The sequence below is a fragment of the Saccopteryx bilineata genome, chromosome 1, assembly GCF_036850765.1.
Source record: "Saccopteryx bilineata isolate mSacBil1 chromosome 1, mSacBil1_pri_phased_curated, whole genome shotgun sequence".
Lineage (NCBI taxonomy): Eukaryota > Metazoa > Chordata > Mammalia > Chiroptera > Emballonuridae > Saccopteryx > Saccopteryx bilineata.
In genome coordinates, this window is record NC_089490.1 from 179702545 (window position 1) to 179825414 (window position 122870).

At 40.4% G+C, this 122870-nt stretch overlaps 2 protein-coding genes across 5 annotated transcripts in view; both read right to left on the reverse strand.

Moving 5' to 3' along the window:
* LRAT (lecithin retinol acyltransferase) overlaps positions 1–3452 on the reverse strand; it is an 8788-nt gene extending 5336 nt beyond the window's left edge. Inside the window, exons 1-2 of the mRNA XM_066280295.1 lie at positions 3325–3452; positions 2471–3011 (exon numbers count right to left, since the gene is read on the reverse strand). Coding sequence (XP_066136392.1) covers positions 2471–3010 — 540 coding nt within the window. The 5' untranslated portion in view covers position 3011; positions 3325–3452. The remainder of the gene's footprint in view (positions 1–2470; positions 3012–3324) is intronic.
* A 15201-nt stretch (positions 3453–18653) lies between these two features.
* Positions 18654–111197, reverse strand: LOC136338186 (uncharacterized). 4 transcript variants are annotated; one of them, XM_066280322.1, is made up of 21 exons: positions 110924–111197; positions 103609–103709; positions 102358–102427; positions 99642–99772; positions 96449–96537; positions 93851–93950; positions 90500–90543; positions 89124–89201; positions 87013–87209; positions 82541–82605; positions 80940–81046; positions 78002–78113; positions 74048–74147; positions 54546–54585; positions 51998–52049; positions 42557–42671; positions 40254–40337; positions 37952–38075; positions 25815–25905; positions 24631–24696; positions 18654–21148 (listed from the first exon to the last, which is right to left on the reverse strand). In XM_066280322.1, exons 1-21 carry the CDS (start codon positions 111135–111137, stop codon positions 21143–21145), a joined length of 1986 nt encoding a protein of 661 aa, XP_066136419.1. In that variant the 5' UTR covers positions 111138–111197; the 3' UTR covers positions 18654–21142. The 4 variants fall into 4 exon arrangements, with proteins under 4 accessions (XP_066136419.1, XP_066136428.1, XP_066136403.1 ...); XM_066280306.1 differs by lacking the exon at positions 18654–21148 and adding an exon at positions 21428–21805; XM_066280313.1 differs by lacking the exon at positions 18654–21148 and having other exon boundaries at positions 23904–24696; positions 110924–111196.
* Between the last annotated feature and the right edge of the window lie 11673 nt (positions 111198–122870).

Sequence of the window (122870 nt, forward strand, 5' to 3'; positions counted from 1 at the left end):
GGCGATGCTCTGCCCATCCTGGGCGTCGCCATGTTGCGACCAGAGCCACTCTAGCGCCTGAGGCAGAGGCCACAGAGCCATCCCCAGCGCCCAGGCCATCTTTGCTCCAATGGAGCCTCGGCTGCCGGAGGGGAGGAGAGAGACAGAGAGGAAAGCGCGGCGGAGGGGTGGAGAAGCAAATGGGCGCTTCTCCTGTGTGCCCTGGCCGGAATCGAACCCGGGTCCTCCGCACGCCAGGCCGACGCTCTACCGCTGAGCCAACCGGCCAGGGCAGGAAGATATATATTTGTCTTGAAACAGTTATATTTCTTTTATCTTTTTCCCAATAATTTTTAATTAACGCAAACAATCATTGTGGACTCTTTCACCCAAAAGCAAATTTTGTCAAGGATCACCTCATTTCTAATGTCTCATTCTTGTTTACATGGCCTTCAGCTCGGGAGGCATCTTTAATGGTGCTCAACAGTAGGAAATGTCTTGCATTTCTAGAAGGTGTTAAGAAGCCAGTAGGGACACATTTTTGAGCACTGAATCAAAAAGGGGTATTTTGCAGATATTAAAAGGGGCATATTAAAAGAGGTATTTGCATTCATTTTTGGGAATGAAAACCATTAACATCAAAGTAAAACAAAAAACAGAAAAAAGCATAAAGAATAATAAGTTACTAATTAAATAGTTTTATATTTATGAAATTGTTAACAGCAATATATGCTGTAAAAATCCCTTAATTTTAGTTTTTCTAAATTTGTAAAAAACATCGTTATGAAGATTCTTTTCTAGTTAATTTTCAAATTAGTTGCAGCGTTTTCATGAGGGAAAGTGCTCTTGAAAGTTTTTATAAACTCAAATTTTAGAGACAACTTTGCAACTCCTGCATTAAGCTAGTAATAGCTGCACATATAGAGAATTCAAAAATCAGATCCAGAATCAAGTAATTCACTGTTTCTGAAAGGTAGAAACCAGTCCTCCTTCAGCATTAATGACCTACTTCTCACAGAGCATATTCAAAAAACAGTTCTGAGAATTGGAAAAATTGGGATGGGGATTGTTTTTCCCCCAGGAAATCCACTCTGTGGCCAAATTGTTTGTCAGGCCATTCAAAGTGAAGACAAAAACTCAAGTTCCACAAGAGGTGCTATGCAATAACAGCAATTAAAACCTCTACTTCTGTAAAACCCTATAGTGTCCAAAGATGAAAAACTACTCCCAACTAGTTATTTATGCAGATTAGATATTTTACTACCTTAAAAAAGCATTTGTACTGTTTTTCTGTAGAAACATATAAGACAGAGTTATATGTGTTCCATGAAAGGCTAACTCCTAATTACCAGATAGAAATACTGTTTTCTTAAGAAAAAAAAAAAAAAAGATTTGCTTGGTTCCTAAGTAAATCTGACGCATTTCCTTTTGTAAGCTTTTAGAGGTTGTGTTAGTAAATGTGGTCAAGTTCATTTCTAAACAGGCCTAGACTGGGGCTGTGATTCTTGAATCACTACACAGTGCTCAAACTGTATTTTTACTTTACTTACAAAAGTAAGTAAATTCCTAGGTTAACTTAATTCCTAGATTAAGTCTGTTGTGGTTCTATAAATAATCACAAGGAGGCTCATATACTGATGTATAAAAGCATAATACTTTCATGCTTTGCCACAGAGGACAGATTTTCCCACGTGGGTCAAAAAATTAAAATGTGGAGCATTAAAAAAAATGGTTACAGGGGCTCGGATTCTTTAGGTCCAAAAAATATCTAAACATGAAAAGTCAAACATAAAGGTCATTTTGTAATTGCCTAGGCTTCCACTGTTAAGAGTGAACATTAACAATAGCTCTAAGAACTACAGGAAATCCAGAAACAACCTAACCCACCTTTGGGGCTAATGGGTAAAAAAGGATGCTTAACAATGAGGGAGTCGAGATGAAAATTAGAGCCAACACAGAAAAAAAAAAATTTTTAATACTCAGGAAATGACCTGTCTGAAGCCCAGATACACGAATAAGATATCTACCAGGGAGGTCTTCTGAGAATATTGATAGTTTATATTAATCAAAGGGAATTCACTGCCTGCAGTTTACAGAGGGGGAACACTACAAGCTTTCTTATTTTCAATGCACTACGCTTTGTACACAGCGTTATGGATTAAATATAAACTCTGCACACCTTCATTTCAATTGCAGTTCTTGGGCAAAGTTGCAAGCACACGGAGGGTTTTGTCATTTCAACTACACTGCGTGGACACCCTGACCAAGCAGTAACTGGGAAGCTTTCTCGGAACAGCGGGCAGCGGTGCCCCACTGCCCCACTCTTTCACCGCGCCTTTTGAGAGATCCTGCAAGGCAGGCCATCGCCCCTGATCTGTCTCCCTTAGAAACACCAGAGCGTTCGTTAATCACTCTATAACTCCACGCGGGATTCCAGTGAGTGGTTAGGGATGGGAGGGGCGTCCCCGCCCGGCCCCCCGGCGAGTCGTACCTTATCCGCCTGGGGGCTGACCGCAGAGCCATATCTGCAGTAGGTTACGAAGTGTTCGCAGTTGTTCCACAGCAGGCTGTAGGTAGTGGTGCCCAGCAGCTTCTCCGCCCTCCGCGCCACCTCTTCGTTGAGCAGCGCCTTCATCTTGAGGGACTTGTCCAGGTGATTGACCAGGATTTCGGCTCCGTAAGCGAAGTCATCCACTGTGTCCACGCGGACGCTTGCCACCCTGCCAATAACGCCCAGGATGAGACGCTTGTTGGAGACCACCTTCTGCGTGAGCTCCTTGTAGTCCTTCAGAGTCAAAAGGATGTCCGGCATCATGTGGGCGACACGGTTGTCGCCCAGGTAGATGCCATAGTGGGTCAGGTGGGTCCGGGGCACCTCCAGGACATCGCCGCGGTGGAAGGAATTGATCTCATGGAAAATGCTCCTCGCCTTGTCTTCAGCCGGGGCGCCCGAACTGAAGAGCCTGAAGTTGGAGATGAGGAGCAACTTCTCCAGCAGTAGGGACAAAGCCTCCAGCATTGGGTTCTTCATCCTGCAGGGAAATGAGAGTGTGTGTGTGTGTGTGGGGGGGGGGGGGGGGTACGGTCCGCGGGGGACCTAGTCCGGCCAAGCAAGGCGAGGTCTCCGACAGGAACGCTGCGTTGCGGCTCACCCGCACGCCAGCGGCCCAACGCCGCGGGGGACGGCGGCTGCCCAGGAGGGGGGACAGGAAAAGAGGAAGGGGGAGAAGCCCCGAGATTGGGTTGGTCGCACCGGCCTGGTGACTGAGCAGGGGCAGGAACTGGCAGCGGCTGACCGCGGGGACAGTGAGACCAGCGCTGTGAGCAGCAAGTAGAGAAGCGCACCTGGACTACGTGGCGTGCCGGGCACAGGGCCGCGCGCGTAATTGCGGTGCAGGCTTCTCAGAGCTTTTATCGCCGGCCAGGGGGCGGGGCCGAACGCCGTCACAGACCCGGCAACGGCGCTGATTGGGCGCCGGTGGTCGGCGCTGCTCGGAGGGGACTAGGGGGACCTTAACTTCAAAAAGGGGCGGGCCGCCTGGAGGTTCCGGGGTTCTGCACTGTGACTCGTTTTAGACAGGCTCCCTCTTGCACTCAAGGCTTAAACACATAGGCTTTTAAGCGTCCACTTGCGGAGAATAGAGGCCGAGACGTGGCCTCGCGAAAGGTTCTCACCTGTCTGGAGCAGGACATGTTCTGGGTACTAAACGTTTTCTGAGAAAAGTCCCTTCGGATGAGACTGCTATCACTCTAAGGGGGAAAGGGGTTGGATGCCCGGAGACCTCGGCTAACTCAATTGTTTGCATTTACTTTGCGAAGTGTGAGCGCCTTGAGCGCTTGTGGGCTTCTTTCTAAACTCGGGAGAGCGGTCCTCGCACACGCCACGATTCTCCTCCTTGAACGCCGCGAACCCCCGGGTGCTCAGCTGGCGCGCGGGTTGGGTAGCGACCAGCGCGTCCGGGTTCCGCGCGCCCGCGATCAGAACCCCAGGAGCCCCCGCGCTCCGAGGCACAGTGACCGTTCAGCGCGCGGCTCCCAACCGTCAGTGTGAAAAACCGCGAAGCCGCTAACGTTTTCCTGGAAAGCCGTATTCATGTCAAGTTTATTTCTCCAGATGCAGGGTTACATAGATCTAGCTTCGGTCACCCACCCAATCTGTGCCGATTTCTTTTAAAACGCAGCGGTCCAGAGGTGGCCAAAGAAGGGTGAGGCGCTGAGTTCTTTGCCGAGTGCCTGCACCTTGACCCAGGTGCACTGGCGAGGGTGGTCCCAGGAGCAGCCCGGGGAGAGAGCTGCTGACGCGCCGCCGGGCCAGGCTCTGCACGCGGTGTCCCTACCCTGCGCAGAGTTCCGCGCTAATATATTATGCAAATATCTTAATTATGCGGACAAAGGCCACAGTGAAGAACTTAGCTGGGCTCCACAAAGCAGCGCAGTTCCAGGCTAATACGTTTCATCAGGGAGCAGCTCCTCCGCTCGCCTGGGGAGGAGGCTCACTGCGGGTGATGGGTGGAGGGCCATTCACCTTACCTGCAAGACGCAGGGGGAGCAAGGCGACCCTGCCGCGAGGAGGCCCGGCCTCTGCTCACACGCAGGTCTGCCCTAGCTCTCTGTCCCGGTCGTCCCGCTTGCCAGTGACTTTGTTCATTTCATAAACGATCCCGAATCTCATTACAGTCCCCAGCAAAGAGAAGAAAATTTCATTTCCCACAAACAAATAAGAAAAAAGGAGAGAGAGGCAGTGGACGTAGAAATTTAAAATCATCTCTTTCCCCAGTCTCCCCACTAAAAAATTTTAAAGCAAAGCGCCGAGCTATGGAGTTGCTGAATCTAACGAAAACCCTCTCTCTGCACAGGAGCGCTTGTTAGATTTTAAATCTGCGAAGGCCCCAGCCGGGGCGCCCAGTTGTTTGGGACGCCCTCCCCATACGCCAAGGTTGCGCATTCGGTCCCAGGTCAGAGCACATACAGGAATCGACTAATAAATGCATGAATAAGTGGAACAACAAATCCACAAATCTTTCTCTCCTTTCTTTCCTCTCTGCCTCTCTAAAATCAATTTTTAAAAATATTGCCAATACAGCTTATTAAAAAATAAAAATAAAATCTGGGGAAAATTTTAAATCTGATCAAGACCTCGGTGTACGGGGTACGGCAGGCACCAGGTTGGACTCCTGGGCTCTGGACTCCACAGTCCGCTACAACTCAGAGAAAGCGCGGAAACCTGGAGCCTCTAGTGTCGAACCAAAGGGCCCAGGAAGATCAAAGAGGATTTAGTAATTAGCGATTTCCGTCCCCCGTGGTCACTCACGCAGTTTGTAATGCCTCCAGTTGTCACCACCCCGGGAATTTGCCCTAGACTAAAGCTTGGAGAACTAACTGCCTTCCGGTTCCACAGAAGGCTCTTTTAGGGGGGGGGGGAAATTTTAAGGAGAAATCGCCTAAAACCCTCTGTAGCCGCATCCCCAGGGCGTTTTGTGAGGCAGGCAATGCCAAGGTGATTAGCCTTTGAGCATTCTTTCTTTCCCTGCGGGGTTAATGTTGTTGCCACCGCCTCCGGAAAGGAAGTCACTTGAAGAAAAAAGGTGAGATCAGTCTGAGGCATGAATCCGTGTAGGTTGCTTAAGATATAGGCATTATACTATCTTTAGAAATCAGTCTGGATGGGAAAAGTTCATAGTTTACTTAAAGTTACTTTTGTCTCTGATAACTACCGATTTTTTTTCTTTCTATTTTTTTTATTTTTCTGAAGTTGGAAATGGGGAGGCAGAGAGACAAACTCCTGCATGCACCAGACTGGGATCCATCTGGCATGCCCACCAGGGGGCGATGCTCTGCCCATCTGGGGCGTTGCTCCATTGCAACTGGGGCCATTCTAGTGCCTGAGGCAGAGGCCATGGACCAATCCTCAGCGCCCGGAGCCAACTTTGCTCCACTGGAGCCTTGGCTGCTTCCCTTGGGAGGGGAAGAGAGAGACAGAGAGAAAGGAGAGAGGGAAGGGTGGAGAAGCAGATGGGCGGTTCTCCTGTGTGCCTTGGCTGGAATTGAACCCTGGAACTTCAAAACGCCAGGCCAACACTCTACCACTGAGCCAGCTGGCCAGAGCTGATAACTACCGATTTTTAAGGCAGAATATTATGCCATTAATTTTTTTTTTTTTTTCCCAATGAAGCTGCCTGAAAGCAGCATTCTCCTGGTCGATGCCTGCTGGGAATTTGGCTTGGAGTAACCCGAAGGGAACAACAGAAGGTCATTTGTCTTCTTTCCAACCTCTTAAGCGGAGAGGGGTGAGAATGAGGATTAGGCTACTTGTCAATCAAAAATATCGCGCCGAGGGAGCGTGTGTGTGTGTGTGTGTGTGTGTGTGTGTGTGTGTGTGACAGAGACAGAGAGAGAGACAGAGTGAGGGATAGCTAGAGACAGACAGGAAGGGAGAGAGATGAGAGGCATCAATTCTTCATTATGGCACCTTAGTTGTTCATTGATTGCTTTCTCATATGTGCCTTGATGGGGGAGGGGGGAGGACTACAGCAGACCGATTGATCCCTTGCTCAAACCAGCGGCCTTGTGCTCAAGCTGGTAAGCCTTGCTCAAACCAGATGAGCCCAAGGTCAAGCTGGTGACCTTGGGATTTCAAACCTGGGCTCTCGGCGTCCAGTTCGATGCTCTATCCATTGAGCCACTGCCTGGTCAGGCAGAAGGGGCTCTTTATGGCTCAACTGATTGCAGTCCTCTTCCCTACTCTTCAACAATCATTGTACCTTGCAAAAGGCAAGTTCTCAACATTCTCAGAGTTGCATATATTTCTGTGGCTGAGAGTCAGTTTTTGATGGCTTCGTAGGGGGACTGTAAGGCCAGTGGCCATCACCATGGTCATGCAGGTTCTCATTGGATCAGGAAAAATGGTAAAAGAACTGTGGAACCAGAAAATGGTGGACCATTCCGTTTATTAGAGTCCCCTAACAGTGGAAGAGGAAACAGGCAGGGAAGACCGCTGCCCTTTATTTAAGGGCTCCCAAGCCCGGATCAGCTTCAGCACTCTCAAGCCATGACCAGCCCAAATCTCAGGGATCCTAAGCCCCTCAGCATTCCCTCTCTCTCTCTCTGAACTCTCCTGCAAAACCGGCTGGGGATAAAAACCTTCTCCAGCAAACAATAGCAAACAACCTCCCCTCCCCATGGCAGCAGGCAATCCGCCTTGAGGACAAGCACCAGCAGCCTCCCACAGACCATACACACATGGGCTGCCCCAACACAAGCAAGTGAACCTGCAAAACACTTGTTACCCAACAGCGACACTTATTAAAAATACTTTTACTGTATATACTAGAAGTCTCACACTCCCTCTAATACTTTCCTGCCTACACCAACTTTAGCTAAACTACGGGAAGAAAATTGCTGTTAGAAGCAGATGCCCAAGAAAAATCTAACATTAGAAAATTTTTCCTAAACCAGAACTGGTCATTTGGAAAGAGACCGATCCCCCGACCCTCCGTTGCTAAAAGACCTTGTTTCCCAGATTATGTGAAAAGCATGTTTTTTAACAAGTTTCAATGTGAAGATGCCTTAAATGCACAGGAATAGGTCGCCAGGTCTGGTGATTTTCTGGTCAACACATACCCGGCACTGAAAAGTCAACCCTCACCTCCACCGGCCACCACTTCCCAAGCCTCCTGTGAAAAGATAGCAACAGCAGCAGCATCTTGACCTGCGCTCCAGGGCATGGCCTTGGGCCCTCCCAGCTGTGGTTCTCAGGCCAGGGTTCATCTCTGCCAGCTGCTCAGGCCAAGACTCCACCAGGTCTCTGTGCAAAGGAAGCTGAAATTGGGGCTCACAGAGCCCACTTAACTTCCCGGCTTCACCATCACAGGGGTCCCAGGAGAAAGCAGTCCTGCTCTCAGGGACAAGATGCGGAGTCCAGCAGAAGCCTGGAAGGCTAACAAATTTCCTACTGACCACAGACTGTGTTTGTTTGTTTTAGTGAAAGGGAGGCAGACACAGACTCCCACATACGCCTGGACCGGGATCCACCTGGCAAGCCCACTAGGGGATGATGCTCTGCCTATAGCCACTTTTTATCACCTGGGGCAGAGGCCATGGAGCTATCCTCAGTCCTGAAGGCCAACTTGCTCGAGCCAATCAAGCCATGGCTGTGGGAGGGGAAGAGAGAGAAAGAGGGTGGGGGGAAGGGGTGGAGAAGCAGCTGGTGCCCTGACTGGGAATCAAATTCTGGACATTCACACGTTAGACTGATGCTCTACCACTGAGCTGGTTGCCCAGGGCCCCGACAGACCTTTAACTTCTGTAGTCTCCCTGTTCCTTGCAGAAGGCTTTGAAGTGGAGGATATGATGACTATTGTGTGCTTCCTGTGTGCTACGCACTGCACAAAATATTTTCTCTTAATCCTCATAACCCTGTTAAGTATCATCTCCATTTTACCCAGGGAGAAATTGAGGCTTATAACTTTGTTTCTATCATGATGTTAGTGTGGATTAGAACTCAGCCTAGTTTTTCTGTCCCCAAATCCACCACCACTGGGGAAGGGCTGACCTTCCATCAGTTCAGACACATCATCTGTTCATTTAATAGAGTACCTACTATATACCAAGTACTGTGCTCAACTCTGGAAGTTTAGTGAAATACCTAAGCTTAAACTTGGATCCCATACCTTTTGTGCTTGAGACTTGTTTGGAGGTTCTAGCAGGGGAGCGCAGCTACTCGTATACCCTTGACCGAAGAACGGTCCTCTCCTCTAGCGGGGAAGGTCGTCCTCTTCGACCGAGTGTGCAGCTTCGGGAGGGACACACATGGAGCAGTGAGGGAGGAAGGGGACACCGCCTAGCCAGCCAGATCAGCCAAATCAACCCTGGCGATCAATGGGGTGACAGATGTCGCAGCTAGATCGCCCTCACATCTGGATCCCATACCTTTTAATTTAGAATTTATTTTTCTGCTTTTCAAATACCAACTGTTTTAATTTTTTTTGAGAGAGAGAGGGACAGACAGACAGGCTCTAAGGCAGGGGTCCCCAAGCTTTTTACACAGGGGGCCAGTTCACTGTCCCTCAGACCGTTGGAGGGCCGGACTATAAAAAAAACTATGAACAAATCCCTATGCACACTGCACATATCTTATTTTAAAGTAAAAAAACAAAATGGGAACAAATACAATATTTAAAATAAAGAACAAGTAAATTTAAATCAAGAAACTGACCAGTATTTCAATGGGAACTATGGGCCTGCTTTTGTCTAATGAGATGGTCAATGTGCTCCTTTCATTGACCACCAATGAAAGAGGTGCCCCTTCTGGAAGTGCAGCGGGGGCCAGATAAATGGCCTCAGGGGGCTGCATGTGGTCCGCGGGCCATAGTTTGGGGACCCCTGCTCTAAGGGATAGATGAGAAGTATCAATTCTTCATTGTGGCATCTTAGTTGTTCAATGATTACTTTCTCATATGTGCCTTGACCAGGAAACTTAGCAGCTCAAGCCAGAAAAACTCATGCTCAAGCTGGCAACCTTGTGGTTTCAAACCTGGGTCCTCAGCCACCCAGGCCGATGTTCTATCCACTGAACCACTGCCTGGTCAGGCTTTCCTCTAGTAGTTTTGATGGCATTGCTTCCTGTCTCTTCTGGGACTGACTTCCATCACCTATGTTATATTTCTTTGCCATGTACTTTTCCTCTCTCCTGATTTCTCTCCCTTTATGTGCTCCCCATTTAAAACAAACAAAAACTAAATAAATTTTTAAAAAGTAAATAAACAAGACACATTTCATTTGATCCTCTCTCCTTGACTTTCCTGCATAACTTTGTAAAAGACTCTTCTGCATTTTGCCTAGCTCTTCCCTTTGCCTGATTCTTACTCTCAACCTCGGCAGTCTGGTTCAGGAGAAGTACTCCTTATTGCCTATTCCAATGACCCCTTGGCCCTCTTGCTAGCTCTCTGCACTGGCACTACTGAACGTGCCCTCTTAGTAAGACTTTCTTCAGCCTCTCCTTCCTTCTCAAGCATTTTGGCGACTCCTTAGTGCATAAAGCCTTCCTTTCTGCGGAGCTCTCTTCTGGCTGCCTTTTCATCTGTTGGTCAAATAGGTTTGTAAAATTTGTGTTATTTGATTTTGCTCACTTTTATTGTTAAAAATGGCCACTGCCAGGTGATATAGCTAATTATCTTCCTGCTTGGGAAGGGGCTTGTGTAAGGTATTTTTCCCCGCCGAGAAGGAAGGAAGGGGCGTAGCCACCAAGTGTGGAATAGTAAAGGCTTTATTCATTACAGAGCATTTCTCGGACGAGATTCACTGGCCTAGAAGATGGAGGTCAGAAAAATCGCACATGGAGAGACTGCGTGGGCAAATTTAAAGGGGTCCTCTAGGGAAGTTGGGCTAATATGACGTAGCGAAATCTCACTGGCTGACAGTCGTTTTTTTCCAAATGGTTCCTGTGAAGCCTCCTTTGGTGCGCTTGGCTGTGGGCAGTCCTAGCCAAAGTTCGCGGGCCTGGGTTCCCCATGTGACCATCCCCCATTATCTACCAACCTTACATTCCAATCTTTTTCTGTTAATAAGGGGCGCTGCTTATTTGTCTGGCTACTTCCTGCTGAATAGGGGCGTCGTGGGGAGGGGAAGATCGGAAGGTGATGGTTGTGAGGGGTGTCAGGAGGAACATCCATTTGGCCAAGAGTTGAGAAACTTCACTGGTGCAGTTCTGTTAAGAATTTTTTTAAAAAGAGAGGCAAATATGAGTTATATGCTGCTAATTAGAAGATTTAGGTAGGATAGGGGCAGCCCAGGTAAGAATAGGTGGCTGCTATTAGGAGTTAAGCAGGTTGTAAGAGGAAAGATTTTTGCTTAATTTTTCTTGCACACAGTTGAGATTGAAGCTTCTTTTATCAGGCCAGTCTTACTGAACAGCATTGCTCCCTGCTTTAGCTCACTCTGGTGGCAGGTTCCTGGTGAGGGACAGGAGCAACAGGAGGGTCTGCATGGCCCAATCTTTTGGTGAGCCACAGACGAGTAAGGCCCAGTGGTTCTGACTCCCAGCAATCCTGTATGGGAGCAAGTTTGAGGCGAGAGACATAATACCAAGGTGTTTTCCCTAGGAGCTTAGCTGCAGTAGGAGTAGTCAGTATTACCGTATGGAGTCCCGTCCATCTGGGCTGTAGGGAGCCAGGCTGGAGCTCCCTTAGAAGAACGCTGTCTCCTGGTTGGAGGGGGACCCTTGGCTGTGTTTCACCTGGACCCCCTATGGGAGGAAGGGTCCGGTCCGCATGTTCCCTGAGAAGATGGCGAAGAAAAGACAGAAAGGGGAGGTACGTGGCAGGAGGAGGGGGCTTGACAGGTAAGCTGTGATTGATTAGGAATGGTCTACCGTAAACCAGCTCAAAGGGGCTGAGTCCAGTGGGGTTTCGCAGGGTTGCCCTGGTTCTGGTGAGTGCCAGGGGAGGAGGTTTGGCCAGGAGAGCCTGGTCTCCATGGAAAGTTTAGTTAGCTGACCCTTCAGGATGCCATGGGCCCTCTCCACCTTACCCGATGATTGAGGGTGATAGGGTATGTGGAGCTTCCAGGTGATGTTGAGAGAGGTGGCGACCTGCTGGACTATTTGGGCAGTGAAGGCCGGGCCGTTGTCTGACTAGATGGTAGTAGGCAGTCCAAACCACGGGATGATGTTTTCGAGGCGAGATATGGAGGCGACGGTATCTGCCATCTCTCGTCTCTCGAGAGGTGGGAAAGGCTTCTATCCATCCTGAAAAGGTGTCAACAAAAGTTAAGAGATAACAGAGTTTTTTGTGAGTGGTCATATGAGTGAAGTCAATCTGCCAATCCTGGCCTGACACATGCCCCCTCAGCTGATGAGTAGGGAAGTGGGGGCGGAGTCCCCCTTGTGTAGAGGCTTTGAAACAGACAGCACATGCTGCGTGTACCTTTTCAATAGTCTGCTGGAGGCCTGGGAAGAAAAAGAGTGGTTGTAAGAACCGATAGAGAGCTTTTGGCCCTATGTAAGGAACAGTGGATATCAGAAAGGAGAGTTTCAGCCTGTCCTTTTGGTAAGGCAATTCTATCTCCGAGAAATATCCATCCCTGGTTGCACACGTCTCCACCCTTTCTGAGGAGGGTCTGTTCTTCCTCAGGAGTGTAGGAAGGTTTCAAGGAGGTGGAGAGAAACATGAGAGGAGAGGGGGAGGCTCCCAGAGTGAGGTTTCGATCCTTTGCGTTGGCCTGAGCATTTCCCAAGGCCACTGGGTCCTGAGAGGTTTGATGGCCCTTACAATGTATGTACCCCAGCCACCTCAGCGGGAAGCTGTAATGCCTGCAAAAGTTTAGAAATGAGGGTAGCATTGATTATGGGGGAGCCCCTGGTAGTGAGGAAGCCCCTTTCCTTCCAGAGGGCAGAGTGGCTGTGGGTGATAAGAAAAGCATATTTAGAGTCAGTATATATATAAATATAGTTACGCGTTTTCCCTGGGCCAGAGTGAGTGCCTACGTGAGGGCAATCAGCTCTGCTTTCTGGGAGGTGGTGCCCTCTGGCAGCTGTTGAGCTTCCAGGGTGGAGGAGGTGGTGACCACCGCGTAGGCTGCCCGTCGTCGTCCGTCGGGTCCCTGTACAGAGCTCCCATCTACAAAGAGTATTAGATCTGGATCTTTTAAAGGAGAATCTGATAATCCATCTCGAGGCCTGTTGAGGAAATCTATTAGTTCCGTACAGGGTGGGTTCCGGAAGTGTCGCTGGAGCTGGCAGTAGAGTGGCTGGGTTGAGTCTGGGAGAGGGTAAAAGAGTGACTGAAGGGTTTTCGATGAACAGGAGGTGAAATTCTTGTAGGCGGGAAGGACTTAACAGAGAAAGAGATTTGTGTGAAAGGAGGTCAGTGAGCCTGTTGGAGGAGAAGACAGTGATGGGTTAGGAAAGGGTGAGCTTAGTAGCCTCCTTGGTGAGTTCAGCTGCTGCGCCCAATGCCCGGAGGCAGGGCTGCCAGCCTTTGACGGTGGTGTCCAGTTGTTTAGAGAGGTATGCCACGGGGCGGTATGTAGGCCCCACAGGTTGAGTTAACACGCCAGCAGCATTACCATGCTTTTCATCAGTGAAAAGATGGAAGGGGCGTCTGGAGTCGGGTAAAGCGAGAGGGGGAGAGGAGATGAGGGCATCTCAAAGGGTGCAGAAAGCCCTTTTGACGGTGTTGGGGGATGTGAGAGGTCCCGTAGGAGTCTCTTTTGCAGCTTCGTAGAGGGGTTTGGCTAAGAGAGCAAAATTAGGAATCCAGTGTCTAAAGAAGTCTATTAGGCCAAGGAAAGAAAGAATCTGATCAGTGGTGGTAGGTGGTTGGAGACTGCGGATGGTCTGAGTTCGATCTAGAGTGAGACCTCAGGTGGTGGGAGTCAAGGTGATGCCCAGATAGACTACAGACTGAGAGTGAAGTTGAGCCTTAGTAGGGGAGACACAATATCCCTTCATGGCAAGAAAGTTAAGAAGGGTGGCTATGTGTCTTCTTGAGGCAGACAGGGAGGGACTGCAGAGAAGTAGGTCATCTACATATTGTAAGAGAGTACTAGTCTCGAGATCGCATGCAGCTAAATCCTGAGCCAGCACCTGTCCAAACAGGTGTGGGCTGTCTCTGAACCCCTGGGGCAGGACGGTCCATGTAAGCTGCTGGGCTGCATTAGTGTCCGGATCAGTCCAAGTAAAGGCAAACAGAAAGTAAGAGTCAGGGTGTAGAGGAATGGTAAAGAAGGCATCCTTGAGATCTAGGACCGTGAAGTGAGTGGTGTCTGAGGGAATATGTGACAGTAATGTGTAAGGATTAGGGACTACTGGATGGAGGGGAACTACTGCCTCGTTGATTAGGCGTAAGTCTTGTACGAGGCGATAGGCTCCTGAAGGTTTTCGAACAGGAAGGATGGGGTATTGCAGGAAGAGTCCATGGGGATGAGTAAGCCTTGGTTTAAGAGGCGGGTAATTATTGGTTTAAGGCCCTGGTGGTGACTTGCTGAAATAGAGAATTGGGGCCTAGATGGAAATTGGGAGGGATTCTTTAAGCAGATGTGTACAGGTGGGTGGTGGGACACTACCACAGGGGTAGAAGTGTCCCAGACCTGGGGGTTGACAACATCTGGTGGAATAGGAGGTGTGACCAGGTTAAGGGTGATCTGTGGTAGTGGGAGAGTCTTTAGTCAGGAGTGGTAGGAGTAGGTGGGGAGATGCTGTCAGCTGGATAGTGGCTCTGAGACTGTGTAGAATGTCTCGACCCAGAAGGGGTACAGGGCACGATGGCATGACTAAGAACGAGTGTGAAAAGGGGATTCTGTCCAAACTGCATGTCAGAGGTGGTGTGCGAAGAGGAGAAGTAGGGGTCCCATCCACTCCCATAACCGAGACCTATCAGGGAACTAGAAGTCCAGAGTGTGATGGCAAAACAGAGAAGGTAGCCCCCGCGTCCACAAGAAATGATATGGACTTACCCGCTACCTGTAGCATCACCCATGGCTCAGAGAGAGCAATGAGGGTCTCCGAGTCTGGGCCGCATCAGTCGTCTGCGAGGCCTAGGAGTTCAAATGATGGCCCTGCCTGGCTGGCTTGGTCTCCCATCTGAGCAGCCTGTCCTCCACATAGAGACGTCGAGGATGAGCCTGCTGCCAAAAGGGGACAATCGCTCCGCCAGTGACCGGGCTGCTTGCAGTTAGGGCAGGGCTTAGTGGGCGGCCTCGGGCAGGGGCACTGCCGGGACCAACGACCCTCCTTGCCACACTTACACTTAAAGCAAGCTCCTGGTGGGGATCCTCTTGGCGGCCTGGACCTAGGTCGAGCACCCTCCGTGCCTTGCCCTTGTTGCTCTGGCCTTAGGGCTGCCACGAGAGCCTGGGTTTACAGTGATACTTTCTGCTGCATGCAGGCCCAGCATTCAGCCTCAGCCTGTTCCTCTCGACTGTTAAAAACCTTAAATGCCATGTTCATCAGGTCTTGGATAGGGGTCTGGGGGCCCTCTTCTGCCTTTTTAAGTTTCCTCCGAATGTCCGAATGTCCGAGGCCGATTGGGAAATAAAGTGAGTAGCTAATACAGTGGCCCCAGCATTGGAAGTAGGGTCTAAACGAGTGTGGAGGACCATAGTGTCAGGGAGGCGATTTAAGAAGAGAGCTGGATTTTCCTCAGGTCCTTGAGTAATTTCCCTTAATTTGTCATAGTTAACTACCTTTTGTGCTGCATCCTGCATGCCAGCTATGAGGCATTCAATCATTTGGTCTCGTCGTCTCCTACCTGTTTGTTTCATTTGGTAATTCCAGTTGGGGTCCGTGTCAGGGACCGCCTCTGGGCCCACCGGCATTTGAGGGTTTGAGGCGTGGACCTTATCTGCATGAGCTTGCGCCGCCCTCCGGATTCAGTCCCGTTCATCGAGGGTAAGGGTAGAAGACATAATAACATAGAGATCATGCCAAGTGAGGCCATATGCCTGAGTGAGATATTGGAATTCCTTGGTACAGTTGGTAGGATTAGAAGAGTAAGAGCCCCAGCGCTTTTCAGTTGCAGACAGATCAGAGAGGGAGAAAGGCACATGAACCCGAACAACTCCTTCTGCTCCGGCCACCTCGCAGAGAGGGCATAGGAGGTTGGCTTCCTCTTGTGGCCTGGAGTGAGATCGGGTGTGAGCGCTGACTGGAGAGGAGAGAGAGAGCATCATTTGCAGATGGGGAAGCAGGATCTAGCGAAGAGGGGGGAGGAGTCCAATGGGACCGAGGGAGCTGAGGGAGTCTTGCAGGAGGGGAAGAGAGTTCCTCGGGGGAGTCGGAAAAGGAGGAGAGATCTGTAGCGAAGGGTTTAGCTGAGGTTTCTCTGGCCAAGAGGATGTGCGTTGTAGAGCAGCTGGCACAGAGTTTAGGATGAGAACGCAGATGCCAAAACCCCTGAATATAAGGGATCTCTGACCACTTTCCAGCCTCCTGGCAATAATTCCGTAAATCAGTAAGGATGTTAAAATCAAAAGTCCCTTCCTGAGGCCACCTGGTCTGGTTATCCAGTGGGAATTGTGTCCAGGCTACGCTGCAGAAGATTAGTTTCTTCTTTTTCAGGGAAGGATTAATGTTTGAGAGATTCCGGATATGGCACATCAGGGGTGTTTTAGAGTCAGGTTTGGATCCCTTTGCCCCCATGGTCACCCTCAGTTCTCGGAATGGTCAGAGATAAGTATCAGCGTCCTAAAACTCAAGCTCTAGCCATGGAAGGATAAGGTAAAGTGGGTGTGCTCTGGACGTCTCCACAGGCTCACACTCACTTAGAACAAAAAGAAGTCCCAGATGTAGCTGCGGTTTTGGACAGGGATTCTCGGAGGAAAGAACTGAGGCGGGGGGGAGGCTGGAGGTGGGGAACTTACTGCACCGTGAGCTGAAGTGGTGAAAGGTCGGAGATTCTGGTTCTTTCTCGGAGGGAAGGGGAGAGGAGCGGTCCTTGCAGACTTCTAACTCTCCCGGGTTTTTGGCACCAAAATGTAAGGTATTTTTCCCCACCAAGAAGGAAGGAAGGGGCGTAGCCACCAAGTGTGGAATAGTAAAGGCTTTAATCAGTACAGAGCGTTTCTCGGAGGAGATTCACTGGCCTGGGAGATGGAGGTCAGGAAAATCGCACGTGGAGAGGCCGCGTGGGCAAATTTAAAGGGTCCTCTAGGGAAGTCGGGCTAATATGACGTAGTGAAATCTCACTGGCTGACAGTCGCTTTTTTCCCAAGGACTCCTGGGAAGTTTCTTTTGGCGCGCTTGGTTGTGGGCGGTCCTAGCCAAAGTTCGCCGGCCTGGGTTCCCCATGTGACCATCCCCCATTATCCACCGACCTTACAGCTTGGTTATGCTAATGTTTGCTGGAGGAGGGGTTGTCCAGCCAAAAGTTTTAAGAAGAAGGAAGAAGGAGGAGCTAAGAAGGCCACGTTGTTGCAAAGGAGAGAAAGCAGCCAAGATGGTGGGTTACTGAAGGGGAAAAGAGGTGAGGGGCTTTGTGAGCTCCACTGAACTGGTAGGGGCCTTTGATTCTAGGAAAACCAGGAGAAAGTCAGTGGCTTTGGGAGCCCTGAATGGAAAGGGAAGTGTTTTCCTGCTGTGTGTATTTACTCACCAGCCGGTTGGGAGGCTAGAATGAGGGAATGGCCCACCATTTTTTTTGCTTCGTTGTTTCTCTACCATCTGTCTGAATTCAATAGAACCTGCATGTGCCTGGTAGCTGTGACAGCCATGACTACTGGCCGTACATCATCCCATTCTCTGTGCTGTTTCTATACAGTTTCATCCACTCCCAAGTTCTGAACTACCACTCAGACATTTCTGACTTTCAAGTCTCCATCTTTTAGCCAGACTGCACTCAGAATCCGAGATCTTGTTTCATCTATTTATCCACCTACTGAACATCCCCATTTTGAAAAGCCATTATCTAAATTCATTTTCTTCCTCTAATAAACCTATATTTAATTTATCTTATTTTGTTTATTCAATTTAGAGAGGGAGAAGAGAAAGAGAGAGAGAGTAGGAGCAGAAAGCATCAGCTCCCATAAGTGTCTTGACCAGGCAAGCCCAGGATTTTAAACCAGTGACCTCAGCATTCCAGGTCGACACTTTATCCACTGCGCCACCACAGGTCAGGCAATAAACCTATTCTTACTCCTACCTTCCTGCTCTCAGTGGAGGGTTTCACTGGTTGTCCAGTTGCTCCAGCAGGGAACTTCAGAGTCATTCCTGGCCCTACCTTGTTCCTCTTAACACTCCTACCAACACCATACATCCAGGTCACTAGATCTTGTCAGTTTTTTTCCAGAAATATCATTCAGCCTTTTCCCATGCCCCTCCATCTCCCCTTCCAGTGCTTTATCTCCTCTCCTCATCTCTTCCCAGGGCTTGATCTTTAATTGGTCTCCACTTCCAGTTTCTCTCCCTTCTCCCTCCAATCCCTTCCCCACCCTGCCCCCACAGCTACCTTGAGTCATCTCATTCCCCCTTTCTGGGGCTCTGCTGCCTACAGAATTTCTACAGAATTACTGCTGCATTAATAAATTAATCATTTATAGTAAGCTATATTCATTTGGTCAATATGTTTCATAGTAGTAAATGTAAATGCTTTGGTTTGCTCAGTGTTCTTATTTTACTGTTGAGAAAAAAAAATCCCCCAATTCCTGTCTGCCTGGAGCTGCATCCTTTAATCTTTCCAAAGACAATAGGTAGGATTTAGGCCCTCCTAATAAGGTGCCAGCCAACCAGAAAGCTGAAGAAATCTTCCTGGGGGGGAGGGGGGGTAATTGATTCCTGTTAGTCTAACACTCCAGGTAGCCCCGAGTTAGAAGGCTCCAGGAAAAGAAGTCTGCTCTAATTCCTCTGCTTCCAGAGGAACATTCACAAAAGCCTTTATTCCCCCTACCTCCTTAGAGTTAGCTAGTTTGGGCCTCTGTGCCCCTGGGGCCAGACCTGAGTACATGTAAACAAACTGAAGAAAACCAGTTAAGATTATCTTTACCTGCCCATCTGGATATTTCAGTTGGTTAGAATACAAGGAGACTTAACTTTTTTACAGTGAAAAGGAGGACAAAAATAAATGGAAGAAAACAGTATTGTAAATAAAAGAAACATTTTATTTATTGCAACAATACACTATAATATAAATGCATAATAAAAACATTTGTAATATTTTATATTGTAATTTTGCTTACATGCCTATTAATTTTTAATAATTGTAAGAAAAAAGTACTCATTTAGATAATATTATCTAAATGAGTACTTTTCCATTGAATGAATATTTTTTGTCAATGTATCTTCTTGTAACAATGTATTGAAAATATCTGAACAAGAAATATCCTTCATATAGAGTTTTACGTGAATTGTGTTTACCTATGATTGAATATTCACTGAGAAAGAAATAATCTATTGATCACTTTATTAGAATATCACCCCAATATACCAAAGTTGTGGGTTATTCCTATCAAGGTGCATACAGAATCAATCAATGGCCTGACCTATGGTGGTGCAGTGCATGAAGCATCAATCTGGAATACTGAGGTTACCGGTTGAAAATCCTCGGCTTGTGTGGTCAAGCAAGGCACATATGAAAAGCAACTACTATGAGTTGATACTTCCTGCTTCCCCCTCTATTTCTCTCTCCTGTCTCTAAAATCTATATAAATAAAAATGTAAATGTTCGTTTGTTCAAAATCTTAAATCTCTGAAAGTTCTTCACCGATTGCTTTGAAATGTTGACACAACATTGTATTAAAATATGTGCTCTTTTTTATATATGTACTATTATATAGATATAAGTGTCACATCTGTGACAGGTAAAAAACATGCTTTTTCTGAAAAATAGCGCCATCTGTTGGACGTAAAAGCAACATATGCTATACTAAATATTTTATGATTCCATTTCAATGTTTCTGCTTTATGATCCATTTACATGCAGCCAGACTTGATACATGGTTGCGAGCACAGCGATCACTTTTTGCAGCTTCAGATCTACTTTGTTCTCAACAGAATGAACTTGACAGGCTGAGAGTGGCTGAAAGATGTCAACAAGAAACAGCAGATCTGGGTCAAACATGACTCCGTGCTCAGCAATCACACGATTACAATCACCTTGCATTCCAGTACAACCCAACTGATGATTATAGTTTGAGCCGGCACTATGACTGAAGTGTGTCCTTATTGCAAGGCTCTGAAATTTAATAAAGAAACAAAAGGAATGTGTTGCACCGCCAGAAAAATTAAACTGCCTCAACTTGGAGAACCGTCAGAGCCATTAAAAACTTTGCTTGCTGGATATACCGCTGAATCAAAGCATTTCCTATCTAACACCAGGAATTAGAACTCATGCTTCCAAATGACGTCTTTCAGTGCAGAAATCATAACAGCTCAATTCATGCCAACTTTCAAAGTGAAAGGACAAATTTATCATAAAGCCAGCTCCCTGCTTCCGTTCCCAGATGGTCAACATAAATTCCTACAACTGTATTTCATCGGTGATGGCAATGATGAATTGAATGCATGCTGCGGAATTTCTATCAGCATAAAAAGGTCCATCGTTTCTCAACTGCAAGAGCTTCTTCACGAAAAAAAACAATTTAGTGCGTTTGTTCAAAACAGCAATTGACATGATGCCATTTGATACACACAGGATTGTTATTCATGCTGACAAAACAGCTGCTGGAGAACATGTGTGAAGATTCAATGCTCCAACTATAGACGAGTGGCAATTGTTATAGTCGGAGATCAATTCCAACCTAGAGATATTGTTCTTCATTGGAGAAATAATCAATTGACAAAAGTTGCAGAAACTCATCAATGCTACGATACCCTGCAATATCCAATCATTTTTGGGTGGTGCCGATGGATATCACTTTAACGTTAAGATGATAAATCCAGTGGTGAAGAAACAAATATGAAATGCAGCACAATGTACTATTAGTCATACTGATTAATGATTCGAGAGAATAAAGACAATCACATTTTGAAATGCCGTCAATTGTTTCACCAATACATCGTAGATATGTAGGCAAAAATCGAAATAGAACATTTGATATTCATCCATTTGAATCAGACCAGGCTTCACTCTGAAGAATATGTTCATTTGCAAGATGCAGTTGTAAATGACGGTAATATAACTAATGTTGGAAGACTAACAATTTTGCCATCTTCATATACAGGTGGTCCACGTCAGATGCATGAATATGCTCAAGATGCAATTGCGTATGTTCGTCACTACGGGTGTCCAGACCTATTCATTACATTCACTTGCAATCCAGCTTGGGACAATATACAACAGCTCTTAGTTTCTGGCCAATCACCGGTGGATAGGCATGACATCACAGCACGTGTTTTCAGACAGAAGCTGAAGTCGCTGATGGATTTCATGGTAAAACATGAAGTGTTTGGGTTTGTGCGCTGTAAAAAATTAATGAGCAACATCGTAGAAGCAACAATCTTGACAGGACCTTTCAAAGGTGAAGATGTCCTCATTCCTCGCATTCCCATGACTCCAACGAATATGCCATTTCCATTTAAGAGATTGCAGTTCCCAATTCGATTGGCGTTTGCAATCACCATCAACAAAGCCCAGGGCCAATCTTTAGAATTGTGCGCTTTAGATCTACACACGGATTGCTACTCACATGGATAATTATATGTTGCGTGTTCTAGACTCCGCAAACCAGACAATCTCTATATCTGCACAGACAATGGAACAACAAAAAATATTGTATACCCACAAGCATTGTGAAGTTAAACATATTAGAAATGTGCGCTTTCTCTTTTCTTTCTTTTCCATTTAACCAGACTGAGCCACAGCAACGTGTGGCCAGGTACAGCTAGCTAATAAATAAAATCCTTTTAAAAATCAACCAATGAATGCATAAATAAGTGGAACAACAAATTTCTCTCTCTCTGAAATCAAGAAACAAAAAATTTTTTAAAAGATTACTGTTATTTCTGTACTTGATATAATAATCTAAAAAAATTAAAGGACAACAAAATAATCTTAAAGGAGGACAATAATTTAGAAACATAAGTTTAGCCTGAGCAGGCGGTAGCACAGTGGACAGAGCGTCAAACTGGGATGTGGAGGACCCAGGTTTGAGACCTTGAGGTCGCCAGCTTGAGTGCAGGCTCATCTGGTTTGAGCAAAGCTCATCAGCTTGGACCCAAGGTCGCTGGCTCGAGCAAGGGCTTACTTGGTCTGCTGAAGGCCCACAGTCAAGGCACATATGAGAAAGCAATCAATGAACAACTAAGGTGTCACAACGAAAAACTGATGATTGATGCTTCTCATCTCTCTCCATTCCTGTCTGTCCCTTTTTATCCCTCTTTCTGACTCTCTCTCTGTCTCTGAAACAAACAAACAAACAAAAAAAAACAACCCATAAGTTTAGAAAACCAAATATATCAAGCTAGGACTCAGGGCAAAGAAGATCCAACAGGTAGGAGAAAGTCAGACACTATGGGCCAAACCAAAAACACTAGGCTAATGTGTTCCAAAAGGAAAGTTTACTTTAAAAATGCCTGGTGCAGGTGGGCTGAGACCAACAAAGGGTGTCAGCCCCAAGCTGCAGGAGTGAACAGTAGATATAGGGGCTGGGGTGGATTAGCATATCTTGGTTTATGGCCTTGGTCACTGACTTCACAAAGAGCAGGAAGAGGGAGATTCAGCTGCAGAAACACCTCCTTTGCTACTTCTTCTGATGTAGCACAGGCCTAATCAGCATGGTCCTATCTGGTGTCCTTGGTAAATTTTCAGGACAGCTGAGTCAGGTGTCTCCCAAGAAGAGCTGGGTCCTGGTGCCCCTGGGCCTGTGGCTAGGCTTTTACAAACAACCATTGTGATCTAAACTCCTCTAATTGTCAGGTCCCTCCCCAATGTAAGCTTTTACTGCTGGTCCTACAAAGGTAAGCTTTTTGCTACATTTCAAAGCAAAGGCCAGGAAGCCATTAAGAGAGACAATAGCTAGCAAATTATGAATAACCTTACAGTAGGGGATGAGAATGTTCTGTTTTGTGCCCTTCCACCTCCTTCAAGCCTGCACTGTTTTCAGCATGGCAGCTGAGTAATCATTTTATCTATCAGTAGGAAGTCTGGGACACAGCCCTGATTCTGCTTCTGGCTCTGTGTCCTTGGGCAGGACATTGAACTGCCCCAGATTCTTGTGTCTAACTAAGGACAGTGTAGGACTACTGGTGACTCAATTGGTGGGAACTTCCTGGTGAGGGTACCCTACTAACCAAAACAGCAGACCTCTCTGTTGTAGTAAAATAATTGATGTTAAAAATTGGAACAGGTGGTGGCACAGTGGATTGACCATCGGCCTGTGATGCTGAGGACCCAGGTTCGACCCCCTATGTCATCGGCTTCAGTGAGGGCTCACCAGCTTGAGCATGGGTTGCTGGCTTGAGCCCAAGGTCATTGGCTTGAAGCCCAAGGTCACTGGCTTGAGCAAGGGATCATTGGCTCAGCTGGAGCCCCCTCCCACCCCCCTCATCAAGACACATATGAGAAAGCAATCAGTGAACAACTAAGATGCCCCAATGAAGAGTTGATGCTTTTCCTTTCTCTTTCTTCTCTCTCTCTCTCATTTTAAAACAAAACAAAACAAAAAAAACTACGGGTAGAGAGTTAAATTTGGAATAAGTAAGGACTTTTGTTCCTCTGAGACAGGTAAAGAGAAAGCAGATACAAAGTGTAGCTCTAGAAACCTTTGGAAGTTAGGAGTCAAAAAGCCTGTACTGCTTTCCTTCAGTTTGTGCTGTAGATTCTAAGGGTGGACAAAGGTGCTCACTTCGGCAGCACATATACTAAAGGGTGGACAAAGTTCATACAGATGCCTCAAGAAGTTCATGCTTGTATTATATATTGATCACTTGCTTATGTAAAAATTGAAACAAAAGTGAGAGTTTTAATTTCATTACTATTCAGAGCATTTCTCTTTTTTTTTTTTTTTGTGGCAGAGACAGAGTCAAAGAGAGAGAGACAGATAGGGACAGACAAACAGGAAGGGAGAGAGATGAGAAACATCAATTCTTTGTTGCGGCTCCTTAGTTGTTCATCGATTGATTTCTCATATGTGCCTTGATGGGGGGGAGGGGGCTACAGCAGACCGAGTGACCCCTTGCTCAAGCCAGCAACCTTGGGCTCAAGCTGGTGAGCCCTGCTCAAACCAGATGAGCCCGTGCTCAAGCTGGAGACCTTGGGGTCTTGAACCCGGGTCCTCCACATCGCAGTTCGGTACTCTATCCACTGTGCCACCACCTGGTCAGGCCAGAGTATTTCTTTACATTTGATTTTATATGCATGTTCCTAGGAGCTAGATCTTCTTCTGGCCTCATTTGTTAAGTAACAATAGGCTCTCAGTGATGTCAATCTCTAGTATTAAATTTGGGTTGTGGTGGGGTGTTGATAAGGGAATCATATGAATAATAAACACTGGAAAACTAGCCTCATCAGAGTAATTTATTAACATTCTTAATCACATGTTTATTATATCATATCACTGCAAAATCATCACCATACTATTTATCATGGAACAGAAAATATTGATAGTTAATTAAAAGTGGTCAAATGGTGTCCCTGGACTAAAATGTAAAAATAGTCATATAGTAAAGCTTGAATTTAATAATATTATTCTAGCTTGGATTTGGAGATCAGAGAGAGATTCTCTAAAAGTGAGTATATTATTAAGCAAATCATGGTTTATCAAATTTTTAAGTATATGCTTGACAGAAAAAAAGAATATCAAAATGATAGGATCTACCTACCATTTCTCTTGTCTGCCTCATATACATCTTTGATATTTATAGTTTTATACTTGTTAAAAAATCATTGACTCTCTTCTACCTTTGAGTGACCACGTTGTTAATGCTGGTATTCAATCCACCAAGCTGGTGTTTACTTTAACGCACATTTTCTTTCCTTTTTTTATTTAGAAGTTAAATTTAATGGGGTGTTGGCCCATAAGAACACATAGGTTTTAGGTAAATATCTCTATAGCACTTGAACTGTTGATTGTATTGTATGCCCATCACCCCAAGTCAAATAATTTTCGTCACTGTATTTTTGTCTCTCTTTAATGCACATTTTCTATATTCTTTTATCTTCTATTCAATTTTGTATTTGTACCCAGAATAAGTTTCCCAAAGCCAAAGCTCTTTTAGCTACTCACAAACGACTTTAAATCAGGAACATCTTTTATCTGGAAATCTAGTACCATTTGTCCAAGTGCTTTGCCCTGTTGAACAAAACAAAAAAAATACTGAGTGAGAAAAAGAATTCTATTATAGTTACTAAAGTTCACATCATACATTTTAATAAAGTGATTTTTATATAAAATGGGTAAATAAGATTTTATAAGATTGATATAATGAAAATAAATTTCAAAAACATACTAAGGGAACACAGTTACAAGTAAAATATATTATTGGTAGATAAATTCTACATGAAGAACAAAACAAAAAAACAAGTTAATGTGTAAAAAACATATAGTGTTCTCAAATAAAAAACCTTCAGTGTTTATATGGAAATGCACTAGTTGCAAGGAAATGATAGAGAAAAAAATTAAGAGGATAATAAGAATCATATACAGAGCAAAATAAACAAGAACATTGAAGTAAATTGAACATATAAAGGAACTAAAGTATCTCTTTTCTGCTAGTGATTCACCATAAAACTACAGGTATTTTGATTTCCTCAGGGATGTCTATAAGGTTATTGGCTACGCAAGATGTATAGCTGATGATGTGAAAAGTTTTTTATCAACTTTACAATTCTTTCCTTTATCCAATGGCTACTGTGTAGCTTAGGAAGACTTCATGAGTTTCAGATGATTCAAAGGACAAATGAAATAACAGGCAATATTTAAAGCTAAGGGATACAGTGGACTGAATTAAATTATTGATTTTAGTTCCATCTTAAGATGACCCAGATGTATTTCAACCAATTCCATAGTATCTGGCTTCAGCATGTTCTGAACCACGATAGTAAGATAATAACTTTCTTTACTTCAAATAATGGCTTTCCTTAATCTACATATATAGAGTGCCAAATACACTTTAGCTTCAAGATCAGGTCATATATGAACCATTTTCTTAAGTGTTGAGATACTAAATTTTCTCTCTTGCTCTATGATCTTCAAATCCTCTAAAGTCACACTCATTAAAATGAAGATAATGATGTTTTACTGAGAAGTTATTCAAAAGACTTTTCTGTTTTCTTCCTTATTCTGAAGAGAGAGCTCTGTAGCATTAGCGCATCTATTATGTTTCACAGAATGCTGTTCCTGTAGGCCGATGTCAAGAAAAAGTGGGAAACACTCACAAAAGGGAAAAGGTTCAGTGTTTAGATGCTTACCTGTGGGTCACTTCTCAGGGAGGCAGTCCCTCCACCACCAAGGGAATTTTTCAAAACAAAGTTTAATGCATATATTCCTGGTAATTCATATCTACAGAATTAAGAAAGATAAATTATAACAAATTTTACCAAATATAAGACTGCTAAAGGAAGTATGTACCTCCCAAGGAAACCCCACAAGCCAGCCTTATGATAGCCGTAAAAAAATTAAGGTAGGAAATTCAGATTTACTTTTTAAATTTTTTCTAAAATTTAATTTATTGATTTATAGAGAGAGGAAAGGAGAGAGTGAGGGAGAGAAAGAGAGAGAAACACAGACCCAGGAGGTAAAAAGCAATGGCAGCTTTAACTGATAAGCATTTCACAGGAGAGGTATGGTATGGTCCTTATGCACATGCGTGTCCAGTGCTAAGGATTAGCAACCCCTCTTCCTAAAGCCCGTATTAGATTTAGTCAGTTTCTTACAGCCACCATCCCTAAAGTTACTGGTCAGTTCTCCTAAGTATAAGCAATGGTAATGATGCCTTTCATATCAGCAATGGACTTCTACAAAATCTAAATAGATTTTTCTTCCAGTGTCACTGACAATTAGTTTGAAAAAGCCTCATACCATAGTATAACTTGCATTTTAACACAGAGAAACATCTTTCCAGTTTCTTTGCTACAGGGTCAGCACTAGCGCTAACATACTGCTATCAGCCTTAGAATTCAAAACTGTTTGCCAGGACACAAAATTTGTGCTAGAAAGAAAGAAGTCCTCACATAGTATATATTGTGTTAATCATGAGGCTGCTATCAGAATGTATTTTTTTTTTGTCTAATTTTTGTATTTTGCCTAAGCAGTATTAGCTTTTGATCAAAATCATATATAAAGAACATGCTGATGTCAGAATATCTCAATAGGCAGGTTCATGAGAATGTTCACAGGTAAGATTTACTAATGATCATAAGACAAATTTATATTGTATCTTCTGTCCAGTGCTCACTGCGCTTAGAGCATGGGAAAAATAAGTATGTATACAAACACATACATATATTAACAGTATGTATTAATGAATTGTTTTACAAATATGTATATTTATGCTTATGTGTACATGCATGGAAATACTTCAGAGAAGACTAACACTGTCCAGGGCAATGTGAAAGAGTATTTGAACCAAGATGTATATCTATAAAAGGAGTAGAAGCAGAAATGGGAAATTAAAAAAAAAGAAAAGCTAGCCAAATTGCTTAGAGGTAGAAAAGATACACTGTCATCTAGTAACAAACTGTTTCCCTTCAGTTATACTATTTTAAACAAGTTTTTATTAATTTCTTGAACAATAACATGGAAACACATGAATATAATTGAAACTATGCAAAGAAGTAGGATATCCTGACTGGTTGCATAGGCACAATTCTGAGTTTATACATCTAACATTTGTTCTAGAGTAATGGCTGACAGGAGACAGCTTCATCAGAAATGTCTTTAAAACAATTTTTCATTTTGTTTTGTAATGTCCATGCAGCATATATTGTGTTAATTGTAAGACTGGTATCAGGAAGGATTTTTTTTTCCTCTTAAATGTTTCACCTTCAAGGAACTGAAACAATAAGTCTTTGACTATTTTCCACTGTGCAATTTCAGCTACCAATTACATATATAGTATTAAGTACATTCATTATTACTCAAATAAAAGCCATGTTTAAGAGCAGTTTCTACATGTATTATTTCAGGCAAAGATTAATTTTAAATAAAAAAAACCTGCCCTAGGTTAAGATTTCCTTTGTAAGTCAATGCTGATATAAATTTGACTCATTTTTTCCCCTTGTACATATAACCAGGTATAATGTGGGCTTAATGAGGAAATAGAAAATGTATGAGAACTGTTATTAATCATAGTTTTATTATTACTGCAATTATATTTTTTTTTAAAAAGAAAAGTCTGCTCATGAATTTCAGGTGATACAGAATTCTCCCCAGACTTCTTCATTCACTGCTTGATTTACTGGACAAATACCTCTGCCCTGCTGTGCAGGAAATATCCCACTCTTCCACAACAATCTATGGCAGTGGGTGACAAAAGAATATTATAAGGTCCTTCCAGAGCTAAAAAAAAAAAAAAAAAATGAAACACTAGGCAAGACTGATTGATATTATTGAATCACTTGAAGCATATCAGTGCTACATCAGGGTAAAGCCCAAAACCATGTGTACCACACATTCCATTATATTTGGAAGTGTCAGTGTCCAACTCTGCAAAGAGAACGAATGCAAGGAGAATATCTCCTGGTTGCAGAGAGGGAGTCTGGTGGGTGTTCCCTTGTGGTAGGTGGTCTAATGATGGAGTGAGCAAGAGCATAGACTTGGTAGATAGACTGCCTGGGTTTGAATCCTGGCTCAACTACTGTGACCTTTGGTAAATTATAGATATTTCATCATTGTGTGCTCTATTTCCCTCCTAAGATCCTAAGAAGGTTGTGAGGAGAAATAAGTGATTTAGTAAGTGCTGAAAACCCTGAGTAGGTCAGAGAGGACTTTCAGTAAATAGTACACGTTGAATGAACTGATAAAGCTCAATATATGCTAATGAGGGTCTTCTTCTTGCAGGCCATTGGGCTTTGGGCTTAGATGCTACTGCCTACATGGGTCTTTAATATGGCTGACGGGAAATTACCTGGTAAGTTAGAAAAAACTGGATTCAATAACCATTTTATTTGCCAACCAGATTATGTCCTGTATGCTCTCTTTCCCTGTTTAGTCAATAGTAAATTGAAAACATATACTTATGCTACATTAAATGCTATGTGAAGAGGTAGAAGATTATCATCTCCACCTTGGAGGGCCTTAAATGGTACTATAGGAGATAGGACACACACAACAAAAAATTACAAAAAGGTGGCATGTGTCAAATGGCAACTATATGGCATAGAAAGAAAACTTTTGGACGGGTACTGGCATAGTAATTCAATTATTTCCCCTTGAGTTCATTCTCTATTTCAAATTTGTATTGCTACTCAAGACTTGATGTTTATTTTAATTCATCTATTTCGGCTCCAAATATTCTATTTCTCTTTTTGTTTTGCTGTCATATTATTGTTTTGTTTAATATTCCTAAAAGAGTTTCAAAGCAAATTGAGTGCTGGGTCCATATATTAAATTTATTTTTTAGCCCTAGTTCACTTTTCACAGGACGTTACAACATGTTGGTGCTAAATATATCTATATCTATCTATACATCTATATCTATATCTGTATCTGTATCTAAATCCAATACAGGAACCTAAAATTAATCCACACACCAAAATCTGAATGAGACAAGTCTCTTCAATTTAACCTTTACATAGATTGTTAAATTCACTTTTGTTGGTCAAATAAGTTTGTAAATATGATATATAGGTTTGCTCGCTTATAGTTTGCATTGGGTGTGGGGACAGACTGTAAGCAGGCAGGGTTGTTATACCCTAAGGCTTAGTTTTAAGACTAAGCCTTTCCCACCCTAAATGACTTTTTATATCAGAGACTTCCTTGTTTGTATATTGTTTTAAAGGTTTTGATTTCTACACTATAAAATGGGGCAGACTGGGAACTTGCTCTTTCTCAGTTCCTGAGATAAGCATTAGAGGAGAGAGCAGAGAAAGGCCACGTGGAGGAGAGGAGAAGCAGCCAAGATGGTGGAGTGCTGAAGGAGAATCCAGTTTGTGCAGAGTTTGTGCAGAAAGAAGGAGATGGGGAACAGAAGTGAATAAGGCTGGTGAAGTAGAAAACTTTGATTCTAGGAAACTCGGATAAATCAGTGGCTTTGGGAGCCCTGAATGGAAAGAGAAGTGTTTTCCCACTGTGTGTATTTTTTGCCCGCCAGGTGCAAGCTAGGACAAAGATGATGGCCCACCAGTTCTTGGCTCCATTGTTTCATTACCATCTGTCCGAATCAAATGTGAACCTGCATGGGCCAGGCAGCTGTGATGGTGGCCGTGGCTACTGGCTTTACAACTTTGCATATATACAGCTGGAGGAGGATAGACAACTGATAGAGGAAATGGAAGAGAGCAACTGGAATCGTAAAAGATGTACAGAACAGGTTTTATAAAATAAAGATATTTGTGTTATTTAGACATAAGAAAATAATCTAATGAGTAAATGTCACTTTATAGGGATTGCCTGCTGATCATTTCCACAGAAAGAGGGATACAGGTTACTGGCCTTAAAGTGCATCTAATACAGGAGAGGACGTGAGAACTAGACAAACCAACTGAAGTCAAACAATGTTAAGTCAAGTCAAGGGCCTGCTTCCTGCTGCCTGACGCGAAACTTGGAACTCGGCTAACCAGGGATGCAAGCAGATCCCAAAAGAGCTTCCAGACAAAGAAAATTACTGTAAAGATTGATCAATGGCTACTCATCTATCCTTTATCGTCTACCCATACCATAAAGGGAAAACACTAGGCCACAAAATGTACCCTGTAAAGGTTAAAGTTAATCCCTGCCTTTTCAATCTCTCAATTCCCCATACCAGCAATTTTCCCTGAACTACAAATAGATATAAGCTCAGCCTGAGTGATGGTTGGTCTCTCTTCCTTCTCTCATGAGGAGAATCCTCTACTTTGTGCAGTGGCTTTTCTTTCTTGTCCGCTCTACTCAATAAAACCTGCTTTTCCACTTTAACCTCTTGTCTGGCTCAATTCTTTCCTGCTCAGCCCAAGAACACTCTTGGCTTCTGGGCAGAAGTCCCTGTCCCCACCCCACCCCCATCGCCAGACAGCACCTCCAGAATTATGTAAATGAGAGATTGGAAAAATGGAAAGAACCGCAAAGCAGTGTTACCTAAACAGTAGTCTGTGGGCAGGCAGCATCGGCACAGCCTAAGAACGAGTCCGAATTGCCAATTTCTAATCCTCATCTGGGATCTACATGAATCAATGTGGTGGGACTCCACAGTCTTAACAAGCCGTCCAAGTAACTGACACAAGCTCAGATTTCTTAAGCATTGCTGTGAAAGGTTTTTTGTAGGGAAGGACGTATTCAAATACTCATCAGAAAATGTGGGCCTTTATCTTTTTCAAGATTGCTAATCAGAATAGCAATCTGACTGACTATGGCCAGACCCCAACTGGTAATGCACCCCATTGACTGCAAGTGTTGCATGCCAAGTCCATTAGACTTCCCAGGCACCCCAGCCTGCCTATCGGGTCACCTAACCCCCTCCCCACATTGAGCAGCTCAGCCTGGGGAATGCTGAGCACTCACTTGGAACACTCACTGCCCAACAAGACTGTCAGCGAATGAATATTAGGAAAAGTGAAAATACTGAAAAAAGGTTGTAGAGAGGAGAAAAAAATGACACGGAGATAAAACAGCGACAGAAGTAGGAAAATAAGAATTAGAAGTAGAAACATAACAATATAAGAAGAAAGATCATATCTAAAGTCAGAGTTCAATGAGAAGAGAGAAAAAAGGAGTTTGGAAGTGAAATGTAAGGGTGTTGCTATAAAAGTGACATGAGTCAGCAAGTGAAAAGTGCTTGGCAAATGGTGAACACCACACAAGGCGAGGTATGACCCAGACTGCAATGAAGAAAAGGAATGCGGAAGAGCAAGAGGGAAGAAACCACATTAGCTAACCATGTTCCAGGGAAAATTAGTCGCAGCCCTTTCATTGGGCTCAGTAAGGCAATGAACCCAATGAACCAGGTGGCTTCTCCAGTCTTTCACAATTAATGGTTGCAATGTGGCTCATACGTTATATGGCACATACAAATAGACACACACAATATAGTATGTGTATATATAATTAAAAAATATCTGTAGTAGTTATTCCTTTTTTATTTTTCAAGTTGCATAGGTACTTTTATTGGCATATTTAGGCCATTTATTTCCAAAAGTCATCTTTAAGTTACATTAAGAATAATTTTTAAAATGAATATTTATAGCGTAGCATTGCTACTAACAAATTCTTGTCTTAAAATGTAACATACTTCAAATTGGACAAAAGCTCATAAAAATAGAATACTCCTGCTTTGGCTGACTTAGCACACCTGAACAAATGGGGTGCCTTCTCATGACTTCCTTTAACGTGCTGAGCTTGGTTTCAGAATTCATTACAGATCAGACTTCCAGCAGAATTTCCTGTTGTTTTGGCTAAATTACTATTGGTAAATTATACAACAAATCAATCGATTATAGTCTGGAAAGTACTAAATGAAAACACAAGAAGGAAAATGTATCTATATAGAACATACCTAAAGAAACAACAGATGATCAGACTAAATCTCAGGACATACCAGTGAAATTGAACTGTCTCACTGGCCAAGTTGGTAATAACTGGCTCCTAGCAACCGGCACGAGATAGGTGTGCTCAAAGCAACTGGAGACACATTTACAGCTCCTTTCTTGGTGAAGTTACCAGATGGCTCCAAAAAAAGAATATGATTTTTCTCCAATTTTACTTATCCAGAAAATAAAACTCTTATATTTTAATGTATTATAGCTTTCATAATTTTATCTTTATTGAGCACATCTAGAAAATGCTATACAAAGAAAATCCCAGCCCTGTTCTATCCCCAGTCAGGGTACATACAGGAACAGATCACTGTCCTGCCTCCTTCTCGCTCTCTCCCTCTCTCCCTAAAGTCAATAAAATAAACATGAAAAAAATTAAAAAGAAAATCCCCACCTTTTAGGAATCAATGTAAGCATTAAATCATTTAAATGTGTTCAAAGACGTGCTTTGTGGGGTTCCCCTAATACTGGTAGGAAAGATTAAGATCTAATTACTCTACTACTGGGAGTTTATCAGGAAGAATGCCCAACCATACCGTTTGTTTTCAATAAAATTTCAGCAGTGTGTGTGTGTGTGTGTATAGTGAGGAAGGTGGTGGTTGGGTGGTGATATTGCTGATCAGAAGGTAAGCTATATGGTAGCTGCATGCTTCTCTGGTTAACAAAATAAAAAAATTCACTTCTAGGTCTACGTGTTTGCTAGGGTTCAGATCTCAGGTATGGATTCCAAGATTATCCAAATACTGACAATGGCCCTACTGTTTTCAAATTACTCTTAAGTAATGTTTAAATTCAACACTCCATGCTGCTTAAGGTTCTATCCTGGATCCTGAGTGATCTTATCCAATGACTTTAATTACTGTGTCTGCAGTGATGACTCTCAAATTTATCTTTCTGGCAGATATTTATTGAGCATCTACTATGACTTACCTCCTATGCTTGGTGGCCAGAAGGAAAAACTGTAAGGGTGGGATAGAGGAAGAATAAAACATACTCCCTATCCTTCAAGGAGTTGATAGAGCCAAGAAGTCGATTCAACAACTTTAATACAAGAGATGCACATGCCAAAAAAAGAGTAAAAAGAATTAGGTGTCTGAAAAGTTTACTATGTATGAGTCATTGGGACCTGTGGGGAAAACAGCTGTGTTAGGCTTGCTCGCTGGTTTACGGGCTGCAAGCACTTTGTGCAATTAGTGCGTGCGCATGCACATGTGACAGCACTACTGTAAGGATGTAAGTGCTTCCCCTCAGAGGCAATGAGATCAGATTGGGTCCACCACAGTGAGGTGCGGTTTGTTTCCTGATCCCTTGCCTTCCACTGAAAAGAGCAGGTTTTCCTTTGTTTTTTTCCATTCTTCTCTTGGCCTATCTTTGCCAGCCTCCAATAAATTGGAATGGCTCACTGTTTTCCATCTCCACAGTTCCTTTACCCCAGGGGTTGGGAACCTATGGCTCGTGAGCCAGAAGTGGCTCTTTTGATGGCTGCATCTGGCTCACAGACAAATCTTTAATAAATAAAAATAATAACATTAAAAATATAAAACATTCTTATGTATTACAATCCATTCATTTCCTACGGCTCATGTTCATGGTTGCGGGTGGCTGGAGCCAATCACAACTGTCCTCCAGGACAACACCAAATTTTTATTGGGTAATGCCTAATGTACACGGGTCGTTGTATGGCTCTCATGGAATTACATTTTAAAATATGTGGCGTTCATGGCTCTCTCAGCCAAAACAGTTCCCGACCCCTGCTTTACCGTCTGCCTGAATTCAATGCGAATCAGCATGGCCACAACCACCAGCCTTACAGGACCCATTAAGAATTTCTTTTTTGGAGGGGTAGTAAACAAGGGAATAACAGTCTATCAGAGCTGGTTTCAGAAAAACTAGTGTATTATTTTTAATGACAGATTTAGAAAAACGAAGAACTGAAGTCAGGAAGAGCAATTATGATGCTCTTATAGGAGTTTGGGTCTGTATTTCCCAAACTTATGCTCTATGGAATTCTCCTTAAGGTACTATAAGTTGATATACCATTGGAAAAATGCTTTCATAGTAAAATAAACTTGGAAAATTCCATATATTATCTATTGCCTTTAAAAAAAGATATTTACAATATATTTTAGCCAATTTAAGGTTTGGAATAAAAGTAGGTTCTTAACTTCATATGATCTATCGCCAAAACTCATTTTCTCCTTAAGAATTATTTATTTGCTTGTTTGTTTATCATACTTTCTATGAACCTATAGGAGACTGCTTGATAGCAGACAGAAATGCTTGTCTAAGTAAAAGCACATATTAGCATGGTGGCAGTGGAAGTAATTAAAAGGAAATATTTAAAATCTTTGTGGGAGACATCAGATTTGTGACTCCTTGGATTTGGTGAAGAAAGAAGGATTAAAGAAGACTGAGGTGTACAACTTGGTAACTGGGAAAAGGGTAGTACCATGACATGAATAGGTGGAGCTGTTGCTATCTTTGGAAAGGAGATGGAAGGTTTATTTCTGAAAGGGGAGGAAGGAGAACAGGGTGGGTACAGATGCAGAATTGTAAGGAGAAGATGAAACAAATTTGAGTAAGCTTTTCTTGAAAGATATGAAGAGTCTGAGAAAATAAGACCATGACATTATGGCATATTATTGAGTGGACTTGGGTCAAAATAGGGTGAAGCTATTGCAAGTTAAAGACCATTGGCTTAGCCATGCAGGACAGGCTTAGGGAAGGCTGAGTGGTTTTGTCTGAGTGGTTTTGAGAAAAGCAGAAAGAGTGTTTGGACAGTTACCAGTGGGAATGCAGCTGGAAGTCAACTAGAGATGACTACAACTACCTCAATCATGGAAGTGCAATGGGCATTTGTACAGGGTGATTTCTTGGTTTTGCAAGACTGTCGTGTACATTGTAGTAAGTTTAGCATCACTGGTTGCTGTTCACTCAATACCTGTACTGCTTCCTGTTATTGTGATAACCTGAAATCACCCCCACTCATTTCTAAATGCCCGGGGTTGAGAATCACTTAGCTGACATTAGATGGGTTGACTTTACAGCAGAATCCAATCACACTGACATATGTCCTTCCCCAGTAACACTTAGGAACCTAAGATCAGCGTTCCATAGTATTAAAAGATTTGAAAGGAGACAGTAGAGGAATGTGCCTAGATCTCTACCACAATTATTGAGAATACAGTATATCATCCCAATCTATCTCAATAGATCTGTTTCTAGTAAGAGTAGTTGCTAAACACATATAGCATTTTAGAGCCAAATACAGTTGCACAGGAGATTAACTATTGCCAAATGTTATAGGCTATGTGTGTCAAAACCCTGATCTAAAACCTGGTTTTATAAGTCTGGCCCTTTGCACATGATGTGGGGGGAGGGAGGGACCAGAGTAAAAATTCTGGAAGGAGGCTAAAGTAAATCAGAGGACTTCGCCTCAAAGAGAGCCCCTGCTGAGGGCTCCAGGCAGAGTCCACACAAACATGGTTTTGGAGGTTTGAGAATACAGCTGCCGGTTCAAAACCCTGGGCTTGCCTGGTCAAGGCACATATGGGAGTTGATGCTTCCTGCTCCTCCCCCCTTCTCTCTCTCTCTCTCTTTCCCCCCTCTCTAAAATGAATAAATAAAATCTTAAAAAAACAAACAAACAAAAAAAAACCAGAATACAGCTGATGATTCACCCCAAAAAGCTCAATGATGGAAATAATAACATAGTGGCAGAGCTGTCTATGGAAGACTTGTGTATCTGTCTGAGCAGAGAAAAGGTCTAAGTTAAATATAGCCTCTCATTGAAATAAACTTAAAGGAGCTGATACTTAGTACGATCTCAGAGCCAGACCTCAGCTTCTGATTATCTGACTGTCTTATGTTCCTTAAGAAATTCTCAATATGCTTTACTAACTGATCTGATCATGACCTCAGCCTTACCAAAGCCTGTCCTGCATGGCTAATCCAATGGGCTTCCACCTGCAATAGCTTCACCCTATTTTGACCCAGGTCCACTCTATAAAGCCTTGTCCCAGTGATTCTTGAGTTGCAACCCCAATATATTTCAAACACTCCTCCCACTCAAAACACTGATAGCGATCTGTCTGGTATTGGTCCCTACCTGTCTTCCCCAAACACTTGCACAAACCTAACTGCAGTGCCCTGCTTTCTAATTTTTATCAAAGTGTAGTAGCACTTTCCACTTCAAGCTAGTCACCTGACCTTTCCAAACTTCTAAAATAGGTCAAAGCCAGCTCTGGCCGGGTAGCTCATTTGGTTACAGTGTCATCCCCAACATCAGGGTTGCAGATTTGATCTCAGGTCAGGGCACATATAGGAATACATAAATAAGTTGAACAACAACTTGATGCTTTTCTTTCTCTTTCTCCCCCTTCTTCTTATTCTCTCTTTCCAATCAATAAATTAAAAAATAAAATAAAATAAATAGGTCAAGGCATTTCAAAAGATCCACCTATAGTGTGAAAAGTGCCAAACGGCTTTATTTTGGGGTGAAACAATGCCAAAAATAATATAGAACCTCACTGTTGCTTTTAGTCAGGCATAAAACACTAATGAACTAAAACAGATAAAACTGGCAATGTGCGATTGTTTTAAGTAGGTTCTTAAGACCATATTCCAAAATCAATGACTACAGAAATGATTATTTATATAGAAGTAGTAGCATCTCTTATACCACCATCATCTTTGAATATTCTGATTGTAAATTTTGGATGGTAAATAAATTCATCTAATTATTTATCTCAGTCCTCTGGTCTTAAATTGTTAAGATATATGAATTTCTAAAAGTCAGCTTTCAGAAAATAAATAGAAGCTTAAAATAATGAAATAGTCATCTGATTAAAAGAAAAATTGTTTAATTTATTTTTCATTGAAAATAGTCATCTTAAAAACATATACCATAATTAAATAAAAACACATATATAATTTAGTTTTAAAATGTATATATTATCTTATTTGAATGTATTTCATCTACTCTTTAAAAACTTTAAGAAAATTAGACTACATTTCACTTTGAGAAAGCAACCAAGCAAGACTTACACTTTATTAATACTTTTTTTCTCTGACATATGATGAAGCTGTGTTAAGATTCTGACAGTGAGGCAACACCTAAAAGGCCAATATACTATTTCTATAAAGTTTTTCCATGTCACACAATTCTCTCCTATCTCCTAAGTTCATTGGATTGGATACCACATCCTATGCAATTTAGTATGTGGTAAAGGACCTCATATTGACTTCTGGATGCTCCCAATCTCGTCACATTAGCGTTCAAAGAGCATCAGTTTAGCAAGACCACCAGTTCATTTTTAAGGATAGCAATCATGTCTTCTGCTTTTTTTTTTTATCTCGCATAATGCAGAGAAAAGATAACAGTCTTAGAATCAGAATAAAAGCTATTGATCTTCGGCCCTGGCCAGTTGGCTCAGCGGTAGAGCGTCGGCCCAGTGTGCAGAAATCCTGGGTTTGATTCCTGGCCAGGGGACACAGGAGAAGCACCCATCTGCTTCTCCACCCTTCCCCCTCTCCTTTATTTCCATCTCTCTCTTCCCCTCCCGCAGCCAAGGCTCCACTGGAGCAAAGTTGACCCTCGTGTTGAGGATGGTTCCATGGCCTCCACCTCAGGCGCTAGAATGGCTCTGGTTGTAACAAAGCATCGCCCCCTGGTGGGTATGCTGGGTGGATCCCGGTCAGTCACATGTGGGAGTCTGTCTGTCTGCCTCCCGGCTTCTCACTTAGGAAAAATACAAAAATAAAACAAAACAAAAACAAAAAACAAAACCTATTGATCTTGTAGTTAAAAATCAACATGCTCAACTATTATAAACCTTGAATATAAGTGTGGTAATTCAATCACTTAAGTTGAGCCATACCTTATCACTGAATTTTCTTCAGGTTGTTCTTTATGCAGAATATGTTGGAAATAATCTTCTATGGCTTGAGCAGTTAGAAATTTTTTTAAGTACGGGTAGTAGAGAGGGTGCCGTGCTATGATGCCTATTGTATACAAAACATCATGTTATTAAGCACATATACTGAAGATTGATCAAAATGACTCCTTAATTTGAAGTAACTTAATCTGATTCTCTGAGGATGTTGTTACAGGTAGGGATAGGGGAGAGATTTGAAGGGAGACCGTGGACAAACTGTGGCCATCATAGTGAATCTTGTAGTGGTGAATATCATTCTCCCTGCTTTGACAATTTAGGGTTGCCAGATTCAGATATGTCTAATTTAGGACCTACCTAACCATTGCATGGGACATACTTATACTAAAAATTATTCATTATTTATCTGAAATTCAAATTTAACAAGGTATTTCTTATTTTGTTTGCCAACTCTATTTCAAAGGGTATTATGGAATTCTAAGGAAATTTATTTTCATCCTTTCAATTTTTAAAACTAAGCAGATGCTAGCTATATGGCTACAACTTGAGAAGAGAGGATGAAAGATTGATGCAAAATCAAATGAAAAATATGAAAGTATTAATTTCAAAAGACTAAGTTTTAGAGGTCAAGGACTCTGACAATCATGTTCACTGCTCTATTCTGCCCACAGCTGATGTTCTAGGGAAGCAATTTTCAACCAATATGCCAAGGCACACTAGTGTGCCCCAAGAATTTTTAAAACATGACTATTTAGCTAGGGAGCATCCCTCAGACTGTCAAATAAAAAAAAATGACAACAGCAAACACAATAGTCATCTGGTGTGAATGCTTTGTCTTGAACCTTAAATATATAGGTCATATAATAGAGTTTCATTTTATTGGCCACATTGCATAATAAGGTTGTGTTTGATTGCATAATTCTTGGTACCAAAAAGGCTTACACACAAGTAAAGGGTCCTGCTGGACCTCTGGTGGTGTAGTGGATAAAGTATCGACCTGGAACACTGAGGTTGCTGGTTCAAAACCCTGGGCCTGCCTGGTCAAGGCACATATGGGAGTTGATGCTTCCTGCTCCCCCCCCCCTCCATTTGTCTCTCTCTCTCTCTCTCTTCTCTAAAAGTAATAAAAATAAAATCTTTAAAAAAAATTAAAAAGTTCTGATTTTTAAAAAAAGTCACTTTGGAGTAAAATGGGTAGGTAGTTTCAATTATTATTATTTTGTAAATCAATCAAAATTATACCTATTTTCTTTTTGTTAGATCAGCAAAAAACATATTTTTTAGTGTACCACAGAATTTTAATAATTAGTTTATGCGTGTCATGAGATAAAAAAGGTTGAAAATCGCTGTTCTAGGGAATGTTTGGAAACAAAAGATTGGCTAACCCGCTTCTTTTAGTCATCTCGGCTCCAACAGCTCAATGAGATACAGCAGGTAATAGTGAGGATGAAGTACACAGACTGCTTGTGGCCATGAGCCACACAGCCTTCTGGGACAGAGGAAGTGTCAATGCATTCATTGTTTGTAAGATTTCAGACACAGGCACCGGTAGTGTTTGTACAACTATATTCTGTTCAGTTTATAAACTCACTAGACAATGGACATTTAAGCCCACTCTGGGTTTTACCTATTATTTTTACTAAAGAACAAAGACATTTATAGTCCACTTAAAGACATTTACTAAACAATAGTCTGGTTAATCTTGGGATTTCAGTAAAGAGATAAGTAAATGGCATTCTATGGTGTTAAAAGGGTGAAAGAACCAGGGAAGTGATTCTAAGGAGAAAAGGAAAAGACCTGGCAGTTTCTGGAGAGTAAACAAAGAAGGGAGTTTAAAGAGATGAAGAGATAGTCTTTAAAAATATATAAATAAAGGAAATATGTATGAGTAAGGAAAAGTAGAAATGTGGTGATAATAAAGTATTATACTATTTAGACACCATTAGGGAAAAGAAGATTAAAAGGGAGCTCTTGGCAAAAGGCCAATTCATACAATAAGTACATTATAATACTATGAGAAAGGAGTGGGTTTTCTGTCTCCAAGTATGTTTAAAATGTGTATCTTTTCACAAAAATGTATTATTGACCGGCACAGTTGATTTGAAGCACACATTTTTGTTTGTGATGTCAGTAAGAAAACAGCTATGTAGCCCTTGGACAACTTGATATACCTTAACCAGCACAGTAAACAAAAAATTTCATTGTTTGAATCCAAATGAAAACTTATTAAATAACTGATGTCAATTATACATATGTGGAAAATGGTTTTTTATTAGCAAAAGCATACCTATATTTGCAGAATTGCCTTTGTCCCCGCTTCTTGTATAGGCTAAATCTTCTAAGCGATATGTCAGTGAGCCAGTTGGTAGATCTACCAATGGAAGAAAATCGAAGAGATATATAAAAAAATTAAAAGATGGTCATATGGAACGTGATTATTCTAACATGGATGTTACACAGAGCAGGTTAGTTGGACACAATGAGATCATCCCTTTTTGGAAGGCTCAGCACTCTGAGTCAGATATATGTTTCTTTAGACTTCTGAGAACACTAAACATTTATGAGGTGTACATACTGTATATATTCTGCTTAAAAGTTACAATTTTAATGTAAAACTAACAATAAAATGAGAGTTGGTAACAATGTTGAGACATTTGTACCACTCTAAATGGGTATACCTGCATAATTGCTAGAAAGTTAAAGATCTATAATATTATTTAACAAACGGGAAACAACATTTCAGATTTTTTTCTCTTTACAATGATTTTGTGGGTATAATACTTTTTTAAACTCTAAATCCCTATCTCATCTCCATGGGGAACCAAAACTTTACAGATGCTTACTGTAAGATTGTTTAGTATTTAATAAAATGCAGGGGGCCATGCAATAATTACCAGTTCACCAAGATAAAGGTAAAGAATATGCAAAACCAGTAAGACCTCCTTAAAATGAATTAGAACAAGTGGCAAAAAATCCTCAATTGTAAAGTATCTTCAAAGCAAATTTTGTAAGCATACAGTAATTAAAATTAGGCTAAGAAGCACATGGACAATTATAGCATAAACCCTTTGAATACATAAGCAGTCCTCACTTTGCACTTCCAGTATGCACACATTTCTGTTACCAAGAACACCAGTCACCTAACGACACGGTTCCAGTTTCAGTTACCATGATATATGGACTGGATGTGATTGTATAATTATTATCCCGTTCACGCACACATGGCAAAGTGTGTAGCTGTGTTATCTCCTTGGTTTCCCAGTGATAAACCCACATATTTTACAAAAGTTGACTGTTGAAAGAGAGAATTGGCCAAGAAAGAGAAAAGTGTAGCAAAGAAACAATAAGTAGTTAATAGGAGAAGTGAAATTATAAATGGATGAAAGGACCCATAGTAGGAATTTTGACACCTGAAAGACTCTAGATATGCAGACTTTAGAGGAAATTAGTTAGGGCAAAATTTCTTTTAAAATTAATGTATTAGGGGTACACTGGTTAATAAAATTATATAGGCTTCAGGTGTACAACTCTATAATACATCATCTTTATAATTTATTGTGTGTTCACCACCCCAAGTCAAGTCTCTTTCAATCAGTTTATCCCCCTTTACACTCTCTACCTCCCCGGAACGAACCCCCTTCTCATCTGGTAATCACCACACTACTGTCTGTGTCTATTAGAGTTTTTTGTTTGTTTGTTTTTGCTTAATCTCTTCACCTTTTTTGCTCAGCCCCTCAATTCCCCTCCTCTCTGAAAGCTGTCAGTTTGTTCTCTATATGGATATTCCTATTTTGTTTGTTAGTTTATTTTGTTCATTAGATTACACATATGAGTGAAGGCAAACTTATCAGCACAAATGAGGAAAGAAATTATGATTGAAAGGATGAAGATATTTCTGAGGAAATGACGCCTAAAAGAAAATCTTCATGTAAGGAATTCTTGAAGGTATTTACCAATAGAAAGAGAAAAAGGTAAAATGTTGGAAGCTGACTGAAACATACAAATGAATATGACATGTCAGAGTAGACCTGTGGGTTTCTTTCAGTTTCCGAAGGCTGAATCTCTAGAAGGCTTAGAGCTTTCCAAAGCTTTTTTCAAATGTTCCTTTCATGATTATTTTCCATAACAATGATTGCCTTTGCTGTACATTTCCTACCTTCATTAGAGTGTTATAGGATAAATCATTGCTCTGACAGTGCATCTCTCTGAATCCACCCTAAAATCTAGCCTTCCACTTGTGCAGGGCTATCCTTAATTTATGCAACAATAACCATTATATTTGTTGGGATTCTCACATCAACAAAGAGATGAGAGACCAATTGACTCGCAGGGTCATCATTTTTCCATATAAATGTCAAGTCCATGCAGTATCTTTGATGAACCAAACTCCCAGCTGTCCTGTTTACCATCCTCAGGTGTGGCCATGCCCTGGCCTCAGATAAATGACACTAGTACCTCCTGCCAAAGTGTCCTACATTCTTGCCGTATCTTCTTTACAGTTATTACTAAAAATACACCAGAAGAAAAATAATAAAAATGGAAAGAATAACTGCTTTGGCAGAATGTATCAGATACAGAATTTGAACATACCATTTAGGTTATCCTCTATCTTGGGTAAATTTGGTGAAGCCAATGTGTCCACTGTAAAGGTGAGATCTTCGTGAAAGGTTTCAGTATGTTCTCCATTAAGCAGGTGGATATCAACCTGAAAAAAAAATTTAAGCCAGGAAATAAGAAAAAAAGAGTTTATGAATAAGAAGGTACTTACAATGTAGTTTAATGGGAATACTAATAGGTCAGTTCTTTACTTCTACCCTAGAAGTTCTATTTCTGAAACTAATTCTAGTTTTTGAAAAAGTTCTGCTTATATGGAACAACATGAAATATACTGCTTTGTCAGTTCTGTCAGTGAAAAAAGAAAAAGTAGAAACTTTTCTTCTGCTTCTGGGTGAGTATTTTGCTTCTGGGCGAGTATTCTGCTCCCAAGAGTTCTGCCTCTGCTTGCTGATGGTGAGGAGAGACAATGATCTCTGATAGTCTGATGCAGACTACACTGAAGAAGCACTAACAAGTACGGCCCTGAGGTTGACACTAGAATCAAAGGTTCTTTGTTTCTTGTAGATTAATGACTGATGGTTGCCTCATCAGTACAACTTCCCTGAAAAAGCATTTCCAACTTCCTCACCCAGTTCTCCCAGAATGTAATCAGGTCTGAGGCATACCTCTCAAGTGCCAGAGCCTCACAATAAAACTTGCTGTGTCCATAAACAATGTGTCAGCCTCATCTTTTTATCAGGGTGTGGTGAACTTGGCTCACGTACCATTGTACTGCCAAGTCACACTGTGGCAGACACTCTGAATAACATGTCTGAAATTTACTTACATGCATGTATCGCTTATATGAGTGTATAAGGGTGGGGCCACACCTTTTTCTTCTTTTTGTCTTAATGCCTAGAACAGTCAGTGCTCACAATCTACAAGCTCTCAATAAATACTGTACTAAACGGTATGAGTTTTAGTTATTTGTTATTTTCCAAGGTGACCCTTGCAATTATGTTTGATCTTCATGACCAATGCAGGGGCTATGAGAATTGGAACTATGCTGTATAGTAGGGGTCCCCAAACTACGTCCTGCGGGCCACATGCAGCCCCCTGAGGCCATTTATCCGGCCCCCGCTGCACTTCCGGAAGGGGCACCTCTTTCATTGGTGGTCAGTGAGAGGAGCACATATCACTTGTTACGGCTAGCAGTGACAAATATGGAACCGGATATTGACCATCTCATTAGCCAAAAGCAGGCCCATAGTTCCCATTGAAATACTGGTCAGCTTGTTGATTTAAATTTACTTGTTCTTTATTTTAAATATTGTATTTGTTCCTGTTTTTTTTTTTTAACTTTAAAATAAGATATGTGCAGTGTGCATAGGGATTTGTTCATAGTTGTTTTTTTTTTATAGTCCGGCCCTCCAACGGTCTGAAGGACAGTGAACTGGCCCGCTGTGTAAAAAGTTTGGGGACCCCTGCTGTATAGAGTAGGCAGGCAATAAGATCAGTTGAAATGGTATTCTGTGTTTACTCATGGATTATTTTTTTTAATTTGCAAGCTGTTCCATCTATACAATGGGCAACCTCATTCTCCTTCCATCCTGTCTAGCCTGCTTAAAACTGCTGCTCAGTTTTTCTTGCTTAAGGTTACTAAGACAAAAGCAACTGACTGAACTGTGCCACTGTTAATTAAAACTACAGAGGGTTCATAGCTTGTTCACGTTCCTTGCCATTGCGATTTCTGGGTAAAACTCTGGCAATAACAGGCTTCAACGGTTTTATTTTTTTTATTTTTTATTTTTTTTGTATTTTTCTGAAGCTGGAAACGGGGAGAGACAGACAGACTCCCGCATGCGCCCGACCGGGATCCACCTGGCACGCCCACCAGGGGCTACGCTCTGCCCACCAGGGGGCGATGCTCTGCCCCTCCGGGGCGTCGCTCTGCCGCGACCAGAGCCACTCTAGCGCCTGGGGCAGAGGTCAAGGAACCATCCCCAGTGCCCAGGCCATCTTTGCTCCAATGGAGCCTTGGCGGCGGGAGGGGAAGAGAGAGACAGAGAGGAAGGAGGGGTGGGGGTGGGGGGTGGAGAAGCAAATGTGCGCTTCTCCTGTGTGCCCTGGCCGGGAATCGAACCCGGGTCCTCCGCACGCCAGGCCGACGCTCTACCGCTGAGCCAACCCACCAGGGTGGCTTCAACGGTTTTAGATGGTGATCTGGCAAAAGGATATGGCCATACTGAATGCTATCACCAGTTTTACTTACCTACAGGTTCTTATCTAGGATATGTTCCTTCCAAATTTTAAGAAATAACTGAGGCAGAGGCATTTGAATATTTGTTCTGGTAAGCTATCTTTCTAATATTTCCAGATGGAGACTTTCATTAGCTGTTCATTATCTTATCACCCATCAACCTACTGTTTATGACTTTGTAGTAGCAGATGAGGTGCTGATTAGGGGTCTTGGCATTTTTATTTATGAATGAAGAGGAGGCTTTTTGAAGCCAAATGATAAAAGTGAGTTGTAAATCCCTACTAAAATTAGCTTTAAACTTATGCCAGACACCAGCAGCCCTAAAAACTCCTTAACAATATGTTATGGCCCAAATTTCCAAATAACTATATGAAAAGTCAACAGATGGTATTGATTGGTGATACTACCCCCTCTCTTTCCATCATGGAGCACTCTCCTCATTTTCCATGACCAACAAGACCGGATCACTTCAAGTTTTAATAATAATATAGACAATTGAAAACTTGGCAGCCAAATGGCCAAAAATCAGGTTACCATAAATCCCACCAATGGAAAACATTATTTTGTGCTACTGTGTTTTCTCCAGCTCTAAGCAAAAGTCTTTTTACAATAGAGGACAATTCAGGAAGGTCTTAGTTCAGGCAGATTATAAGGGCAAGTCCAGAAACTCCTACATAGAGCATATTGTCTATAGCTTTTGACAAGGTGAAGTAATTCTAACAAGCCTACTTTTGGAAGGAGCAAGAGTCTCACATACTTCCATTTGGAATTAAAGAAAAAAAATAGAAAGAGAAAAGAATGTATTCAGAGAGATAGCAGCTTAGAAATTTCCAGAATGAATGAAAGAACAAATTCTCTGATACATGAAACCCAATGAATTCCAAACCAGGTAAAAAGAAATGGACACCTAGACAGAACATGTTGAAATGGTAGAATGCCAAAGAAAAGAAAGAAGCCAGAAAAGAGACATTAACCACTGAAGGACTGCCAAACTGACACCTGATTTTTCAGCAGTAATAGTGGGAATAATCAGTTTTATAACTTCCAGTCTGGAGAATGGCTCCGCAGAGCCTCCACCTCAGGTACTAAAAATAGCTCAGTTGTGAACACTGTCCCAGATAGGGAGAGCATCGGCCCCAGACAGGGGTTGCCAGGTGGGTCCTGGTCAGGGTGCATGCAGCAGTCTGTCTCTCTACCTCCCCTCCTCTCACTTGGAAAAGAAGAAAAAAGTAAATAAATAAAAATAACTTGTAATCTGCATATATTCCTAGTAAAATTATCTTTCAAATTTAGGAAAGAAATAAGCTCATTTTTAAGACTTTATTTTTTGAGCAGTTTGATTTTCACAATAATATTGGGCAAAAAATACAGAGCTTCCATATACCCTTTATCCTCACACATGCTTACCTTCCTAACTATCAACATCCTGTACCAGAAAGGTACATTTGTTACAATCAGTGAGCCAACACTGACACATCGTTATCACCAAAGTCCACAGTTTTTATTTATTTATTTTTAATTTTTATTTATTTATTTTTTATTTTTCTGAAGCTGGAAACAGGGAGAGACAGTCAGACAGACTCCCGCATGCGCCCGATCGGGATCCACCTGGCACGCCCACCAGGGGGCAATGCTCTGCCCCTCCGGGGCGCCGCTCTGTTGCGACCAGAGCCACTCTAGCGCCTGGGGCAGAGGCCAAGGAGCCATCCCCAGCACCCAGGCCATCTTTGCTCCAATGGAGCCTCGGCTGCGGGAGGGGAAGAGAAAGAGAGAGGAAGGAGAGGGGGAAGGGTGGAGAAGCAGATGGGCGCTTCTCCTGTGTGCCCTGGCCGGAAATCGAACCCAGGACTTCTGCATGCCAGGCCGACACTCTACCACTGAGCCAACTGGCCAGGGCCCAAAGTCCATAGTTTTTAAATTAGATTTTACTCTTGTATATTCTGTGAATTTTGACAATGTATAATGACATGAAAGGACCGTTATATTATCATATATAATAGTGTCACTGCCCTAAAAATCCTTTTGCTCCTAGTTATCCCTTCCTCTCCCTGACCCCTGGCAATCACTGTTGTTGTTGTTGTTTTTAACTGTTTCCATAGTTTTTCATTTTCTAGAATGTCATATATAGTTGGAATCCATAAAGTATGTAACCATGAAACCTTTTCAGATCATCTCCTTTCATTTAGTAATAGTATTTAAGGTTCCTCCAAGTCTTTTCAGGACTTGATAGTTCATTTCTTTTTAGCACTGAATAATATTCCATTGTCTGGATGTACCAGTTTATCTGAATGGATAAATTGCCCAAGTTTGGATGATTATGAACAGAGTTGCCATAAATATCTGTGTGCAGGATTTTGTGTAGACATGTTTTGTATTCATCTGGGTAAGTACCAAGGAATGTGATTGTTGGATTGTATGGTAAAAGTATTTATTTAATTTTTGTAAGAAACTGCCATAGTGCCTTCCAAAGAAGCTGTAGCAATTTGCATTCTCACCAGCAATGAGTCAAAGTTCCTATTGCTCCACATTCTCACATTCTCACCAGTGATTGGTGGTGTCATCATTGGTATGGTCAGCATTTGATGTTGAACATCTTTTCATATGCTCATTTGCCATCTGTATATCTTCTTTGGTGAGGTGTCTGTTTTATTTATTTATTTTTGACCATATTTTAATCAGGTTGTTTTCCTATCATTGAGTTTTAAGAGTTCTTTGTATATTTTTTTTATTTTTATTTTTTATAATTTTTTTAAAATATCTTTTTTTAAAGACTTTATTTATTCAATTTCTAGAGAAGACAGAGAGAGGCAGGCAGGGAGGGAGGGAGAGAGAGAGAGAGAGAGAGAGGAGCAGGAAGCATCAACTTCCATATGTGCCTTGAGCAGGCAAGCCCAGGGTTTCGAACCGGCGGCCTCAGTGTTCCAGGTCGACATTTTATCCCATTGCGCCACCACAGGCCAGGCTCTTTGTATATTTTAAATAATGGTTCTTTATACTCTGGTTTCTCTTCAGATAGTATAAATCTTTAGCCTTATAAATAATGGTTCTTTATCAGATATGTCTTTTGCAAATATTTTCCTTTGCAAGTGGCTTGTCTTCTCATTCTCTGGACAGTGTCTTTCCCAGAGCAAAATTTTTTAATTTTACACTTGATCATAGCCAAAGGCCGAGAAGCAACAAAAACCTTTTAGTTTTAATGAAATACAGCTTATTGATTATCCTTTTCATCAGCTGTGCCTTTAGTGTTTTATCTAAAATGTCATCACCACACCCAAGGTCATTCGGGTTTTCTCTTATGTTATCTGCTAGGAGTTTTATAGTTTTGCATTTTACATGTGGATCTATGATCCATTTTGAATTAATTGTGAAATGTCTGTATCTAGGTTGTGCGTGTGTATGGATGTGTGTGTTTGTGTGTGGACATCCAGTTGATCCAGCACTGTTTGTTGGAAAAAGACAATCCTTCTCCATTGTACTGCCTTTGCTCCTTTGTTAAAGATTAGATGACTATACAGGAGTTCTCAGGTTATGACGGTATTGACATACGACATTTCGAGTTTACAATGCTCAATCTCACAAAAACTTTAAAAAATTGAGATGTGAGTGTTTCAGCTTACTCATTTTTTCTGTTATTATAGTAGTGTATAGTGCATTATATTTATGTCCTTTTCCTTTTTCTGTGGCTTAGTTGTGTTTTTATGTCCTAGATTATGATTTTATAACTGTGTTAGGATACTTAGGTTAGGGTGTGTTTTGAATTACACCAAAATTCGGGTTATGTCACTGTTGTGGGAACAGAACAGTGTTGTAATCTGAGGACCCCCTGTATTTGCATGGGAATACTTCATGGCTCTCTATTCTGTTCCACTGATCTATTTTCCTATTCTTTCACTAATACCACACAGTCTTTTTTTTGTTTTACTTTTATTTTTAAGAGAGAGAGAGAGAGAGGAAGAGAGAAACAGACAGGGACAAACAAGGACAGACAGGCTGGAAGGGAGAGATGAGAAGTATCAATTCTTCATTGCAACATCTTAGTTGTTCCTTGATTGCTTTCTCGTATGTGCCTTGACTGGGGGGCTCCAGCAGAGCGAGTGACCCCTTGCTCAAGTCAGTGACTTTGGACTCAAGCCAGTGACATTGGGCTTCAAGTCAGCGACCATGGTGTCATGTCTATGATCCCATGCTCAAGCTGGTGACCCCGTGCTCAAGCCAGATGAGCCTGCACTCAGGCCGGCAATCTCGGGATTTTGAACCTGGGTCCTCAGCATCCCAGGCCAATGCTCTATCCACTGCGTCACCACCTGGTCAGGCAACACTACACCATCTTGATTATTGTAGCTTTACAACAAATCTTTTCTATTTAATTTAATTTTATTTACTTATTTATTTTAGATTTTATTTATTCATTTTAGAGAGAGGGGACAGAGAGAAAGAGAAATAGAGAGAGACAGAGAGAGAGAAGGGGGGAGGAGCAGAAAGCATCAACTCCCATATGTACTTTGACCAGGGAAGCCCAGGGTTTCGAACCAGCAACCTCAGCATTCCAGGTTGATGCTTTACCCACTGTGCCAGCACAGGTCAGGCTACAATAAATCTTGAAGTGGGATAGTGTCAGTTTTCCAACTTTGTTCTTCTCTTTCAATATTGTATTGGCTATTCCTTTACCTGTCTACAGAAACTTTAGAATCGGTTTGTTGACATCCAGAAAATAACTTGCTGGGATTTGGATTGCAATTGCATTGAATCTATAGATCAAATTGGGAAAAACTCTCTCTTAATAATATTGAGATTTCCTGTATGTAAATATAGACTATCTCTCTATTTATTTAGTTCTTTAATTTCTTTCACCAAAGTTTCATAGTTTTCCTCATATACATCTTGTGTGTGTGTGTGTGTGTGTGTGTGTGTGTGTGTGTGTGTGTGACAGAGATGGAGAGGGACAGAGAGAGGGACAGATAGGAACAGACAGACAGGAAGGGAGAGAGATGAGAAGCATTAGTTCTTCTTTGCGACACCTTAGTTGTCATTGGTTGCTTTCTCATATGTGTCTTGACAGGGGGCTACAGCAGACTGAGTGACTCCTTGCTCAAGCCAGAGACCTTGGGCTCAAGCTGGTGAGCCTTGCTCAGACCTGGCGAACCTACACTCAAGCCAAAAACTTCGGGGTTTCGAACCTGGGTCCTCAACATCCCAGTCCGATACTCTATACACTGCAGTACCACCTGGTCATCTTATACGTGTTTTGTTAGCTTTTTACCTACGTGTTTTCTTTTTTTGTATGCTCATGTAAATAGCTTTTTTTCCCCAAATTCCACTTGTTTATTGTCAGTATACAGAAAACAAATGGCTTTTCTATTAGTCTTTTATCCTGCAACCTTGCTGCATTTGCTTATGCAGCTAAATAATTCATGAGTAAAAAGGGAACATAATAGAAGTTAGAAAATAAAATAAAAATAATGAAAACAAAATTTTATATCAGTCTCTCTTATGAACAGATACAGAAATCATAAAGAAAATATTCACAAACTAAATCAAGAAATGTACATCAAGATCTAGTTAGATTTATTCCAGGAATACAGGTAGCTTTAATGTTATCAAATCTATTACTCTAAGACTACCTTAACAGACTATGAAGAGAGAATACAATTATCTCAATATGTAAAACAATTATGAAGAAAATTATAAAACTGTACTAGAAATACATTAAAGAAATTCAGGTTGAACTATGGACTTAAATGTGAAAGAAAAAACTATATAACTTTTAGAAGGAAATACATTACTGGCCTTTCTTTCATAGCATTAACTTCTTTATGTTTTCTACAGTCTATATTATTTAGTACTTAAACATAATAGCGTGCTTTTGAACTTTGTGTTAATATGTAAACTGCCTTGGGCCTTTTTAGAAGTGGGTGCGGTATAGTTTTATAAAAACTATACATTAATTATTAACTATAAGTGCTCAATTACATAAAGGAATTATTTTGGATCTCTCAGAGAACTTATATACACATTCCAACTAAGAATGGCCAAAAAGAAACTAAATTATACGATCTTGAAAAATACATGACTCTGTTTTTTTCTCTGGCATTCCTAAGCTCTATGGCGAAGCAATATATTTGGGGTTCATGACTACCTCCTGGAAATATTTCTTCTGATTTTTCTTTCTTGTCAGATACCATCTTAAAAACCAAGAGCCCAAGGAGGTTTGTTAGAAGGCATTATAATCCAAAGTAGAAGTTGTTTTGCTTGACTCATATTAAGGATGAGGAGGGAAATGGCTGTTTGGAAGGCAACCATCTGTGTTGGCTAACTAGTGCCATCATCAAATAATTGTTGGGTTTGGAGTCAAGCACATCATAGTTGGATTCCCCTGTCTGCCATTTCCTAGTTGGTGTGTGTGTGACCTTGGCAAACTCCCTTCTCCTCCTTGAGAACCAATTTCCTCATTTATAAAATGTGGATACTAAAACCTAACTTTTAGCATTAGTGTGAAGATGAAATAAAATAACATACATAATGTTGCCTTCCACAATGAACTTCATTTGTTCATTTAAAAATATTTTTGATATTATGATGTGCCCCGTATTGTGCTAGGAATATAGTGGTAAATAAGATAAGATACGATCTCTCCCTTCTGATAATTTATTAGCATTAAACATTAGTTTTATAAAACTTCATAATTTTGCTAACTAAAAATTCAGAAGCACTTTGATAATCACTTTTTTAAAAATTCATTGTTTTCAGGGGTGCTTATGGCACCTGAAGTTTTATGTTTAATGTGTGAAGGTTTAGAAACATTTATTTTTTTCTTTTGTTTTTTTCTTGCTTTATTTAAATTATCAAAGACCTTTATATTTTCAAGGATGTCATCCTGATTCCTAGACCAAAGATAATTGGCAAAGTACAATATCTTTAAAAGTGAACAACCGAGACAATACCTAATACAATTTTATAAAACTGAGAAAAAAATCCAGATGCAATAATGTGTAGTCCACCTATCTGAGTAGTTATCTACCTGGTCTAAAGTGAAGACAGATCCAGTTCATGGGGAAGGTTTATTTTCACATAATAGGGGCAAACAGATAATTAGGGTGACCCACTCCCCAACCATGGACATTAACAGTTTTTTTTCTTTTAATAAAATGAACAATATATCTCTCTAAAAAACTATTATCACACATTTGAAAATATAATTAAGATATTATAGTAGCAGATTAAGGAGTCTCTCTTACCTTAACTTTTTCTTTGGGATACAGGAAGAAAAATGGTTTTAAAACCGGAGATCTAGAATATAATACAAAAGAAGGAACAATAGACATTAGGTTTACAATAGCAGAGGGCTCAGAAAAGAGGGAGGTGGGATTTCCAGACCTCTGCTCACGTGTCATGCCTACCCACCTCTACCTAGTTTTCTTATGTACCATATACATCAATCTATTGCTTGTTTGGGCTTACCAAGCAGCATTCACAGATTTCTTCTTCTGGAAGTGCCCTTATATATACACATAAAAACCGAGCATTAGTGGGTCATTAAAAGTTGAAGGAAAAGTTGTTTTTCTAATACAACCTCTAGATTTTCACCAGTTCATTCCTTCATACAGTCTCCTGTAAGAATGAATGTGTGAACAGGTGTAGCAGCAAATCAATGTTTGTCTCTCTTTCCTCTCTCTATAAAGTCAATAACAAAAAGGCTTATACTTGAATGAGTGTGTGTGTGTGTCGCAGGGTAGGAGAGTGTCAGTAATAAAGAATGTAAATTGGTAAAATAGATAGTTCAGATAGTGATAAGTGCCCTGAACATTTGAACCAGGGTGAGGAGAAAGCACAGAGACCTTGAGGTAGCCTGGAAGGGAGGCCGGTGCATGCGCTGGAGCAGAGTGGGCACCTGGGAGAAGGCTGGGACTGGGGAACAGAGACTGGGCAGAGCCTGCCAGACCACCTCTAGGACTTCAGTCCTACTCTAGGTGAGATGAAAGATTTGGAACAAAGCAAGGCTATCATCTGGCTTAGCATTTAAATGGTCACTCTATTTTGAGAAAAGATTACAGAACAAAGTAGAACCAGGGAGACCAATTTAAAAGATCACTGCAATACCCTGACCAGGCAGTGGCATAGTTAATAGAGCATTGGACCGGGATGCAGAGGACCTAGGTTCAAAACCCTAAGGTCGCTGGCTTGAGCCCAAAGGACGCTGGCTTGAAGCCCAAGTTGGCTGGCTTGAGCCCAAGGTTGCTGGCTGGAGCAAGGGGTCCATTGCTCTGCTGTAACCCCCCCTCACCCCCGTCAAGGCACATATGCTGTAACCCCCCCCCACCCCCGTCAAGGCACATATGAGAAAGCAATCGATGAACAACTAAGGAGACTAAGGAGCTGCAACGAAGAATTGATGCTTCTCATCTCTCTTTCTTTCTGTCCCTATCTGTCCCTCTTTCTGTCACTCTATCACACACACAAAAAAATCATAGCAATAATTCAGGCCAGAGGTGATAGTGGCTGGAACTAGGTTGGTGAGAGTGAGGGTGATCAGAAGTGGTCAGACTTTAGACATATTTTGAAGACACAGGCACAGATCTATGGTTGATGGGCTGCATATGAGACATGAGAAAAGGGAGCGTCGGGATGACATGATGACATAAGGTTTTTGGCTTGAAGTTGCCAAGGAAGACATAGGAGGAATAAGTCTGAAAACCACTGGCATGGAGGTGGCATTTAAAGATAAAGATAAAATGAGATCATCAGGAGTAGAAGTGTAACTAGAAAAGAATGGAGATCCAAGGACCATGTCCTGAGGCACCACAAGGTTTGGAAGTCAGGGAGGGAGAAGAGAATCCAGCAAAGGAGATGGAGTGTCAGACAGTGAGGTAGGAGACAACCACAAAAACCCACTGCCTTGGAAGCCATGTTAAGAAAATATTTAAAGGAGGAGACCCGTGACCAATAATGCAAAATTATGCTCAGGGTCCAAAGAGGTGATAATAACAGACCTTTGTATTAAACAAAATAAAGGCATGGGAGACCTTGACAAAGGCAGTTCTGAAGCACTGATGCGGGCAAGATCCTTCTTGTAGTGTCAAGGGTTTGGGAGACAATGGAGAGAAAAGAACAAAGAGTACAGACAACTCTTTTGAAGCTCTTTTTTTTTCTGCCTTATCAAACTTTTAGACAGAAAGAGAATCCATGCATTCCTCATTAAACTGACACAAATACATACTGGAATCCGGTAATCTTAACATATCTTATCTCATCTCTATTTACCTGGTTGACAGATTTGTAAAAGAAGACAAAGGAGCTAGAAAATTGCAAAGCCCAAGAATTTCTTTTCTACAAACAGAACTACCAAGAGAAATTGAACTACAGGTTCTAGTAGAAGTACTAACCTAAATGACGTGTCCCCTCCCTCTAATTTTGTTAGGGGAAGCTAAGAAAGTCTCCTTCATTTGTCAATAAATCGAATTTCTCCCATTATAAATTAGTGGTTGGAAAAACAGATTAGTTCAGCTTTATTATTCTATTACCTAGAAAAGCCATTTAATCTCATGAGGACTTTAACCCCAGGGATCAGTTCACCTTTCTGAGTCATATAGCATCAGCACAGGTGACTCTCGGATAAGGCCAGCTTACTGTTTAAGAGCCGCAGTAAGCTCCCATGAGTCTCAGGAGAGTTAATGAACAAGATTTGCCAGGACAGGGCTCAACTCCCTAGACCTGCCCCACTAAACTATCTGAGGGGGACAACATACATATAAAAAACTGACTTTAGCATATCGTTGGTCAACTTACACTTTTGGACGACCTCCAACCATTGCTGTCAGACCAGGTGCTAAATAGAAAAAAATAATTAAAAACAATTTCCTTCTTACAATGTAAGGGTTTGTTAAATTACTATAATATAACCTTAATGTGTAGCCCATTATGACAAAGGATTAATTTTCTAACATAGGGTGCTATTAAGCTCTTCATAAAATGCAACTTAAAACGATGTGCAGGATTCATAATTAGGAATCAGTAAATGGAGTAATAATTTGACAATTAAAAATCTTTATGGAATAAAGTCAAGTTATTGTTACAAGTGAGAAAACTAAAAGCGATAAAGAAGGCAAACAGTTTTCATCACAGTAATTGAATCACATTGTATTTGTTTGATACTTTCTTCTATTTTAAATATTCAATTTGTAGAATTAGCTATTTTAACAGCCAACAGAAACTTTAAACTTTATTGCAGAAAATCCTTTTTGGATGTCTTTTTTTGATGAGGATATCTTCTCCTTGCTCCAAAAATCAGAATGTAAACAGAAACCTTTTATCTGAAACAGAACCTTTAAACTTGAGCTATAGAGAAGAAAAAAGGAACTAACTTTTCTTTCTGTCCATATATACCACCTAGTAGATGAATAATTTAATTAAAAACAAGAATGAGAAAAGACTTCTATGATCTAATAACTCAAATTATAGGTATTGCTTACAAAATAATGCCTTAGAAAAATTTGGCAAGGAAACCTGGTTGTGTGGGTCAGTGGATAAAGCATTATCTTTGTACAATGAGGTTGCAGGTCCGATCCCCGGTCAGGACATGTAGGAGAAGCAATCAATAAATGCACAACTAAATGGAACTAAGTGAAACAAGTTGGTGCTTCCCTCTCTTGCTCCCTCTCCTTTTCTCTCTCTCTCTCAAATCAATGGAAACACTTTTTTTTTTTTTAAATATGGCAAAGAAAGTATTATAAGAAAAAAGTGTTTGACATATAAGAGTACAGTATTTTGTCTGTACATTAAGTACATCTTTGAATGTTATCTGAATATTTAGGTGGTTGACACATTTATAGAAGGATGGAAGGAATCAAGAAATGATACAGTAGGAAATAATCATAAAGTTAAGTTACTCTGAAGAAAGAAGTTAACTAAACTTTCATTTATAATATAAAATTCTTTTATGCAAGCATGCAATATTTAGGTGTATTTCACACTATATTAAGAGTATAACCAGCAGTGAATATTTGTGTATTTCATTTTATACTATATCCTCATAGTATTCTAATACCATAAATCATAGGGCCTTAAAAATCGATTAATCTCATTTTCTGACTTTACCGATGCAAGAACTGAAGCCCAGAGAAGTAGTGATTTGCTGAGAGCCACCATTAGGCAGTCATATGATCAGAACTCAAATCTCTTGGATCTCAACAAAATGTTTTCTTCCACTACCCCTCCTGATGAAATAAAAAGTGGTACTCAGAGCAGACACTAAGAAAAACCCCCACAAAAAAGTATGTAATTGCATCCATTTATGAGAGAGACCAACAAGGGAACCTAATTTAGATTGGAGAAGTTTTCTGAGTGGAAGTCACTGATAAAAGAAGAGAATAAGTAAAGGAAATAAGCATTTCAGGCAGCAGGAAAAAATACAAATAAAGGCATGTATATGTTCTCATGCTTGCGGGGGGAAAGGACCTGGCATGTTAGAGAAACTGAAAGCGGGACTGGAGTGTGGGGGACAAGAAGTCCCCAACAGACTCTCTGGGTGACCGACAAAAGCTGGTCCAAGTGGGGGCATGGAGTCCTGAACTGGGTTCTCTCCTTAAGGCAAAGGAATCACAGAAAGGTGCGAAGCAGAGAAGCCATGTGCTCATAGTTTGACTCTATAAAGATCATTCTTTAAAGACAATGTTTTCCTATTAAACATGCAAACTATATATTAAGTACAATGAAGGGGTATATAGATTAACAATAATCTTCTTTTCACTTCTGTCCTACAACCACCCAGCTTTCTGCCCAGACCAAACATACTTATCTTTTCCCTCTTTCTTAACAGAAATGGTAGTATACACATTGTTCTGCATTTTGCTTTATTCCCTTAACTATCTTGGAGCATTTTTCGTATCAGTTCACTAAAGCTACATTGTATTCAATTGCACAAATATACCATTGTTTATTTTAAATGAGCTATTCATTGATGGAGATTTAGAAGGTGTGTGTGTGTGTGCACAGATAGACAGACAGACAGACAGATAGATAGATAGCATTTTGCCCTTCTATAAGACACCTGAAGGATGAATTCCCAGAAATAAACAGGTGGCTCATAAAGGCTCTAGATAATTAAAATTATGATAGGTATAGCCAAATTGCTCCCAAAAGTGAGTGAATTAATTTATATTCCCACTAGCAATGTATGAGTGCCTATTATCCTATCACCCTTACAAAAACAATATATATTAAAATTTTTTGAAACTTAAAAAAACAGATAGGTGGAAAATGGCATTTCATTGTAGTTTGCTTTCTCTTATGATGAGAAAAGATCATATTCATTGTATGTGGAAAGTGACTACTGATATCTCATTACATAAAGGGGGCAAGAGTGAAGCCAGGGAGCCCAGTGAGACGCTACTGCAATAAGCCATGTTAGGAGTGGCTAGGGTGTGGTCAGGGGAGGTGGCGAGAGAGGACAGCCTGCACAACACACGCTGGGCAGGTGGAAATGATAGAACTTGCCCACAATTCTGTATGGAAAGGAGGCAGAGGGAAGGGTCAAGGGTGATTCTCAGATTTTTGAATCGTGGTTTATAGGACCAAAAGACATGAAACAACTTAAATACCCATCACAGGGAATTGTCATATCCATAGGACAGAGTGGCTGTTAAAAGGAACAGAGGAAATTAAGAGGAATGAAGCTATAATCTATTAGGTTAAAAAAACGAGGTTTAGAAAAATATAACTTGCATGCTATCTGTGCAAAAAAATGGAGATGTTGTATATACTGCTACTGGTTGTGTTAAAAGAAAAAAGGACATTGTACATAAAGGCTTGTCCGTACAGAGAGCCTAGAAGGACTTACAAAAAAGTGTTGACCTTCTGGGGCAAACTGGGGACTGGGAATTGGGGTGAGAAGCTGACTTAATTCTCATTTGATTTTTAAAAAAATTTTATTTATTCATTTTTATTAGAGAGAGAGAGAGAGATAAGGGAGGAGGAACAGGAAGCATCAACTCCCATATGCACCTAGACAAGGCAAGCCCAGGGTTTTGAACCGGTGACCTCAGCGTTCCAGGTTGATGCTTTACTCACTGCGCCACCGCAGGTCAGGCTCTCCTGTGGTTTTGTCGTAGTGTTTGAACTCTATACTATGTGTATGTACTATCTTTTTAAAAAGTAAAAAGTAAAACGGAAATAGAATCATTGATCTCAACCTGTGCCAATCACGCCGCCTGCCGGACACAGGTGCTGCCTTCTCCCTGCTCTTCGGATCTACACTCACATGCTGATGACATGGCCCTATCCAACCTCCACTTTTCTGAGTTAATTCTCCATTAATTGATGCTAATGCCTTTTAGAAATGTTGCAAGCCTCATGGGAAAGCTTCTGCCTGAACTCTGCACGGCTGATAATCTTAATCTGTTCCGTCTAATAACAAACCACATCATTATGACTTTTGTTTATCACTCTTGCTTCCTATTCTTTTCTCTCGGTCTTCCCAAGTTTTTCTTCCCCACAGCAAACTGCAAAGAAGACTCCAAGTAGATACCATATAATGTTTATGATAAGCAGTAGCTTGAATAAGATTTTTAAAAAAATAAAGGTAAGGGATTTTTAAGGAATAGAGGCTTGACAGTAGATATGCCCTTTTGACTACTATGAGACCAGAGTATAGAAATGATCTGTCCATGACCCACCTTGATCTCTGAGAGTTCTCCCTGCCCTAACATGTTGTGGTATAGAAAAGAAAGTGGCAAAGTGATGAATTTTCTGTATACTATTACTACTGATATCTTGTTACATGAAGTTAATTGGGAGCGTTGTCTGTCATATTACCAAACCACAAGGGGTCTGAACCCTAGGTCTATGCACAAAGTAGTAATATGCATTCACAGTATTAACCTTCAATCTTGGTTCTGTTGAGTTCAACTACATGTTTTTAATTATTCTATTTTCTCTAAATTCAGAAGATAAAACCAAAAGGGGAGAATGTAGCAAACCATTAAACTGAGGACCTTTCTTAAAGTGTTTTCCAATGCACTTATGAGCTCAGTCATAATATTTATATATACTCAAGCACTTTGAAATCTCAAGCTGTTGTAACCAGCTGTCACTTTGGTGTCAAACTGCGGTCATTTTAATGTGAAACAAAGGTCAACAGAGGGTTCGTCTTCTTCTTTTCCTATTAGAGAAATATTAGAGTTTAACTGAAGTCTGTTAAACTCCTAACAGTAAGTCCCTATTGCATACTCCTGCTATCTGGGTCACTTAGGGTTTTATGATTATTCACAAGTAAAATACAAAGAAATAAAGCAAAGTAAAATGTCAAATTAATATTTAAAGTATTATGTATGAACAATCAAAAATATACAAAATCCAGTATCGTCTATGCAAATTTGGCACTGATTATTAAGAAACATTTATATCTAAGACTGATAACCAGTATGTGTATACAATGCCAATTCAATTTTTTCTCTACATGTAAAGTAAGATGGCATAGTAGTTTTTATCATTACTCATTCTACAAATTACACTGTAAAGATCATTCCACATTTTGCTAAAATGTTGGCCCTTTAAAAACAGATATTTATTTTTAAGGCTTATTCCCTGAGTTTATTATTTAACTTCAAAACAGTATGTATACTTTTGGCCAACATCAATTTTTACCTTTTTTCTAGAATGTTGACTCTTACCTTAAAAGAATTCTATTAACCTGCAACAGGATAATGAATTATACAAAATTGTTTTCTTATAAGAATTAGCCATCAGGTCCTGGCCGGTTGGCTCAGCGGTAGAGCGTCGGCCTAGCGTGCGGAGGACCCGGGTTCGATTCCCGGCCAGGGCACACAGGAGAAGCACCCATTTGCTTCTCCACCCCTCCCCCTCTCCTTAGGCTCTGTCTCTCTCTTCCCCTCCCGCAGCCAAGGCTCCATTGGAGCAAAGATGGCCCGGGCGCTGGGGATGGCTCTGTGGCCTCTGCCCCAGGCGCTAGAGTGGCTCTGGTCGCAACTTGGCGACGCCCAGGATGGGCAGAGCATTGCCCCCTGGTGGGCAGAGCGTAGCCCCTGGTGGGCGTGCCGGGTGGATCCCGGTCGGGCGCATGCGGGAGTCTGTCTGACTGTCTCTCCCTGTTTCCAGCTTCAGAAAAATGAAAAAAAAAAAAAAAAGAATTAGCCATCATATTAAAGAGTAAGGGCTTAGAATTATGCATTCTAATCATGATGAATGAGGAAAAGTAGTTCAAAGTATGCATTTGGTTCCCTTTAAGTAAGGTTTAGCTTTTCCAAGTGATACATTTCACCCAGCTTGTATTTTGCTGTCCTTTGCACCTAATTCATGCATTCACTCATGGAACATAAATGTACTGAGCATCCACTATGAGCCAGGCATGACTCTTGGTGCTGGAGAGTTAGTACTGAATGGTAATCACTTGTCTTCTTTGGAGCACTTGCATTTTAGGAGGGAGAAACAGACAGTTAAGACAAGACAAATAAATAATATCATTGCAAACAGTGGTAAGTTTTATGATTAAAAACAAGTAGGTTAACAGGCTATGAGAGGTGCTACTTCAGTTGTGGTGATAAAGACAGGCTTCTCTCTATGTTTACTCAACTCTGTATTCAAGCATAACATTTCCACATGTAAGATTTATTTGTTCACACCAACTACGTTTCTAATGATTAAAGCAATGATACTTCTCAACTTTCTGCGTCCAGATCTAGCTCTGGCCATTTGACTGAAAGTGTTTTTGCCAGGGTCACCAGCAACATCCTTATTGCAAAGTCAAATGGGAATATTTTTTTGGTTTTTATCTTATTTGACCTCTTTGTAACATCTGTTCCCATGACCAATGCATCCTTTTTGAAAGACTTTCTTTCCTTGAATTCTTAAAAGCCTTCTGTCCCTGTTCTTCTTCCCTCCTCTGACAGATCCTTTGTATGTTGATATAAAATTATATCTATATATTGATGTCTCCTCAGTGGCTCCCTACTTGATATCTTGAAGTGTCTCAAAGACTCTCCCAAACCTGCTTCTTCCCTTGTCCTCTCTCTGTGTGAGGGGCACCACCATCTACCCAGTGGTCCCAACCAGATTGCAGAACAATCCCTGATGCCCTCTCACCCTTGTTTCTCAAATCTCCTTCAGCCCTGTAAATGCCACCTCCTGAAGGTCAGCATACTTCCCTATCATGAAAGGGGCAGAAATGCTGAGATAAACACTCATCAAAATAACTTTTTAAGTCATTAAAAAACCATTATATTACACTTACTGGAATGAGTATATCCTACTTTTGAAAGCAAGGAGTGATCAGTGATCACTTCCTAAGTTAGGTAAATATCTAATGACTATGCTGTAAACCTGAAACTAATATAATAATGTATGCCAACTCTAATTGAAGTAATTTTTGAAAAACTTTTAGGAGGTCAGACAGTGATAAATGCCCTCAAGATAAATAAAGCAGGGAAGGAGGACAGGAAGTATTAGAGGATTTTAGGCAATATTATTTATTTATTTGTTTATTTATTTATTTTTAGCAAGAGGAACAGAGAGCAGAGATAGAGAGACAGAGTGAGGGACAGATAGGGATAGACAGGAAGGGAGAGAGATGAGAAGCATCAATTCTTCGTTGTGGCACCTTAGTTGTTCATTGATTGCTTTCTTATATGTGCCTTGATGGGGGGGTCAGCTATAGCAGAGTGAGTGACCCCTTGCTCAAGCCAGCAACCTTGGGCTTAAGCCAGCGACCTTTGGGCTCAAGCCAACCACCATGGGGTCATGTCTATGATCCCATGCTCAAGCCAGTGACCCAGTGCTCAAGGTGGTGAGCCCGCACTCAAGCCAGATAAGCCCATGCTCAAGCAGGCGACCTCAGGGTTTTGAACCTGGGTCCTCAGCATCCCAGGCTGACACTGACACTCTAACCACTGTGTCACCACCTGGTTAGGCATAAGCAATATTAAATAGGGTGGTCAGGTTGTTCTTCTGGGCCTTCAAAACTGAGTTTGGGAATAAGGAGCTCTTTTCCCTATGATCTCAGAGTTGTTTGGATAAGAGCCTGGCAACTGTCAGGGACTGTTGCTCCAGCTTCATGGGAAAGCTGGTCTTTATAGCCAAGAACGCAAGGAATATAAAACGTATTTATTGCCTATTGCAATAGAAAACCCAAGAAAGAAATAATTAAACAGAATATGTATAAAACACTAACTACATCTGTATGGACTAGCCACATGAAAAAGGGTGCAAAACACATTCAAGAGTTTTGACATGACATATAAAAATAAAATCTAATTCAATCACTCTAATTTAATCATCATTGGAGAGGCCAACAAGACTAAAACAACTTAAAAATAAGACCTTTATGTAACAGTGTTACAAGTAAATTCAGAAATAACAATGAGACATTATTGAAATATTCAGGTTGTTGCCAGGATTTACTGCAATTAGTTTTCTCTACTTAATATGCATGTGCTTCAGATTATAAAACCAGGAAGTTCATTTGTATGAAGAACCAAAGATAGCCACATTGATTAGCTGAAACTTTTCACACATTTCCCACAATCTAATTGCCAATACAATGTAACCTAATATTCAAAATGTTATCTACATTCCATATAAATTTTAGGGTGAGCCATCTATTCTTTGATTCAAGGACAAAATGGTAGATTTCTGTCCCTGTTATATAAGCTATGTTCATAAAGTATAAAATCAAAGGACCATATTGTTATATTTATTGCTAAAGACAAAATATATGTCAGTACAGTAATATGCTTTCCAAAGGAAAATGTCCATATATCAATATAGTCAACATCAGAGAAAAAAGGGCAAGGCCAAAAATTCAAGAAGAAATATCAGTGTTATATTTTATAAATGATCTTTCAAGCCAAATATGATTTGGCTTGGGAATTTAGTTTGGGGCAAAAATGGGCAAGAACTGTTAAAACAATATGTCCCTTCAAGTTTCAACTCATCTGCTTTAAGATTTCAGACTTTCCCTGAAACTATTATATATATTGTCTTCATATGCCTCTATTTACTTTGTCCTATAATAAAATTTTAAGCTCCCTAAGTGTAGATACTCATTGTATATGGCGTTTGTAACATCTACTAAAACCTCCTACAACATTGAGGGTCCACAAAATGAAGGCATGAAAATAATTAAACAAACCCCACATCACATACTGTGTCACACTAGATCTTAGAATCTGCACTGGCTGCAGATTGGGGGTGGCTGACCGCCTCAAACCAACTCTCTCGTGGCCATGCCTGTGGGACCCTTCTGGTTAAAGATGCCACTCCTCTGGCCTCAAGAGCAGGCACACAGACCACACTTATCCGAGAGCCTTTCTGGATCTCCAAAAGTGATTCTGGGAAAGGGGTTCATTTCCTTTGTGATCTCAGACACGAGCCTTGAACCTTTCGGGGGCTGCTGCTCCAGCTTTGTGGAGAAGCTGGTCTTCCCAGAAAGCAGAAGGGGACACACAAAGAGGCCAGATGAGCCAGACCCGCTAACGCCAGCTTCAGCCCTGCTCTTCCCATAGTTAGGTTATAAGAGCCAACAAATCCTATTGACTTACTTTCACTGGTTCATGTAAGGATTCCATCACTGGGAGCCAGAATTCCAACTAGTGCAGATGCAGATTTGTATTACTGTAAGGACTCTTAGAACCCATGAGGTCCAAAATCCTCATGTTAAGTATTAGGAGAATGGATTAGTTAGAGAGGTTAAGCACCTTGCCTAAAGTCTCACAACAAAAATTGTATGGTCACAGGAAGCTGGCAGATTCTGCAGGTTGGCTCACCATCACTCATTCTAATGCCAACTCTTCCCAGTCTTCTTGCAGGGAGGGTGCCAGCATATGGCCTAAGTTCTCAGGAAGCACTGGCATCTAACCGGGACGTGGATGAAAAATGACCAATGAGAAGTGAGCACTGCATGAAGGGAGTTTCTATCTGCTGGGGAGCAGGGCATGGAAGCCTGTTCTTCCAAAACAACTAAGGCAGACTCGGGCACACCTGTCTGTCTCTCTCTGTCTCTCTGTGGGTGTGTGCGTGTGTTGACAGAGTAGTATCCAAACTGGTTCTATGGTTCTCCCAAGATTCTGGGAGCCACCTAATAATTTTCAATAAATCTCTTTCTGCTCTTACTAGCTAGAGTTCTGTTTGAAACCAAGGGCCTTGACCTGTACAGAATTTGGCACCTGGAAATGAGGTGCTGCAGTCTGAAAAGTGGGATTGGGTCATCAGGGGCAGTGGGGCCAGGAGCAGCGAAGGCACAGATACTGACTGGAAACAGAAGGCTGGTAACTTGCATTATGCAGTGACGTAAAGTTCTGTCAAACTGTCCCATGCCGTGCCTCAGAAAGTAGACTGTGTGCTCTGAATGCTCCATTAGAAAAAATCATAACAACAAAAAAACTTGTCCTAGAATAAGAACACTTAACAGTACCCAGAATTTCACCTGGCCTGTGGTGGCACAGTGGATAAAGTGTCAACCTAGAATGGTGAGGTCACCGGTTCAAAACCTTTGGCTTGCCTGGTCAAGGCACATATGGGAGGTGATGCTTCCTGATCCTCCCCTCACCTTTCTCTCTCTCTCTCCTCTCTGTAAAAATAATAAAATATTAAAAAAAATAGAAACAGCAAATACTGTTAAAAAAATAGTACCCAGAATTCCTAAACCCCTTCCCACATTCAGTATCACTTAGAAATGGCCTTTTAGCTGCATCAAAACTGAAAACAGCCTGACCAGGCAGTGTCGCAGTGTCGGACTGGGATGCGGAGGACTCAGGTTTGAGACCCCGAGGTCGCCATCTTGAGCGTGAGCTCATCTGGTTTGAGCAAAGTTCACCAGCTTGGACCCAAGGTCGCTGGCTTGAGCAAGGGGTTACTTGGTCTGCTGAAGGCCTATGGTCAAGGCACATATGAGAAAGCAATCAGTGAACAACTAAGGTATTGCAACAAAAAACTGATGATTGATGCTTCTTGTCTCTTTCCGTTCCTGTCTGTCCCTATCTCTGACTCTCTCTGGATGTCTCTTTAAAAAACAAACAAACAAACAAAAAACAACAACAACCCCCTCCCCCCGAAAAACAATGAAACGCATCATAGATCTTATTTCTCTCAAACCTAAAGATTAATGGAAACTATGTATATAGGGAGTATCAGTCTATGGAGTTCATTTATTCAAAATGGTAATTCCAAAATCATCAATAAAAAGAAAAATGATGAGCCATATGTCTGAGAAGACACAGGAGTAGATCACATACTATAAAAATGTTTTATTGAGAAAACATCAGTGTGAGAGTAATGGCGGGGTAGGAAGTGATACCGATAAATCTCCCCCAAAACTCAACAAGATCTTCAACCAGAAACAGAAAAACCTATACTTGGAGCTTCCAGATGCTTCGCAATACACCCAAAGGTATGATTGAGTGAAAAATTGGCTAAATATATAACCAAACCCTGAAGGAAATAGGGAGCAAGAAATGCTCCACCTTTCTCACTAACCTAAACAGGGCGGCTTTCTCTGGTAACTGTGAATATAGAAACTGAGGCGGGCAAAGGGGGTGAATAGATCCAGGCTGCCGTGGCACAAATGGCCGAACCAGGCTGTGGCACGGAGATCCAACCCGAGGAAAATCTGATCCTGTGGCAACCCGGGCAATACAGCTAACAGTCGCGCCAAACCCAAACAAAGAAAGACAAGCGGAACGGCCATTTTACCCGGTCTCTTGGTCGGTGCGCAGTTAGTGGGCGAGAATTTCTTCCTAGGCCCCGAGAGTGGGTGCCCGTGTTGCCCCGCGGAGAGGCAGGGTCAGAGGCCTTTCTGTGGGCCGAGGGCAGAGTCTCTGGGCAGCCCCAGCGCCCTGAGAAAGCCACGCACGGGAGGGAGCGAGAACTAATTCCAACGGTGGAGATTTTCCGTGCTGGAGGGTATTTCACTCAGAGGGAAACGCGGCCGGCCTCATATCCTGGTGTGCACGCGCAGATAAGGAGTGAGCAATTCCTCCGAGTGCCTCGGCAGTGCGCGCCCGTGTTATCGCAGAGAGGGGCAGAGTCAGGGGCCTTTGTGTGGGCCAAAGCGGAATCTCGAGCCGCCCCAGCGCCTTGCAAAAGCCGCGCACGGGGAAGGAGCGAGACTCAATTCCAACGCTGCAACTTTTCCCTGCGGTTGGGGGTTTCACTCAGAGCTTGAGACTGCTGGCCGGATATCCTGGTCGCAGACAGTGAGTGAGAGTTTCCTCCAAGCGCCCCGGAAGTGGGCGCCCGCTTGTGTTACCGGACAGAGTGGCAGAGCCAGAGGTCTTTGAGTGGGCGGAAAGCCCGCCTGATTATGCTAGCAGCTCTGACTGACTGAGCCTTACCCAGAGCCCTGTGCTGAGTGGAAATAGAGTGGGGAGTTGCCAGCTCTTTGAGCCTCTTACTATCCAGGCAGAGGCAGCAGCAACCCCATAGCTGGAATATCAGGCTACTAATTGAGGAAGGAAAGACTAGGAGAAAGGCTCCAGGAACACGGACTCTCTCACTGTCGGAGCCTATAAATGCTAATGAGCTTCAACTGCCAACGAGACTAAAGCACAATACATGACATTGCCATAGAGACTTATCAACTCCAAACCTCTACCTGAGCGTGCCAAAGGGGCAGAACCCGGGGTACAGCGTCACCGACCAGGAAGAGGGAGAGAAAAGAAAAAGCAAGAAGATAACCTCTCAAAATCAAGAATAATCTGCAGACTTTATAACCTATCCCATTTTATTATATTTGTTCGTTTGTTTCTCTTATCTTCATTCTTGAGACTTTTTTTTCCTCCTCCAATTTGGCCAATTAACTCTCTACCGGTCTTACTCTCTCCTCTCCTTGAACTACACTACCCATAAGTGTTACATCTCCCATTATCTTTTCTCTTCTCTTCCTTTCTCTCTATGAGGGTTGCACTCCAAAACCCTTAACTCTCTCTCTCTCTCTCTCTCCTTTCTTTTTTCTTCTTTTAGTGGTTCCCTCTTTCTTCCTCTCTCTCTCTTTCTTTTCTCCCTCTATATGAGTTTCTTCCTTTCTCCTTTACATCTCCTCTCATTCAAACCTCAATAACAAACAAATTATCTTATCTGGGACTCAAACCTATGTTTGTGGCATTTTGGGGGGTTTTTACTTCACCTTTTTAACTCACTAGCAGTGCTCCCATCCCTGGCTCTCCATATTATCTAGTTCTTGTTCCACTAAGTATAATAGTAATTTTTTAATTTGTCCCCCCATTTTTCCGTTTTCCTCTTATTCCTCTCATCATAACTCTTAGACAACCAACACCTAAAAGCAAATCATTTTATTCTTGACCCAAATTTTTTCCTTATTTGCTTTTTGTGGGTCCATACGCTCTTTTTTTTTCTTTTTTCTTTTTTCCTTTTTTTGCCCCTTTATTACTTTTCCCCAATTCAGGCCCTGCATCACAGTCATTGTTTGTTATAATTCACAGTCCACCACAAGATTTTCTCAAGAAAGAGGGGAGAGGAGAGGAGAAGAAAAAAGGAGGGGGGGAATAATTTCCTTTTTTTAAAATTTTTATTTTATTTTATTTTTCTTTATTTCATTATTAATTTTTTAAAAAAAAAACAACTCTTTTCGATTTTTTATTTTTTTTATTTTTTTTAACTTTTTATTCTTTATTAAATCTCATTAATACTATCAACAAAACCACCCTCAGATGCCATTAAGGAAGAGAAAATCGAATATCATGGATACAAAAGAAAGAGAGGTAACACAGCTAGATGAGGAAAAATCTATGGAGAAAAAATTTAATATATTGGAAACCTTGGAGCTAAATTACAGAGAATTCAAGATAGAAATCCTAAAAATCCTCCGAGATATACAAGAAAACACAGAAAGGCAATTTAGAGAGCTGAGAAAACAACTCAATAAACACAAAGAATATATGTCCAAGGAAATTGAAACTATAAAAACAAATCAAACAGAGATGAAAAACTCAATTCACGAGCTGAAAAACGAAGTAACAAGCTTAGCTAATAGAACAGGTCAGATAGAAGAGAGGATTAGTGAAATAGAAGACAAGCAACTTGAGGCACAACAGAGAGAAGAAGAAAGAGACTCAAAAATTTAAAAAAATGAGATAGCCCTACAAGAATTATCTGACTCCATCAAAAAGAATAACATAAGAATAATAGGTATATCAGAGGGAGAAGAGAGAGAAAATGGAATGGAGAACATACTCAAACAAATAATAGATGAGAACTTCCCAAGCCTGTGGAAAGAACTAAAGCCTCAAGTTCAAGAAGCAAACAGAACTCCAAGTTTTCTTAACCCCAACAAACCTACTCCAAGGCATATCATAATGAAATTGACACAAACCAACAGCAAAGAAAAAATTCTCAAGGCAGCCAGGGAAAAGAAGAATACAACATATAAAGGAAGGCCCATTAGATTATCATCAGATTTCTCAGCAGAAACTCTACAAGCTAGAAGAGAGTGGACCCCAATATTTAAAGTCCTGAAAGAGAGGAACTTTCAGCCACAAATACTATACCCATCAAAGCTATCCTTCAAATACGAAGGAGAAATAAAAACATTCACAGATACAGAAAAGATGAGGGAATTTATCATCAGAAAACCCCCACTCCAGGAATTACTAAAGGGGGTTCTCCAATCAGATACAAAGAACAAAAAAAAAACAGATCCACAAGTAAAAGCTCCAAGAAGAACACAATAAAACCAAATTTAAACTGTGACAACAACAAAAAGAAAGAGGGGGAGAAGATGGAGATTAACAGTAGCAAAGGACGATGGAGTGCAAAAGTACTCACAAAATAGTTCGCTACAATGAACAGGGTAGGGACCCTTTTCATTACTCAAAGGTAACCACCATTGAAAAAACCACCACAGAAGCACATGAGATAAAAAAGATAGCAACAGAGGAAAGATGTATGGAATACAACCAAATAAAAACAAAAGATAGAAAAACGAAAGAGAAGGATCAAACAAGACACAAAACTAACAGAAAGCAAGATATAAAATGGCAATAGGGAACTCACAAGTATCAATAATCACACTAAATGTAAACGGATTAAACTCACCAATAAAAAGGCACAGAGGAGCAGAATGGATTAAAAAAGAAAATCCAACTGTATGCTGCCTACAGGAAACTCATCTAAGTAACAAGGATAAAAACAAATTCAAAGTGAAAGGCTGGAAAACAATACTGCAAGCAAATAACATCCAAAAAAAAGCAGGTGTAGCAATACTCATATCGGATAATGCTGACTACAAGACAGGAAAAGTACTCAGAGACAAAAATGGCCATTTCATAATGGCTAAGGGGACACTGAATCAAGAAGACATAACAATTCTTAATATATATGCACCAAACCAAGGAGCACCAAAATATATAAGACAGCTACTTATTGATCTTAAAACAAAAACTGACAAAAATACAATCATACTTGGAGACCTCAATACACCGCTGACGGCTCTAGATCGGTCATCCAAACAGAGAATCAACAAAGACATAGTGGCCTTAAACAAAACACTAGAGCACCTGGATATGATAGACATCTACAGGACATTTCATCCCAAAGTGACTGAATATATATTTTTCTCCAGTGTACATGGATCATTCTCAAGAATTGACCATATGTTGGGCCACAAAAACAACATCAGCAAATTCAGAAAAATTGAAGTTGTACCAAGCATATTTTCTGATCATAAAGCCTTAAAACTAGAATTCAACTGCAAAAGAGAGGAAAAAGATCCCACAAAAATGTGGAAACTAAACAACATACTTTTAAAAAATGAATGGGTCAAAGAAGAAATAAGTGCAGAGATCAAAAGATATATACAGACTAATGAAAATGACAATACGACATATCAGAATCTATGGGATGCAGCAAAAGCAGTGATAAGAGGGAAGTTCATATCGCTTCAGGCATATATGAACAAACAAGAGAGAGCCCAAGTGAACCACTTAACTTCCCACCTTAAGGAACTAGAAAAAGAAGAACAAAGACAACCCAAAACCAGCCGAAGAAAGGAAATAATAAAAATCAGAGCAGAAATAAATGAATTAGAGAACAGAAAAACTATAGAAAAAATTAATAGAACAAGGAGCTGGTTCTTTGAAAAGATCAACAAAATTGACAAACCCTTGGCAAGACTTACCAAGGAAAAAAGAGAAAGAACTCATATAAACAAAATCCAAAATGAAAGAGGAGAAATCACCACGGACACCGTAGATATACAAAGAATTATTGTAGAATACTATGAAAAACTTTATGCCACTAAATTCAACAACCTAGAAGAAATGGATAAATTCCTAGAACAATACAACCTTCCTAGACTGAGTCAAGAAGAAGCAGAAAGCCTAAACAGACCTATCAGTAGAGAAGAAATAGAAAAAACCATTAAAAACCTCCCCAAAAATAAAAGTCCAGGCCCTGACGGCTATACCAGCGAATTTTATCAAACATTCAAAGAAGACTTGGTTCCTATTCTACTCAAAGTCTTCCAAAAAATTGAAGAAGAAGCAATACTTCCAAACACATTTTATGAGGCCAACATAACCCTCATATCAAAACCAGGCAAGGATGGCACAAAAAAGAAAACTACAGACCAATATCTCTAATGAATACAGATGCTAAAATACTAAACAAAATACTAGCAAATCGAATACAACAACATATTAAAAAAATAATACATCATGATCAAGTGGGATTCATCCCAGAATCTCAAGGATGGTTCAACATACGTAAAACGGTTAACGTAATACACCATATCAACAAAACAAAGAACAAAAACCACATGATCTTATCAATAGACGCGGAAAAGGCTTTCGATAAAATACAACACAATTTTATGTTTAAGACTCTCAACAAAATGGGTATAGAAGGAAAATATCTCAACATGATAAAGGCCATATATGATAAACCATCAGCTAACATCATATTAAATGGCACTAAACTGAAGGCTTTCCCCCTTAAATCAGGAACAAGACAGGGTTGTCCACTCTCTCCACTCTTATTTAATGTGGTACTAGAGGTTCTAGCCAGAGCAATCAGACAAGACAAAGAAATAAAAGGCATCCATATCGGAAAAGAAGAAGTAAAGGTATCACTTTTTGCAGATGATATGATCCTATACATCGAAAACCCCAAAGAATCCACAAAAAGACTACTAGAAACAATAAGCCAATACAGTAAGGTCGCAGGATACAAAATTAACATACAGAAGTCAATAGCCTTTCTATATGCCAGCAATGAAACAACTGAGAAGGAACTCAAAAGAATAATCCCCTTCACGATTGCAACAAAAAAAATAAAATACTTAGGAATAAACATAACAAAGAATGTAAAGGACTTATATAATGAAAACTATAAACCATTGTTAAGGGAAATCGAAAAAGACATAATGAGATGGAAGAATATACCTTGTTCTTGGCTAGGAAGAATAAATATAATCAAGATGGCTATATTACCCAAAGCAATATACAAATTTAATGCAATTCCCATCAAAATTCCAATGACATTTTTTAAAGAAATAGAGCAAAAAATCATCAGATTTATATGGAACTATAAAAAACCCCAAATAGCCAAAGCAATCCTAAAGAAAAAGAATGAAGCTGGGGGCATAACAATACCTGACTTCAAACTCTATTATAGGGCCATGACAATCAAAACAGCATGGTATTGGCAGAAAAATAGACACTCAGACCAATGGAACAGAATAGAAAGTCCAGAAATAAAACCACATATATATAGTCAAATAATTTTTGATAAAGGGGCCAACAACACACAATGGAGAAAAGAAAGCCTCTTCAATAAATGGTGCTGGGAAAACTGGAAAGCCACATGCAAAAGAATGAAACTGGACTACAGTCTCTCCCCCTGTACAAAAATTAACTCAAAATGGATCAAAGATCTAAACATAAGACCTGAAACAATTAAGTACATAGAAGAAGACATAGGTACTCAACTCATGGACCTGGGTTTTAAAGAGCATTTTATGAATTTGACTCCAATGGCAAGAGAAGTGAAGGCAAAAATTAATGAATGGGACTACATCAGACTAAGAAGTTTTTGCTCAGCAAGAGAAACTGATAACAAAATAAACAGAAAGCCAACTAAATGGGAAATGATATTTTCAAACAACAGCTCAGATAAGGGCCTAATATCCAAAATATACAAAGAACTCATAAAACTCAACAACAAACAAACAACCAATCCAATAAAAAAATGGGAAGAGGATATGAATAGACACTTCTCACAGGAAGAAATACAAATGGCCAACAGATATATGAAAAGATGCTCATCTTCTTTAGCTATTAGAGAAATGCAAATCAAAACGGCAATGAGATACCACCTCACACCTGTTCGATTAGCTGTTATTAGCAAGTCAGGTAATAGCAAATGTTGGAGAGGCTGTGGAGAAAAAGGAACCCTCATACACTGTTGGTGGGAATGTAAAGTAGTACAACCATTATGGAAGAAAGTATGGTGGTTCCTCAAAAAACTGAAAATAGAACGACCTTATGACCCAGCAATCCCTCTACTGGGTATATATCTCCAAAACTCAGAAACATTGATACGTAAAGACACATGCAGCCCCATGTTTATTGCAGCATTGTTCACAGTGGCCAGGACATGGAAACAACCAAAAAGCCCATCAATAGGTGACTGGATAAAGAAGATGTGGCACATATACACTATGGAATACTACTCAGCCATAAGAAATGATGACATCGGAACATTTACAGCAAAATGGTGGGATCTTGATAACATGATACAAAGCGAAATAAGTAAATCAGAAAAAAACAGGAACTGTATTATTCCATACGTAGGTGGGACATAATAGTGAAACTAAGAGACATTGATAAGAGTGTGGTGGTTACGGGGGGGAGGGGGGAATGGGAGGGGGATAGGGGGTGGGGAGGGGCACAAAGAAAACAAGATAGAAGGTGACAGAGGACAATCTGACTTTGGGTGGTGGGTATGCAACATAATTGAACGACAAGATAACCTGGACTTGTTATCTTTGAATATATGTATCCTGATTTATTGATGTCACCCCATTAAAAAAATAAAATTATAAAAAAAAAATGTTTTATTGAGATCACTTTGAATTTTGCTCACATGTATTGCTTTGCAGCTTAAACATTCGTTCACATTTCTCTCCCCACTCCTCCACCCTTCCTTCCCCTCCCCCTCCCTCCTCTTCTTCCTTTCTGTCTCTCTACTTCTCTCAATCTCCTTTCCTGACCACCATTTGTTATCTCTCGTTTTTCTTTTTTGATACCAGCCATTCTAACAAGTGTGAGGTGACATCTTAGTGGGGTTTACTTTGCATTTCTCTGATGAGCATCTTTTCATGCACCTGTTGGCCACTTGTATATCTTCTTTGGCAAAATGTCTATTCAAGTCCTCAGCTCAGTTTTTAATGGATTGTTTGTTTTTTCTGCTATTGAGTCGTATGAGTTCCCTATATGTTTTCTATATTAACCCCTTATCAGATACATGGTTTGCAAATATTTCCTCCCATTTCATAGGTTACCTTCCCATTTTATTGGTTATTTCTTTTGCTGTTCTAAAAGTTTTACGTTTAATGTAGTCCCACTTGTTCACTTTTACTTTGTATTAATTTTAAAATGTAAGTCTTCCATTGCCAAAAGTCAATTTCCTTCTCCATTTTTCATCATGGGTAAAGGAAAAAGAAAGAAGTGGAAATGGAACAGAATTTTTCCCTGTGATACTAATATCTACTACTAGGAAATTTTACTTCTCATCTTAAGAGCCAAGGGAGGATGCCTGCCTCCTGTCATTTTACCTACTTGACCTCTCTAAGCCTCAATTTCCTCATATGTGCAATGTGGGAATTCAAGGCCTTTCAAATGTTATGTCCCAATGAGTAAGTTCATTGGATCAGCAAAACTGAAGCCTTCAGAGGCCTGGTCCCGTGATCGTGGCAGGTGCACTCAGCCATGAGGGAAAAGCAGGGGCGCTGTAGGCAGTATGCCAGCGTGCCAGCAAGGGCGAGGGCATGGCGCAGGACAGCAGGAGACTTGTACAGGGGCTGCTTGAAGAGGCCATTCTGGGAAAACGGACCCTAATATGGGGAAACTAGAACCAGGATGGGGAGGAGGCATGGACACAGCAAACACGTGATGGAATGAACTTTACCAGGCTGCTTTGACTGGGATTATCACTTAGATCCACAATTTCCCATGTGAGAGGGCTAACCAATGTATATTGTAACTGTTGGTGGTGATAAGAAAGTAAAGAAATCTCAGAGTTATAAGTGTAAAAATATGCATACTTACCCATTCCTGTTGCTGCTGGTATAATTTCTCTTGAAAAAATCTCCACTGCCTTCTTCTCTTTATGACACACCGAAAGCCAAAGAACTACTTCTCGAGGACCCTATAAACAAAGGTAGAAATGAAAAATGCAAAGATCAAAATAAGGCACAAATCTGTATTTCCATACCATAAAAGAAGATTATTTTTCTGGACTTTATAAATATTTCTGATTTGCATGTTTACTATAAGAAGTTTATTAATATAAGTTTTCCTGATTATGACACACATGTCCACAAAAATAAACATCTTATTAAAAACATAACATTCTTAGTCCCCTATAAATTAGTAATAATTACTTTTATCTTAAAAATACAACTTGACACATGGTAAAAGATAGGTTGGAAAATTGCTAAAATTGTATTTGTAAAATTCTTTTGTTGTTTTTTCTATATATCCTTTCTTTTATTTAATTGATGCTCTCCTCTTCCTTCATATGGCAGATGATTTTAAATTATATGTGTAAAATTGCTACAGCTCAGCCCTGGCCAGATGGCTCAGTTGGTAGAGTACTGTCCCAATATGCAAAGGTTGAGGGTTTGGTCCTGGGTGAGGGCACATATAGGAACAGATCGATATTTCTGTCTCTCTCTCTCTTTCCCTTCCTCTTTCTAAAATCAATAAATAAATTTTAAAAGTATTAAAATTGCACAGTTTGATTTCTCCTGAAGAATAACTGCAAAATAGGTGACCTATGATCCTTGGGTAGTTTATTATAGAATGAGTCAATTATCCTAGTTTGAACCAAAATTAACTATGTATAAAAGCATGTAAATAAAAATATAATTTAAAAATTTTAAGAATTCATCAATTTCTTTTTTAGTGAGAAAGAGAGAAAGGGAGGGGGACAGACAGCGATAGCCAGACAGGAAGGGAGAGAGATGAGAAGCATCAATTCTTCGTTGCGGCACCTTAGTTGTTCAATGATTGCTTTCTCATATGTGCCTTGATGGGCGGGCAGCAGAGTTAGTGACCCCTCTGCTTAAGCCAGCAACCTTGGGCTCAAGCCAGCAACCTTGGGCTTCAAGCCAGTGACCCTTGAGCTCAAGCCAGTGAGCATGGTCATGTCTATGATTCCATGCTCAAGCCAGAGACCCTGTGCTCAAGCTGGCGACCTCGGGGTTTTGAATCTGGGTCCTCAGCATCCCAGGCCAATGCTCTATCCACTGAGCCACTGCCTGGTCAAGCAACAGTAGCTTTCTTTGAAATGTGTGGTCATTTGGAAGGTCACTAGAAAGAGTGATATTCTAAGGTACAGCTCTGTCTCTTATTCTGAAATTTTGCTTGTCCTTAATTGTCAGTTCATGTCTCCATAACTTTATTTCCCTTTCCAGTAAAATGCAGATCATATCAGCTCTCTAACTACTTCATAGAGTTATTACAATAAAATAATGTAGCATCATATGTAAAACACTTCTTCAAATACAAATATGAAATACAATTATTTTAACAAGAATAATGATTAAACTTCTACTTTTCTCATTATGTGTACTGTCAATCACTCTGAAACCTGCTTAATGAATCTATCTGACTAAATAAAGGTTCATGGCCACATCACTGAAAATAGACATAATGTACTATTTTAAGCAAGCTTTCACAAAGAGCCCTTTCCAAACAACAGATTAAACTTGGCTTTCACAATAACCTTTCGTTTTAATTTCTACATTCACTGACTCTAATTCAGTCAATTAAAGTGGTAATTAAACCACCTGGCAACTAAGAGAGCACATATTTCTATGTATACAAAAATATGTCTACTTTGACACCTGGTTCCTGTTTCTGGGTTTTATCAAGAATCTAAAATTTCTCATATAAATCTAAATAGCCCCTAAGTTTACATCCTGACCTTACCACACACTATTCTACAAAATAAAACACAGGGGTTCTTGGCATTTGGGGGCTTTATAAAGTGAAATTAATAACAGGCTGCAAAAATTATGAAACCAAGAATTCTTTCTCCAAAATAAGATATTTAGCTAACATCTTGTTGAGCTTACTGTTTTATATAGAAAACTCCTAAACACAAGAGTTTCAATAAAGATTTGAACATAGATATACTTGAGTTATTTAATATATCATGAACCATAAATAATATTATTTTTCTCTTCTAAAATTTAATAAATTATCTTTTTATGTTTACTCAAGCCTTAATAATCCAGTTACAAAGGGTTCAAAATAGTTTTAACCAGCTCTATGTTGAAATGAAATTCTTGCTCCTCAGTGGCTAAAAGTGCAAATGCTAAAAGGAGACCGTAGGGGGTCCAGTATTCGGCCTGCCCCTCACTAGCTGTTTGAATGTGAGCAAACCACCTAACCTCTCTGTGCCGAGCTTCCTCATTTATAAAAGTGGAAATAACAACACATATACCCTAAAAGGGGTGTTATGAGAACTAAACAACCACAAAGGATTTAGAATAGTTCCTGGCCCATATTAACCCAATTAGTGTTGCAATTGTTAATGTTTTTACTGTTATTTCCCATACATGTTTTCATCTTTGATTTAACACTTAAGTGAAAGAAGTAACAATAGGCCAAAAGATCTATAAATAATCCAGAAAAAATAAAATGGTCAAATCTTTGTGAATATGACTTTTGGAAAGTTCTAACAGTTATTCAAAAGGGTTAGAGTTGTGAATAGCAAGTTATATCAGATACATCTGAAAAATGCTGTTGGAGATAAATATATCATATGATAGACCTTGACTAGTTAGACAAGGTCAAATTATCCATAATTTAATGAGACATTGCTAAGACTTAGTTATGTTTAATTTGACCATTCATATTTTTAAAATAATCTCAAAATGCTTAGATTAAATTAGATCAATGAAACTGATTTTTAATGGGTGTTCACAATAGATTTGACATACTTTATATATCAAATATTTTTAATGTAAGCATAAAGCAAGTCTGAATCTCTTATCCCTTTTCTAGTAAATAGCTAGAAAATTTCCCATAAGAATGGAAGAAATATTATTTGTTTGTGCTGCTAAAAACAACATATATTAAGAACTCATCAGAAGTTAAAAATTTATGCCTAACCAGGTGGTGGCACAGTGGATAGAGTGTCAACCTGGGATGCTGAGGACCCATATTTGAAATCCCGAGGTCGTGGGCTTGAGCATGGAACCATAGACATGACCTCATGGTCACTGGCTTGAACCCAAAGGTCGCTGACTTGAGCCCAAGGTTGCTGGCTTGAGCCCAAGGTCACTGGCTTGAGCAAGGGGTCTCTGGGCCAGCTGGAGCCCTGCCCACCCCATCAAGGCACGTATGAGAACGCAATCAATGAACAACTAAAGTGTTGAAACTATGAGTTGATGCTTCTCATCTCTCTCCATTTCTGTCTGTCTGTTCTTGTTTGTCCCTCTGTTTGTCTCTCTTTACCTCTCTCTCACTAAAAAAAAAAAGTAAAAATTTAAATATTCATAGCTCTCTAAACACCTTTGAAGATACTGACATCCAAGAGCCTAAAAGTAACTCAAATATTAAGGGTGGAATAAGAAAGAAAGGGGATGGTTGAATTGGGGTGAGTTTTACGGTAGGCAAATAGAAAATTCAAATTGAATAACAAACTTGTCATAGAACATAGATTTAAAAAATACACACTATGAAACAGAAGTAACCCAAAACTCATAACCCATTAAACCATAGTCAGGTTGGTCTTTATAATAAATACTTTCATCATGATTAAGAATATTGCAAACCACTTACACTGGGGTAAGAAATGTGTGTGGCCCTGACCGATAGCTCGGTTGGCTAGAGCATCATGCTGAAGCAGAGGTTGTCAGTTCAATCCCCGGTCAGGGCACATACAGGAACAGATGTTCCTGTTCTCTCTGTTTCTCTCTCTCCTTTCCTTTCTCTCTCAAATCAATAAAATAAACATTAAAAAAAAAAGAAATGTGTTGTGCTACTTACTCCATTTAAATTCGCTTTAGCCTGTGCTCCATACGTTTCTTCAGACCCTAAAATTTGAACATGAACTTCACTATAATCTTCTAAGCCAGCTTCTTCAAACATAAGACGAGTTCTGCAGCAAAGTATATGTAACCAAAAAAATCCAAAAACCTTGTGAATTTATGGTTGATCAATTTCAACATTCCCTTAATTTGGGTTCCTGATAAAGATCATCCATTTTGGATGTCAATAATAATTACAGTTTAAGGACTAGAGCAATTTAGGACACTTATGGATATCAAGTCACCCCTAAATATTAGCTTTAGCTTCAAACTACATTTGGTATGTCATAGCCCTAATGTTCTTATTTTCTAAACAGCCTGAAGTTGAAGAGTTTTCTCCTTTAACTCAATAATTACACATGCAAGTACTTTTTATATTTCTAAGGAATTTGAGTTTGTTTTTTGTTGTTTAAAGTTTATTACTAATCAGTTGCATTACATATGGTCAAAGGATGTGGTCTGTAAAATATGTAGTCTGTAAAATTTCTACTTTAGGAAATGGATTAAGGTAGCCTTGAGGATGCTTAGAAACAGGGTGCATACTTGTCTTTTGGGGAAAATGTTCAATTTGTAGCTATTAATTCAACACTATTGTATTATTCTAATACTCTATGTTTTTTTTGGCAACTTGATAGCTATTAAGATCTATTAAAATCTTCCACAGCAATTATATTTCTATTTCTCTTTAGATATCTAACAGTTCTGAACTAAATCTCTCACTGCTATGTTATTTAGCACATCACACTGCACATGATCTTTATTGTGTATGATCCATTTCATGCCATTGAAATCCTACTTTACTATCAATGTCATTTCCTTTTATTTTTTTCCTTCTCATTCTCTTCCTGTTCCTTTTCTACATTCTCACTCTTTTTCATGTTTCTTGTATATCTTGTTATTTTTCACTTTTTCAATTGTCTTTTCTTTCTTTCTCTCTCTCTCTTTTGATTTTACTTATTGATTTAAATGGGAGGAGAGAATGAGAGAAGAGGGAAGCAGAAAACATCAACTCATAGTAGTTGCTTCTCCCATGTGCCTTGACCCGGCAAGCCTGGGGTTTTGAACCAGTGGCCTCAGCATTCCACGTCAATACTTTATCCACTGCACCACAACAGGTCAGGCCAATTGTTTTATTTCAATGGGCATTATAACACTTAGTTAAACTTTGATTTTAATCTGTTCTTAGAGACTATCTCTTCATTGAGAAATCTATAACATTTATATTTATTTACACAACTATGATTTTGACTTGACTCTTGTTTTATGCTGTTTTCTGACTTTTGGAATAGTAATTTATTAATTTAACAATATTTACTGAATAATGTGTGTCAGATATTGTGACATGTAACTATGTTTTCATTTTATTTAAGTACCTAAGAAAGTAGTTTTCTTTTAGGTTTCTCTGTTTAAAAATCACTTAGTAAAGCTTTCCTTAATTGCTAAATTTAAATTATGTTCCCTTATTATTCTTTTTCCTAACACTCTTTAATATTTATTCAAAGTATTTTTCAACTCTTTATTTGTGTTATTAATGTCTATTCACATACTAAACTCCATGTGAATAGCCACCTTGTCTGCTATAACCATATACCCAGGGCCCAGAAGTGAATGACATGTAGTAAGTGATTCAAATGTTAGGTGAGAGGCCCTGGCTGGTTGGCTCAGCGGTAGAGCGTCAGCCTAGCACGCGGGGTACCCGGGTTTGATTCCCGGCCAGGGCACATAGGAGAAGCGCCCATTTGCTTCTCCACCCCCCCCCTTCCTCTCTGTCTCCCTCTTCCCCTCCCGCAGCCAAGGCTCCATTGGAGCAAGGATGGCCCGGGTGCTGGGGATGGCTCCTTGGCCTCTGCCCCAGGTGCTAGAGTGGCTCTGGTCTCGGCAGAGTGACGCCCGGGAGGGGCAGAGCATCGCCCCCTGGTGGGCAGAGCGCCCCCCCTGGTGGGTGTGCCGGGTGGATCCCGGTTGGGTGCATGCTGAAGTCTGTCTGACTGTCTCTCCCTGTTTCCAGCTTCAGAAAAATACAAAAAAAAAAAAATGTTAGGTGAGAGAATTAATTAATATAGATATAAATAAAAATTTGAATTGTAGTTGTCTTGGATTCTATATCAAGTGATGGGCAATGGGTTATTCTCATTCATTTTCTTGTTAATATATTTTTTGCACTTTAAAATGTTTTATGATCACCATTGTTGATAATGAAATTATTTGATATCATTTCCTTCCTATTAAAAAAGAAATTAGCACTAATTTGTTTTTTTATATCTCACTAATCCCTATTCATTTTTATTAAGAGGAGTTTGAATCTTTAATTCAGGTTTTCATAATTAACTCAATAACATGCTTTAAATACATGACGCAGTAGGGAGTGTTACTCCTGTGGATAAGATGTAAAAGATTTGATTCAAGCAGCAGCAATTTTATGAAAGTTGTTATATTTGATTACAGAAAAATTATGAAATTTCTTTATATGCATTTCTTCTAAAAGAGAACTTTCTGGAACAAACTAAATAATCTTTAGATACCAAATACTTGTAGGTACTATGTGACCTGTGAAAAGGTCAGTTACTTCGGATCCTATTGTTTGTGTGCATTATGTTAACTTTCTAAACACAGTCTTTAGGTTAAAAAAAATGTATAGAATTTCTAGTAGACTTTAGCATCCATAAAACTTTTTTTAATACCTCTTTCTAGGTATCTGTGCCCACTCAACTGTACAATTTCCAGGACAGGGATCATCTGTATGAGTACTGTGGTTTATGTAGAATGCACTAAATGAATAAATGCTTTCAGGGAAAATATTAGGTGATCATAATAATGATTCCTGGTAAATAACTTGGTCACTAGCATGCTTTACATTTAGAGACTGGAAAACTCATCATTTTGTTTCATGTACAAACCTTTTCAAAATACTTTCAGCCGTTCTCCTTCCCTTTTCAGTTGCTCTTGGCCCTCCCATTGGGCAGACAGCAGTTGCTCTGAAACTGTCATGGTAACAAGCACTTACCTGCTGACACAGGTTACAAACAGAAACAATGGAATTATCTATGCCAACAAAACTATGCCTTAAAATGGACCATTAAACTACTATACATAAACTAACTTATCTATTCCAAGTATGTACATCAATATATAAAGTGGCCTTTTCTTAAATGAAATAATGATTTTCACAGAGGTAACGTGAAAGCTTTGAAAATATATGGTCATGGTTATCATAAAAATGTAATTTTATTGTAGAAAGCTATAAAAATGTATGAAAACTGTTTTAATCTGAGTTGTAGCTTTATTTTTAGTGAAACAGTATGTTTCACAAAGTTCTACAAAGATTAGTATAGATCTTATGAGTATTGTTTAAAATTATGGAAGAAACTGGCCCAGGTGTGAAGGTATATCCCAATTACCAAGTGCCAAAAACAAAGATCAACAATGCAAGAGTAAATTGAGACTTAAAGTTCATTGTAAGACATATGTTCTTTAAAAACTACTTTTGAGTCAACACTGAGCTCAATAAATTATTTTAAAATTTCAATAGTTAAATAACTGATTAATCATAACTATATTTGACCTTTATTTCTGAATTCAGAGAAATATTTTTCATGGCTTTAAATTGCATTGCTATTTTAAGCCTCCAATCAAGCTTTTCCTTGTACTTGGGATGAGAATTTAGAAATACTCTACTGAAAACAATCTAAACTTCCAACAAGGATATAATAATTAAGTAAACTATGATATATGCTGATAACGGAATGCTAAGGAGCACTTCTGAAATAATGTTAAAAGTATTTAATTATGAGGAAATGTTCCTATGTTAAATTTATATAACTGAAATATCTAAATATGTGTGTTTATATTGGCATGTGACTGCTACCCTTTTTTGTTTATGCCCTTTTGAATTGTTTGTCACTTGCAATCAAAAAAGTCCTGATTAAAATATGTGTAGATTATTTATGAAAAATCCATTTTAAATACGTCAATTTGCTTTGTTTTTTAACTGATGTTTTATTTTTAGGACCAGTATCACTTCAGGGCCTTTTTAAAGCAACAGGATAAAAAAAAAGCACATTGCCTAAATTTGTTTTCTGCGATGAACATATCACATCCAAACCAGTAACATTATTTTTTAATATCATACAGATATATGTTCTCTGTACTAATTCTTCAAAATATGCTCTATGATCCTTCTCTATGATGCTTTCTAATTGTGATACTACCTACCACACATACCTCTAGTTTCATATAAATAATGATTGTCCTCAATTTAAGGAATTGTCATAGTCTAAGTATAATGATAAATTCTGGAATTTACATATACCAATCAGCCTTACCAGTATCAAAAGACCAAAGACAGTCTGTGGGCTTATCCTCAGCCATGTTTTCTGCCTACTTTCTATAGGAAATTAATACTTTTTGTCTAATTAACCCCCCACCATCTATTGTACAGAGGGAAATTAATGTGCTTCCTCTCTGAACTACAATCAGGTAACAAAATCACAGAAAAGACCTTATAAAAAGAAGAAGGAAGTGACCCCTTTGCTCCTTGAACCCGCACTGCTCCACCTTCAATACCTAAACATTAAAGGGAAAAACAGGATCACATATTTTAATATAAAATCTGTTCATTACTTTTAATGCACAGCTGTTCTTTAAAAAAAAAAAAACTAAAAAATTAAAAAATGAAGAACATTACCAATTCCCATAAAACAAGAAATGCAATTTATTTTAACTTGCTATCTATTTAAATTATATCCTTGACAAGATCACAACAGGCCTTTCAAGCTTCTGAAAATATCCTTGTGAAATAAGTTCATCAGTCTCACTAATAAAATTGTCATTACTTAGTGAAATGTCAGTAAAGTTGGGCTAATTACAGCCTAATACAGTTGACATTCTTATTTTGTAAATGCAGTTGTGTGCCATTTTATACATGTATATCCAGTAAGTATAATCTTTCTTTGAACTAAATAACATCTAAAAAACACTATCTAGGATGAATAAATTACAGTATGAGAATAAAGTGGATGTTAATAAAGAACTGATTCTAAGCAAGAAGATGCATATCAGTAGGTAAATAATATATATGTCTGCATTATTTGGTAAATGTGATAGATGTATCATAATTTTGAAGACAATAGGTAATTTTCAAGAGAAGCAAAAATCTTAGTTATCATCTGCATATCACTGACAGTGTTCCGAGTTTTTAATCTAACTTATTTAACAATATTGTGTGATAAATATAAAGAAAACAAAGTTTATAAAGGCGTTATAGCTTTAACACACTTTTATCTTTAGTTAATCTATTTGACCAAACAAACATTTTGTTTCTGGGAGCACAAAATTGTTGAAGGAGCAAGGCCTTTAAAATCTGGAAGACCTAGATTCCCAATTTAGCTGTATGCTCTTAGGCAAATTACTCAAGCTCTCTGTCTCCCTTCCCCTTCTGTAAAATAAGCATACTACTACCTTGGAAGAGAGCTGTAAAGATTAGATACTTATACCGAGCCTATCTCACACATGGCAACAGTAATATAATAGTTAGTGTTCAATTAATTTTTCTCTTTCTTTCTCAAGTGACCATTCAGAAACCCTGTGCATTTTGAACTGAATTCCTAGCTACAGACTATTCAAAGTGAAAAAAATAATAGCTGATTCATATTCTATAACCTAAAACGAATCTTTAAAAGGCCCTAGTATCTAAGTGATTTGAAACAGTATTATTTCAATAGGTTCAATAATGGTCTCTTAGAATTTCTTAAACTTTATGACCCAGTTAGCTTTGTCTTTAAATGTATTTACAAGTATTGGTATAGAATCAAGAAAGCAGTCAAACTCAAATATAACTAAACCTCTTAATTCAGGCATATAATATAACTAAAGAGCCTGCTGTACCATAAAGTCAGCAAAGTAAACACTGGAAAGAGATAGTTGGCCTTGTTGTCTTGGTTAAACATGTCAAAGTGCGACATCTAAAAATATTTGAAAAATCTGCCTAATTTCCATCTGTTATATTTCTCAGAGGATAAGTAAAAGTTCACATGAAAGTTCATGGTAAGTTCAAATATGTCGTATCAGGGCATTTACAGGGTAGAAGTTCACTGAGAGTTTATTATTATTTTTTAAAGACTGATGTGGAAAAAGAATAAATATACTAATTAAAGTCACTTTATATTGCATTATGACCACTGCATTTTTGATCATCATAAATACAAATTATAAATTTTACAAGGCCGTGTGCACTGCATAATGGCAATGATGATGATTATCAGGAAGATGACTAAGATAATATCCTTGGGAATGTTCTGAAAAGAAGCAGTAGATCAATTTTGGTTGTTCTCGATATTTAATGCATAAGTTGCTACATTTTATGTGATACTGAATATTTTGTTTAAACTATATATTTAAAAACAGTATTATAGAGACATAGAAAAAGGAGAGGAACATCAAAATTAATAAATGGATACAGGCATATCTCATTTTATTATGCTGCCCTTTACCGTACTTCACAAATACTGCATTTTTCACAAATTGAAGGTGTGTGGCAACCCTGAGCCCAGGAAGTTTATTGGTGCCATTTTCCAACAGCATTTGCTCACTTCCTTTATCTATATCATATTTTGGTAATTATCACAATAGTTTAAAGTCTTTTATTATTATTATATTTTCTATGGTGATCTGTGATAAATGATATTTGAATTACTATTGTAATTGTTGGGAGGAGCCATGAACTGTGCCCATATAAGACGGTGAACTAATACATGTGTATGTTCTGACTGCTCCATTGCCAGCCATTCCCCTTCTCTGTCCCTCTTCTGAGGCCTCCTTATTTCCTGAGACACAAAAATATTAAAATCAGGCCAATGAATAGCCCTACAATGGCCTCTAAGTGTTGTTCCCCCATCAAGGCACATATGAGAAAGCAATCAGTGAACAACTAAGGTGTCACAATGAAGAACTGATGCTTCTCATCTCTCTCCCTTCTTGTCTGTCTGTCCCTATCTCTCTCTGACACACTAAAAAAAACAATTACATAAACTTATTTGATGAAGCACAGTAGCATTTGAGAAGACTGACTCCAATGTTGAAAAAAGTTCTTTTGTGGCTAAAATGTTAGGAAACAGCATCACATTCTACAGAGAAATCACTCATGAAAGCAAGAGTCATCCAATGCAGCAAACATAATTGTTGCTTTAACTTAAGAAACAGCCACAGCCACTCCAGCCTTTAGCAACCACCACCATGATCAGTGAGCAGCCATAGACATCAAGGCAGGACTTGCCACCAGCACAAAGATTATGACTCACTGAAGGCATAGATGATGGCTAACATTTTTAGCAATAAAGTATTTTATTCATTCATTTATTCATTTATTTATTTTTAGCGATGGGGTACAGAGAGAGACAAGAAGGGAGAGAGAGAGGAAGCATCAACTCATAGTTATAGCACTTTACTCATTCATTGATTGCTTCTCATATGTGCCTTGACCGAGGGTCGCCAGTCAATCCAGTGACCCCTTGCTCGAGCCAGCGAGCTTGGCCTCAAGCCAGCGACCTTAGGCTTCAAGTCAGTGATCTTTGGGCTCAAGCCAGCAACAATGAGGTCATGTTTAAGATCCCATGCTCAAGCTGGTGACCTCGGGGTTTCCAACTGAAGACCCTAGAGTCCCAGGTCGATGCTCTATCCACTGTGCCACTACCAGTTAGGCAGCAATAAAGTATTTTTAAATTAAGGTATATATGTTGTTTTTTAAAAAACATAATGCTATTGCAAACTTAATAGACTATAGTATAGTATAAACATAACTTTTATATGCACTGGGAAACCAAAACAATTTATGACTTGCTTTATTGCTATATTTGCTTTACTGTGGGAGTCTGGAACCAAACAGTATCTCCAAGGTATGCCTATATCATCTTACTACCTACCTAAATAGAGATGATATTTAGTTTGTAATTACTAACAATGCTATTTAAGGTACACAATTTGTAGACTATTTATGGCAAATATAGACAGTCAAGAGAAATGTTTCCTTTGGAACAAAATTACTAAATCACTGAAAAAAAATCTAAATTGAACAAACATTAGTCAATATTGTTTGAACTGGTAAAGCAAGAGGTTTAGATTTTCTTTTGGGTAAAACCTTCATATTTTAAAAAAAGTTTCAGAAGAATAACAGTGAACATATACACAAAATTAAAACATAATTTCTAGGTTCACAAATTAAAACATTTTCATTTTATAAAATACTGTTACATATTTTGATTTCAGCAAAGGATTCTAGAGGGATTGAGTCAAAATGCATTCCTCTATTTCTCACTGTCTCCTGTCCTCAGCCTCACAATATACCTTTAAGTGTATACTTTGCTTCTTAAATTGAAGAGCATATTTGTTTCTCTGTAACATATCTATATTCTCTTTCTAATGTATTGCGAAGTGGTTTTAATTGAACACAGCATGTATTTGTTCATTCACTCAATAAATGTTTAGCTCGTATTTATCATTTGCAAGGTGCTGTACTAGGGATCATAAAGAACACAGAAATTAACCAGACAAAAGTTCCATTTTCAAGAAGTTTACAATGTAGTAGAAGACACAGGAAATAAATATATCAATAAGTAAATAGCATGAGGTTGAAGTCATTCAGTTCTATATGGAAGACACGGGTAAAATGATTTGGAAGTTCACAGAAAACTAATGTTGGACTTAATTATTAGCTAACCACCTAATTAAGACACTTTTTTTTTTTGCCAAATTGTTAAATATGTTAAAAGCCAACTTAAACAAAATCTCTTTCCCACTTCATTTCATTGACCTTCTAATATATGTCATTGGTGACATCATAGAGTTGTCAAGTTATTTACACATTTGGCTTAGAAGAAATGGTATTAGATTTTAAAATAATTATAATTTTAGGTTAAAAACTTCTAGGGAGAGGGAGCAGAAGTAACATTTAAAAGCAAAACCATATGAGTCACTGACCTGGTATTTCAGTAATAGAGACTTGAGAAAAATCACAAGTCACATCAGGTAAGAGGTAATGCTTAGGATCACCAATTTCATACAATAGCTGCTCAGCCACTGTCCCAAAGGAGACCAACCCCCCCGTACCAGGGGGCTTGGAGAGGATGAACTGTCCATCAGGAAAACATTCCACTACAGGAAATCCTATATTGTGCCTGGGTGAAAAACAGAAACACTATGGTTCAGAAGAAGAAAACCTCAGGAAAAGATATTACATTACACCAAACAATACTTTTGATGAATAACAGTAAGACCAAACTGTGTATTTTACATATTATATTACCTTTTAAAATCATATGATGGCTTATTAATGTGTGATAAGTACTGAATATGGATAAGGTCTGAGAGCCAAAGAGAAAGAAGTCATACTGAGAGGAATGGGAAAATATAATATTTAGTATAGAGATTCAGATGCTGTTTTTCAGAAGGTTTAGAAAGGGTCTCTACCTCCTCTTGATGTGAAAGTGATGAGAACCACTGGATGCAGCATGATATTCAAGAATAAGAAGTCAGGAGAATGAGACTGGGGGAGCTGTGATGTCCACAGATGGCTACACATCATTAAATCCTGTCCCATCCGATTCCTCTGGTGCCTGGTGGGCCTCAGAGTGAGCATGGCTTACTCCATCGGGAGCAGCTGGGTTCCCCTCCTCCACTTAATTTTGTTGCAAACCCAAGCTGGTGAAACCTGGGCCTCAGCTTTCAAAGAACCTCTTACTTGTAAAGCTGATCTTTTGTTCACTAAGAAACACAAGATAATTAAAAGAAGATGAGTGAATAGAGGAATACAGGGTCATTTATAGAGTTATAGCCTATGACCCTGGGGGAGAGAATACAGACCTGTAAGAGCAGAGGGCTGAGCATTTCCCAGCCGTGCTGTAAGTCTGATGTTCTTACTGCTTCCCACCAGTCGGGCACCACAGCACAGCCCGAGAGGAGGAGAGGACGAGTGAGCAGCGCCTGCCTAGCTCTAGACCAGGTTGAGAGAAAGAGTGGCGACAAGACTGGAAAGAGATTGCCACTTTCCAGATCGACAGGCATCTGTCTGCATGTCATCTGTAGATTCCTAGTTTACACTAGAGGCAAAGGCCTATGCGTTGTAAGCTTCTTATTAGTAAGCCGGCTCACGTTGTAGGAGCCTTCTAGAGTTCAGATCAAGAAACTTCTAACAATAAAGCCCTGAATGGAATAGGATGGCAGAAAAAGTAATTTAGCAGTATGTCCTGAAATTTCAAGGTTCAGTATATTTGGTATACTCAGTTCTAAAAGAGAAAGACTCTATTTCTATTTTAGGTCCTGTATTAGTTTGCTAGAGCAGCCATACAGAGTACCCAAAACTGGATGGCTTAAATCAAAAGAAATTTATTATCTCAGTTCCAGGGACTAGAAGTTTGAAATCAAGGTGCTGTTACAGTCAGGGCGATGCTCTCTTGATGGCTCTATGGAGAAATCCTTCCTTGTCTTTTTCCTAGCTTCTGGCGTTCCTTGGTTTGTTGATGAATCACTCTAACTCTGTCTTTTCAGGGTCTTTGCATGGTTTTCCCTCTGTATGTGTCTTTTGCTAGGTCCAAATTTCTATTTTTATAAGAACAAAAGGCCTACTGGCTTAGGGCCTACCCTAATGATCTCATTTTGACTTAGTTACCTTTCTAAAGACTATCTCCAAATGAGGTTACATTCTGAGGTACTGGGTGTTAGAAATGCAACATATCTTTGGGAGTGCAATTCAACCAACAACAGGCGCAAAGTGCAGTCTAGTAATAAGCCAGAATAATACGAATATAAAAATACCATATATTATTTTAGGAAAGTGGGCTTTTTAACATGCCAGAAAAAATCATCCTGAAACTTAGCTCTGGATCCTAATAAGATGATGGCTAGGATATAAAGTTTGTCTGTGTTTCACAATACAAATAAAAAGCAATTACAATACAAATGAAAAAATAACACAAATATTAAAATAGCAATAATTATAATTGAATAAACAAAATAAAATTTCTAAATATAGATGTTGTATGCCACAGTATAACATATATATACAAACACACACATAAAATATAGCTTCCTACCAGTCTGGCACCAAATGCCAATCTGTGAATATTCCCCCAGTACTCTGAGCACCACATTCAATGAGATGGCCTGCAAGGCTACACAAAAAACAACAAAAAAATAACATCAATATGATGAACAAGTTTTTCAGTACCTGCCCAAATATAAAAAAAAATGTTATAAATAAAACTTTATTTTTGAAGCTATTGTCATAACAGTGGGAAGAAACTTGGTTACTTTAGGTGTCATTTTTTTCTTTTGGGTGATAGAGACAGAGAGAGGGACAGATAGGGGCAGATAGACAGGAAGGAAGAGAGATGAGAAGCATTAATTCTTCGTTGAAGCACCTTAGTTGTTCACTGATTGCTTTCTCATATGTGCCTTGCCCGGGGAGCTACAGCAGACCGAGTGACCCCTTGCTCAAGCCAGTGACCTTGGGCTCAAGCTGGTGAGCCTTGCTCAAACCAGATGAGCCCTCACTCAAGCTGGCAACCTCGGGATTTCCAACCTGGGTCCTCTTGTCCCAGTCTGACGCTCTGTCCACTGCACTACCACCTGGTCAGGCTGGTTTTGTTTGTTTTAATAACATAAGCTAATGATGCCAAAAGACTAGCTTGGGATAACAGAAAATACCCTGATCTAAGAATCACAGGAACAGAGGCCAAGTTACAGACTTTGATAAGAATTAGGGCTAATGTGTTACTGGCAAGGCTGTGAGAATTAAACTGAGATAAAAATATGTGACAGCACCATGAACACAGCAAAGTGCTTCAAACTCTAAGCTGCTATCAAGCTAATATGTGATGTTCAAGTGCCATTGTATCGTAGAATAGGGGAGAAAAATGTATAAAATATTATTGTCCTATTTTATACGTTAATGGACTAAAAATTATCAATAAATTTATTATTAAAGCTTCCTCTTCAAAAATCTAGAATATCTGAAGCTCTTTTATAGAGTTGACAACATGAGATAATAAACACTTTGGGTTTCAGTTATTTGGGCTGTGTAAATCCAGGCTTTGCCACTCAACTAGCTCTGTGACTTTGAGCAAGTTACATAACCCTACTGCATACCGATTCCTGCTTCTCCCAAATGGGACTAACAGCATCTGCCTAATTTGTAAGTTGTGAGAATAAAAACTAATTTTGTGAGGTGCCTATCACACAGTAGGTACTCAATAAATGATGGCTACTTTGTTTCATAAAATTTCTTCAGCCTTTGTGACATCTTTTTTAGCTTTAAATCTGCAGAACTAAGGAAATACAATTATTTCAGCTTAAATATATTAAAAATTATCTAACAGACATATATTTCAATTTCTAAACAGCTGAAGTAAATTTTACTGTAATGTAGTTAAAAGAGTAAAATTTCTACTAATATTGTTCTTAGACTCACCTTCCAGCTGCTAATAAATCAAAGTCGTTTCTTTTCCAACCAAACTATGAGAAAAAAAAATCCACAAAATTATTTTATTTACAATTTATCCATTTAACTATAGAATCTTTCCATAGTACGTGTTTAAAGTGATTAACACCCTACTTGATCTAAAGTACAATTCAAAATTACTGCATAGATTCAATTACAAAATTATATGAAGAATTTGACAAAACTTCTCATAAAATCTTGGAGTAGAATTTTGCTCTGGAAAAAATAAAATGACCTGAAACAAATTTTCAGCTACTGTCTGAACAACAAAATAGCCAGATAAAATAGATGAAGCAACAGTGTTTAAGACAATGGACATCAGGCAACAAAAACCAGTGATCCCCAAGCAATGCAAAACAAATGAGATGAGCCTATGATTGAGTTTCCAGGCCCAGTGTTAGGAGGAGGAATCCAAATGGAACTTGGCAGATCCTGAGTTAAGGAGCTGAGGGTCTAGGGAGGCCAGGATGACTAGAGTTTGCAGGATAGATTAGATTACCACATAGAGAGAACCGTACAGATAGAGAACTCTTGAGACCTTAACAGGGCCCTTTCAAGTATTCAGCAAAGAACTAGCCAAAACATGGGTGGGAAGAAGCTACTCTAGTCTGGGAATAGTGCCTATTGATACCGGCCAGACTAGGAAACCTCCTAAATTATAGGAAAATGGGTAGAGTGTTCAGAAAAGTCTTGAATAGTAGGAAATAATCAGACCTAGACTAAATGCAGCTCAAATATTTATGAGAATATGAAAATATCCACCAACCAAAACGGTAAAATTTACAATGCATGACATCCAACCCAAAATTACCAGATATGCAAAAAAAATGTGACCCACATTGAGAAAAATATCTATTAATTGAAACAGACCCGGATCCTACACATAAGCAGACATTAAAACATTCTTAGACATTACTATAACTGTATTCTGTCTTGAAAATAAAAACACATTAAAAATCGAAGCACAAAAAGATCCAAATCTGAACTTCTGAAGATAAAATCTGTAAGTCAGAGATGAAACAAAAAAACAAACTGATTTTGATAATGGCACATTAGACGTTACAGAAAAAAAGATTATTTAACATGAAGACATAGCAATAGAAACTATTTAAGTTTCATAGAGAGAAAAAAAGAATATCAAACATAAAGAGAGCATCAGTGAGCTCTTGGAAAACGTTATGTGACATCATATATGTGTAACTGGGGTCCCAGAGGAGAGAGAGGGACATAAAAAATATTTAGAGAGATAAAGAATAACTATGGCTGGGTAGCTCAGTTTGTTAGTGTTGTCCTGATACACCTCAAGCAAGTCCCTAAGGCAGTGGTTCTCAAACTGTTTAAAGTCGGGGCACATTTAAAATCCTACAAATAATTGTTGGTACACTATATACAAATTTCTGAGAAATATGTTATAATAATTAAGTCAAATATTAAAGAAAAGATACATAAAGTCCAAGCGTGCTTTTATGGTAATTAAACAAAATAAATACGACAAAATTAAATTTATTCTGACATTAAAAAACATTTTTATGTTACATTTTTTGAGTTATTAGAATTTTTAGAATTCGTAAAAAAAAGGGGGTTAAAAAAAAGACAAAATACTTATCTTTTTATATACTATATAGATATATTTTTAGTAAGATTTAGTAAATTCAGCAGGTCCCGGTGTGAATGTGTTAAGTTTTTTCATTCTTGTGTTTATAAGAAACATGAGCCTGATGTGTCCTAGTGATTTCTTCAATATTTGGGCATATATTTGAAAGGGAAACTCTCATTTTCTTGTCAATACATGGAAGAATTCCTCTCTTTTTACTATTACTTGTGTTGAGTACAGAAAACCCTCACTATACATATCATCTTAACTTTACACCAAACAAAGGATAGAGGAAACTTGCCTTCAGTCTTTCTGGGGAAAATGGGGGGTAGTGTAAACAATTAAGCACCACAGCTTAACAGCCTTTTGCAACCTAATCAGGCAAGTGAGGGGGGGTGTTGGGCAGACTGTCAACTTACAGTCTCCCCAAAATCGAGAGTCCAACCCCCAGTTGGTTTTTTGGTCCCCAACAGGTACATATTTCTCTGGAATGCCATAGGGCAGTGGTCCCCAACTTTTTTGGGCCACGGACCGGTTTAATGTCAGAAAATATTTTCATGGTCAGACCAGCCTTTAGGGTGGGATGGATAAATGTATCACATGACTGAGACAAGCATCAAGAGTGAGTCTTGGATGTAACAGAGGGAATCTGGTCGTTTTTTAAAAATAAAACATCGTTCAGACTTAAATATAAATAAAACGGAAATAATGTAAGTTATTTATTCTTTCTCTGCAGACTGGTACCAAATGGCCCACGGACCAGTACCAGTCCACGGCCAGGGGTTGGGAACCACTGCCATAGGGCACACCTGGAAATCTTCTACGGCGCACCAGTACACCTTGGCACACACTTTGAGAACCACTGCCCTAAGGAATTAAATGAAGGCACACCAAGGAAAAGATTAATATATCTCATTTTAGGAAAAGTTATTATTAAAGAATTAACATAAGCAAAATAGTCCCCAAACATATAGAAGGGTCTTCAAACTCTAAAGACTCTTCTAGCCTGACCAGGCAGTGGTGCAGTGGATGGAGCATCGGACTGGGACACGGAGGACCCAGGTTCGAGACCCCAGGGTCGCCAGCGTGAGTGCGGGCTCATCTGGTTTGAGCAAGGCTTGCCAGCTTGAGCCCAAGGTCACTGGCTTAAGCAAGGGGTCACTCAGTCTGCTGTAGCCCCCTCAGGTCAAGGCACATATGAGAAAGCAATCAATGAACAAGTAAGGTGCCACAACAAGGAATTGATGCTTCTCATCTCTCTCCCTTCCTGCCTGTCTGGTCTGTCTGTCTGTCTCTCTCTCTCTCACAAAAAAAAAAAAAAAGACTCTTTTAATAGCCTTAAAATTCTAAAGGATTCCAAGATATTAAATAAAAAGGTGCAGATGTTATTACACCAATCACATATATCAGTTTCTAAACCAATTTCACATGGTCATCTCTGAATTATTTGGTCAACAACAAATTATTCTACCATATTTTAATGGGATATCATTGTTCTACAAAATCAGATTTGAAATCTGCCGTGTGTCTTTTGGTATACTAGACGTATTAAATCTCTAATAGGAAAGAAATTTATTCATTTTTGGCATGTTTTTAAAATTTCAAAGTTAACAAACTGGCACCTGAAAACACACTTTGTAATGGCCAAAGAAAATTACATGTATGTCAGTAAGCAAAACAAAGGTGATCAACTGCAGGTGACAAGCATGTTTTCCCCATAAACTTACAGCATGAATGAGGGGTCCCAGTACAACAGCACTGTCCACGCAGCGCCCAGTCAGAACGACATCAGCTCCGAGGTCCAGGGCTCTGCTTATTGGCCTTGCTCTTTGGAAAACAGAACATCCGGTTATTATTTTTAACCCAGGTCAGATTTTTGAATAAAAAAAATCTGCTTATCATTGTGTCCAATGACTTAATTATGCTTTCAGTAATTCCAGGCATGAAATGATATGAACAAAAACACTCTCCTAGATACTTTTCTCATTATTATTTTTTAAAATCATTATTTCCTGTGGAACTGTATTCTGTCAGCATACACCCCACCCCTTCTACAATGCTGATTTATCTGGGCATACAATTCTAGAATGTTAGTTTCACTTCACAAATATTATCTCACAATCCTCTGTTATCTAATTTACTATTGAGAGGTGTGTGATCAGTCTAATTACTGATGTTTGTGTATTGTCTTTTCTCTTTGGATGCTCTTACAATCTTAGTTTTTGGTTTTAGACAGTTACACTCATATCTTTTTGTTTAATCTGTTTGGGATTGACTCTTATTCTTGACCCTGTGGATAAATACTGTATGTTTCATTAACCAGGAACAATGCTCAGCCACTGTCTCTGGACATTAATTTCCCTCCATTCTTTATATTCTCTTCTAGCACTCTTATGTGGATAGAATGTTAGGAATTATAATTCTACCCACATAGCTCTAACTTCTCTTTCATTTCCCATCTTTTTAACCTGGGCTGCACTCTCAGTAATTTTCTCAGATCCATTTTCCAATTCATTATTCTTTTGTTAATTGTATCTAATCTCAATGATTAGATAATAATTTCAATGATTATATGTTTGATCAATAAAATTCATTTAGTTTCTTTCTTTTTCCAATGTTTGTTGTATTGATTTGAGAGAAAAAGAGAGAGAGAGTGGGAGGGAGAGAGGGAGAGAGAGACAGGGACATCTGTTCCTATATGTGCCCCGACTGGGAATCGAACTGGCAGCCCCTGCACTCAGGACGATGCTCATTTGGTTTCTAGTCAAATTCATCTAAGCCTTTTGTGAAAGCCTATTCCCTGCCCAGGTTTTTATTCCTTCTTTATTTCTTTAAACATTTTTAACATGCTTATTCCATTCTGCATTGACTCATTCCAATTTATGAAGTCCATGGACATTTACATAGGTTTTGAAATTTCATATTGTAAACTCCTATTAAGTTTGGTGAGGCTTTATCTGTGGAGCAACCTTTTTTGATGAAACATCTGGATAGGCATTTGTTTCTGCCCACTGTGCTGGGGATTCTAGCAGCCATAACCTTTTTAAAGTAAATTACTAACTACATTATTGGATTGTAGTTTTCTCCAACTATGAACCTCTTCCTCCCTTCCATTCCCTTTTTCTTTCTCTCTTTCCTTAAGAAACAAACAAAAGCAGTTAAAGGCTCAGTTTTCAAGAACTACCACGTCCACTTGTTTCTTGGGCCATTTTACTTCTCAAGTCATTACCATTACTTTAGAGGAACTCTTACATCTAAAACAAAGTAAACTGTTGTTTTCAAAAACACCTGCTAGTCCTATTCCTATTCCTGCCTTACTGCATTTCCATAGCCTCTCTCAACATCATACACCCCCCTTCCATTATTAGACTCAGCATTTACTGAGCACCAGCTAGGTATGGGATGTTATAACGGGAGCTAGGGACACAGAGGTGGAGAGGACATGTCTGGACATGACATCTAGCTGGGGGACTGAGCGTCCTGGCCTGAATAAGTGCCATGTGAGTTCAGAGGAGGAGCAGGAGGTAGAATTTCCACTACAGTTTATAAAAGTCCTGGCTAAGCAGAGAGAGAAATAGGGCATTCGTGCTAGGTTGTGTTAAGTTGAACGAAGCTGCAAAACACCAGCAGGCCTCTCCTACAAAACAAGTCTGCACACTCTTCTCAGTCTAAATCACTAAGCTGGTTGGTTTGATCGGGATCCATTTACTGAGAGCCCTCTATGGGAAAGCCCTGTGACTGGCTCTAGGCATTCAGAGAGAAGGAGAATCCCCTGCCCGGCGGAACACACAGTACAGTGGGAGGCAGTAAAGGATGACAGCACATCCCTCTCGTGGGTCCATGGGCAGTTCACTGAGGGCTGCAGCATGTTTTCACTCAGCGTGTGCGCCCCGCCCCCAGCACGCACACACCTGCGCTTTGCCAGGAGCTATAAAGCAGTCCGTGTACTCCGACATACCAAGTACACGGAGCCCCATCCTTCCAACCTCTTACAACCAAAGCTTTCAACTCCCAAGGGTTAAAGTCAAATTCCTCTTTCAGTCTTGCTATTGGTTTAGATGGGTCAAGGGGACACCACTGTAGCAGCTACAGTGGTCAGAGAACGTCTGCCTCCTTTATTCCGGGACTATTGAATGTTGTGGGAGCTACAAACTATGGTGGCTCCTGAGAAAGTCCCATTGCTACTCCTAAGAGTATCTGCTTCGACCTGGCACCCTGGGAAAAAGGCTTTTTAAATGATCAACTTTGAGGCCACACATGTTCATCTATACCTGGAAGGATGGAGGAGGGAGGAGGAATAAAGTATATTAGAGAAAAGACCTTACCCAAGGTACACATTCATGCTTTTAATGGTGTCTGGAAATTTCTTCCCACTCTCCATATCTGTGACAGCCGAATCTTGCAGACTCTCCTTCTGTAAACATTTTACAAAAAGGCTATTAAACTCTATTCATAGAGAGCATACTTATTATGTAAAAGCAAATTTACAGTTGTTCATATGGAAAATAAAATAATAATAATATAACAATAAACTATGTTTTGTGTACTCACAACTGTAAACCTACTTTTGCCCCAACCTGTATATGCTAAAACAATAAAAAACATGTAATAGATAAGTAGATTCCTATACATTTTATTAATGGAATCATAAAATTAATATGTATTGAAAAAAGTATTCTATTTCGGGCACCTGTCATACAGTGTTTCATTCAGCTTTCCAAACAACCCTGTAAGGCAAGCATCACAAGCCCCATTTTGGAGGCAAGGAACCCGACCAAGAAAGCCTGAGTGAGGCCTCGTGGTGAAGCAGGTGGGCTTTGGACCCCAGCAAATCACCTGGCCTCTCTTTGCTTCTCTGAGTTTCTTCACCTTTAAAGTCGGACACTGATAGTATCAATCCCACAAGACTGGTGTAAATACGCGTATAATCTCTTCTTGTTCTTAAAGAGTGATGTGCAGAATATGAAAGGTCCTATAGCAATTTCTCTCCAGTAAAGAATCACGCTTCCGGCCCTGGCCGGTTGGCTCAGCGGTAGAGTGTCAGCCTGGCGTGTGGGGGACCCGGGTTCGATTCCCGGCCAGGGCACATAGGAGAAGCGCCCATTTGCTTCTCCACCCCCCCCCTTCCTCTCTGTCTCTCTCTTCCCCTCCCGCAGCCAAGGCTCCATTGGAGCAAAGATGGCCCAGGCGCTGGGGATGGCTCCTTGGCCTCTGCCCCAGGCGCTAGAGTGGCTCTGGTCGCGGCAGAGCGACGCACCGGAGGGGCAGAGCATCGCCCCCTGGTGGGCAGAGCATCGCCCCCTGGTGGGCAGAGCATTGCCCCTGGTGGGCGTGCCGGGTGGATCCCGGTGAGGCGCATGCCGGAGTCTGTCTGACTGTCTCTCCCTGTTTCCAGCTTCAGAAAAATACAAAAAAAAAAAAAAAAAAAAAAAAAAGAATCACGCTTCCTATCAAGCCAAAGCTAAGAATAAAACATATCAACACATTTCTCTGAAAGACACGAGTTTTATTTTCTCCCCATGACCATGAAATTATGTATCCAGGGACTCCTGAGGCAGGTGTGTCCTCCCAGGCTAAGCACCAAAGCATTAGAGAGAGCATGCTTATGGGGAGATCTCTACAACCCCCCTCTCAAAAAAGGGGCTTGGGCTAGACAGACAGTTATGGAAATTGTGTGACCTGCCACAGCACCAGGGGGAGCCGCTTAGATGTGGTCATTCATAAAAGGAACATGTAATCACCTCACAGAGGCTCTGAAGTTGCTGAGGACACTTTCTGTTCCCCTGAAGACTGTCCACAGCACGGAGTGGCACCAAAGCCAAAGGCAACTTCACCACCAAAGGTTAAAGCCGTGCCTGCTCTATCTTCACGTCACCAACAGGGATTTGGTGCTTTATATTTATAATAAAATATATCTGTAATATGTAATATAATATATATATGCACATGAAAACAGGTGATATATTATGACAAGTATATATTTCATGTTGTATTCAGTTACTATTAGAACAGGAGGAAGCAGAATTTTGGCTATTAAAGGTCAAATTCTGATATTTCCAGGCAGGGACCTGTTTCACACTATTACTGTTCCCATACAAGTTTTCTATAGACCAATTAAATTCTCTCCAGGGCTATTTCCCTTTCCATAAGGGAAAAACAGGTCTGCAATGTAATTCTCTTGGGTAAAATTTTACATATTTGTCATCACATTGGGATCATTCAAGCAAGAGTCTGCCACACGCTCATATTTAAATCAATGGACAGCGATGGCATCAAAATCACTCACAGCAGTCAAAAGGTGAATGCAGATACATTAAAAACATACTGTTAGGCCCTGGCCAGTTGGCTCAGTGGTAGAGCGTCGGCCTGGCATGCAGGAGCCCCAGGTTCGATTCCCGGCCAGGGCACACAGGAGAAGTGCTTATCTGCTTCTCCACCCCTCCCCCTCTCCTTCCTCTCTGAGTCTCTCTTCCCCTCCTGCAGCCAAGGCTCCATTGGAGCAAAGTTGGCCTGGGCACTGAGGATGGCTCTGTGGCCTCTGCCTCAGGCGCTAGAGTGGCTCTGGTTGCAACAGAGCAATGCCCCAGATGGGCAGAGCATCGCCCCCTGGTGGGCATGCCGGTGGATCCTGGTCGGGCACATGCGAGAGTCTGACTGCCTCCCCATTTCTAGCTTCAGAAAAATACAAAAAAATCAAAAAACAAAACATGCTGTTTACACAGAAAAAGGACAGCTGTGCAAGTTATCTCCACAAATCTTAAATCTGAACCTGCACAGACAGGACACTCTGCAGGCCTGTGTGAGAGAGGCCAAAGGCTCTAGTAAGATAAAGCTAATTGGCAGATCTGTTCCATTCACACTCACACAAATGAGTCCATTGATTTTTGTGTGTCCCTGAAAGGCAGTATAAGTATCTAAGGACCCACAAAAACTGTGTTTCACAAGTGGGATTTTACACCCTTTGCATTTCACAGGGAGCCATGCTCACAGTACTAAGGAAACAGAGCCAATGAAAAGCCTGATGCTTGCCTGAAACGTCTAGCTTGTGACATTGAAGTGTTAATAAAAAAATCTATTAATTTTATTTCCCTCCTATGTGACACAGAATGTATCAAGTGCAGCAAAATCTATCAGCTGGAATCCAAATGATATTAGGATGAGAAAGACAGGTAATGACTTGTGCTAAATAACTTCACATTTTGTAAGAAGCACAATTTCAATTTAGACTTCCATATCCAAGGAAGGGTCCAAAGGTTATTTGAAATACTGTCTTCAGTGAATCAATATATCTTTCATACTACACACATAAGTGGTTTATAAATGTAAATGGATAACCAACCCAGCCAGCTGACATCCCAAATTTTCTAGACGAAAGTGACACCGACTAGAAAGAGATTTCTATAGTTCAGTCTGAAGAATTATACCCAAATCCAATAACTAGACCAAAGCAATCCTAGTCATTTATCCCCTGATACACTGGCTTCTTGCTTAGGAGCATATCACATAAATGTCAGTAACCTCTCCCATGATGTCATCTCCAGTGACCACTGCTATTTTCAAGTCAACGCCAGCCTTCCTGGCCATCTTGTCAAGTGCAGCGGCACACAGGAGAGGGTTGGTGCCCCCAGCATTGCTGACCACACGGACACCTGCAGGAAGAGAAACACTGCAGCAGCGACTCTGACGGGAGCTCAATCACCAGTTTCCATTCTACCAGCTGCTTTCTCTTTCCACCCTTTTTGGTTTTCTTTTTAGAAACAAACCCACCAAAGGCAATGACATCCATATACAATATTTAAGTGGCTGAAGCCACCGCTGGTGTTTATGCTCGTTGGATACATGGCTGATAACTGATAGGAACAGAGATGTAACCATTGGGTCTTAATAAAAATATCTGTGGGCTACTAAAAAACAATGACTAGTTAATCTAAAACATTCTCTGGATTTTCTAAATAATTCTCTAGAGAGGACAATCCAATCAATTACATTTAAAAAGCTCTAATTTTTAATTTGATCTCTGACAGTGATTTGCTGAGACAGGCCACGTGGAACACTACAGAATGACTGAGGCTAGAGATTCAAAATTCCAGAATTCTAAAGTCCAGAGGACTTTAGTGATCACCTAATCCAGGAGTTCTTACCTTTTAAAGATTCATTATCCTTTGGAGAATGTGATAAAAGCTATGAATTTTCTCCTTGGAAAGGAATATATATATATATAAAATATATATATAAAATATATATATATATATTTTGTTAGAGAGAGAGACAGACAGACAGACAGACAGAAAGGGAGAGAGATGACATCTTCATTGTGGCACCTCAGCTGTTTGTTAATTGCTTTCTCATATGTGCCTTGACCATGGGGCTACAGCAGACCGAGTGACCCCTTGCTCAGGCCAGCAATCATGGGCTCAAGCTGTTGAGCCTTGCTTAAACCAGATGCTCAAGCCAGCAGCTTCGGAGTTTCAAACTGGGTCCTCTGAGTCCCAGTCCAATGTCCTATCCTCTGTGCCACCGCTTGGTCAGTCGGGCAAACATTTCTTTGCTTATAATTTCAAGGGCATGTCAGATTCCCTGAAGCCCACCCTTGGGCCCCAAATTAAGAAACCTTGACCAAATCCAAACACCTCATTTCCAGATGAGGAAACTCAGGTGCAAAGAAGTTAAGCGACTTGTCCAGGGTCACGTAGCTTGTCAGGGAGCAGCAGGATGAAACCTGGCTCGTCCCACTCCCTGTCTGCTATGGTCTGTGGAGTCCAACTCTATGCTACATGAACTTGTGTGGGTGGAGAACGGCCACCAGACAAAATCTTCAGAAGTCTCTGAATGCCTGCTGAACCACTCCTATAACTAGCCAGAGAATGATTACTAAGTATAAATGATTAGCATTTACACCCACTAGTCCTTTAAGTACACCATTTTCTTCTCTGTTTTCATTCTCTTCAAATGATTCAGATGCATCTGAATCCAACCTCAGTCTCCTTCCTGCCTCCCTCCGCCCCACCAATACTTGCTTAAAACTCCATCTTTCGTGGGTTCTGGTGACTGCACTATCCAGGTGCTTCCCATCTCTTCATGTATGTATCTCATTCTCATCCTTCCCCTTTCTAGGGGTTCCCTAAGCTCATCCCTGCTCGCCTCTATGTCCATTCTTCCTCTCCCCCCCAGAGATCCTTCCCAACAATGCCTTCAACCAATACTTCTGATGTCAAATCTGTTTCTAGTTTCTACCCTCTCATCCAAGAATTGCCACTGCCTTCCACCTTGTTTGTACTATGGTATCTAACTCTGCATTTAGCACCTCGCAAGAACAATAGACACTCTGCTCTGTTAACTACATTTTATGATTACAAAATGAAAGCTACTATACAAATAACAAATTTATTACCAATACTTTAGTTTATAAGAAGTTCAGGTAAGTCTGACACCTTGCTTTCTTTTGCCTTACTCTTTTTCAGGATAACTTATTTTTTTAAAGGGCATATAGCTCCCTCTAGTGGAAAATTAATACTTTAGAAAACAGATCCTCCAAAAGTATATGCTTAGATGCATCAACAATAAAACTAAAGGGTGCATTATAACTACATCAGACTAATAATTATTTAAAGCTCCTCATCTTATAGATTTTCACCTTAAAGATCTTAAAGAACAACATATTGTAAGATATTTTTCTTTCTTAAGCAGAGATATATTTTCAGTACTTAAGAGACACCGAGTAATGCCACTTGAAGTTACCTCAGGACCCAACTGCAAAAGATTTTCTTTGTTAGCCCAATAAATCGGAGAACTGTGATAATGAAACCAGAGTCTCGGATGTAGTTCAAGTATGATCAGCAGCTTCTATGTGTCCCATAGCCACAAATTTCAATCTGACTCCAGGAAGCTACCTTAATAAGATTTGCTCTAAGCCAGAGATCCAGAGTGAGAAACAGAACCGGGACAATTCTAATTCTCTGATGAAATCAACCCAAATATGACGGTGGGTTCATTCGGGCGATATTTTTAAATCTTTCACCTGACAGCCACTGCCTTCTTTCCTCAGAACCACAGAAACGTGGCTAATAAAGCCTTTTTGAATGTTCCTTGAGTTATTATTTACTTTCAGCGACTATATCATATATAAACAAAATAAATTAATATAGACAAATATATATCCTCTTTCTTAAAATTTGACATGCCATTTAAATACAGGAAATTAAGGTGATTTAATGACAAACATTTTAAAAATTACCTTTTTGGTGAATGTCCTTTATATACGGAGCCATGGCAGTCTGTACAAAATCAGGAACATAGCCTAAGTCCTACAACATAAAAGTAAATGCATCACCCACTGAGAAATGTATTAGGGCAGCTCAAAGGCAACCGACTAACCCATGCTTTAGTTACTTACAAGGCTACATTAAACTTTAAATGTTAATTGTAATATTTATGTTGTCCGAAAAGAACTAATCCCTTGTAAATTTGAGCATATAATCAATTAGTGAAAAGATCTAACATGATGTTCAGAATAAACGTAACTTGCATTATTACCAAAGAGATGAATGAAATAAGGATAACTAAACAAACGAGTCACTTCCACTTTGTGATCCATAGCAGTTTCAACTCCCAAGTTTTATTAAACACTAATATTCCCAACACTATGTATATCCTGAGCATACCCTACGCTAATTCCCAAGAGAAGCTAATGATTTTATATTTAGTGGACAGATTATAGAAACAAATGCAGGAAACCAAAAGTGTAGAGTGGAGTAAGAGTTATCACATCTCATTTTTGGTCAAACTGGTGTTTAAGGTACAAACTAGATAATTAGTTATGTTACGATGGGGTCAGTTTTAAATTAATTCTACCAAGTAAAAGCAGCGGCTTACGTGGACTAAATATCACAAAGTTGATGGCATAGGTATATGTAGACTTCTATGTATTCTCTAACAAGCTACATGATTCGAATGGCTCTCTTTTCTATATGGAATTTCTGCTGGGATATTACACGTCTTAGGCCAATTTCTTGGTCGTACATATTAAAACAAAAGAAAAATTTAATTCCCTGGAACTATCAGAAATATTTCAAAGTTAGAACTAAGACATTTATCACGTATTATATATGACAACATAGACAATTTTTCATGTTAATAAAGCCTTTCATAACTATAATTTTAGTGGCTATGTAAGATTTCATTGCCTAGATTTCTCACCATTTAACAATTTCCACATTGTTGGCCATTTGGGCCTTTGGTTTGCTGTGCCTGTTATAATTAAGGCTACACTGTCCATCTTGTGAGCAAAGCTCTTCCACATGAGCTGTATTTCCTTAAGATAACTCTGACCTAAGTGATGGTGAGCAACCAAACAATTTACACTTTCTCTAGAAATACCTAACATTTAAAAGTTTTATAATAAGTCATTTATGCACACACTGTCTTGTGTAATTAGTTATCCTTCAAGATATGGTTACAGGGCCATTAAAATAATTACAAAACTTACAGACGATTTTAATTTGGCAGCAGTTAGCAGGCACATAGTTATCTCCGAGAGATAATCAAAAACCAAGTAATCTAGCTTCTCTCCATAGAGTAGTTGAGGAACTGGAAGTAAAGCACAAAGTGTAATTTACTTTTTAAAATTTAAATTGAACAACAATTTACTCACAATTTTAAAAAGTCTGAGTAAAATCTTATTCCCTTTATACATACTATCCAAAATCAGTTGTGCATATATACTTTCATGCATCGTGCAGGCATGCCCCTGGGAACCCAAAGGTTACTGAGTTTTCGGTCACTGTACTGATATCCAAGCGCTGCCATATTGGGGTGACAAGCCACATACTTCACCGTGATGACTAAAGGAAAAGGAAATTATATAGTGTAACAAAAATAGCTGTAGCCATGGTAGCAGATGTCCCCATTTCCAGTGCTCTCCAGAAAGGATTTCCTTCAAATGGCAAGGATCTCTTTGTAAAATGAAATGGTAAATTTCCAATTCATCAGCTGTAAAATCTTCTTTGCTACTTCAAGTTCACAATCAATTCAGGCAAATATTGACTCTGCCCTTCATAGCTTCCGGTATGATGGAAGAAAGCGAGGTCAAAGGGAAGGTCTGCTCTTCCCAAGCTCCTACTTTCCCCCTTCCTCCACCGGAAAATAACTGGTTGTCTTCAAGTCACTCTCTGATTAAAAACCTCACAAGTAATTCCCAAAGTAAAACACGGGAAATGTGAAAGTTTAAAGAAAAATGCTATTGCAAGAAACTTTGTCCTCTTGAACAGCAGTGTTAAAAGGTAAGAGCTCTGTTTAAATGTAGTGTCCCTGTCTCCAACATTGTACCTGATGGTACTTAGCAGAAGTTGTTGAATTATGGTTGAATAAGTAAAAGAATACATTTCAAATCAGCTCTTTTTCTTGAAGGTTTCTTCACATCATATCTCTCATTTTTTTCTTAAGCTATTGTGGCACACCCAAGGATTACAATACTTAAGCCTCTAATGTCTTATTAACTTCATAGAATTATTTATTCTGACATGGTGAAATTCCGAAGACCTACTATACAGATTCCAGGTAAACATTTCTCACAGGTGGAAACATTTCCCACCAGGTTAGGGACCTTGCCACAGCTAAGTTTTACATAAGTACATAAAATAAATACAGCTTTGGAAGTATTTCTTAAGTACTGAAGATATCATTTACATATTTCCCCAGGATAATACAACTACAGTGCCCTACAAGATGGACCTTTACCATCATAAAAGAGTAAACTCAGACATGATTTACATATGAAAAACCCATTAGAATAGGACAATTATTGAAAGATAAATGGCTCTATAATTAATTCTGTTATTTCTCCATGACACTTGAGCTCAGAAAGGTCAACAGCAACTACTTTGAGGTGAGGTGAGAAGCAGTATCATCTGAGGAAACATCCATCAATCTCCAATTAAGCATTCTACACACTGCACAGAGCACAGAATCTTTTCATCAGTGATTTCAGAGAAGAAAGAAATATCTCGCTTTGGGACTTGACGTTAAGATGTTTAGCAATGGTGTGAAATTCAAACAGGCACAACGAGTGGTTATGCCTGTGATTGTGGGAATACTGTGGTAAAGAAAGGGAAAAAAGACAAGAACAAATGGATGCCACAAGAATCAGACAACCCTGCTTTGTGGCTGATGGACAGCTCAAATGACCACCATTGGCTCCAGAGATGTAAAATCCAAATGCATGGCAAATTAGTTACGTATTTTCAGATGTTTCCTCATTCAGATTCTGATATCTGTCAGTGTTTCAATAGGAGCAAATGGGGTGGCTCATGAACTCTGCTTTCTTGAGGAAAGGCATCAGAACAAGTGAAGACACAGTAGAAAATTTCAAGGAGAAGCAGAACAGGCTGTCAGTCTGCCTTCCTTTCAGTGTATGGGAACCCGCAAGCAACCCAAAGCCCAATGGGAAGGAGCAGGGACACAGAGGCAGCAGACGCCTCCCTAGACATGTTTGCTGTTTTGCATTCCTAGGGCCCTGCATAGGGCTCAAGAAATATTTATTGATGAGTAAATGTTAAATCAAAACACAATTCAAATTATGTTGATATTCCAGAATTTCTGATGAATATCAGACTGATATTCCTGGTGAACAACTGATAAATATCTGATATGCTGTGTGTGAGGCGCTGTGCCATGCAAGGATGAACAGAATCTGGTCCTAGTCCTGTAAGTGCTTACAAAGCCTTGTTACTTCGTTGGGAAATAAAGACATTTACAATGGCCACAGCCAGCTTCTTCACTGAAGAAGTCCTTTCTTCAAGCATAATGTTGGGCAAATGAGTTTGTAAAATCTGTATTTTCTGAGTTTGCTCACTTTTATTGTTAAAAATTGCCACTGCCCATGTGAATGGTGCTGCCAGGTGAAACTGCTAATTACCTTCCTACTTGGGAAGGGCTTTGTTATGCTAATGTTGCTGGCGGAGGGGTTTTCATGCCAAAAGGTTTTAAAAAAGAGAAGGAGAAGAAGCCAAGATGGCAGGGTGCTGAAAAAGAAGCCAAAATAGCAGAGAAAGAAGGACAAGCCAGTTTGTGTAGAGATGAGAAGGGAGAAGGTGTGCAGATGGGGAACCAGAGGTGGCTGAGACTGGTAAGGGCCTTTGATTCTAGGAAAACCTGGATGTGTCAGTAGTTTTGTGAACTGCAAATGAATGGGTTTTGGAGCCTGTGTGTTTTTACTCACCTGCTGGGTCTGAGGCTAGAATAAAGGAATGGTGCACCAGTCTTTGGCTCCACGGTTTCTTTACAGTCTGCCTGAATCTAATGGGAACCTGCACATGCCTGGCAGTGATGGCCGCGACTACTGGCCTTACACATAACGTCCCATACTCCATCAAGCTCAGTTCTCTCCAGGTCTAGGATAACTCTATCACGGTTGAGTTCTCACATGTCAGGATCATCTCACCACCATGTGATATCTGTTCTGCTCCTGGGCTCAGATACCTAGCCTTGTCAGGCGGGGCTGCCAGGGAGGCGGGGCTGCCAGGGAGGCGGGGCTGCCAGGGAGGCGGGGCTGCCAGGGAGGCGGGGCTGCCAGGGAGGCGGGGCTGCCAGGGAGGCGGGGCTGCCAGGGAGGCGGGGCTGCCAGGGAGGCGGGGCTGCCAGGGAGGCGGGGCTGCCAGGGAGGCCGGGGTAGAGCAGTTCTGCAGGCTCCCTGGGTTCCTGAAGTCATTCTGAGCCTGCATGATTACTGACAGGGTTGCAAATCAGGGAAAGGGTACATCACAACCAAAGCAGAACTGTTGGGGAACTCCACGGAGGTTTCTAAAGTTGCTTCCATTTATCAAGTAGTCCTATAAACTATGACTCTTAAATTACAAAACACATTCATACATAAATTATCAAAGTTGCTCTTTTTTAGCTTCCTTATAGCTAAAAGCTTTATGTATATTTATGTTTCACCTTATATTCACAATAAACTTTCAAGGTATTATATTATGCCCATCCTACAAATGTGGAAAACGGACCTAAGAACTTGACACTACCAGTAAGTGTGTAACCAGGATTTGAAACGAGGTTTGTCTAATCATAAAGCCAGAGTTATTCCTAGCATATAGTGGCCTCACAATGTAATCCCTGATTTTAGCCCTGTGGTATACCTTATTTCCCCATGTGTAAGATGCACCTTAATTTGGGGGCTCATTAGCTTGTCCTCATCTGTGTCTGATAACGAATCACTGTCTTCAAATATTGCCTCATCTTCGTTTTCATCAATGGCATTTCAAATGCCACAACCACTGTATAAGACACACCCAGTTTTTAGACCACAAATTTTTCAGAAAAATGTGTCATATAAACGGGGAAATATGGTAAAGATTACAAATCACTTACAAACTCATTCATTCAGTAGTGTCAATACCTAACATGTTGCTATGAACTGAATGTTTGTGTCTCTAACAACGTTCTAAAATTTCAATGTTCATTGACATCCTAATGCCTGATGCGATGGTATTTGGGAGGTGGAGCCTTTGGTTATGAATGTATTTAGGGCCGTTGTAAAAGAGAAGCCACAGAGCTCTCTAGCTCCTTCCAACACACAAGCATACAAGAAGTATTCAGCTTAGAAGAGGGCCCTCACTCAACTATGCTGGCAGCCCTGTTCTCAGGCTTCCAAACTCCAGAACTGTAAAAAATAAATTTCTGTTATTTATTAGCTACCCAGTCTCTGGTGTTTTGTTATAGCAGCCCAATAGGACTAAGACATGTCAAGTAATAAAGACACAGCAGTGATCAAAACTGTAAAATCTCTGCCCTGCAAACTCTTTGAAGCATACATGCTGGAGGCGGGGAGTAGGAAGAGGGGGGAAAGGCCAACAAATACTTGTCAGCTGGCAAGTGTTATGAAGAAAGAGAAAGAAAGTAAGGGGTTCAGAAGTCCCAAGGACTGGGTAGAAATTGTAATTACTGAATGTGGTCAAAGGTAGGTGTCTTTGACAAGAGAATATTTGTGTGAGCAGAGAACTGAAGGAAGTGAAGGAGCCTGCCATGGGTTGTCTGGGGGAAGAGTGTTCCGGATGGAAAGACTACTACGTGTTCAAGACAGGAATGTACTTGGCATATGGTATCCTAGCTGGGAGGCCAACGTGCCAGCAGTGTTAGTGAGCAAAGAGGGGAACAGGAAAAGAGGTGAGGTGACAAAGGAAGCTGAGACTGAGTCACAGTCTGTAGGTCACTGTAAGGACTTTGGATTTACTCTGAATGCCATAAACCATTGGACAAATTTCACCCTGTGCAGGACATGACTGACTTGCAGGATTACTTGCAGCTATGAGGAGAATACAATGCTAAAGGGCAAGGGAAAAACCAGGGAGACTAGGGAGGAGGCTACTGCCCTAGTCCAGTAGGGAGATGGTGGTTTAGACAAGTTCGCCTGCAAAGGTTGCAGCCTGAGCATGGAAAGATAAGAGTTAGCAGTTATTGAGATAGGTAAGACCAGAGAAGCAGATGAGAGCATTCAGCTTTGAACATGTTTCTTTTGAGAAGCCTTTTACAGATGATATTAAGAAGGCAGCTGAATACCCAAACATGGGTTTTGGAGCAGGACAAGTCATGTTGGAGGCATAAATGTAGAGTCTATCAAGATATGAATGCTAAATATGACAGAGGAGAGCACCTAGGACTTGGACAATCCAAACTTTAGCTTTGAGAGAAGAAGAGGAACCAGTCAAGGAGACTGAAAAGGACTGGGCAGGGAGGAAGAAGGAAAACTTCATAAGACTTCAAGAAGAAAGTTTTATGAGAAGACAGTGATCAGTTTGGTCAATACCACTGATAGATTAAGGAAGACGAGGGCCAATATTGACCCCTGAATTGAGCAGTCATTGGCCAGATGGGTGCAGGTTATTAGTCTCAGCTTCCCTGAAATAACAAACAAGGCTCCAAGAGATTAAATAAATTGAACACCAAGGTCACATAGCCAATTAGCAGCAGCATTAGGCCCAGAACCCAACACTGAACACAAGCTTTCAGAAGTTAGTTAGCCATGTCTCTTGGATCCAATGGCAGGCTCTTCAATAACTTATTATGTCATTCTCACTTTGGTAACTACGATACAGAAAGGGGTCTCTAAAAGAACAGTAAGACTGTAAACTAAAAGGAATAAACATCAGAATCAGAACTCTAGGGCACAATGACAGTGAGACAATGGTTTAGTATTTCATAATAGATACAATACACTGCAATCAGCACGAGCAGGTCAAAACACACTTCAATACAAAGAAAGGTTTCTGTCTCCTCCGAAGGAATTTCCGTGCACATATTTCACTAAATGACTTCCATGTAAATACATAGATCTTTAAATCCCCCCGGGGCTCTATTCCCATATATTAGTGGCACTATGTACAGTCAGTTTGAATAATAAGGCTCTGACTCCCCCATCCTCTCTCACTTGACTTCTTTTTTTTTTTTTTTTTTTTTTTCATTTTTCTGAAGCTGGAAACAGGGAGAGACAGTCAGACAGACTCCCGCATGCGCCCGACCGGGATCCACCCGGCCCGCCCACCAGGGGCGGTGCTCTGCCCACCAGGGGGCGATGCTCTGCCCATCCTGGGCGTCGCCATATTGCGACCAGAGCCACTCTAGCGCCTGAGGCAGAGGCCACAGAGCCATGCCCAGCGCCCGGGCCATCTTTGCTCCAATGGAGCCTTGGCTGCGGGAGGGGAAGAGAGAGACAGAGAGGAAAGCGCGGCGGAGGGGTGGAGAAGCAAATGGGCGCTTCTCCTGTGTGCCCTGGCCGGGAATCGAACCCGGGTCCTCCGCACGCTAGGCCGACGCTCTACCGCTGAGCCAACCGGCCAGGGCTTGACTTCTTTCTTAATCAAGGTGCCCAAAATGAGGGAGAGGGAGGAAAAGTTTTTACCTTAGATTTTAATTTTTAAAAAAATGAATTTTTTTTAAATTTTTCCAAAGTGAGAAGCCGGAGGAGGCAGACAGACAGACTCTCGTATGTGCCCTGCTGGGATCCACCTGGCATGCCCACTAGGAGGCAATGCTCTGCCCATCTGGGGTGTTGCTCTGCTGCAACTGGAGCCATTCTAGCGCCTGAGGCGAAGGCTACGGAGCCATCCCCAGCGCCCGGGCCAACTTTGTTCCAATGGAGCCTTGGCTGTGGGAGGGGAAGAGAGAGAGAGAGAGAGAAAGGAGAGGGGGGAGGGGGGAGAAGCAAATGGGCGCTTCTCCTGTGTGCCCTGGCCGTAATTTTTTTTTTAATTTAAAATTTTAAACAAATTTTTAGGGGGCCAAAGGTACCAGAGTCCTAACCTAAAACATTTAGTTATAAAAGCCAACTTTAACAGTCCCAACTGCCCCCCTCAAACCTACAAAAACCACCACCAGCCGAGGATCGATTATTTAAGGAGTCCACTGGCCCCGACGTCTGCGATTTTGCAGACTAGGAAGTGAAGGGTTCATAAGGGGGCGCGGGTGGGGGTGTGGGGTGGAGGGAGATAGACTAGGCTCCCGACTGACTCGGTACTGCGCGCGGGGCGGGGCGGCGGACGGTCCCCCGGGCAGGGGGAGAGCAAGGAGGCCCCTAGGCGCGGACAGGGAGAGCCACTCTCCCCGCAGGCTGGGACGCGAGGCGGGCAAAGCCCAGTCGTGCCCTCTAAACTTTCCGGAGTTCCAAGTGCCACGGCTCGGACTCCAGCCCCACAGCTTGCGTCTCCCTCCAGGGCTGCAGCTAACGCCCCGCGCCCCCCTTCCCACCTTCGGTTCCCCGCACGCGGGGCCGGGCGCGGGCGCGGGCGGCGCGCAGACTGCAGGCGGGTTACCTGAGGCCGCCGTGTCTCCCCAGAAGGCGGAGGCGCAGCCGATGCGCACGGCGCGGACCCCCGACCCCGGCTGCTCCCCCGCGCCGGCCTCGGCCCGCGTGCCCAGTGCCCGCGGCCCTGCGCCTCGGGCGGCCGCCCTCGAGAGCCGGAGCCAGCGCCCGAGACCAAGCCGGACGGTCGTCCGCAGCAGGCGCAGCGGCCGGACACAGCTCATGGCCGCTCACCCGACACCCCAGGTCCGACTGCCCTTGCGCTTGCCCCGCGGCTCCCGGCGAGTGGCAGCGCCCCGCGCGCCCCCTGCTGGCCAGGCCCCACCGCGCCGAGCGCCGGGTCTCAGGGTCCCACTTCCTGCCACCCTGCCTTCAGTGATTGCGACAATCACCACCACTAAAAGACGTGGGGTGTTGCTGGCTCAGTTCCATTCCTGTTTTGGGCGTTTGTATCAGAAACTTAAAGATCTTCCCGCGCCCTATTCCCTCATCTCCTTTTTTTTTGAGAGAGAGAGCTGAGAAGTATCAACTTGTAGCTGCATAACTTTAGTTATTCATTGATTGCTTGTCATGAGTGCCTTGAGGGTGGCAGGGCTCAGGCAGAGCCAGCGACCTTTGCTCAAGCCCAGCTAGTGACCGCTTGCTCATGCCAGCCACTCAATGATCATGCTCAAGCCCTTGACCCGGTGCCTGTGCTCAAGCCAAAGAGCCTGCGCTGAAGCCAGCGACGGCTTTCAACCTGGGACTTCATGCTCTATCCACTGCACCACCGCCAATCAGGACCCATGCCCTTCCAACTTCTGAGTTGGAGAAGAAAAAAACAACAAAACAAAGATATGGGAACTCCCCAACCTCGCCCCTATCCCGACTTCTCTTCCAAGGAGCTGGAAAATTTTACGAGCGCCAGCTTTCTTTCTCCAGCCAGGTCAACCCAACAAAGTAGATAATACAGTTATCCCCTTTGTGCAGTTGAAGGAACTAAGACACAGAAGTCAGTCCTTTTCCCAGGGTCACACAGCTAGAGGCTAGAAAGCTGGAACTGACACTCAGGCAGTCTGGCTCCAGTGTCCACGTTCTCAGCTCTCAGGGTATACTGCCTCAGTTAGGAAACAAATTAACCATGATCTCATGTAATCTCCACGACAAACCTATGGGGTGGGTACTGTCATTGTCCCCATGGTACAGGCAAGGGAGCTTAGACATGGAGAGGCCAATAATGGGGCTAGAAAAAAGTGGTGCAGCCAGACACTCGCAGCCAGTCTGATCCTTAACAACCATGAGAGGAGAGTGGCCACTTTAGTATATTCAGTCATGCAAAGGGAGAAGAAATTCCCTAGAAAGTGCATGAAGCTTTCATAACCTTCAGATACTGAGCCCCTGGCTTTAGGCTCAGTCCCTTGGAGACCTTCTTCAGACCTAACACTGGGCCGACTGTCTCTCCGAGTAGCCTCGCCGTTCCTGCACTCCACAGGTGATACCAAGAACAGAAGGCACCCTTGACCAAATTCAGAGCCCACACTAAGGTCCCGCCATTTTGCCAACAGCTAGGACAACTCCTCCTGAGTTGGGCATAGTATATTTAAAGTACCTGCACATGTAAGCTTCCTGCCTTTGTAGTCAGGCCCCCAGAATGCTTTGGGAAGGAATAACAGGGGCACCCATACCAGCAAACCCTTTTTGCTCTTAGCTGGGAAACAGTGTGGCTTTCTGAAGGGGAACGAGAGCAATCAAAGAGGAGGCCCAGAGGAGATGGAAGGCCATGACCAAATCAACAACTTGATTTATCTCGGTTTATGAAGTTCATTTCTTTCACCCTGAAGAGGGAAGGCCTGTCTTGCTCAATGTCATGAGTTTGAGGGATTCTAGGGCTGATCAAGGAAAAAGATATGACTATAACGGGGGAATAGCACACAGCAAGCTTTATTTGGGCAACACTCTGACAAGCTTGCATGCAGGAGCAGGAGAGAGGAGTCCCACACAGGGTAGGACCATTCTGAGGCTATAGCAGCATAGGGCCACTGCCCAGAAGAACGGGAGCGTGAGGGAACACCCTCCCCCACCCCAGAGGAGTAAGGGGAATGGAAGAGTGGACTCACATGTCTAGGTGAGGCCACTCAGCCGCCCCTCTGGGAGTCCCTGGATCAGGGAACTCCCAGGGACAGCCGAGTGGTGTCTTTAATAGCTACAAAGTTTATCTCCTTGTGGCCAGCAGATGTTAGGTGCAGTTTCACAAGGCATGCAAACCAGGCAGGTTCTCCATAGCTAAAAATCTGTGTATTTGGGCTGTGTTTAAAACAGTTGAGTGTGTTTTAAATATGAAAATTTGGCTTTGGCACCCGCAGGCTTTTGAGTTCATGGGTCCCAACCTGTTGTGAAGAAATCAACAACCCAATATGGGGCAATCTTTGGCTTATTAATGTAACATCTGAGATCCAGTAGGAAGTGCACCCAAACACACCCAGATTCCACAGGCCCACGTCTCTCCCAGGCACGTCATACTTCTAAATTCTGAGTTTAGAATCGGACCTGACCCACTTTGAAGGCTGGTGAGGGACACAGACTGACGATTTATTTCTACGTTACCATCCCTTCATCAACACAAAAACAGAGGGATCTAACATTCAGACAGTCAATTTTGCACATACAAAAGGAATGGGTTGGATGGAGGATATTCTACCTACAAGAATCTCTGAGGCAGTTTGAGTGGATAGGTATGCATCCACACTCAAGTGCCTGTTGTTATCTAATAGTGAAATAACTTCTCCAGCAGGTGTCTCTGTCACACTGCATATCAGAGAGGGTCTGGCTCCCAAGATAGGGCCTTAAATAAAACACAAGTCTAAGTTGTTTATCTTCTGGTCACTAGTGGTAGTAAGTGCTATGAAACCATTGTCATCAACAATGATGTATGCTATATTAAACCTATTTACTCTGCAATCCAACGGATTCTTCCAAATTCCTCAGGAAATTCAGGACAACTAAATATATATATATATATAAAGAATAAATGACTACACTGCTCATTCTGGACTATTGGATACACCATCCTACAGCAAAGGTGCTCTCCATAGACTATTGCTTATTATTCTTTGATCTGAAAGCATTCCGAGGCCCAGATACACCAGTAAACTCAAGTCCACAGGACTTCATTCTGGCATGTCTGTAGGACAGGGGCATGAGGCAGGGACAGAGCCGTTCTTTTGTTCTCTGTCTATTCCATTAGCTTTAAATGCAGGTCCAAGTTCTGTCCTAAGGCCCTTTTTATTTTCACACCTTCTTTTCTTCTTGGCAACTCTCATTCTGCCCCATTAACTCAACACTGGTTGAGTCTAAGCCTTGTCCTCAGCATGCCAGTGCCGGTGGCTATTAGAGATTTCACTACCGCTCACATTTAAAATGTTGGAAATTGGACTAATTTTTTTCTCTCCCCTAAACTAGTTATTCTTTCTTATTTCTTTATTTATGTTAATATAGTCAACTCTCCTCTTTCTCAGAGTTATTATCTTCTACCCTTTCCTCCCTGCCTCTTCCTCATAACCCTTTCCTAAATAGACTAGTCCTTTCTAGTGTATTTCTATAAAGTGCTTGAATGTTTCTCAACTATTTTTTGTATAATACCTGTGTGTAAGGACTTCTCCCATGTGTCCAGGCATTGGACCTGGTGCCAATGTACTTGTCATTCTTCTGGCAACATTGAAGCAATACTCTTAAAGCAACACATATCAGTAAAGTGATTTCCAAAAAATTTAATTTTTAACTTAAGTAGGAGAAACTGATACAGTTTGGTTTTTAAAAATTCTTTTTGCAACAGAAAATAATTTCAGTGTGCCTTCAATATAAAAAAGAACAGGACTTATATGAGCTTTAAAATTGCTGCACAGAAACCAGCCTCCTTATGAGAAGCAGATATGATTACTCTTGAGTGCAGTGTAAGGCAGTGGGCATCCTTCTTTCTTGCACGTAGATGATAATCACCCGGGGAAGCTTGTTAATAAAATGTAGACTCTTGGGGTTCACACCCAGATACTCTGATTGAGAAGCTCTGGAAAAGGGGCCAAGGAATATGCATTTTCAAACATAATGAAAATCTAAATGGTCATTTTTAAGAAACAGCATGCAGATTAAAAAGTCTAAGTTCTTGAAATAAAATATTGTCCTTACATCATGAAATTGCTTCATACAACTGCGCTTAGTCATCTAATTTGATCTTATAATTCTCTACCAATAGCTGATTCCTTCAATTTTATCTTTAGAAACTCATACCTTTGAGTTCTAGTTTTATCTCAAGTTTAAATTTTAATCTTGGTATAAGTAGCACCTGAGGCCAGTTCAGTCTTTCATACCTCACAACATATGAGTTTATCAAATCCTGTTACCCTGTTCTTGAGAGAGCAGGAAGTAGGCAGGGATTCCTGAAAAGAGAAAGAAGGTACCACTACGCACCCCACTAGGGTAGGCTTCTGGAGCCAAGCCGGGAATCAGTGGTACGTTTCCCTACAACAGATGGAGGGGTGGCAGTCAAGGTACAACAACTGCAACTTGTAGTTGAAGAGTGGGTTGTGGAACCCAGTATTCTGCAACCCAACACCTGAAGAGAACTTCCCAAATGTAGCCATGATCCCTCTTACTGGTACTGGCCTGGCCATAGGTGAGTGAGCTGGGCTAAAGCATGGGACCAGGTCAGACAAACATAAGGAAAGGGACAGATAAAGGTCACTTGGCTTTCTTTTCATATTATACACATTCCCTGGTCCTGTGTGCTCTAGACATTTTCGTTAAGTTCATACAAATGCCTGACAGAGCTCCAAAACAAAATACTGTATCAATTCCCTCATTTTCTCACCATCTAGCATTTTATTTAACTTTGTTAAGGTTGTATGGTTTGCTTAGGGCCCCCTTGTCCCAGGCAAGTGGCAGCAGCTCAGAGGCCTGTGCCTATCCCGCTCTCCTAATACTTCATACAGTAAATCAGAAGCAGTGACCAGTAGCTCCTGGAAATTCCTTCTGGTGTTATGGCATCCTTGGACTTATCCAGCCTATTTTATGGACACCATTTAAACGTGGATTTGTTTTAAAGTGTTATATAGTTTTTCAAAAATTAAGTACATGGTCCCTGGCCGGTTGGCTCAGTGGTAGAGCGTCAGCCTGGCGTGCAGGGGTCCCGGGTTTGATTCCCGGCCAGGGCACACAGAAGAAGCTCCCATCCACTTCTCCACCCCTGCCCCTCTCTTTCCTCTCTGTCTCTCTCTTCCCCTCTTGCAGCCAAGGCTCCATTGGAGCAAAGTTGGCCCGGGCGCTGAGGATGGCTCTGTAGCCTCTGCCTCAGGCGCTAGAATGGCTCTGGTCGCAACAGAGCAACACCCTGGGTGGGCAGAGCATCACCCCCTGGTGGGCATGCCGGGTGGATCCCGGTTGGGCGCATGCGGGAGTCTGTCTGACTGCCTCCCCGTTTCTGGCTTTGGAAAAATACAAAAAAAAAAAAAAAATTAAGTACGTGTGAGGTCCCCTTCTGTCAAAAAGTCACAGTGAATGTCTCTCTCCCCTCCTGATGCCACTCAAATGGAGTCGGAAAAGAATCAACATGGCTCATCCACGGGCAGCTGTTCTGCTGCAATGTCGGAACTGACCCTCCTGGTGGTGTCTGGTGACCTTGTTGCATCTGTGAACAGATTTTGCTCTGAGACAGATGCTTCTGAACCTGGTGTACATTGTCTTTCCTTTTCTTGACTGATCTTATAAGCCCTCAGGTGCTTGGCCTCACATGAAATTTTAATATTTTCGTGTTTTAGTAGTATTTTGTATTTTGTAATATTTTACTAGAATATACTCATGCAACAAATATGTTTTGGGTGCATTGTTTTAAGCATTGCAGGTAACAATGGATAGAAATCATTGCCTTCATGGGGTTTGCATAAATTTTATTTTAATTAAAATATTTTTACGTGTTTATAGTAATATCTTAACATTTTATGGGATTTTGATACCTCATTTAGAAGATCTGGTTAGTAAGTTACATCAAGAGTATTTTTTGTGGAGAAGCTTAAATACAAGGCTGAGAAGTCTGTATTTAATTGGATGTGAGATAGGAGGTTTCTGATGAGGAGAATGACATCATCAGGGCGCCATGATAGGACATCAGCCAAGATAGTAGTGTGTACCTGGACTTCCTGGGTTTGGGGGCTAGTTTTACAGGGTTCTTGTACTTTATTTTCACTCTGTAACTTATCTTAAATCTCTGACAGCCCCAAATCAAAAAAAGTACATATATTGGCTTCCCATTGCCCACCCTCCAGGAGGCCTGCAGGTGGCAATAGTGAGCCAGCCGCCTTGAGCTTTATCACTAACTCCACAATAAACACGGCTGGTCACCTCATCTCACCTCATGGTCAAGGTTTCCCAGACCACCATAGTTCAACCAGCCAGTGGCTGGAGTCTCTCTCATTCCCTTCACCCTTCTTTATTTTTGCTTATAGCTTCTGTTACCAGATGACATTATATATGTTATTTATTGCCTCTTTCTCTCCACTAGAGGTTAAACTTCTTGACAGTAGAGACTTTGTCTAGTTTGTTTATTAGTCCAGATGAGGAGGGCCTAGCAAATAGTACATGCTCAATAAAATTCAGTCTGAATATCTTTCAGAGAAACATCGTGGAACAGTGTGCAGTAACCCTTTAACCCATTTGGGGAGGGGGTGCCTATTTTATTAAGCATTATTTCAGGAATTTTTCTAGGATAATTCTATATAGTTTCTGTATCAAAGCTATAGGCATTTCATTTCAGGAAGATATGAAAAGGGAGTGTGAGAAAGAGCCCTTCCATCCTATAATGAGATAGTGCAGTATATAGTACTTCTAATGGGGAAATTAACCTAATAAAGCATATTGAGTGAGATCCATAGGAAGTACTGATATGAGATTATTAGATAGTTTTCTGACCCAGAGAGATGCATGATTAAACAATTGGTTTCCTGGGTTTAGATAAATAGAATTTCCTCTGTGTTGTTTAAAAAAGTGAAACACTGTGTTCTGAATTTTGACTTACTTTGTTTCATTATGGCTGAGCATGTCCTGTTCATTCCTGCAGGAAGGCCCTTCTCAGTAACCTACTGGCATGGTAGTTACCAACCAAGAATCTGCTTGACACTCTGCTCTTCCTTGCAAAACAAGTAAATATTTGGGCTTTTACAAATCATATCTTTGTTTACTAAGCGGAGGTCACTGCTCTATCAGCAAAGTAAAGCACACAGAGCAATCCCTGTTTCAAGAAGGGTAATGTATGTCACCTTCCACGGGTGAAGCAAGGTTCTTCAAAATGTCAATAAAAAGTTAACTTTTATACCCAGCATATTCTTTATGGATTTAACTTCGAATGGAAAGGACTATGGTGCAATCACAGTTAGAGAGCAAACTGACACAAGTAGTTAGAATGTAACACAAAGATACAAGTCTTATAAATACTTCATTTGCCCTCTTTCAAGACAGAAGCTTAAAGCAAATGTGGACATTAAGTAAGATAAGAAGTCTTTTTGTTGATCTCATAACATTTTCTACTTTTTTTCCTACCTTCCCTCTTTCTTTGGGAAAACTATATAATTTTTTTCCTTCAAAGATAATTTATTTGACAAAATCACCAGAACCTTTCTCAAAAAGAGGACTGTAACTTGAGTCCTTTGTTTTTACCCCATTCACTAGCTCTTATAATGATTCTGCTGACTGAATTTAGTGGTGACAATTCTTTTGAAGGGTAAAGGTCTCAAATTGTAATGCATGTGAAGCTAGAAACAGACAAACAGCCAGGAACTCAGTAACAGACTATTTTGACACGTCAAACACTTAAATCTAACTTCTCCCTTCCAATTTGTCTCAATCCAGGGCAGCTTCCGAACATTCCTTAATCTCTAGCCAGTATTAAAAATGGTTGATTCTTGGCCATTTTTGGATATAATTCTGATTGGGGCAATTCTTCTTTATCTGGACACTAGCTTGCTTAATTTTCTGAATCCCAAGGAAAACCCTTTTGAACACCCATGCCCTTTCAACTGATACATCTGATAAAGCTATTTGAAGTTAAGAAACTCATCACACACCCTGTGGCTCCGAGTAAGAACTCCATATTATGTGGACCATATTGTCTTTTTGTCTTTGATTTACACAGTGAAACTAAAAGCACATTGTTCATAGACTCTCAAAATTTTTTTCATTTTCACTTTCCTTGGGCTATTTTTATAAACAAAACAAATACGCTAACAGATAACTTTGTTTCCCTTAGTGGGATATTTTTACTATTAGGTTGGATGATTTTCAACATGCTAACAAGTCATTTTCTTTCTGCCTGCTTTGAGGAAATCCAGTCCTGAAAAGTCGGGTTATAAATTTAGCTTAGGTCTATAAATGGTTTACTTATTAAAGAAATGGACATATTATTGTCAACATTGATTCAAGCTTCCTGGGAACTCCCAGTGGATGTATCTTTCTTTAAAGTACTGAGAGAGTTCAGTTCATTGCTTCCTATTGAACTTGAACCATGTAGTCATCATTAAAAACTGTTTTCATCTAATACTGGACTGAAAATATTAAACATTATAAAAATTAAAATCCAGGTTTGAGAAAGACTGTAAAAGACCATCCAGACACCATGTTTCTAACCCAGAGAAAAGAGTTAGAAAGGCAGATTAGACAGGCAGATAGATAAATGTAAATAGATGCTCACATAATCTCACACAATTATGTGTACACACACATCATATTTTAAAATCCATAACCACTGTTAAGAACTCATTCCATCCATGAATCACTTTTCTAATACCTTCTTGTATCTGTATATCATATTAGATCAAGAAGTGCTTTATGATTATATTTAGAGGCAAGGTTACAAGGACAGGCATTGGGCCCATGCATCTGAATCTCTGTTCTGGTATAGTGACCTTGCATGTATCACCATAACCTTTCAAAGTCTCTCTTCATTTATATACAATAAGACGCAGTTAGTCACATATCCCTCTCAGACTGTTGTGAGGATTAAGTGAGAGAACATACAAAATAGCAACAACTAAACTATAACATGACATTGAGCATTAAGAAGATGCTCAAAATCAGTGGCTCTTTCTATTATTCCTTCTCACCTACATATTTTTTCCCAGGTCAAGATGCCTTAAAGTAATTCTACCAAATCAATCGAATTTAGCACAAACAATTTTGGAGCATAAATGAACAAAACAGACAAATAATTTATGAAGTGATATCAATATACATGAAAACCATTAGAAGTAAATGTTATTTTTTCAAATCAGAACACAAACAGTTGATAAGCAATATGGGAAATTATTATTTTTATAAAAAGCCCATTGACCTCTGCATTAAATTAGATGATTATTTTGGCTTAAATACTACCTGTGATCTTTTCTCAGAAAACAAACCTGGAAGTAGAGGAAATTTGATTTAAGAAATATCTTTCTTTCCTGGAATTCATTAATCATTTATAACTTATCAGAGGAAAAAACTGGCCCAAACATGGAAGAGAACAACTAGTTAAAATTTAATAAACCTAATGACTGAACACAGGACTAATGTAGGTCACTAAATCACTGTTGGCCATATTCTCTCAGAGAGCATCTTATCTAATAGAATCCTGATTTAAGATTTGAGATTGTGGTAAAAAGCAAGTCTTTAATTTTTAAGTTGTGATAACACATCTCAGATTCCAATGCAAATCAACATAAAGCAAGAAATACAAGTATTATACTTCTAAAATGAAATAAGATAGAATTTCCTATCTTTTTATATATAAGATTAAACACAAAGTTGTGAATTTGTATCTTAAATTCAACAAACCAACATTGTATGGCCTTCAGCAAGAAGGACCACAATGATATCATGCTCTCCTTGACACCCTTTGCTTGAACTCTGATAAGAATTACACCTTCTCACAAGGCATACAGTCTAGTTCTATTATCATTTCATCTTTGATTGGTGAAGTTAATTTAGGTGGAATCTCCACCTAAATTACACAACCAGATGCTTTCTTTTTTGGGGAATACTACACCAGTAGCCACAGATTATTTATTACAGACAAGTTTTTGTCGCTGGAACAACAAAGCACATTCCTCATGAACCAGATCTACCAATAATCATCCCACTACAATTCAATGAAATAAAATACCTATTGATACAAATTCCAATTGTCCATTTAAAACATTTGGCAATTCATAAGCCTTATAAACATTTAATTAACACTTTCTGAGAATCAGGTAATGTGCTCAACACATTATTTCATTGAATCTTGCTGACAGTCTTATTTGTTATAAACATTTTTTTTTCTACTTTACTAATGCCGATTCTGAAACTCAAAGAAGTTAAGTAACTTGTACTAAATTACATGACTTACAGGTTGTACAGGTGAGGTTCAAACTCTAGAGCTCTTAACAACTACTTATATATATTCTCTTCAAGTGAGCTATACTTAACTTAGAAAGCAATGCCTTAGTCACATGATATATTCAAATCAAATAATCAAAATAATCAAGAAATAATTATTAGTACAACCAATAAATCATTGTGAATAATCAATAATTACATATTTTAATTATATGTATTTGGGGGATAGGTAGGTAATGTGAGCATAGTCACAATTCTAAGTAGAGAGAGAAGTGGAGCCTCTTCCCACCTTATCTTTAATTCCCCTGCCGCACACCTCTCCACAGAGTAAATACTGGTAGACTCTAGAGTGTAATCTTGGAATAATAGTCAATGTATATGTAAACATGCATGTGTATAAGTTTTTTGCTGTCTTTTAGTATTTTGCCCTTGATTTTGTATATAGTAGTTTTTGTTTTTGTTTTTGTTTGGGGGCTGGGAAGAAGTTTTTTTTTGTTTTTTTTGTGTTTTTTTTTAATGTAGTCAAAATTCATTAATCTTTTCTGGTAGTCTGTGTCATATTTAGATAGATTTTCTTTACTCAAATATTATGAATGATTTCTTCATATTTATCTTCTAGCATTTTTGTGGATTCCTCTTTTGCATTTCGATATTTGTTTGATCTGTAATTTATTTTGGAATGAGAAGTTAGGTATGCTGCCACTTTAAATTCTTCCGCAGAGAGCTTCCCAGTTGTTCTAACGTCATACTAATGCCATATATTTAATAATTTTTTTTTTTTCATTTTTCCGAAGCTGGAGATGGGGAGACAGTCAGACAGACTCCCGCATGCGCCCAACCGGGATCCACACGGCATGCCCACCAGGGGGCGATGCTCTGCCCCTCTGGGGCTTCGCTCTGTTGCATCCAGAGCCACTCTAGCGCCTGAGGCAGAGGCCACAGAGCCATCCTCAGCGCCTGGGCCAACTTTGCTCCAATGGAGCCTTGGCTGCAAGAGGGGAAGAGAGAGACAGAGAGGAAGGAGAGGGGGAGGGGTGGAGAAGCAGATGGGCTCTTCTCCTGTGTGCCCTGGCCGGGAATTGAACGCGGGACTCCTGCATGCCAGGCCGACGCTCTACCACTGAGCCAACCTGCCAGGGTTAATAATTTTTTTCTATCTTCACTGACTTATAATACAAACTTCATCAGTCTATGAAAATGGTCATCACATTGGTGGTGAGGGTTGAAAGGTACAAACTTCTAGTTACAAAATGAATTAAGTCCTGGGTATGTAGTGTATACAACATGGTAACTATACTTAATGACACTGTATTGTATATTTGATAGTTGCTAAGAAAGTAAATCCCAAAAGTTCTCATCACAAGAAAAAAAATTGTGTAACTGCGAGGTGATGGATGTTGACTAGACTTATTGTAGTCATCATTTCACAATATATACAAATAACAAATCATGATGTTGTATACCTAAAACTAATATAATATCATATATCCAGTGTCATTTGTTTCTTGGAAAATTAACAAATTGGGACCTGGTAGAAAACAAAGTCTTCTCCTGCTATAGCCACAGGTAAAAATAATTATGTT

Excerpts from the sequence above, each read along its gene's own strand:
- LOC136338186 (XM_066280306.1), bottom strand. The coding sequence starts at position 111,137 with ATGAGCTGTGTCCGGCCGCTGCGCCTGCTGCGGACGACCGTCCGGCTT. Across the intron at positions 99,773-102,357 it reads AAAGGACATTCACCAAAAAG|GTGTCCGTGTGGTCAGCAAT; the intron begins GTAATTTTTAAA and ends CTCTTCCTGCAG. Across the intron at positions 42,672-51,997 it reads ATCCCAAAGAAAAAGTTAAG|GTTGATATCCACCTGCTTAA; the intron begins GTAAGAGAGACT and ends TTTTTTTTTCAG.